This window comes from Dendropsophus ebraccatus, chromosome 4, assembly GCF_027789765.1.
Source record: "Dendropsophus ebraccatus isolate aDenEbr1 chromosome 4, aDenEbr1.pat, whole genome shotgun sequence".
Taxonomy (NCBI): Eukaryota; Metazoa; Chordata; class Amphibia; order Anura; family Hylidae; genus Dendropsophus; species Dendropsophus ebraccatus.
The window spans coordinates 125805812-125949990 of NC_091457.1; positions in this window are offsets into that span (position 1 = coordinate 125805812).

Genomic DNA, 144179 nt, shown 5'->3' on the forward strand with positions numbered 1-144179 from the left:
AGTATAATGCTGTATACTCCTTGGGTGCCATGAGACCCACACTCTCTTATGTGGAATAAGGGCATATGGAAGTGGCAGATGACTTTAAAAAATTTAAAGAGGACGTGTCTGACTGCATCACACATCTGACTGCTTTCTGTCTATACCACTGTAAAGGAAAGAAGGTTTCCATGTATTTTCTCCACTTAACATAGAAGTTATATTGTGTTTGGAGTGTATGGTTCAAAGGTTGTGATAGTGGCGTAATACTGCAACTTTGGTGTGTTTGATGCACCCAGGCATGCTTCCCCTGCTGTCCCAGTTGCATTCCAGAGGTTGCATAATTTCTGAGGTGTCATTGTGGACTTGTTCACCTCAAAATGGTCGAATTTTGATTTCCAGGTGTCGAGCATTTTTCTCCCCTAGACTTTAATGGGATTCAATAGTCGATTAAATAGTCGAGTATTGGGGTCTACTCGACTCAATATTCGAAAATTTTAATATTTTACAACTCGTTCAGCTCTAATTATCATGTTTAGCTCCAATATTATGTGCTAGTTGATTTATCTTTATAGTGCTGGAAGCCCAGATTTTCAGATACAGCTCTACATCTACCCTGTGGCTATGTTATCACAACCTATAATTTCATTAAACAACGGCCGTAGTTGCAGTTTTGCAACCATGGCCATTATTTAATGAAATTGCCGATTACATTGATTGTAATGGAGTCCCGGCTGAAGTATACACACTCTGTATACACTTAGGCCGGGATTCCTTGTGACCGCAGAAAAAAACTGATGGTTCAGACAATGCAAAGTGTGGCTCTGGACAAACTTTACATTGTTGGCTATGGGTAATTGGGATGCAGGCACACTATTCTAAAGAAATTAAGTTTATCCGGCCGGTACTGGCTGAAGGGAACTTCACTGACACCGGCCTTTCTGTGAGACGGCCGGGTCACAGAAGGGCAGGTGTCTTAAGTAGTGTGAACCCGGCCTAAAACTTTTGTTATGTTAGTTGAGATGAGAATACCCATTTAATTCTAATAAAGTGGTAAATATCATGTGAGTGTGTATGATGTATACATGCCTTTAAGTGTAAAAAAATTCACACACCCTGTCCGCTATAGAGCACAGTCATAGAGCTCTGGACAGTTCCTGACATGGACAGAGGTGGTAGCAAAGAGAACTGTGTCAGACTGGAAATAATACACCACTTCTTGCAGAACATACAGCAGCTGATAAGTATTGGAAGAAATTTCTGACACCAGCTTATTTTAAAGTACTCATTCAAGACTAGGGTCTTAATAAATTTTATGTGCTTCAAAATGTGCACTATGCCTAATGACAACATAATATTTCTGACAATTAGAAAAGTAGCGGCAATAATTAACTACTCATTAGCTTATTTTAACAAAATCCAGATTACATCTCATTGGATGTAGCTGCCTAATTAGGTCATTGATTTATTCCGCTCTCCAGCTACATTTGGCCTCACTCACATTGTACTAATACTGGATACAAATTGCCATATTGGAACCTACTAATAACATAACGATTAGTTTTTTTGTCCCTACCAGCATGCGATAGAAAAATATAAATTTAGACTTGTTTATTGATCATAAGAAAAGACAAAAAATTGTTAACACCTTTTGTACCTTCAAACCCAAGATTTCTGTAGTTGATATCATGAGTCACTTACACAGCTTTTTTGGATTCAGCTTTTCCCTGGCATCTGGGGTGGAACGGCAGGGAGCAGAGCAGCGCTGAAAGGCCGTCGGCTTTATGTGATGAGCACAAATCAAACGACTCGCTTCACTTTGTTTAGATGAGTGATTCACTCATCCCTAATTGAGCCCATCTGGGGCTCCTTATTAATTTCCCTATAGGTTAAATGCTGAGACCACCTAGCTAAGGAAGATCGTGGTGTCCACCAGAACTCCTAGGTTTAGAGAGGTCAGTAAGATTCTTTTTTTTATCACAATTTTGCCATTTCTTAACAACTGGACAGCAAGACAGCAGGGGCTTGACCGTTTGTATCCTTGACCAAGGAATAAAGCAATAAGAAGTGAGTGCCGTGGTAATTATTCTACAACCACTACACCTTCTTTACTATAACCACATCCTCTGCACCCACAGCAGCCTCCCACATAGAAAGATAGAGACGGCTGAATTCATGACTAGAGTGTACAACAGGAAATCTGTTACAGAATATACATTAGACAGAAGGATAGGCTAACAAAGACAACAGAGCTGAAAGTATGTGTGAGAAACAGGAGGAAAGCATGAAAAACCACAGAAAGTTAATAAAATAGCTTTATATACCAACGTATGTTCCTTTATCAGACAGTTAAAAATTGGCTTAATCAAAAAACACCTTAAAGTTTTTATCAGTAGTTGCTGAAGTTTTCAAATGTGATTCTTAAATTCCTACTCCATACCCCATGATTCCAGACTCTTTACAGTTCATAGTCCCATTATGGTTTTTCCTGCCTGTTTCCCAGTCAATCCTAATGCTGTGGTATATTATCGGCCCCATAATATAAAGGAGCTTCACTATGTAATTGCAGAGGGGACTTATTTTAGGGGTGCAGTGATGATCTCTGTGGTTGCCAATGTAAATAGAATATGATTTTTTTTCATCCTATAATTATCTTCATTTGATATTTTTGCATTTCCCCATGATCTTTTTTTAGTATACTATTTAATATACGGTACATTAAAAGAAAACCAACACCATTACAGGCAACCTTGTGGTCCTGTGGTGAGCTCTTTCTAGTTATCTGTACATCTTACACTTGTCTCAGCACTGCAGTGCCCTTATACTGTACATATAATGAGTCTGTGATAATTTCTATATACTTCTGCACTATATATATATATATATATATATATATATATATATATATATATATCCACACTATAGAAGAATTTAAATTTTACTACACATAGTGCAATTCAGGCATTTTTTTCCACCCAGAGACAGAAGTATGTTTTCAGATATTTTAGAGATTTACCAGGGCTGGATTAAGATTTGTACTGGAAGGGACAGTAAGCCAATGACCTGCACCGATGCCCATTACAGAAGCTCTGGCTTCGGTGCTTCCTGCTAGCCCTCTGTACATGTACACACAATACTGTCTATTACGGCGGTTACCATCCCACTGTCTCCTCTACCTCCTATCTGTGGGTGAGTGGAATCTGCTTGGCAGAAATGCTAGCAGCACAGTATCCTTAATAGGACACTGTAAGAAGTAAGAGTAAAGAATTATTTTTACACACGTCTTACACTTGACTACTTACTAGGACATAGTCAGAATTCAAAGCCAAGAATCATTTTTACATAAGTGTGATACTGTACCTGACCCTGATACCTCAGTATTGAAAACTACCTTCTGATACCTGACTTATGACAACTAACTTCTGACAACTAACTACTGATTTAGGACTACTGAAAACTGACCTCTGACCTCTGACCACTGACCACTGACATCTGAGAAATGACTACTGACAACTGACTTTCAACAAATGACTACGTATACCTGACTTCTAATAAAATGATGTGTGATATCTGATCTATGAAATGTCAGTATTTAAGTATTCCAATCCCTATTCATTTTGAGTTTTAATTTCTCTTCAATTGCCAGGCAGCCCCTAGCTTATTCAGGTAATAAAATAAAGTGATATCTGATCTCTGACTTGTCAGAAGTGAGAAGTCCTGTTTATTGCATACAGAGCTGAGTTTTCAGGCAGCAACTTTAGTGCTTCTGCTTCAGGTCAGCAATAGGTCAGCTATTTGCAAAACTAAAACAAATGCAATGTTTCAAAACATTGTACGTTTCAAAAAGCTCTGTATGCAATGAACTAGTGAGACAGGACTTCTCACTTATGATAAGTCAGAGATCAGATATCACTTCATTATGTTACCTGAATATTGCAAGCTAGGGGCTGCCTAGCAATTGAAGTGAAAGTGAAACTTAAACTGAATAGGGACTTAATAATATTAACTATTGATATTTCATAGATCAAAAATCGCACATCATTTTATCAGAAGTCAAGTATAAGTTGTCAGAAGTCAGCTGTCAAAAGTCAGCTGTCATGAGTTTGAAGCCAGGTATTAGAAGTTAGTTTTCACACTTGTGTAAAAATGATTCTTAGCTTTTACTTCTGACTATGTTCTAATATGGACACTGTAAGGCAGAATGGCTAAAAAGGTCATGGGTAGAGAGTCACATCAAACCAGAACATCTGCCACAACCTGCAAAAACAATAAAGGAGTGACCCTAGCATCCATTCAGCACCATTTTACTTATCAAGGTGCACAGGGAGTATTTAAGCATTATAAGACACTTCAATTAGATGGATGCCCTTGCTTCCTGCTCTGCCATGATAACACTCCAGAACCAATCCTGGAAATCTGGCCAACATAAACATTTGTGGTTGTACATAGTATATTAAATGTACTGTGGCTCCTTATACTTGATTTAATCCCATATATTTAAAATATGTTGCATTATGGAGATACCATACCGCAACAACCTGCGAGTGTGAATTAGGCAGACAGACAGGGGGGAAACAATTTACAAGAGACATGGTGATATAAGGAAGCACCTGCAGGCAGACTGAGTGTTTCTGTCCACAACATTGACACAGTTTTGTCAGGGGCACGAGAGGTCCGTTCTGTAATTCTATAGTTCTCAGCTAGGGAGCGAGGATTCTTTGTAGCCTCACTACCCACTCTGTACTTGACAAGTCCTTACTGGAAACTTTTCAGGTCCTGGTTGAAACACCCTTGTTACAATGTTACCTGTGCTGTCTCTAAAGAAACCTTGGTTCTGCTGAGCTGTAATACTGAACATAAACAGAAACCTGAAAAGGGACTGGCATCCTGGGTTTAGTACTTTATGCACAGGGCTGTAGGTCCATGCGATCCTGACCCTGACTAGACTGAGCTAAACTGCTCTCTCTAGACCATACTGACCATACTATGCTGTCTTGCTCTGCTGAATGCACTGACTGAAGTGAACCCCTCTCTAAAATAAGTGTTAAAGGCTGTAGGAACAACAGCTTTTTTAGTACGGTTTTTAATTCTTATATGGAATATACATCATACAATATAACCCTTGCTATTAGCTCTGCCATTGTAAATTTTCACCAGTAGATGTCACTAATGTACATGTTACATAGTTACATAGTTAATACGGTTGAAAAAAGACACATGTCCATCAAGTTCAACCAAGGAGGGGATGGATACAGGGAAGGGGGAGTGATGATAGGTTCTATACATATGCATTTAAGTTATTTTGGTCTAAGAACTTGTCTAGCCCTGTTTTGAAGCCCTCTACTGTTTTTGTGCATTGTAATACACATAGGCAAACATAGTTGGTGCAATAGAAGAGACTAGGGATGGTCCGAACCGAGTTCGGTTCGTGTTCGTACGAACCCGAACCCTCGGTAATGATTCCCGCTGTCTGCCCGTTCCGTGGAGCGGGCGGATCCAGCGGGAGGACCGCCTGGAAAACTGGGATACAGCCATAGCCATAGGCTGTATCCCAGTTTTCCAGGCGTTCCTCCCGCTGTATCCGCCCGCTACATGGAGCGGGCAGACAGCGGGAATCTGCTGCCGAGAGTTCGGGTTCATCCGAACCCGAACCTCGGCAGGTTCGGACCATCCCTACAAGAGACGCCAAAAGGCCCTCTCACATGTGGCCTTACCATGTGCATGGGGCCTAAGTGATTCCTTACACAGGATCAAGATATGCAAGACAACTCAAAAGTAGCAGAATAGCATAATAGAAACAAATAGAAGTCTTCAAACAAAGAAGAACTCTCCGACCCACAGGTTTTATTTTTCTCCCCTCAATGACAGGGTAGAGGAATACAAAGCAGCTCTAATACTTTAAATTACCTTTAGTTTGCAAAAATGGACCCAAAGGTCCATCACACATAAATACAATGAAGCTAATTTTGTTAGGTTATAAACTGTAATTTCTTCTATTGTGTTCGTTTCTGCCAGCATTCGGCTGATTATTTCATAGCAATCTCCTATGTAGTCACTAAAAATACTTTTCTCTTAAAAGAATTCGGTAACAACATGATATATTGACATTCTTCAACTCTCCATAAAGAAGTGACCTTTATTTACGTTATTGAGTTTCTGCAATGTGCTGGGCTACCTGTGTGCTTCTTTCAAATAAAACGTCTATGCTCAATATGTGTTTCAATAGGTCAAACCAGGGTACAACTATTAATGCTGTAATATAAGTATGCAACCATGTTCAGGAGAAATAAACATTTAATAAGTAATCAAATTAGAAATACATGTAATACATATACAACTAATATACAGTGGTGCCTTGGATTATGAACATCATTTGTTCCAGGAATTTGCTTGTAATCCAAATCACTCTTAAACCAAAGCAAATTTTCCCATAAGGAATCATTGAAATGCAGACAAATACTTCCACATCCCAAAAATAATGATTTTTTTTTTTTAATTCCGAATAACAGATATAACAAATTAAACAAACATTTAGAAAGCTGGATATGTCATATTATAAGTTACTGTACAGTATAGCAATGAGCATGTGGAGTATAATAGATAGCAAGTGCATAAGATCATAGCACAGCAGGCTAGAACAGAGAAGCAAGGCTGCTGTCAGAGGTCTGTGTCTAGTTGAGGGTAAGTGCAGGCAGATTATAGCAGCAGTGTGTATAGCTGAATGTAAGTGCAGGCAGATTATAGCAGCAGTGTGTATAGCTAAATGTAACTGCAGGCACATTATAGCAGGAATAGAGAGGAAAGGAAACACAATGGCTGACAGAGCCTGCAGGGAGCATAAAGGAATGAGCAGTGCATACTGTATGTGGCCACATAAATGCAGCACTCTCTGTCCCGGGATAGAGGGGTTACAGCTATGGAGAGAGAGGGGTTACAACTATGAAGAGATTGCCTACACAGTCCTGTCCCTTGATGCAAGCCCCAGCCTTAAGTGCACCTGCTATGATTTGGAACGTAAGGGAGACTTCCTAGGTTGGAGTACAGTGCTGTAGACCCCGCTTTGCAGACCATGCCCCTCCCCTACTGCCCCTCCCACCCAGTACAGGGAGCTCTTAAATCAAAGCAATGCTCTTAAACCAAGATGTAATTTTGAAAAACTGTGAGCTCTTCTTGCAAAACGCTCTCAATCCAAGTTACTCTTAAAGGTACCACTTTATAGGGAAATGTGATGCCAATGATGCCCCTTTCATTCCCTCATATGCCAGGACTATTTGTTTGAAGTTATACTGATACATTGGGGAACTACGTGACTGACAATTTCTTATATCACATGTTTCTTTAACTTTTTCATTGATATTAGTCGCATAAACATCAAATTCTGAGGAGCACTGAGTGACTGACATGTGGTGCTCCTTGTGTGTGTGTGTGTGTGTGTGTGGGGGGTGATGTTAAACATATCATCAAGCAATAGAAAAAGATAGGTACTTTCTTCCAGAGACAGTACCCCTCTTATCTCCAGTTTGGTTGGGGTTTTGCAAGTTAATGGAGCTTAATTGCCAACCACACCTAAACTGGAGACAAGAATTGTGCTGTCTCTGGAAGAAAGTGTCCATGTTTTACTAATACTGGATAACCCTCTTTAACCACTGTGTAAGGGTACTATTACACGGAACGATAATCGGCCAAATCGGCCCAATTCGGCCGATTATCGCTCCATGTAATAAATACAACTATCCCATGATCGTTGATATAGCTTCTGACCTATTTTAATCGGGCGCCGACCGCGTACCGCTACGTGTAAGCGAGCGACACTCTAGCAGATTGCTGCTCATTTACAGGTATTATCGGGCCCCCATCGGCCCGTGTAATACCACCCTAAGTGGGACTCTGCTTAAAGTGATCACAGACAATGCAGTTGCAGTAAACAAGAATAAGTTTTATAACTTTTGTTCATTCTATAATGTCACTGTGGATCTCTGAGAGGGTTCTCATTACTACGGCCTTAGGCTATGTTCTCACTTTGGCAACGTATTGGGAGAACACAGTGGTCTTGTTATATAGACGGCCGCTAAAGATCATGATCATTATTAGCAGTCGTCTATATAACAAGACAGCCACATTCCCCTGTTATGTTCTCAAAGTGGGAACAGAGCTTTATAATGCTCCTAATGGTGTCCTACCTAGTAATAGTACTGTTGTGTTTCAATAACTGTCCACATTTGCAGGGACCCACTGATACAAATAGGTGATATAGACGCACAATGGCTTAATATTTTTTTTTTGGGAGAATGGTTCATGTCCCCAAATCTGATCCGTAACACCTACAGATGTGTGTATGGGGCCATAGAATGAGTCTGCATGTGAAATGATGTGCGAAAGGGGCCGTAATGTCACATGAGTCACTGGAATATAACAATTTTTAGGATCCGACTTGCACCACAAGATAGAATAATATAAATGTTTAGGTCCATTATACAGTGAGAAACCAGACACTTTCTAGAGCAACATAGAAAGTTTATTAATGCCAATCTGATTCCTAGGTCAAAAAAGAGGGTCATGTAAGGGGCAAAGAGGGACGTGGGTCAAAAGTAGGGACTGTCCCTACAAAAGAGGTACACTTGGGAGGTATGCAGTAACATGGCCTCCACACATTAATCCCTGCTTTCTGCTCCCACACATTTATAGTAACCCCACACAGTTTTGTGATCCCTCTTTACACTCACACAGGCTTAGTAGCCCCTGTATGCAGAATATATATTTTTTTAGACAATTAGAAACAGTTCAAAGTGATCTCTCCCTTTTCTAAAACTGGGGTGTGTCCTCTTTCTGCAAGTGGCATCCAGGTAAAGGCTATATGTTGCAGTAACATGGCTCCTGTACCCGGAAGCTACATCCTTGGCTGTCATGACCTGATTTGGGTCACATTTACAAGATTGGTTCTCTGCCTGTCCTCAGTTCCCAACTGGATCAACATCCTGAGGAAGCAGATCCAAATGAAAGTAGTATTTTAAGGACTTATTAATAGGAAGGGGGCCAGTCTATTTGGACTTGGAACCCCCTTGCCCAAGGCTCTATAACGGGAAATGGGGCAGACTACCTAGGACAGCTGGACAGTCTCCAAAATCCAAGACTGTCCTGCTAAATCCCGGACTGTTGGGAGGCTTGCCTTCGGAATCAGGGTTAGCAGTCACAATTTAATGTTTCTCTAATTCTCCATACATATCATGTTGTGGAAACATCAACAGTCAATAGGGTGTGTCTAAGTACATTATACTCCTTATTATGTTTACTAGATTGAATATAGTCAAACAGTGGCCATGTTCAAACCATTATACTCAAAGGAATGGTCTGCTGCTCCTTAAATTTATCAAACCCTTTCTTGTGCTTGTACTGAACCTAAATTTCCAACATTACTGAGGAATTACACTTGTGGGTGGGTGGACTTGATATACTTCTCACAATTACCATTTCTGTGTGTTGGCATGTTTTATTGTCGGACTCATCAGTTCTTTTCCTTGTAGAAATGGCATGACCATTGGAATATGAGAATCAATATGGCCAATATAATTTTGGCATTTAATAGTTCATAAAAAGCAATTAATAGTATAGTAAAGTAGTGTTCAAAAACAACCAAAAATTTACCAAAAGTGAAAGGCAATAATGTAAACTAGTTCATAATAACTTAGACACTGGATATAGTTTTAATTTCAACAAGTCAGGTAGTCAATCAGTCAGATGAAAAGCTGTGATTATTTTTAGAGGTAAAACCTTATAATCTAACAAATTGTCTGAGAAATCTCATTACAAGCTAGAGATCGGTCAATGCTCAGACTTGCCACCGTATTCCTATAATGGCTGTTATCTACATCCATTATAGAGTTAGCTATACATGAGGACACACAATTACACAAATTACCAGACCAGGGTATCTTCAAATGCCTACTAGAATTTGTAATGTTAAAAAACAAAAGAAGGCGACTATCGAGATGTTAACAACCAATTTGGATGTTCACAATCAAACACATTTGGATTAGTAAGGAAACTGATAAAAAGAGCATACAATAAGTTTAATTACAATACAGAATAATAAGAAAACAATGAGTAAAATAGTTTTATAACACATGGTAGAAAAATATAAATGAAAAGTAATTTGGATGTATGTGCACCTGCTGCTTACTGTACTTTTGCATATTATGTGCCTAAACCTACTAGGTCAATACAGTACTGCCTGATTCTATGGTGTGTATGGGGGATATCAGACTCTACCAAATGGCAGATGCCAGAAACTTAAAAGCATCAGGTGTTTTAGATATAAACATATCTCAATCCTTTATCTAAGGGTCAGACTACCTATCTGGCAATTCTTGCAAATGCCAGTTGGTGGGTGTCAGCAATGGCTGCTCTTTATTTCCTTTCTCATAAGTCGTTCACTCCCTAGGGAGATATTCACACAACGTATTGTATATTTAATCAACGTATATAAAATCACAGCCGTGGCACAACGAGAATATATAATATTATATATTATATTATGATTACCTGAATATACTTGCATTGCTGTTTATGGGATCCCGGTAGGAGCATATACACATATGCTCAGTTTAAGTTTTTTACCTCACATGCCCACTCCCCCCACCCCCCACCCCCGCAATGCAATCGCGGAGGGGCGATCCTTTCTGCCTACCCAGCCAAGCCTTGGCGTCTGACTGATGCTGATCCCGGCTCGGTAGCTGCTTTACCAAGCCCTAAGGTGCTGAATTCTTTAACAACTCCTCACTCCTCTTCCCATCCCATCCCTGATTCTGTATCCATAACAGTAAGGACTCAGCTTCCAGCTGACTGACAGTCAAGCAAGGGTTGGGAGGGTTGGGAGCGAGGAAGCATATACAGATCTCGGCTTTGTGAATAAAGGTCTATACACTTTAATCATCTGATTCCCGTGCCCTGAATTGCCAACCCATGGCACATAATGGATTATCTACTAGATAGACAGTAGATTTAATAAATAACTATATATGTCAGATAACGTCCCTGACTTCTCATACAGACTTTACTGTCCCCCTCTCATACTGTGCTCTTAGCTAAATGTTCTGAATAACCATGAATGGCAGAATAAACGGTCACAATCTCTCATGTTAAAAACCCACAATGCCAAAATATGAGTCTGCAAACTAGACAGAGTAATAAAAAAAAGCTTCTTGCCTAAAAGTAATATAAAAATAATTGCCTCTGCTGTTTACTTCTGATCTCCTCGACGAAATAATGAAGAGCTTATAAATATTTCAGTAACATTTTATTGTTATTTCCAAATGTATTCACAAAATGCCCTCGGGCCCCAAAAAACTGCTTTAAAGTAAGGAGCGGGTGACCGGACTCGTGCCCCGCCTCTTCACCAACAGTCTCGGAATAGTACGTATAAACATTGGAGTCTGCACACAGATAATGTTATCTCCGTGTTATTATCTATGTGCTTCTTGTCTAATGATTCACTTATACTGGAGAAACATACAAACCTAGAATTATTCTGTCAGATAAAGGCCCACGGATCTGTCTGGTCTGCCCAATTATGCATCTGTGGTGGGAACACAATGTTCTTGTTTGCCATTCACTATGGCGTTTTGCTGATCTCCAGAATTATTGCATTTGTTTGCAGTTTTAGAATGTAAAATTTTGATGTAAACTTTCTCTATTATGCGAAGGCAACCTGTGGCTCTACAACAGCTGGGAACTACAGAAGTAGCCGGGGAAGATGGAATTCCTATATAATAACTCTACTATGCTGCTTTGTATGCTCTTGAGATGATAAATTGGACTTTATTCTCTATGGAATTTTCCACATCATTCACTTATAACCAGCTGCAAGTGTAGAAATTGATAAAATACTGTGAGTCAACCTATTTTACTGCACAGGTAATAAAGACACAATACATATCACGATTTAGACTTTTGTTCTTAAAGGGAAACTTTAGCAGGTTAGACACATCTGACCTGCTATTTCCCTATAGAGCACAGGGAGCTGAGGATGAAGGTAATCCTCTACATCCTCGGCACCGCTTTTGTGCAGTTTGTAGTTAAATCCCTATGCCAATAAGGCAGTTCGGTACACTGGGGACGGACCTACCACCCCCAGTGTACTGATTCACCCTGGCCAGCTCACCCCCTGGTCTGTCCGTTCTGCTGATATTCATTAAAAGGGGCAGGCCAAGGGCAGGGTAGTTAGGGCACATTGGTGCACTAAGAGTGATAAGGCCCTCAGTGCACCAAACTACCTCATTAGCATATGGATTAAACTAGAAAATACACAAATACAGTCCCAAGAATGAAGGTAAAAACCTTTGTCCTCAACCCTACTGTGCACTATAGGGAAATAAAATCAACTTCTGCTTCTAGTTTACCTTTAAAGCGGCAAAATTGATTAATGGCCTATCCTTAATATAATTCATCAATGGACCATCATATGCATGCTAACCCATCGATATTCCTACCAATCAGCTGTTGAACATGGTTGCTGCTAAACCTACACTACACCGGAACAGGGCCAGAAGAAATTGGTGTCATTCACTGTGTAGTGACTGTGGCTGATTACTGGAGCTCAAGTCCTGTTTACTGCATGATCCTTGTGTACTACATTAACCCTCCTGAGCTTGACCCAGACCACTAACTCTGAATCTGTGGAAGTTCTCTGCCTGTATCTGACTCTGAACGTGTTCCACCTCCTACAACTCTTTAGTCTGGGCCTAACTCTGCTACCTGGTTGGCAGCCTATTACCCACAGATGTACCAGTCCCACCTCTACCGGTTTCTGAATGCTGGCACTTAGGCCATCTGGACCAGGTCAGCCACTACCCACACTAGGACTATTTTTTGGTAGTGTCCTGCTATCCTCAAGCAGCAAAACACCAACAAAACATCCTTGAGTGAAGTAAAGGGTAGAAATCTGTAAAACACTTTGATTGTTCTCTTAAAGGGACTCTGTACCCACAATCTGCCCCCCCCCAAAAAAAAAATAAAAAACTATTTGTACCTTCGCATAGCTGCTTTTAATACAATAACTGTCCTGAGGTTCGTTTGGCAGGTGATGCAGTTATTGTCATAAAAAAACAACTTTTAAACTTGCAGCCCTGTGTCAAATTCACGTGGCCTAGAGTCTCTGTCCTCTAGGTTTGCACCGCCTCTTCATCCTTCCTCCCCGCCCTCCTCATCACTAGGAATGCCCCAGGCAGGATATTTCCTATTTATCACCTGAACACTGCACAGGTGCAGTGTTCACACAGGTGATGAATAGCAGAAATTGCTCTAGGGGCATTACTAATGATAAAGAGGGTGGGGAGGAGGGACGGAGAGGCGGTGCAAGCCTAGGGCACAGACACTCTAGGCCATGCCAATTTGACACAGGGCTGCAAGTTTAATTAAAAGGTTTTTTTTAAGGACAATAACTGCATCACCTGCCGAACGGACCCCAGGATAGATCTTGAATTAAAAGCAGCTATCCGAAGGTACAAGCGGTTTTGGAGGGTCAGATTGTTGGTACAGAGTCGCTTTAACTTTGGCCCAAAGGCAAACAGGTTGTTAAGTGCAGTGGGTCCACACCCATTAGTGCTTTACAATGGCCTTTATAATATAATATGATTATAGCATATGCTCTTTGCATATGTTTCCCGCATTCCTTGTGTGTATTCCAGTGCACTTTTTCCAGCCCAGTGTTTTACTAATTTTTAGTTCTTCATGATTGGAAATTAAAAGACAAAGGTGGCTGATTTTCATATTTTAAAAAAAACATCAGTTTTTGATGAGATATAACTTACTGCAATGGCAATGCATTGAAGTCAATGGAAAGACGGACGTCCAATGCACACAATGTATTGCATAATGGACGTTTTTGTGACAGACGTCAAAATAATTAACATGATCTTTATTTTCGGACGTCTTTTGCAAACAGCGGACGTTTTTATTAGTTGTTTACACAGTTTTTCTTTTGTCACAGTTTTCTCTCCGTATTGACTAATAAATTCAATGGACTTTTAAATTAAGCCGCACCCAAAGTCCAATTAATAACCCAAACTAGTATAATGTACCAACAGCTGTCCCTGCACTTAGGGGAGGCCAGACAGCTAAATGACGTCCTTTATTTTAGACTAAAAATTACAGACGTCATTTTAAACTGAGCATAGAAAACGTTGTGTGAACATAGCCTGTAACTGCATGAGAACAGCACAAAGGATGAAGGTAAGAGGCATACATTCATCCTCAGTGCCCCATTCGCAATAGGGAGCTATCAGCAGGTTAGATTCATCTAACCTGTTGAAAATTCCCTTTTAATACATATTTAACCCCTTAAGGACAGAGCCAATTTCGATTTTTGCGTTTTAGTTTTTTCCTCCTTGTGCTTAAAAGGCCATAGCACTTGCATTTTTCCACCTAGAAACCCGCATGAGCCCTTATTTTTTTGCGTCACTAATTGTACTTTGCAATGACAGGCTGAATTTTCGCATAAAGTACACTGCGAAACCAGAAAAAAATTCAAAGTGTGGTGAAATAAAAAAAAACCTGCATTTTGTTTATTTGGGGGAAATGTGTTTTTACGCCATTCGCCCTGGGGTATAACTGACTTGTTATGCATGTTCCTCAAGTCATTACGATTAAAACGATATGTAACATGTATAACTTATATTGTATCTGATGGCCTGTAAAAAATTCAAACCATTGTCAACAAATATACGTCACTTAAAATTGCTCCATTCCCAGGCTTATAGCGCTTTTATCCTTTGGTCTTTGGGGCTGTGTGAGGTGTCATTTTTTGCGCCATGATGTGATCTTTCTATCAGTACCTTGATTGCATATATACGACTTTTTGATCGCTTTTTATTAAAATTTTTCTGGATTTGATGCGAACAAAAATGCGCAATTTTGCACTTTGGGATTTTTTTGCGCTTACGCCATTTACCATGCGAGATCAGGAATGGGATTAATTAATAGTTCAGGCGATTACGCACGCGGCGATAGCAAACATGTTTATTTATTTATTTATTTGTTTACTTTTATTAATAACCTGGGAAAAGGGGGGTGATTCAGACTTTTATTAGGGGAGGGGGCTTTTTACTATTAACAACACTTTTTTTTTTACTTTTACACTTATACTAGAAGCCCCCCTAGGGGATTTCTAGTATAAGTGCTTTGATCTCTCATTGAGATCTCTGCAGCATAGATATGCTGCAGAGATCCATGAGATAGGCACTCGTTTACTTTCGGCTGCTGCAGCCGGAAGTAAACGAGTGCCGGGCCGGGGACGGCGCCATCTTGGAGCGGTCCCCAGCCGGCTTCAGTAACGGAGATCGCTCCTCCGGGATAACATCCCGGAGGAGCGATCTCCCCACTAGACACCAGGGATGAAGCTGGGTCCGGTAATCGGATGCAGCTGTCAACTTTGACAGCTGCATCTGATTACTGTATTAGCGGGCACGGCGATCGGACCGTGCCCGCTAATACCTGCGGTCCCGGGCTACAAGCGGCACCCGGGACCGCCGCGGTTCAGAGCGCGGCCGCCGCGCGGCCCCGCTCTGAACGTCCCTAACGGCATCAGGGCGTAAATATACGCCCTATGTCGTTAAGGGGTTAATGTTTTGGTTTGTTTGGACAGAGTACTGGAGCCATAGATAGAATCTAGGAAAGGTGAATGCTATAGTAAAGTCCTGTTTGGCTCAACTGTGACAAGCTGGCAATGCTAGATTTCTATGCGAGTAGACTGGCTAAGTCAAGGTAAGTTGTATAATCTTATCCAATATAATTGTCAAGTTCACCTTTAAGTCATTGAAACAAAGCTTAAGACAGCCTGTAGCATTCATTGCCCCTTACACCTCATCTGATGCAAAGTTAATATATTTAGTCATGAAATATACTCTGACAATGGCTTTTGCAATATGCAATATTCACTAGCATGGATTGGTTCTTGCAGAAATCTGCAAAATGAGTATAATCAGTATTCTGAAGTAGTTTGCAAATTAAAGATCTACTTGACCAGATAGAATTATAGAGCTGTTAGGACAGGGTGACACAGTAAAGTAATGGAATGGCCTTTAATCTCTCGCTGTGGGAATTATAATCTGTCAAAGGTTGCCAGCAGAATTTGCTTATTGGTTTAGCTCTGCAATTTTTGCGGAAAGGTTTTGTAAGATGAAAAATAAAAAAAAAGTTCATTTGGATAATGTTATGGACAGTCATTATCCCCAAATAACTAAGGCATGAAATAAATGCATGTTCAGGGCACATTATTTTTTTCTCTCCAAAATCTCATTTACATTAATTTGTGCTGGCGCTTACTATGAAATTGCATGCATTTAAATGTGATTGATGGATGGGTATATGTGTCAATTTAGAAAAGGATGGAGATGTTTCTTAAAGTGTGTGCTGCAAATGACAACTAATAGACTTAAAAGATCAACTAATCTTCTAAAAAAAAAAAATCACAGAAGAAGCATAGCAGATCTAGAATGCAAATTCTCCTTAAAAGCCATCAGGGCATTCTCCGGGGCTACAAAAGTCCCATATAGTTTACTCTATCCACTTGTTAACAATGCCACTCGGGCTACGTGTAGTCTTCCCCACTTAACTGGACACCACTAGGCTACTTTGTCGCCTTTCACATTAAATCTCATGGAAGTGCTTTGTAACAACAAGGTGGCGTATGCACGGCAAAGTTCTTCTTCTCCCAAAACATGATGAGCAAATCACTTGGAAATTTATTTCATGCGGTTAGCAAATATTCGCATGAATTCGTGAATATTGGCAAATCGCATACAAACAAATTTTTATTAAAACAGGCAAACTATAGTAGCTACAATAGTGGGACAGAGTAGCATTTTTTTTTCAACAGCTGTTGCTGTGACAGTGTTAAAATTTGAATTTTTTTTTTTTTAAATGTCAATCAGCCTGTCAATCATTCAATTTTCGCCACGGACAGTAGTGGATGTTGGTGGATCAGCGGCGTAATATCAATATTCTCCCAGGACAGCAGTGGACATTAATAAATGAGCACCCAGTAGGGTATTAAGATGGACACTGTGTTCACTGTGACTTCCTATAATGCACACCCAGCACCCAGTGACATGGTATAATGAACAACAGACACCCAGTTACTTGGTATACTGGCCAATAGCTTCACTGCTCCCACAGAAATCCACCCTCCTCTCCTCTCTGTCCATTTCTCTCTGTATTTCTCTCCCTGTTCTAACTACCTGCTGCAACCTTCTCTCCACTGTACACAGCCGACTGGCCGCCTCCTGGAAGCCAGTCACCTTATATAGAGGGTGTGGGGGGGGGGGAGGTGCTGACATCAAAGCAAATGTAATGCCCAATTTGCTGTTAATCGCAATTCATCAGATTGGCTCATCTATATTAAGGCTGGGTTCACACTATGTATATTTGAGGCTGTATTTGTGAGGCTGTATAGCAACCAAAACCAGGAGTGGATTGAAAACACAGAAAGGCTCTGTTCACATAATGTTGTAATTGAGTGGATGGCCGTCATTTAATGGCAAATTTTTGCTGTTATTTTAAAACAACGGCTGTTATATTGAAATAATGGCAGTTATTTACCGTTATATGACGGCCATCCACTCAATTTCAACATTGTGTGAACAGAGCCTTTCTGTGTTTTCAATCCACTCCTGGTTTTGGTTGCTATGAGGACCTGACTTGAGGACCAAATACTGCCTGAAGTATACAGTGTGTGAACCCAGCCTAAAAATAGTTAGGAACCACAGCTATGGTGTAAAAACAATGAAAATTACAGAGTGAAGTTGCCGAGTGCTGGGACACATATTGTCGAAAGTGGTGATGACTGGTAACACCAGAGCTCCAAAACTCACCTGGCATTAAAAGTTTTTTGAGATTCATGGTATAGGTTTTCCATGGTGGAGCAGCTGCACATAAGCCTTACATTACCAAGCACAATGCCAAGTCTAAGATAGAGTGGTGTAAGTCAGGCTGTCACTGGACTCTGGAGCAGTGGAAATGTGTTCTGTGGAGTGATGAATCACGCTTCTCTATCTAGCAGTCTGACGGATGAGTCTAGATTTAGCAAACGCCAGGAAATAGTTATAAACCTTATGAATCTCTGTTAACTGTAAAGTTTGGTGTGGGAACAATGCTATGGGATTGCTTTTTAAGGAATTGGCCTAAGCCTTTAGTTTTAGTGAAGAAAAATCTTAAAGAGGTACTCTGGAGGGAGTTATTTTTTTAAATAAACCGGTTTCATAGAGTTATATAGGTTTGCAAATTACTTATATTAAAAAATCTCAAGTCTGCCAATACTTATCAGCTGTTGTATGTCTTGCAGGAAGTGATGTATTCTGTCCAGTCTGACATAGTGCTGCCACCTCTGTCTGTGACAGGAAATGTCCGGAGCAGTAGCAAACCCCATAGAAAACCTCTACTGGTTTGGAGAGTTCCTGTCATGGACAGAGGTGGCAGCAGAGAACACTGTGTTAAACTCAAAAGAATATACCCCTTCCTGCAGGACATATAGCAGCTAATAAGTACTAGAAGACATGAGATTATTTAATAGAAGTAATTTACAAATCTGTATAACTTTCTTACACCAGTTGATTTGAAAACATTTTTCTCTCTCGGGATTACCCCTTTAAAGGGGTTGTCCAGCAAAAATATTTTTCTTTCAAATCAACTGGTGTCAGAAAGCTATATAGATTTGTTATTTACTTCTATTAAAAAATCTCAAGTCTCTCAGTACTTATCACCTGTTGTGTGTCATGCAGGAAATTTTGTTTTATTTTCAGTCTGACACAAAGCTCTCTACTGACATCTCTGGCCGAGACTGGAACTGTCCAGAGCAGGAGCGACTTTTTAATAGAAGTAAATAACAAATCTATATAACTTTCTGACACCAGTTGTTTTGAAAGAAAAAGATCTTTGCTGGACAACCTCTTTAATACTTCAGTATACCAAGACATTTTGAACGATTGAATGCTTTCAGCTTGATAAGAACAGTTTGGGTTCTGCCCGTTTTTGTTCCAACATGACTGTGCCCTAGTGCCCAAAGCAAGGCCCATAAAGACACGGTTTGGTGTGAGGGAGCTTGACTGTCCTTATTCCTAATCATTAAGATGAACTAGAGTGCTGATCGACACCTCCAAAATTTTGTAGAAAATCGTCTCAGAAGTTATTATAACTGCAAAGTGAGGGCCCCTGGCCCCATTTGGTTTACTGTTAATGTACATGCGCACCCATACGTATTGTTTTGGAACATTTTGTCATGTATAATAAAAGCAGTCGCAAGAACACAGAACAGAAAAATAAACCAGGGCCGCTTTAACCTAGGTGCATATGGTGCACGTGCACTGGGCCCCCTAGTTCAGATCACGTGACAGGGGCCCCCCGCTGAGGAGAGCAGTGAAGGGGAAGGAGCTGAAGACACAAGTGTCGGCGCTCTGTGGCAGTGCGGGGCTGGTGGTGGTCGGGAAGGAAGAGGACTGTAGCTGCTTCCTGTGAGACAGAGTGACCGGGTCTTACAGGAAGCAGCTACAGGCTGCCCTACATGCTCTGCTGGCCCTGTCTGCGGGGGAGCCCTGTCTGCCCAGGAGGCAGTGCCGACCTCACAAGCATCCAGCCTCTCCCCAGGCAGAGTGTGTGGAGGCTGGGGAACAGCACCTGCACCATGGATGTAAGTAGTAGCCAGGTGGGGGTGTGGAGGGGGGAATTGAAGCTGGGGGCCCACTGACAGAGGATTTGCTCACCGGACCTGTCCGGAGTATGTTGCGATAAGCCCCGCCCCCTGGTCTCAAGCCCCGCCCCCGGCACAGACCACATGTAGTATTTTAACACTTACTGCCATTCAGAAGTCACCCAGCTTTCCTGCATCTTATATTGTATGACTGAGGCCACCCAGCTTTCCCAGGATCTTAGTCTTAGTATGATGGGGGTCAAAAGATCTTACAGACTAGAAGGTCTGAGTCAGTCCTCCTAGTCTGTAAGCTCCTGTCCCCCCCCAGTCCTCCTCCTAGTGTGTAAGCTCCTGTCCCCCCAGTCTTCCTAGTGTGTAAGCTCCTGTCCCCCCCAGTCCTCCTAGTCTGTAAACTCCTGTGCCCCCCCCAGTCCTCCTAGTCTGTAAGCTCCTGTCCCCCCAGTGCTCCTAGTCTGTAAGCTCCTGTCCCCCCAGTCCTCCTCCTAGTGTGTAAGCTCCTGTGTCCCCCCCCCCAGTCCTCCTAGTCTGTAAGCTCCTGTCCCCCCAGTCCTCCTAGTCTGTAAGCTCCTGTGCCCCCCCAGTCCTCCTAGTCTGTAAGCTCCTGTGTCCCCCCAGTCCTCCTAGTCTGTAAGCTCCTGTGTCCCCCCAGTCCTCCTAGTCTGTAAGCTCCTGTCCCCCCAGTCCTCCTCCTAGTGTGTAAGCTCCTGTGTCCCCCCCCAGTCCTCCTAGTCTGTAAGCTCCTGTCCCCCCAGTCCTCCTAGTCTGTAAGCTCCTGTGCCCCCCCAGTCCTCCTAGTCTGTAAGCTCCTGTGTCCCCCCAGTCCTCCTAGTCTGTAAGCTCCTGTCCCCCCCAGTCCTCCTCCTAGTCTGTAAGCTCCTGTGTCCCCCCAGTCCTCCTAGTCTGTAAGCTCCTGTCCCCCCCAGTCCTCCTAGTCTGTGAGCTCCTGTCCCCCAGTCCTCCTAGTCTGTAAGCTCCTGTGTCCCCCCCCCAGTCCTCCTAGTCTGTAAGCTCCTGTGTCCCCCCCCCCCCAGTCCTCCTAGTCTGTAAGCTCCTGTCCCCCCAGTCCTCCTAGTCTGTAAGCTCCTGTGTCCCCCCAGTCCTCCTAGTCTGTAAGCTCCTGTGTCCCCCCAGTCCTCCTAGTGTGTAAGCTCCTGTGTCCCCCCCCAGTCCTCCTAGTCTGTAAGCTCCTGTGTCCCCCCAGTCCTCCTAGTCTGTAAGCTCCTGTGCCCCCCCCAGTCCTCCTAGTCTGTAAGCTCCTGTGCCCCCCCAGTCCTCCTCCTAGTGTGTAAGCTCCTATGTCCCCCCAGTCCTCCTAGTCTGTAAACTCCTGTGTCCCCCCAGTCCTCCTAGTCTGTAAGCTCCTGTGCCCCCCCCCAGTCCTCCTAGTCTGTAAGCTCCTGTGCCCCCAGTCCTCCTACAGACTAGGAGGAGGACTGGGGGGGACACAAGAGCTTACACACCCATACTCCCTACAGTGGGAACCTGTTATAGCCAGAAACTGTTCCAGTGGTGATATTAGGTCTGTACGTGCCCCCACTAGCTTCACTCTCCATTATTCATAAAGATTTAGGGGTATTTTACCTGACATAGCAATGCTCCCCGACCATACTCCCTTTTTATAACTTGTGATAAAACCTGATGCACTAAATATAATGCCCCAGTGATAATACCTGATAAATATAATTCAGTTAAGCTTTATAAGGAGAGGGGGCCCACTCTTGAGGTCTGTGCACTGGGCCCACCAGTGTATTAAAACGTCCCTGAAAGAAACAGACATACGTACACCAGGGGTCACATACACCTAGTGCTCCATCATCAAGTTATTTAAAAAAACAAAACAAAAAAAAAGACAGCTATGATAGAAGAATAATCCACTCATTGTATCTCTGTATGAACAACACAGGTATAATTTCATGTTCATGTATGACAATGCTCCTGTTCATCAAGTTTGCATCATTAGGGAATGGTTGCTGGAGACTGGGGGTATTTCAAATGGAGTGGACTGCATTTCCTCCAAATCTGAATCTCATAGAAAACTTATGCTATCAGCTGAGTGGCGGTGTACATGTAGTGTCCCAGTGTAGACTCTACCGTACCTACAAGGAAACACACTATTGCAGCTCACCAATTCTCCTGGGAAATTTAGACGGTGCACAGGACTGCTGTTCGGCAAACAGCCATTCAGGATACATGGAAAGATGAATGTCCAGCTCCAGACTTCGTTCCCTTGCAATGCTTTATTGAAGTAAAAACAGACACCTCATAGTCCAAAGACCGACATGTTTTGGGCAAAGCCCTTAAATGTGGTATACAAGATACAACAATTCATTTAAAAAGCCAACCCCATAAGATCACCTGGTCTCAGGCCCTCCCTTCTGGGGTAAAATACAAATCCCGGCAAACAGATAAAACCTGAGAAAAAGATAAGTCACTGCACAACATGGAAGTTTAAATACAAAATATCCAAAGTCACAAATATACAATAATATAAATTACATAATATTACAGAGGTTGCATTAGATACATTACATAAAAAAACAGAGGCATATGAATATAATGTGATGCCCGGCGACTACTTAGTATTTACCATCATCTAACTTATGTGGATGTTATAAATATGTATAATAGTGCCGCTCTGCATGATATTTTGTAACTTGTAGGGCATTTAGGATGTAATTGTAGTCTACGTATATTATGGACACCAAAGGCAAATGTGAAAAGTGCCTGATATGTTATCAGACACTGAAGCCTTCAGTGTCTGATAACATATCAGGCACTGTTCACATTTGCCTTTGGTGTCCATAATATAAGTAGACTACAATTACATCCTATATGCCCTACAAGTTACATTATATCATGCAGAGCGGCACTATTATACATATATTTGTATTTCACCCCAGAAGGAAGGGCCTGAGACCAGGTGATCTGATGGGGTTGGCTTTTTAAATGAATTGTTGTGACTATCTTGTATACCACGTTTAAGGGCTTTGCCTGAAACATGTCCGTCTTTGGACTATGAGGTGTCTGTTTTTACTTCAATAAAGCATTGCAAGGGAACTAAGTCTGGAGCTGGACATTTATCTTTCCATCTACCGTACCTACCTCCAAGGTGCCGTGTTGTTTTACCCTACCAAAAACGTACACTACTAAGAATGATCTAACCATTACCTGGTAGTGCTATTTTCTGTTGCCCAATACGATCTAACTATTGCCTGGTAGTGCTATTTTCTGTTACCAAGGATGATCTAACAATTGCTTGGCAGTGCTATTTTCAGTTGCCATGGACGATCTCACCTTTGCCTACTATACACCAGTTCACTGCATTATGGATGATGGTATTATTACCTCTTGCATGGTGAAAAGTTCTTATTGTAAAGTATATACTGTATGTTACCCTGTGTATTGCTAACTTTGCTGTGCCACCTTCTTTATCCAATTTTTCCCAGGTGAAACGCTGGGGACAGCTTTTTTCTAAGTGTTTTCTTCTTTCATACACCTTGGTAAAAATGTCTCTATATGGTGTCACAGGTAGGACAGTAAGCTGCTGTACCTTACTCCAACCACAAGGTGTCACACTCTCCCACAGCACAGCTTCAGTCTAAACCAGGTTCAGGTACACACACTTTCTCTCTATACACTGCACTTCCCTTTAGTTTTGTTAGTTAGTGCCTAGCTTCTGGCCACACAGGACGTGTACAGCTTGTTCTCCTGCACTATTGATTCAACCTTTATGGGTTACTAGACTTCACCCCCAGGGAGGCCAGAGGCAAGGTAGAAACCCCCTTTGCCTATGCTGTAAATTTATTTAAACTCTGGGCTGTCAACCACCAAAAAGGAACACTAAGGCTTTACCACAGTAGAGCACAGTGCACGCTATCTGCTCTCTACTGACTTACACTCGGCTGAGTAGGAAGGATACTATTAGCTAGCTCCACTCAGTGACAGAGACCTGGGACTCATGCTATCCACAAGGATGAAAACCCGACAATGGGGGGCAGAAGTCGGTTAGTTGAGATAACTGAGACTTAACTATACATGAGTATGGGGAATTTCTCCAAGATACTATTTAACCCCTTAGTGACTGCCGATACGGCTTTCTACGGCGGTCACTAATGGGCCTTATTCTGCTGCCATCAGCTTTTTACGTCGATGGCAGAGAATAAGGCTGCGGGGCCGGGACGGCCCCCACCCCATCCCCCCGGCTACCGGAGGTAGCTGAGGGGTTGGGGCAGTGTGTGGGGTCCGTCCCGGCCCCCCCCATTACCGACGATCTCCGCTATTAACGTTATAGCGGCGGCCGTCGGTAAAGAGGATTACCGGTGCTGCTGCCGCCTTTCATCGTAGATTCACGGCGGGGGAAGATGAAATAAGTGTCCCCCAGACCTCAGATCAGACCCCCCTAGTGCCCCGATAACTAACCCCCCTCCCCCGGCGGCCATCATTTCCAAGATGGCCGCCGCCATCGCTGTGAACCGACTAACGTCGGTTCACATCGATGAAAGAGTTAAAATGAATGAAAGCCCCATGCTCTCCGCCACCGGAGGTAGCGGAGAGCATGGGGCAGTCATCGGGGACCCCCCTGTGGGGTCCCGGTACAAGCGATCAGCGGTATATACTATATACCGCTGATCGCTTGTGCCATGTGCTCCAGGCACTTTTTATCCCCTGTCACCATGAATGATTGGTGACAGGGGATAAAAAGTGATGTCCCCCCACCCCCCAAGTCGCCCCCCCACCCCCCCTGTCACCCCCGTCCCCCAGTCACCCCCCCTTCCCCATTTACTCACCGGATCCACGGAGCTCCTTCCTCCTCGACGTCCTGGCTGGTTATGAAGTGCGCATGCGCTTCACAACCAGCCAAGCTCTGAAAATTTAAAGTGACAGAGACCAATTTGGTCTCTGTCACTGAACTATGATTACTGAGATAGAAAATATCACAGTAATCATAGTAATACAGTGAAAATGAATATGTAAAGTACAAAAAGTGACAAACATACAAAAAAATAAAACACACACTTTTTATTATAGTAATAATTGCAGTTTACTCCCAAATTACCCCTAACCCCTCCCCAGATTGCCCGTAACCACCGCACGTTGCCCGTAACCACCGCACGTTGCCCGTAACCACCGCACGTTGCCCGTAACCACCGCACGTTGCCCGTAACCACCGCACGTTGCCCGTAACCACCGCAAATTGCCAGTGACCCCCTCCAGATTGCCCGTAACCACCCCAAATTACATGTACCCACCCCAGATTACCTATAAGCACTTCAGTTTATCAGTAACAATCCCAGATTGTCTGTAACCCTTCCAGGTTGCACATAACCCCCCCAGGTTCCCCGTAATCATGCCAGATTACATGTAACCCCCCCAGATTGCACGTAACCACCGCGCGTTGCCTCTGACCACGCCACGATGCCTCTGACCACGCCACGATGCCTCTGACCACGCCACGATGCCTCTGACCACCGCACGTCGCCTCTGACCTCCACACGTCGCCTCTGACCACCGCACGTCGCCTCTGACCACCACACGTCGCCTCTGACCACCCCAAATTACCAATGACCCCCTCCAGATTGCGGTGCCCATGTCAGATTACAGGTACCCACCCCAGATTGCCTATAAGAACTTCAGTTTATCCGTAACCACCCCACATTGCCCGTAACCACCCCACGTTGCCCGTAACCACCCCAGATTGTCTGTAAGCACTGCAGGTTGCCCGTAACCAGCCCACGTTGCCTGTAACCACCCCAGATTGTCTGTAAGCACTGCAGGTTGCCCGTAACCAGCCCACGTTGCCCGTAACCAGCCCACGTTGCCTGTAACCAGCCCACGTTGCCTGTAACCAGCCCACGTTGCCTGTAACCAGCCCACGTTGCCTGTAACCACCCCACGTTGCCGTAACCACAGCAGGTTGCCCGTGACCACCACACGTTGCCCATAACCACCACACGTTGCCCGTAACCACCCCGCGTTGCCTGTAACCACCCCACGTTGCCTGTAACCACAGCAGGTTGCCCATGACCACCCCATGTTGTCCGTAACCACCCCAGATTACCTGTAACCACCTCAGGTTGCCCATAACCACCCCTGGTTGCCTGTAACCACCCCACATTACCTGTAATCTCATTTTTTTTTATTTTATTTTAGTAACTGCGCTATTCTAATAACCATTACTAGCTGCGGTTTTGCTCCTGTAAATTGGCGCTCCTTCCCTTCTGAGACCTGCTGTGTGCCCATACAGTGGTTTATGCCCACATATGGGGTACCGTTGTACTCAGGAGAACCTGCGTTACAGATTTTTGGGTACGTTTTCTCTCCTGTTCCTCGTCAAACTAAACCAACATATTATTGGAAAAATTCGAGTTTTTCATTTTTACTGGCCAATTTTGAATACTTTCCTCTAATACCTGTGGGGTAAAAATGGTCACCACACCCCAAGATGAATTCTTTGAGGGGTGCTCTTTCCAAAATGTGGTGACTTTTGGGGGGAATGTATTCTGCTGACACTACAGGGGCTCAGCAAACGCACCTGGCGCTCAGAAACTTCTTCAGAAAAATCTGCACTGAAAATGCTAATTGGCGCTCCTTCCCTTCTGAGCCCGGCTGTGTGCCCATGCAGTGGTTTATGCCCACATATGGGGTACTGTTCTACTCAGGAGAACCTGCTTTACATATATTGGGGTGACATTTCTCTCCTGTTCCTCGTGAAATTGAGAAATTTCAAACTAAAGGAACATATTATTGGAAAAATTCGAGTTTTTCATTTTTACTGTCTACTTTTGAATACTTTCCTCAAATACCTGTGGGGTCAAAATGCTCACCACACCCCAAAATAAATTCTATGAGGGGTGCACTTTCCAAAATGGAGTGACTTATTGGGAGATTTTACTCTGCGGACACTACAGGGGCACTGCAAACGCACCTGGCACTCGGAAACTTCTTCAGCAAAATCTGCATTGAAAAAGCTAATTGGCGCTCCTTCCCTTTTGAGCCCTCCTGTGTGCCCATACAGTGGTTTATGCCCACATATGGGGTACCATTGTACTCAGGAGAACCTGCGTTACAAATTTTGTGGTACTTTTTTCCTCTTGTTCCTCGTGAAATTGAGAAATTTCAAACTAAAAGAACATAATATTGGAAAAATTTTAGTTTTTCATTTTTACTGTCTACTTTTGAATACTTTCCTCTAATACCTGTGGGGTCAAAATGGTCACCACACACCAAGATGAATACTTTGAGGGGTGCACTTTCCAAAATGGAGTGACTTATGGCGAGATTTTACTCCGCTGGCACTACAGGGGCACTGCAAACGCACCTGGTGCTCGGAAACTTCTGCAGCAAAATCTGCATTGAAAAAGCTAATTGGCGCTCCTTCCCTTCTGAGCCCTCCTGTGTGCCCATGCAGTGGTTTATGCCCACATATGGGGTACCATTGTACTCAGGAGAACCTGCGTTACAAATTTTGTGGTACTTTTTTCCTCTTGTTCCTCGTGAAATTGAGAAATTTCAAACTAAAAGAACATAATATTGGAAAAATTTTAGTTTTTCATTTTTACTGTCTACTTTTGAATACTTTCCTCTAATACCTGTGGGGTCAAAATGGTCACCACACACCAAGATGAATACTTTGAGGGGTGCACTTTCCAAAATGGAGTGACTTATGGCGAGATTTTACTCCGCTGGCACTACAGGGGCACTGCAAACGCACCTGGCGCTCGGAAACTTCTGCAGCAAAATCTGCATTGAAAAAGCTAATTGGCGCTCCTTCCCTTCTGAGCCCTCCTGTGTGCCCATGCAGTGGTTTATGCCCACATATGGGGTACCATTGTACTCAGGAGAACCTGCGTTACAAATTTTGGGGTACTTTTTTCCTCTTGTTCCTCGTGAAATTGAGAAATTTCAAACTAAACGAACATATTATTGGAAGAATTCGAGTTTTTCATTTTTACTGTCTTCTTTTGAATACTTTCCTGTAATACCTGTGGGGTCAAAATGGTCACCACACACCAAGATGAATTCTTTGAGGGGTGTACTTTCCAAAATGGGGTGACTTATGGGGGTTTTTCTCTCTGCTGACACTACAGGGGCTCTGCAAACGCACCTGGCGCTCAGAAACTTCTTCAGCAAAATTTGCATTGGAAAAGCTAATTGGCGCTCCCTTCCTTCTGAGCCCTGCTGTGTGCCTATACAGTGGTTTACGCCCACATATGGGGTACCGTTGTACTCAAGAGAACCGGCATTACAAATTTTGGGGTGCTTTTAGTCTCATATTCCTTTTGAAAATGAGAAACTTTAATCTAAACGTATATATTATTGGAAAATTTAAATTTTCAATTTTTTTACTGCCTAATTGTAAATACTTTCCTTCAGCCCCTGTAGGGTTAAAATGCTCATTATACCCCTAGATTAATTCTTTAAGGTGTGTAGTTTCCAAAATGGGGTCACTTATGGGGGTTTTCAGGATACCAGACTTCTAAATCCATTTAAAAAAAGAACTGGTCCCTAAAAAAATCAGTTTCACGAAAATGTGATAATTTGCTGATAAATTTCTAAGCCCCATAACACCCTAAAAAAGTAAAATATGTTTACCAAATTATGCCAGAATAAAGAAGACATATTGGTAATGTGACTTAGTAACTAATTTATGTGCTACGACTTTCTTTTTTTAGAAGCAGAGAATTTCAAAGTTCATAAAATGCAAATTTTTTTTATTTTTCATGATATTTTGATGTTTTTCACAAAAAACACACAAAGTAGTGACCAAATTTTGCCACTAACATAAAGTGCCATATGTCACGAAAAAACAATCTCAGAATCGCTAGCATACGTTAAAGCATCACTGAGCTATAAGAGCATAAAGTGAGACAGGTCAGATTTTGAAAAATTAGCCTGGTCATTAAGGCCAAAACTAGCTGCAGCACAAAGGGGTTAAATACTTCACCACACCCTGGCAGAGTACTTACTAAATTAGGCAAGGGGCCTTTCTATCCGGTCCTCATTAAATATTTGTGCATAATACAACCACATTGTTCATTCAGATGTTGCCTTATAGATGAACAAATGGGTCCTTAGTCAAAGTTTTGTGTAAATTACCCTCATGAACTTCATGATCATCTGAACTATACATTATGGAGACAATCCAAAAATGAAAAATATTTTAGACCAACTCAGGACAAACTGCTCAGATTTACAGAAGGAATATTCCTTTTTGGCTTTAACAATGTCAAATCATGTCACTTATTTGCAAGAAAAGTGCAGGTTGTGGATAATTATGCACACTCACACGGAGACATTGTCAGGAATAACCATCTCAAATCCCCTTGCTGTGGTTGAGCTAATCTGTGTAACGTTGATGCTTAACACCGAGTCTATGTCCTATAAATAGGGAAGTAGTGGAGACGAATATAGCTTAAGCATTTACACTATGCACTGGTTTCCTAAGCCTTGAGCTTGTACGCCAACAACTGCAAATATCCTCAATTTCACATAGATAAGCTTTAAACCAGCTTGTTCTGGGGAATTAGAAATAAAAACAACATTTTAGCCATTGCATCATACATTTTATTTCTGTTTTGCACTTTGAGATTGTGAAACTTAAGACAACATGAAACAATGCAAAATATTGTAATCAAAAGGTAGCCATAATAATAAATGCTAATAGTGTAGTACTGATAGACAGACAGATAGATAGATAGATAGATAGATAGATAGATAGATAGATAGATAGATAGATAGCAGGGATGGTCCGAACCTGCCGAGGTTCGGGTTCGTAAGAACCCGAACTCTCTGCAATGATTCCCGCTGTCTTCCTCCTCCGTGGAGGAGGTGGATACAGCCGGAGGACCTCCTGGAAAACTGGGATACAGCCATAGCCATAGGCTGTATCCCAGTTTTCCAGGCGGTCCTCCCGCTATATCCACCCGCTGCACGGAGCGGCCAGACAGCAGGAATCTAATGCCGAGCGTTCGGGTTCATACGAACCCAAACCTCAGCAGGTTCGGACCATCCTTAATAGATAGATACCTTCTCCCGTTCCAAATCTTGGCAGTATTCCTTCCAAGACATAGATAACGTAGACCCGACCATCACATTTTGCATAAAAATTTCACACTTTTCTGTTGAATGAAAGATTAAAAAAAGAAAAATTGTATGACACTAAGGGTCCTTTTACACACTTAGATATCCAACATTATCTGAAGCCAAAGCCAGGAATGGATTTGAAAAGAGATGAGCAAACCTTGAGCATGCTCGAGTCCATCGGCATTTGATTAGCGGTGGCTGCTGAATTTGGATAAAGCCCTAAGGCTATGTGGAAAACATGGATAAACTCATTGGCTGTATCCATGTTTTCCAGACAACCTTAGAGCTTTATCCAACTTCAGCAGCCGCCACTAATCAAATGTCAAATGCTCGGGTTCGGATGGACTCGAGCATGCTCGAGGTTCGCTCATCTCTATTTATGACCTGTTTCCTGTTTATAGCCTATTTCTGGCTTTGGCTTTAAAAATCTGTCAGATATCTGTGTGAGTAAAATAACCCTTAGAAGGCGAGGAAAGAAGTATCTGAAAAACAAAATTAAAATGAAAAAATAAGGGGGATAATTTCAGGTGTGGTAAGAGATGAAAAAGCAGCTTCACACCTGTCCACAGGCTGTGTTTGATACTGCAACCCCCTTTAAAGCTGAGCTTCAGAAAAAGTTGCTTTATAAAATAATTCACACACGATTTCTGGGTAAATCAGACCTGCTCTTCATTTATAAATTATCTTCAATAGCTGCTTGCAAAGGCAGTAAAATCACATTTTATACATGAAGGATAGCTACAAAGTTCTAATTTTCACTAAGCGATCCAATTTACACGTTTCATCAGATATCTACTGTTAACATATAATTGTATTTCTTAATCTATTTTTTTTTTAGTCAGTCTAATACAGTTTTATAGACACAATCAAGGCGTTCCAACAAAATATATTTTGATGAAGTACAAAATTAAGCCTATATTTGCCTTACATCACTTACATGTTCCACTGTTTAAAACAAATGTATCACTAAGGATATTTTTTTAAAAAAAATTCCAATCATCTGATTGGTGCTGGTGCAGACATCCCGCCTGCGTGGCTCAATTTTCAAACAGGTACCTGTTTCCCTCCATCTGCATCGGTTTCTTCATATGCAAATCGAGCCGCTGTAAGCAGTAGAGGGGGGCCCGCCACCGCCAGTACACCAGTATCCCCCCACCTTGGTGACTCAGCCAAACTTAATTCTGAAGGAGGTGTGTCACCGAGGGTTGGGGATATCAGCCACCTCCAGTGCATTGAGTGGCCCGATTTGCATATGAAGAGACCAGTTCAGATTGCTGGAACTAGGAGACATTTTGAAAAATCGACTGTGCTACCAGGATCTCCGCAACCAAGTCATATATAGATATATATATAAAAAAAAAATACTATCCTTAGTGGTGTATTTGCTTTAATATGTTAGAAATAGTATTTTAAAAAGGAAATTTAAATGAAGTGTAAAGATTGAGGATCTGCTGGTGGTTTCAAGATACTTGGTAAAGTTATTCAATGTGTTTGTTTGACATTTAATTTTGAATTTGACTAAATGTAGAACAATTCTAACTTTATTCAAATGATATAAAATAGTAATAAAGTAGTAGTTTAAAGGGGTACTGCAAAAGCCTTTTTTTAATATATTACCGGGGATAAGGTGTTTAAAAATAGTAAAGCACTTACCTCCCTATCTCCCACGGTGCCGCCAATATCTCACCTGCTCTGTCCCAACGTGCAGCCGCTTTCAGGACCTGTTGTCTAGACATTGCAGGCTCGCTCAGCCAATTCGGGGCTGAGTTGGAACACTGCTGGCCAGGCCTGAAACATCATAAGAACCTGTCCTGGCAACACAGTGGGACAGAGTATGTGAGATACCAGCGGAGTTGCAAGAGCCAGGGAGGTAAGAGTAATTTATTATTTTTAACACCCCACCCCCAGGAATATATCAGAAAAGGCCCTTGCCCAGAGTACCCCTTTAACCCTTTCCCGCACGAGGACGTAACTGTACGTCCTCGTGCGGGTGCAGGCGTTCAGAGTCGGGCCGCGAGGCGACCCTGCTCTGAACCGCCGCGATCCCGGGTGCCTCATGTAGCCCACGATCACGGCTATTAGCGGGCACGGTCCGATCGCCGTGCCCGCTAATTAGATAATCGGAGGCAGCTGTCAAAGATGACAGCTGCCTCCGATTACCGGATTCAGCCGTTCCCTGGTGTCTAGTGGGGGAGATCGCTCCTCCGGGACGTTGTCTCCGTTACTGAAGCCGGCCAGGGACCTCTCCAAGATGGCGCCGTCCCCGCCTCGGCACTCGCTTGTTTTCGGCTGCAGCAGCCGAAAGCAAACGAGTGCCGATCTCATTGATCTTTGCTATATAACTATACAGCAAAGATCTCAATGAGAGATCAAAGTGTATATACTAGAAGTCCCCCAGGGGGGCTTCTAGTATATGTGTAAAAAAAAAAAAAAAAAAAGTGTTGTTATCAATAAAAAGCCCCCTCCCCTAATAAAAGTCTGAATCACCCCCCTTTTCCCAGGTTATAAATAAAAGTAAATAAATAAACAAACATGTTTGGTATCGCCGCGTGTGTAATCGCCTGAACTATTAATTACTCACATTCATGATCTCGCACGGTAAACGGCGTAAGCGCAAAAATATCCCAAAGTGCAAAATTGCGCATTTTTGGTTGCATCAAATCCAGAAAAATTGTAATAAAAAGCGATCAAAAAGTCGTATATGCGCAATCAAGGTACCGATAGAAAGAAAACATCATGGCGCAAAAAATGACATCTCATACAGCCCCATAGACCAAAGGATAAAAGCGTTATAAGCCTGGGAAGGGAGCGATTTTAAGGGACATATATTTGTTAACAATGGTTTGAATTTTTTACTATCCAATAAAGAATTTTCATTTTTAATCTTACTTGGGTGCTGGCTAACCCCTAGAAATATGGCGAGGATTATACCCAGCTTGTCAAGTTTGAGAGACAAATGTGCTTAGTATACTACTACGGGTAAGGCCTTTTGCAAAAAAAGAAAAAGTAGATACAACGACCCCCTAGCAGGTAGAGTTGCCCCCTCAGCTGGTATAGTGCCTCCACAGTAGACTTGCACCCTCAGTAAGTACAGAGCCTCCCATTAGGTTTAGTGCTCCCGAGTTAGTACTTTTCCCCCCTCAAAAACACTTTGTCCCTCCTTAGGAGGTACAATTTTCCCAGTAGGTACAGTTTCCCCCTAGAAGATTTGCCCCTTCAGTAGGCTGAGTAGATACAATACCCCCAAGTAGGTGCATTGCCCCCCTCACTAGGTACATTGCCTCCTGTAGGTAGAGTGGGCCCTCAGAAGGTTCAGTGCCCCAGTAGATGGGTAGGGGTATATACTTACTGCTGTAAAAGGCTCCTCTAATGCTGGGTGCAGGTTACACTAATTGACTGACATTATCATGTGTGCCCTCCTTCTGGCTGTTGGGGGGGCGGGGAGATAGAACTATAATAGGCTGACAGTTCTATCCACTATTTAGCATTGCACCGCTGTCGCTGCTGGTGTAAGTGACTGTGGGCAGTGGCACAGATTTCACCCAGCGGACACTTTCAGCGGGGACAAGAGGTCTTATAGACTCCAGCGCCTAGCCAGGGACCCTGCAATCTGCCACCTGCATGAGTCTCATTCTGTAGTTAAAAAAAAAAAAAAATTGGCCAAGATTTGTAATCATAACAGAATTTTGTTGGAACGTGTCAGTAATTGCACCAAAAGCCAAGTACTTACGAGTTCCACCACATTAATAGCTATGCATTTTCAAAACTTTTACGAAAAGGGGCAGTGTCCTTGATACAAAAGAGCATGACTTTAGGTGCTCCAAATGTAACCTGCTTATAGCTACCTATTGCAAACAGGGCCTCAGCTCCATTCCCATTTAGTTGTTAATGTAATCGTGTCTCTGGTAAGGCCATGAGGAGCACTGGTAGTGGGCCAACCCCCCCCCCCCCCTCAGAGCATTGATCTGCTCCGTTGATAATTATTAGAAGGGGCGGGCTGGCTGGGGGCAGATCAGCGCTCTACAGGCGGTGCAGAATGGGAATGGCGTCAAGGATGAAAGTAAGAGGCATACCTTCATTCTTAGCGCCCCCTGCACAGTGGTTAGCTATCAGTAGGTCAGATTAGTCTAACTTGCTGATAGTTCCCCTTTAAGCTACACAGTCCTCAGTCTTTTATCTTTTACAAACTTTTCCAAAAACAAGAAAATATTTATATTTTTTACTTTTTTCATTCCTTTTTATTTCACAAATGTATTGTACTTTTTTTTTTTTTTTTTTTTTTTAACAATTTGTTCATTACATTGAATCCATAATCTGACTATTTTCTCCAGGCCGACAGACATGTTTTTACATGTTCCATCACAACTTTGATTCCTTTTATGTTACCACTGAGAGAAGCCCTGTGGACTTGATCTACAGACAAAAATCAATTTCGTCTTACACAGCGAACTCTTTTCCATTTTCCCCTCATTGGTACATGTGATTTATACTGAAAGTTACATTCTATAACACACTATTAAATCCCTGTGGTGCGTGCCATATGTATCCAGAGAATAGAAGATTTCCTCTAAAAAAATGACCCAAATTATATCATGCTGGCACCTTGCATTGATATCTCTGGTTGTTTTTGGACGGGTTTTACTCCAATGTCAACAGCTGGTGACTTTCAGAAACTTCAGTGTGAGCAATAGGTGAATTCATTTTTAGAACACTAAAAAGTTGAACTCCAAAAAACTTGCTGTGTTGGTAATGAGAACAAATATTGAACAAGAAGGGTCTGAGCTGTGAATCAGTAAAGACACACAGTAGCGGAAAGTCTCATACACTGTATAAGGCTGGGTTTAAATTTATTAGTTACATCCGTTTCAGTTTTATTTAAAAAACTGAGCACAACTGATGCCAAAAAGGCATCAGTTGTCATCCGGCTTTCTACTCTTTTTTTTCCATCAACGGGCAGGTCGTATGGCAGAACACTGCAAGACACGTTCTGACATATGTCTAAAGATCCGGCAGCACTATTAACACACTGTATGCTTTAAACTGTCCCATTGTAATGAATAGGATCAGTTCAAAGATGCTTTTCCCTCCGGCGCCGTAGAAAATGCCACCAGATCAACGGATGAATGTAAACCTGGCCTTCCAACTTTTGTCTGCTTTGCTATGGGGCCCAGTAATTTTTTCTTTTTTTCATTGTACCTTACAATCATTCATCCAATATATCTTCCATTTCCTCTTTGCCATGTTTTTACCTGAAATTATTCTTGTGCAGTTATCTAAAATAACTTGTTACCCAAGTGTAAGGGCTTATTCTCGACGCTGGCCCGTTGCTTCACACTCCATAGCATCCATGATTTACGGAGCATGAGAATATGGGCCATATTAGACGGCCCGATATTTAGGAGCAAGTGAGCGCCAACCTGTTAGCTCAGAGCTTGCTTGCTCCTCGTTCCTCGCTCGCTGTCTCCGCTATTACATGCACAGACATCGATCTAAAAAATTCTTACAGAGAAGATCCTGAGGCAATTGTACGCAATTAATTAATCTCCTGCAAATAGGGCTGTTGCGAATTTTATACCAGCTGAAACTAGGGGGAAAAAATAAATAAATAAACATTGCCGCTGTTCCAGCCACGAGGCGTTATCAGTACAGTATTAATGGACCATGCATGGAGCCAGGGAATGAGGTTTAGGAGTAGGGTCAAATGGGCCATATGCTGTTTATTTTTTGTGGAATATCTGCAGTGCATTTGGTGGTGGAAAAAGTAGATGAGATTTTTAGGGGGTACTTCAGAAAAAAATTTACACAGCCCGATATGGGGTAGTGCAAGGATGCAAGTGAGCTCTGACCAGTGAGATCGGCAGTCGTTTTCTGCACCTTCGGAAGGTGCTATTAATTGAGCGTCGGGGCCCCCCCAAATGATCACTGTATTGTTCATGCAGACATTGGAATATATTGCTCTCCGCCGCACATGTCCTGTTTACATACGATAGCGATAAATTTTACCACTTGCACCAAAGATGCGATCAGCTGGGGATTTCCTGCTCCTCTGTCACTTTTACATGGGCAGGGATCACTTCTAGCAATGTTCCTGCCCGATAATTGGCTTTATACAGATTTGTAAATTGTTTCTAGTTTAAAAAACTGAAGCCTTCCAGTACTTATCAGCTGCTGAGAGTTCTAGAGGAAGTCACGTAGTTCCTACAGGTCTGACACACTGCTCTCTGCTGCCCCCAATGTCCATGTCGGGAATTGCCCAGAGCAGTTGCAAATCTTCATAGCAAACCCTGGAAAGTTCCTGACATGGATAGAGGTGGCATCAATGAGTAATAAGTTTGATTGGAAAGAACTATGGGTCTTCCTCTGGTGCTGATAAGTACTGGAAGGTTTGAGTTTTATTTTTTTTTAAGTAATTTACAAATCGGTTTTAGGACTGTGTGCTGGCGCTCCTCGGTTCGAGCTGTGTGGCCGAGAAGGCGCTGAGTTGGTGCATTCCAGAATCCTGTCTGAACACAGGTTTATTTGAGATTTGTTCAGCCCCACCCGTCTTGCTTGTTGTGCCTTGGCAGCTTGAGGGTTAACCTGCTGCTGTGCAGGTGAGCTGTGTGGAGGATCAGGGGCTCAATCAGCTGCTGGACTGAGTTCCTGATCCTGTATAAAGAGTAGGTAAGCCCAGCATTCTGAGCTGGCTATTAGTTGTTACTAGTCCCAGCTCCCCTGCTCCTTTCCCAGCGTTCCCCTGTCCTAATACCCTTGCTATTGTTCTGCCAGTTTTCTGACCTTTTGCCTGACCTCCAACTATCCGCTCTCTTTCTGATTTTGTACTGCGTTGTCCGACTCCGTTGTCCCCGGCCATTTAGGGCCATGCGTGGCAAGTAGGCAGGGACATTGGTTGGGGCAAGTTCGGGGCTTACTGTCTTGTCCGTGTCTCCCCAGCCGGACATCTGAATAACTTTCTCTAACAAGTTATGTGAAAATATTCTTTTTTTCTTCGAAGTATACAAATCTTTTCCAGATAAAGCATGGAATCCACACACAATTTACCCTGTCGTATTTTACTTCCCTAGTTACACATTTTACACAAAAATTCACTGTGGCAAGCAAAGTCTGCAAGCATTCCCTCTAGTTGTGGATGTACGCTGACTACACTATGTGTTTTTTGAATATTAGGTCTATTTTCTAAAAAATGGTGAGCTCTTCAGTGACATTTGGGAAGTTGCTTATCTCAGAAGAAAAATGTCAACCTGTCTAATCCACTTTTTTTACTGAAAGACAGATAGTTAGAAGTGTCTTACCAGCCTCATGCACATTTGATTGACAATAATCTAATATGTACAGAAGGCCTAAGGCAACGTCTTTGTGTTTCAAAGTTGTTCATTTTGCTTTTTGTTTGACTTTTTTAGTATTCTAGTATCTATGCTTGTCCCAAGAACACTAACAGGTAGTGATTTTTTTTTTTTTTCAAAGTGGCTTTTGCATATATATATATATATATATATTTATATATATAATCACTTCATGGCAACAACTATCAGGGTTATAGATATCATAGAGATGGGGTCCACTGCTAAGGACTCCCCCTTTTTCCTATTACACCTGTCCCTTTCATGCATTACATGGTTAGCTACCTATATCCAAATGCAGCATACTAATAGTTTGCTAAGTTGCAGTACCTGGATTTACCTCTAGAAGCCACCTTTTTAAGGTGTTTATAATAGCTCACTGTACTCAGATGGACCAATGACTTGATACAAGTGAAAAGGGTTACATTGCGTCCCACAAGCTGCTGAGATTGTGATGTTACAGTTGCAGAAAATCTCTCTATCTCGATATCGCCCAACGGCTCCTTTGTTTTGAATAGAGCCATGGGTGCAGTACAGTGCTAGGCTCTTTCCGACAGCTCCATAGGAAGGATAAGAGCCACGTACCCACAGCTCTATTCAAAACCAAGGAGCTGCGGCCCGAAATGGAAGTAAAGGGGGGGGGGGGGTGAGGTTGGGGAGGTTCTTGGAATACCAGTTAAACTGGACATAACGACAGGTGTTAACTCACCATAGATAACAGTGCAGCAATGATAGCTTATTGCTGGGGGTTAAGGAAGCTGGACATGCATTGATCAACTGATCACTATTTTAAAAATCCTATTAATAAGGCATCCTTCTTAAGAAAGCAGATTGTAAGCAATTTTTTGGCAATGAATTAATATTCTTTTTTCAGAATAATGTCATAAGGTGACATTATCTATAGTACATATAATAATAATACGGTTTCTTGGCAGAAAATAGGTTTTAACAATTTACCTAGTGACACTTACTTTTCTATTTATTTAAGGGCACTGGGGTTTACAGCTCTTTATATTCAAGCAAATGGAAATGAATGAGCGCTAATTCTTAAAGAATGGGGCACTTTAATTTGCAGATAATTATTTTTAAGCTGTGTATACTATCTATAGGCTTCATTGCAGGATACATTTGGTTGTTTGAACACCATTAGCAATATGTGTTTCCTTCTAGGATAACTGCAAAGTGATTCGGGATCCTGTTCAGAGTACAAATGGAGGTTGTGCCCTTTTATATATATATAGAAGTAAGCGCTGACTCTTGGTATCTCATTGTGTTCATTTAATAGTAGGCCAAATGTCACTCCGAACAACCATGAAGGTGCTCACCTTACACCCCATCGGATGCTTGCTCACTATCACTTGTGTTCTGCCTGCAGCAATGGACCTATTGCTTCTCTTCTGTGTCCTTGCCAAGTTGCACTTGGAAATGACATTCCGATTTGTTTATCTCTTTATCATCGGTAAAGTTTGTGTTTATTGCATGATGTTGCATCTATTCGGGTAATACATGTTGCTATTTCATGCATTATTTGAACATTTTGTTAGATGGATTAAAGCATACCCATCAATAGTTTTTTGATGTCTAAAGTAAAGGCAGTGTACAGTAGGTCCTTTTATGCTGAATTAAAAGAAATTACTCTTATTCCAATTCATCACTCCAGCGCTGAGATATAAGCTTTAAAAGTTATATGCTAATTAGGTAATTAATCCCACAAGTTATTCCCCAAAATCACAAATTCCAACACTGTTCAGACCCTTGTGCCCTTAAAGCAACTCTGTACCCACAATCTGACCCTCCCCCAAACAACTTGTACCTTCGGATAGCTGCTTTTAATCCAAGATCTGTCCTGGGGTCCGTTCGGCAGGTGATGCAGTTATTGTCCTAAAAAACTACTTTTAAACATGCAGCCCAACGGCCGGGGCTTAGAGTATCTGTGCTCTAACTTTGCACCACCCCTCTGTCCCTCCTCCCCACCCTCTTCATCAGTAGGAATGCCACTGGAACATTTTCTCCTGTCTGACCATTGCACAGGTGCCTTAACGATCCAGCCCAAATTCAGTATTCACACAGTTAAAGAATAGGAGACAATCTGCCTGGAGCATTCCTACTGATGAAGAGGTCGGGGAGGAGGGACAAAAGTTGTGCCAGTCTAATGCATACATAATCTAAACTTCAACCTTTGGGCATGGGGCTGCCAGATTAAAAGTTGTTTTTTAGGACAATAACTGCATCACTTGCCGAACGAAGCCCAGGACAGATCTTGGATTAAAAGCAGCTATCCGAAAGTACAAGCGGTTTTGAGCGGTCAGATTGTGGGTACAGAGTCGCTTTAAGACCCTTGTGCCTGCATTTAACACCCACACTGTTTAACCCCTTAATGACATCGGGCGTAAATTTACGCCCTGATGCCGGTAAGGGAGTTCAGAGCGGGGCCGCGCGGCGACCCTGCTCTGAACCGCGGCGGTCCCGGGTGCCGCGTGTAGCCCGGGACCGCGGGTATTAGCGGGCACGGTCCGATCGCCGTGCCCGCTAATACAGTAATCAGATGCAGCTGTCAAACATGACAGCTGCATCCGATTACCGGACGCAGCGTCATCCCTGGTGTCTAGTGGGGAGATCGCTCATCCGGGATGTTATCCCGGAGGAGCAATCTCCGTAACTGAAGCCGGCCGGGGACCGCTCCAAGATGGCGCCGTTCCCGGCTCGGCACTCGTTTACTTCCGGCTGCAGCAGCCGGAAGTAAACGAGTGCCTATCTCATGGATCTCTGCAGCATATCTATGCTGCAGAGATCTCAATGAGAGATCAAAGCACTTATACTAGAAGTCCCCTAGGGGGGCTTCTAGTATAAGTGTTAAAGTAAAAAAAAAAGTGTCATTATTAGTAAAAAGCCCCCTCCCCTAATAAAAATCTGAATCACCCCCCTTTTCCCAGGTTATAAATAAAAGTAAATAAATAAATAAATAAACATGTTTGCTATCGCCGCGTGCGTAATCGCCCGAACTATTAATTAATCACATTCCTGATCTCGCACGGTAAACGGCGTCAGCGCAAAAAAATCCCAAAGTGCAAAATTGCGCATTTTTGGTCGCATCAAATCCAGAAAAATTGTAATAAAAATCGATCAAAAACTCGTATATGCGCAATCAAGGTACCAATAGAAAGAACATATCATGGCGCAAAAAATGACACCTGACACAGCCCCATAGACCAAAGGATAAAAGCGCTATAAGCCTGGGAATGGAGCGATTTTAAGTGACGTATATTTGTTGACAATGGTTTAAATTTTTTACAGGCCATCAGATACAATATAAGTTATACATGTTACATATCATTTTAATCGTAACGACTTGAGGAACATATATAACAAGTCAGTTTTACCCCAGGGCGAATGGCGTAAAAACACGTTTAACCCAAATAAACAAAATGCTTTTTTTTTTTCAATTTCACCACACTTTGAATTTTTTTCTGGTTTCGCAGTGTACTTTATGCAAAAATTCAGCCTGTCATTGCAAAGTACAATTAGTGACGCAAAAAATAAGGGCTCATGTGGGTTCCTAGGTGGAAAAATGCAAGTGCTATGGCCTTTTATGTACAAGGAGGAAAAACCGAAAACGCAAAAATCTAAATTTGCTCTGTCCTTAAAGGGTTAAATAAGCTAAACTTTGAGCTTTTGCAGCAGGACATGGAAAAAACTTTACATATTGCAATTAATTCACAGACTAAGTCTCTTTATCAAGCAAAGTAAAGATGTAGCTGAGCTCAATATGTCCATGAACGGTGCTGAAGAAGAGAACATGTGGAAGGAGTTACAGGACACAGTTAAATTGACATAGGATCTGTGCCTTTCTTCTTATTTCAGATGAATTTCAACAGTAGCTGTTCTGCTATGCATATAACCCTGACCCAGAATCAGTTTGTCTATGAATGATTTAGCACCTCATTCCCAACAAATGTGCAATTCATTTTGGTCCCGAGGTATGAGACTCTAAGCACTAGTTGAACCACCAGGGAAGAGAAATCCCACTAATATCAGGCCTTAGCAGCATTGCAGTTTCATTATGTTTAGGGGAAATTCTAACTTGGAAGTATTCAGTCACTATTATAAAAGAGAAAATTGATTTGACATAAATCGGCTTAATTTTTTTTTTTTTTATTGAATTTTTTAAAGTACAAACTTTTGTGACTTATTTAACGTTTTATTTCAAATGAGCGTCCCAGAGGTTAGGGTATGTGCACAATACGGAATCCCAGTGGATCACCAGCCGTAGATTCTGCAGCTCGCCCCGGATGCACGCATTTCCGTTGGTCCCATAGGCCTCATTCTGCGGTTTGTCAGATTCTACTGTCAACCCGAAGAATGAACCTGCTCATTCTTTAAGTGGGCGGCGGAATCTGGCAAACCATAGAATAAAGCCTACGGGACCAGCAAAGATGCGCGCGTCTGCCACTGTCCGCGAACTGGTGATCCGCCAGGATTCTATAGTGTGCACATACCCTAAGTGTGGAAGCTGTATGCATTGCAGTTTCACTTTGCACTTGGCCCAGCCAGCACTTGGATTTTATATACTGTTCAGAAGCATGGACTTTTTACAGGAGTTCCTGCTCCTGTATATACTTGCATGGACAATCGCTGGGCAATCAGTTCACTTCTAAAACCAAAATAGGATCTGAATTTGAAACAGAGTTCTACCTTGCCCCTTTGGCCCATCAGCCAAGCATATACACCAAATGTCTGAACCTGAAATTTCTCTAGTTCTGATCGGGACTAGTATAGCAAGGTTAAAACTAATCTGGGCCAAAATAGTCTTTAAATACATCTTTACATCACAAAAATAATTTTTATCATAAAGTCAAAAACATTAGTTCTTCAATATACAGAGTGGCTTCAGGTTGACATCATTGGCTTATTTCTAAATCAGTATGTGATGACCCCCAAGTCGCATAACATAAAACCAAATTACGACAGGTGACTCCTGGGTTTCCATGTTTTGCGGGCATAATACCTTCGCAAATCGACTCATGTTGGGTTTATTGAGTAAAAAGAATCTTTGGGGATATTTTATTCATTGAACACTCCAGTTCAAGTGAAGTCACGGACATCTGCTTCTCGTTTCTCAATCCCCTATTCTCCAAGCTCGGAAGATTTAATAAATCACATGGAGCGTTTTACTCACTACTGCCTAAGTTCACTTAACTGCAGATAAGTTGCAGCTGCACCTTAGGCCTCGAAGAAGAATAATTACAGATGGAAGGGAATAAAGCAATATCTAAACTGTAAATAAGTTGGAGAACTCACCTGCAGCTGAGTGAGTGTTATGAAATGAGGGAACCGGGGAATAGAGAGGGAGCTCGGGGCAGCTCTGCGCTTGTCAGGTGTTGACCAATTTCTCAGTTTAAGTGCAATTTGATGGTAAATTGTCCTCTAGTAGTTAAGAAATAAATGTTCTTTAGTAAGTCTACAAGGTTCATGGTATTGATTTATCACTGGGTTGTGGAATATGTAATTAAACTTGGTGAAAAGGGTTCTGAAGTGCGATTCTTACAATTCAAAGTAGGGTGTGCAACTTTAACAAGTAAAAGGCTGAGGAAACATGAGAATTCCACAATTGTGAACTGGAGAGGTTATTTTTATTCATGGATAGTAAATGTAAGGCTTTGTAGAGAAAAGCGGAGAGATAGCATCTGTATTATGCAGTGGTGGAGTCAAAATGAAGAGACCTACTTTGATAGGAAATTATGATCTGGAATAGTGACCACAGGCATGCATTCATGATTCAATGTTAACGTTAATGTTAATGTATTTTTCAATGGAAAGATGACAAAAGGGCAAACTCTATGGATAAAACTATATGTCACACTTATCCAATAGATCATGGCTGAACTCTGCTTCTTCTTGTCTAATATTTCCATATGTCTACCCAATATTTTTGATATTTGTGCAGATATGGCTAGGTTCATGCTATGTTTTTTGCATCTGTTTCAGTACTTAAGTTTTACATACTGTGGACAACCACAGTACAAAAGTGGTCAACCATGTCTTTGTGTACAGTATGTTAAGAAAACAAAAAACAGATCCGGTTCAAGTCAAGTCAGTGGGCAACAAATCATGCAGTACAGCATGCAACAGCATTTCTTTTTTTTTTACAATTTTTTCCTTTAACCCCTTGAGGACCAGGCCCAAAATGACCCAGTGGACCACGTAAATTTTGATCTTAGTGTTTTCGTTTTCCCCTCCTCCCCTTCTAAGAACTCTAGCACTTTCAGTTTTCTATCTACAAGTCATGTAAGGGCTTATTTGTTACAGTAATAGTTGTACTTTGTAATGGCGTCTTTCATTTTACCATAGCATGTATGATGGAATTCCAAATATATTATTTATGAAGATATAAATAGGTGAAATCGCAAAAAAGAATGCAATATGGTAACGTTTGGGGGGTTCCTGTGTCTACGTAATGCACTATATGGTAACAGCGACATGATACTATTACTCTATAGGTCAGTCCGAACACAACCATATGCAGGTTACACAGATTCTCTAATGGTATATATATATTTTTTTTTATGAAATCCTTTTTTTTGGCAATTGATTATTAATAAAATGGGACTATTGTGACGCTTATAACGGTTTTATCTTTTCACCTACGGGGCTGTATGGGGTGTCATTTTTTCCGCCATGATCTCTAGTTTTTATTAATACCATATTTGTGAAGAGCAGACGTTTTGATCACTTTTTATTGATTTTTTTTTTAATATATAATGTAACAAAATCGGTAATCCGCGCACTTTTTCCCCTCTTTTCGTGTACGCCGTTCGCAATGACGCTTGTTATATTTTAATAGATTGGACAATTACGCACGCTAAGGTATATTATATGTTTATCTATTTATTTATTTTTATATGTTTTATTTATATAATGGGATAGGGGGGGTTATTTCAACTTTTATTGGGGAAGGGGTTTTGGGGTAGTGTAATAGCGTTTTGAACTTTTTCTTTTTACACATTTGAAGTCCCTTTGGGGGACTTTTACATACACTAGTTTGATTGCTCACACTGTACAATGCTATGCCATAGGCATAGCATTGATCAGTGTTATCGGCGATCTGTTTATTGAGCCTGCCTGTGCAGGCTCAGAGAACAGATCGCCGATCGGACCACACAGAGGCAGGTGAGAGACCTCCGGCGTTCCGTTTCAACGATCGGGACCCCCGCAGTCACACTGCGGGGGTCCCGATCGGTAAGTGACAGGGGACTCCCCCTGTCACTTACACTTAAACGCCGCGGCGTTCAAGGAGTTAATGACACGCGGCAGCGCGATCGCTGCAGCGTGTCATTACCGGTGAGGTCCCGGCTGCTCACTGCAGCCGGCCCCCACCTCCTATGAAGCGCTCTCCGGAGCGGGAGAACCACCCAGGACGTACAGTTACGTCCAGGGTCGTCTGGTGACAGACTTCCATGACGTAACTCTACGTCCTGGGTCGCCTAGGGATTAAGGCTGAGTTTACACACAGTAAATTTCAGTCAGTATTGTGGTCCTCATATTACAACCTCAACCAGGAGTGGATTGAAAACACAAAAAGGCTATATTCACACAATGTTGAAATTGAGTGGATGGCCACCATATAATGTTAAATAAATGCCATTATTTCTATACAACAGCCGTTGTTTTAAAATAACAGCAAATATTTGCCATTAAATGGCGGCCATCCACTTAATTTCAACATTGCGTGAGCAGAGCCTTTCTGTGTTTTCAATCCACTCCTGGTTTTGGTTGCACTATATGGACCACAATACTGACTGAAATATACTGTGTGTGTGAACCCAGCCTTAGGCTATGTTCACACTACGTATGAGACCGGCCATTCCGTGACCCCTGCCGGGTCACGGAACGGCCGGTCTCTGGCCGGATCATCTGGTCCGGTACTTAGGTAGAGCTCTGATGCGGGCCCATCAGCGTGTGCCTGCATCAGAGCTTCCCATAGCCCACAGTGAAGCAAGCGGCCGGAGTGGCTCGCTTCACTGTGTGAACTGACAGGTCTTTCTGCGGCCGGAATTCACTGAATTCACTGTCAGTTATTTGCGGGGCCGCACAGATCCCGGCCGGAGCGTATACGATGTGTGTACGCTCTGGCCGGGATCCCATTGAAGATAAGCTATGTTACACAGCGCAAAACTACGGCGGTAGTTCTGCAGCGAGAACTACGCCCGTAGTTTTATGTAGTGTGAACATAGCCTTAATGTGTACAAAAATGCAGTATGAACCTACCCTAATACACATACATTCCCTGTCAAAACACAATTGTAAAATGCCCCATTAATTTCAAGGGGAAGTATGGAACAACGGTCACATAGCATGTATTTTTGAAAAACATGTTCAGTAAAAAAAAAAAAAAAACCCTCTCCATTTACTTCATGGAATATTATTCATAACATCGTTGTACAATGCTACAATGCTAACAACAACAAAAAAAGAGAAAACAGCGAATGTGTTATAAAGTAGATTGCACACACAATGGTGAACCATCCAATATGAATCTTTGTTGGTTACAAAAAACAACACAAGAAAATAAAAATACTTAAAAATGACAAAAGGTTAAGACAAGATCCGATAAACAATCATTGGGGTAACACCATAGTACCAGGAAGGAACAAATAAATTACCTGCACAAAAGATGTATATACCTGAATGTAGAAATGAGCACTACAAGACCTTAGATTACAATAAAGATCACATAAGTCTCATATCAAATATAATCAAAAAGTGCCATGAAAAATTCCATAATATAGAGACATCCTGGTACCATACCACCTAAACCTAAACCACCTAAACCACCTAAACCCCACGCGTTCCGTAAAGTTCCCATAACTTCATCAGGAGTAAACATAGGAGGGATGTGGTGTAGGTTGTATTTATATCACAATATGATTACGAATTAACCCCTTCACGTCCATAATACGGCTATATAAGTTCCTACTACACATGCCCCGTGTTATATATTAGAAAAAAATTTATAAAAAACAATCTCAATAAAAAGTAGAGATCATGTAGTAGTAGATTTGCTACTACTCTGGGCATTTCCTGTGATGGACAGAGGTGGCAGCAGAGAATAACGTGCCAGACTGTAAAGAATACATGACTTCCTGCAGGACATACAACAGCTGATAAGTACCGGCAGACTGTAGATTTTTTAATAGAAGTAAGTTACAAATCTCTGGCACTTTCTGATACCAGTCGATTTGACTGGAGTACCACTTTAATGTATTCTTCTAGCACTGTTGCTATCATTAGTATAGTAGCCTATAGACATTGATATCAATAATCTATATCATAAAAATCAAAGTCTGTCTGTCTGTCTGTCCTTCTGTCTGTCTGTCCTCTACTTCCAAACGCCTGAACCGTTTGACCCCAAATTTGGCCCACAGATACATTGGGTGCCCGGGAAGGTTATTGCGAAGTTCCCGTCCCCGCCAGATGTACAGGAGGGGAGAGGGAGGGGAAAGAGAGGCGCCCCATAGAGATGAATGGGAAAATCTCCTCACTGCAAACACAGGTGATATAATTAGCTGCAGCAGACACGGCAGTTGGAGCCTTAGCAACCAATAGGATTACTGCTTTCATTTTCACAGGGAGCAATGGTTGCTAGGGAAGCTGCCTCACAACATCCACAGTAATAACTGGTAGACCCCCTACTCCATCTATACAGTACATGTATACAGGACCCCCTACTCCTTCTATACAGTACATGTATATACAGGACCCCCTACTCCATCTATACAGTACATGTATATTCAGGGCCCCCTACTCCATCTATACAGTACATGTATATACAGGGCCCCCTACTCCATCTATACAGTACATGTATATACAGGACCCCCTACTCCATCTATACAGTACATGTATATACAGGACCCCCTACTCCATCTATACAGTACATGTATATACAGGACCCCCTACTCCATCTATACAGTACATGTATATACAGGACCCCCTACTCCATCTATACAGTACATATATATACAGGACCCCCTACTCCATCTATACAGTACATGTATATACAGGACCCCCTACTCCATCTATACAGTACATGTATATACAGGGCCCCCTACTCCATATATACAGTACATGTATATACAGGACCCCCTACTCCATCCATACAGTACATGTATATACAGGACCCCTTACTCCATCTATACAGTACATGTATACAGGACCCCCTACTCCATCTATACAGTACATGTATATACAGGGCCCCCTACTCCATCTATACAGTACATGTATATACAGGACCCCCTACTCCATCTATACAGTACATGTATATACAGGGCCCCCTACTCCATCTATACAGTACATGTATATACAGGACCCCCTACTCCATCTATACAGTACATGTATATACAGGGCCCCCTACTCCATCTATACAGGACATGTATATACAGGCCCCCTACTCCATCTATACAGTATACGTATATACAGGGCCCCCTACTCCATCTATACAGAACATGTATATACAGGACCCCCTACTCCATCTATACAGTACATGTATATACAGGAGCCCCTACTCCATCTATACAGTACATGTATATACAGGGCCCCCTACTCCATCTATACAGTACATGTATATACAGGACCCCCTACTCCATCTATACAGTACATGTATATACAGGGCCCCCTACTCCATCTATACAGTACATGTATATACAGGGCCCCCTACTCCATCTATACAGTACATGTATACAGGACCCCCTACTCCATCTATACAGTACATGTATATACAGGGCCCCCTACTCCATCTATACAGTACATGTATATACAAGACCCCCTACTCCATCTATACAGTACATGTATATACAGGGCCCCCTACTCCATCTATACAGTACATGTATATACAGGACCCCCTACTCCATCTATACAGTACATGTATATACAGGACCTCCTACTCCATCTATACAGTACATGTATATACAGGACCCCCTACTCCATCTATACAGGACATGTATATACAGGGCCCCCTACTCCATCTATACAGGACATGTATATACAGGGCCCCCTACTCCATCTATACAGTACATGTATATACAGGGCCCCCTACTCCATCTATACAGAACATGTATATACAGGGCCCCCTGCTCCATCTATACAGAACATGTATATACAGGACCCCCTACTCCATCTATACAGTACATGTATATACAGGACCCCCTACTCCATCCATACAGTACATGTATATACAGGGCACAACAGGTATACCAAACTGTGACTGGGTAACACTGCTACACCAGACCTGACCAATACCGCCATACTGTGAATGGATAACACTGCTACACCAGACCTGACCAATACCGCCATACTGTGACTGGATAACACTGTCATACCAGACCTGACCAATACCGCCATACTGTGACTGGATAACACTGCCAGACCTGACCAATACCACCATACTGTGATTGGATAATACCTCCATACCAGACCTGACCAATACCGCCATACTGTGACTGGATAACACTGCCACACCAGACCTGACCAATACCGCCATACTGTGACTGGATAACACTGCCACACCAGACCTGACCAATACCGCCATACTGTGACTGGATAACACTGCCACACCAGACCTGACCAATACCGCCATACTGTGACTGGATAACACTGTCATACCAGACCTGACCAATACCGCCATACTGTGACTGGATAACACTGTCATATAAGACCTGACCAATACCGCCATACTGTGCTGGATAACACTGTCATACCAGACCTGACCAATACCGCCATACTGTGACTGGATAACACTGCCATACCAGACCTGACCAATACCGGCAAACTGTGACTGGGTAACACCGCCACACCAGTCCTGACCAATACCACCATACTGTGACTGGATAACACCATCATATCAGACCTGACCGATACTGCCATACTGTGACTGGATAACACTGCTATACCAGACCTGACCAATACCACCATACCGTGACTGGATAACACTGCCACACCAGACCTGACCAATACCGCCATACTGTGACTGGATAACACCCCCATACCAGACATGACCAATACCGACACTCTGTGACTGAATAACACTGCCATACGGGTAAATACAACCCTGCAGGTATACAGGACACTACAGGTATACAGGACCCCAAAACTATACACTACAAGTGCACGGGACCTCCACAAAACTATGTACTACAGGTATACAGGACCCCAAACTTTACACTACAGGTATACAGGACCCCAAAACTATATACTACAGGTATACAGGACCTCCACCAACTATAAACTTCAGGTATACAGGACCTCCACCAACTATACACTACAGCTATACAGGACCCCAAAACTATACACTACAGGTATACAGGACCTACACCAACTCTATGATACAGGTATACAGCACCTTCACCAACTCTATACTACAAGTATATAGGACCCCAAATATACTATAGGTATACAGGAACTCCACCAGCTATATACTACAGGTATATCGGACCCCAAACTATACACTACAGGTATACAGGACCTCCACCAACTCTATACTATAGTTATACAGGACCCTCAAACTATTTACTACAGGTATACAGGACCCCCGAACTATATACTCCAGGTATACAAGACCTCCACCAATTATACACTACAGGTATCCAGGACCCTCAAACTATAAACTACAGGTATACAAGACCTCCACCAACTATACATTACAGGTATACAGCACCAACTATATACTACAGGTATACAGGACCCCCGAACTATACAGTATAGGTATACAGGACCTTCACCAACTGTACACTGCAGGTATACAGGACCTCCCTTAACTATACACTATAGGTATACAGCCCCCCCAACTATGCACTACAGATATGCGAGACCCCTAAAAACTATACATTGTGGGCACTACAGGTATACACTAATTCCACTGATTAACTCAGATGAAACAATACCTTTAGCTTGGCCTCCTGGGCACCTTAGAACAAATCTAATTAACACACTGACACTTTATACCCGGGCAGCGCCGGGTACATTTTCTAGTAAAATATATTGTTGGAAATAACTGTTACATTATGTTATCTCTAGGCTTCTGCGTTATTATCCTATTGTTACTGTGAATCATTGCTAGGATCATAAGCTGCTTTGCTTGCAAACACACGATCCTCTAAATTGTCTCACCTGTGCTTCCTATATTTGTAATGCTATACATATGCTGCTGTGAAGAAAGACATGAATTGTGCACATAAGGTTCCATAAGATTTATGTAATAAAAATGGACGAACATGGCTTTTGTTTCTAATGTGCATCACCATTACGGAGAGATGACAGATTTGTATGGAAGGGAATATTTATCTGTTTTTTTCTTAGATGCAGCGATTCTTTTGGGAGCCTGGGCTGGCCTCTGGGGTTTTCCATTATCCACAGATCCACTCTGGCAGCATTTGATTTCGGGTCCCTGAAGAATATATCAGGAGAAGTTCCACTGTAATAAAGAGAGAAATTGCATGTGGTTACATTTTAGGACATTGTATAGGTATATATATAAATTGTACAAAGGAATGGCTTGGGACCAAGTAACTGGCTACAATAAAAATAATACTGTTATTGTTACTCTTTGTTACTATTACTTCTACAGCTCCTTCTGCTACAATTCCAGTGTGAATACTTCTACTACTTCTAATATGTCTAAAATTCAAAAGAAAACTCCTTAAAGTGTCACTGACTTTTTTTTTTTCCAGAAATCAATAGTACAGGCAATTTTTAAGAAACTTTGTAATTGGGTTTATTAGGCAAATATGCCATTATCTGCATTCAAAAAGACTTTCCCCAGGCCCCCCTCTCTCATTGACTGCTCATTATCAGGAAATTTCGACTCTTTTACATCCGTTGAGCCGTGTAACCAATGGAGAGGGGAGGGGGAGGAGGAAGGAGGGAGATTAGTCGCCAGCAGAAAGCAGAGAACAAAGGATTATACAGTGGGAGCTGTGTGAAAGCGGGTATTCAGAGGTCAGAGAGATCAGTGTTGACTTCAGAGGAGATAGTCCGGTGATGTAGCTGTAAATTAACTCTTTGTTGTCCTGTTTTGGTGCCTCATTTCCCTCCATCCCTTCCCTCTACTTAGGCTACATTCACACAGAGCAAAAGGGGCAGGTTACGCGAGGAAATATTTCCGCCTGAAATTCCGAGCAGAATGTAAGCGGAATTCCTGCGTATTTCAGCGCGGAATACTAGAGGAATCCGCGCTGATTCCGCATGCATTCAGCGCTGAAATTCAGAGAGTATTTGGTGAGTAATAATAGAGGGAGGTGCCAACAACAATTTTGCAGACTTTGGAGACTAGACTATATGGTACCTGAATTTTCACCTCAGATCACCTCAGAGCTGGCAGAGGAGAAGAAGCTGAGCTGAGCAGAGAGAAGCTGACCAGAAATGGCAAAACATCACCGCTTTACAATTGATGGAGATGCACTAATTTCAGAGGTATGTATGTATGTATGCATGTATGCATGTATGTATGTTTTTTTTGGGAAACTTTTGCTGTGGTCATATGCTGTGTGCATGCTGACATTGTCATTTCTTTCTTGTGGGCCCCTGGTATCACCTCCTTTGGGTTGTCTTGGGATTTCCCCACCCTTTTCCCCCCCATTTCCGCGCTGATTCAGCGCGTAATTTCCGCTTGTATTCCGCTTGTATTCCGCGCTGAACACGCGCGTATTCCACGCTGAAACAGAAAGTTAGAGCCCCATTGATTTGTATAGGCTTCCGCTAGCGGAAGAATGAACATGTTCATTCTTCTGGCGGAAAGCGGATTAGCCACGGGACATTCAGCGCTGAAATTCCACAGTGTGAACTGCAGAGCAGAATTTCCATTCAACACAAGGGAAATTAGCTCTGCTCCTATTTAAACGGTTGAAATTTCAGCGCTGGTCCAGCGCAGAAATTCAGCTGCTTTTGCTCTGTGTGAACGAGCCCTTAGAGAAGCATAAAGACAGGGGTGAGAGCTTTAAACTGCTTTTTCATGATAAAAATGCATTTTCAGCTAATAAATGCAATTACAAAGTTTCTTGAAATTGCCTGTGCTATTCATTTCTGCAAAAAAAAAAAAAAAAAAAATTAAATGACAGTGACACTTTAAAGATTCTATTCTTTATAATCCAACATAACTTCAAAATGTGAAGCGTTGTAGTTACTGCTAGGAATATAGAATTGGAGAAGAAAACCTTATGGAAGTTTGTGTTATTTGATAAATATTAGGATCCATTGGTGTCAGTGGCTTCTGTTAAAGGAGAACTCCATCCAAGTTTTTTTTTTTTTTTTAAGTGACTCTGTACTCACAATCTGACCCCCCCCTCCCCCAAACCACTTGTACCTTTAGATAGCTGCTTTTAATCCAAGATCTGTCCTGGGGTCCGTTTGGCAGGTGATGCAGTTATTGTCCTAAAAAACAACTTTTAAACTTGAAGCTTTGTGCCAAACGGCCGTGGAGTAGATTGTGTATGCATTAGGCTGGCATAACCTCTCTGTCCCTCCTCCTCGCCCTCCTCATCATCAGGAATGCTCCAGGCAGATTTTCTGCTATTAATCACCTGTGCTAGCATGGCACATGGGCTGGATAGTTAAGGTACCTGTGTAGTTTTAAGGGTGGAGGGTGAGGTGCAGGGGATGCAGTGATGGGGGATGGTGCTTTCCATAGGTGAAATGGTCTGAGTACAGGATTGTTCTTTGGCAATTTAGCCACTTTATTTACTCTCAGTACCTAGACTCAGGAGCATTGGTTTACTAAATAGGCACGCCGCACTTTATGGCATATGAATTGAACCTTTTGGAATCCTATATTTTTACCATCTGTTGTCTCCCCCTTGTCTTGCATAATTTATTTAGATTATAATTATATGTTGTTATGATCCCCTGCACCCGTTATTTTTAATTGTCCATTGTGTTCATGTTGTTTTTATGGGATTACTTTGGGATTTATGAACTAATAAAGAATTAAGGTTTTGGTAAAATAAGTTGGTTATTTATTCTTTAAATGAAATGGTTGAAGGGTTTTTTCTTTGGTAGTATACCTGTGTAGTTTTCACTGCAGAGGAATAGGAAAAATGGTAAAGAGGGTGGGGAGGAGGGACGGAGGGATTAGTCAGTGAGCTGTTATGCTGTGGATAGGTGATCATTTGTATTTTTGGCGTGACCCTTTTTCGGCTATAGTACTTGATTTTTTTAGAGGACTTAAACTGAAACTTAACACCTGTTGATGAGGAAATAAAGTTGTTTGTACCCCCATAAAGGGTTCTGCTCCCCAAGTGTGGATTTTCAATTTATAGGTGGAAACCTTGACAGAACCCTCAAGGGTAAACCCGGAAGTACACATTGCACAGAATACTATGTTTATCAGCTAGAAGTTTTGAAAAACCCATAAAATAATAACAAGTATATCGAGAATGTAATCCATAGACATATACCAATAACTGAGTGGAATTTCCAGTTTCTATGCAGGTCTATATCATTGCTTTTCCTTGTATTTAGGAAGAAACATAGAAACAGTTTTCTTCTGATTACACAGGGCAGTCGGTCTTGGCATTGACTCTTTTTGTGGGTGTCTCATGTGGACCAATTGTCATACTTCACCAGAATCTATAAAAATAAGTTACACTTTATAAAAGAGAAAACTATTACATTGTTAGCAGTTCTTTAACCACTCTTTGGTGCTATAAATTCATTTTGTGAGTACAGAATGTAGACATGACATAGATAAATGGTGTATGGTAATGATGGACCTGCGCTGTCACTAAATATCTAAGGGACCAGTAAAGGTCACAATTGAATTCACTCAATTTCTAGACCCTATTACTAAACCTGGTGCTGAATTTGCAGTGTGCTTCCACATTCAATTTAGGAAGATCTGAGAAATCCATTGCATATTATGGTGTCACAGGAGTATAATTACAAAAAGGGAGCCTTACTGGAGTGTACTGGAAGACTTACTTGGCTCTCCTCCTCTGGCTAACACTATAAAAACTATTGCAGACTAGAGAGCTTTCAGTGAAGTGGTAAATTACATTGCAATGCTTTCTAAGGGATTTATGCGACTCGCAGAAATCCATGCACATCCTGCTGAAACTAAGCCATTTGGGTGTAACAAACACATTTTTATCTGCAGCAATGCCTGCAACACATCTGCTCTATGTGAACTATGGTCTATAGGCATCAGCAACCATATCATTGTAAATAACTGTTCAGGGACTCATTGTCAAAACAGTGTTCACTATTTTCATTAGGTTAGGTGTCCATTGGTAAATATATATATATATATATATATATATATATATATATATATATACAGTTGATTACAATTTCTACTGCATTTTTGTTCCAATAACAGTGAATTCATTGAAACAATAATAGAGCTATAAAGAGTTCTATTATTCCATATGCACAAAAAAAACAAGGAAAAAAAACAAAAACAAACATATCTCCAGTTAACTGAGGCCTAATTTAAGACATCTCTGTCAATGATGGACATTTTCTTTTATATTATAATCCTATAATGATTGTTTCATACAAGTTAGCACTTGTTTTGGTGTTCCCTTATCTTCAAAGTCATATATACTCCACCCCTGAGGAGGCTTGTATAGATAATAAGTGTCCCACCCCTGAGGAGGCTTGTCTAGAGAATAAGTGTCCATATGCAGAGAGGGCTGATAGTGGATTGCTTAATACTATGCTATCCCTTAGCATATTCCACTTCCTACTATGCAGGTGTGTTTGGGATTTTATGTTGTAATAGGATTTATAATGATATTCCAAACATGATAACTTACAGCAAATAATTTACCACAATACAGTAAAGAAAGTTGTACAATTTTGTAAATTACTTTAATAAAAAAAAATCCCTTCCATTACTTATCAGCTGCTATATGTCCTGCAGGAAGTGGGGTATTCTTTCCAGTTTGACAGAGTGCTCTCTGTTTCCACCTCTGTCTGTGAAAGAAACTGTCAAGAACAGTAGCAATTCCCCACAGAAAACCTCTCCTGCTTCATGTCACAGGCAGAGGTGGCAGAGGAGAGCACTGTGTTGGACTTAAATGTATATGTCACTTCCTACAGGACATAAAGCAGCTGAAAAATATGGGAAGACTTGAGATTTTAATTTAATTTACAAATCTATATACCTTTTGGGTGCTTTTATTTCCTATTCCCTGTTAATCGGATGTTATACAGAATGGGGGGAGATTTGTCAAGACTGGCATACTCGTATGCCAGTCTTAAGTTAGGCCCCACCCCCTTATTCCCATCTGAATTCACTAACAGACTCACGCCTCTTAGTGAAACCAGCCGGCTGGGCAGAGCAGACATAAATCATGATAAATGAGGCGCAAGAGGAAGCCATGCCTCCTACCCGCTGTGTCCCACCCCCCAGAGCTCCCCCTGCCGACCCATCAGACAAACAGTGAATACGCTGGCGTATGCCAGGGAGAAGGGGCAAATCTGTGCCTTCTTCCTGGCGTACACCCTGGCCGTAAACTTTGTCAATGTCCCCCATTCTGTACATGTAAGCAATAGAAAAGTAAGCATTACATTACATTCTTGTCCATCAGAGCTATCATAGCAGTAGATGTCCATTCTGCCTCATAGAGGGGACACTCGAGTATTACAACTTTCTCTTACATTTTGCATATGCCTCATTAGGCCTTAAGAAAAGTAATTGTCTCTATGGGGCTTCTCCTTCAAACAAGTGGATGTGAGCGGATTAAATCTTATTGTTATTGTTCAATATAGATACCTTTACTGTAGGTTCAGTATACCCTTGGATCCTAGTGGTTATAGATCCCATGGTTGTACTTGCAGCATAGCTCCATAACCTAAGATGCTGTAAAAAAAATAAAAATAAATAAAATCACAGAAATAAAAAAGGGGAATATATCTAGTAGAGTTTTTACAAAGAATGAAATGAAGTGTTCCACATGGAGGAACACACAATAGATTTGCGAGTCGTATTAATGTCTACTCCCTCCCCATTTTGTATTTTCCATCCACTTGCTATGTACAGACATCAGATTCTTCTTCATGACCGTAACTTTCATTCTTCCTATTATTAGCTGTATGTAAAATAATCTTTCATCTCATACTCTGGTTTCTCTGTGCTGTAAGTTACAGACGGGATATCTTGGAGACTGGCCCAGATTTTATTGCTTTCACCATCTGAGTGCTGAATAAAATATTCCTACAATTTTCTCATTCATTTATGCAAACATTTTATAATTTTTATGTACTGGCTTCAATTTTATGGCGGAGGTTTATAATAAAGTTATGTTACTAAATTAGTGTATTTATTTGCTTCGTATTTCATAGAATTTCATCTGTTAATGTAATTGTGCTGTTCAGAACCTCAATCTAGATAGAACCAAATATTTGATATTGACTGCATTAAAATTAGGTTACATGAAAAACTGTGTTTTATAGGCTGCAGGAGTCAGGAGGCTGTTGTTTGACAGTTCCCATGGCTTCATTAGAAAAGTCAAGACGTCATGCCTAGAGAGGTAAAATGTGTCAATCTGATATACAGAAATGGGCAGATATGTGCATTTTTACTGTATCTGAGATTACTTAAAGCGACACGGTCACCCCCCTTTTGCATCATGACTTCTCTACACAGGTGTAAAGAGTAAATTTAGCAGTATCCATACTTTTTTTTTATATCATGGTGCTTGTTCAAGTAAAAAGTGATCTTTTATCATCTGCTGATTGCACATCCTGGGCCAGGCTGCCCTGCCCACACAGTCACATAGGCCCTGTCCCTCAGTGATGTCATTGCCAAATAGGCCCCGCCTACTCGGTGGGCATTGGTATGGGCTGACCTAGAGGAGGTGGGGCCTAAACCTTTAGACCATCCTATTCCAATTGCCGTTGAGGGAGCCGGGCCGAGACAGCTATGATGTCACAGAGGGGCGGAGTCTACATTGCCGTTGTAGGCGAGGCTAAGTGACGCTTCAGTCAGGAAGCCCCGCTCAGGTGGCACAATCCGCTGATGAAAGATCACTTTTAACCGAAACAAGCACCATGACATTTGATATAAAATAAGGTATAAAAACTGCTAAATGTACCCTTTACACCTGTGTATAGAAGTCATAATGCAAAAAGTGTCACTTTAACCCTTAGGGGACACAGCCAGTTTTCATTTTTGCGTTTTCGTTTTTCCCTCCTCGTGTATATAAGGCCATAGCGCCTGCATTTTTCCACCTAGAGACCCAAGTGAGCCCTTATTTTTTGCGCAACTAATTGTACTTTTCTACGGCAGATGTAATTTTTGCCTAAAATGTGCCGGGAAACCAGAAAAAAATTCAAAGTGTGGTGAAATTGAAAAAAAAAACGCATTTCTTTTATTTGGGGGAAATGTGTTTTTACGCCATTCACCCTGGGGTAAAACTGACTTGTTATGCATGTTCCTCAAGTTGTTACGATTAAAACGATATGTAACATGTATAACTTATATTGTATCTGATGGCCTGTAAAAAATTCAAACCGTTGTTAACAAATATACGTCACTTAAAATGGCTCCATTCCCAGGCTTATAGCGCTTTTATCCTTTGGTCTATGGGGCTGTGTCAGGTGTCATTTTTTGCGCCATGATGTGATCTTTCTATCGGTACCTTGATTGCGCATATATGACTTTTTGATCGCTTTTTATTACAATTATTCTGGATTTGATGCGACAGAAATTGCGCAATTTTGCACTTTGGGATTTTTTTGCGCTGACGCCGTTTACCGTGCGAGATCAGTAATGTGATTAATTAATAGTTTGGGCGATAACGTATGCGGCGATAGCAAACATGTTTGTTTATTAATTAATTAATTTATTTTTATTTATAAAATGGGGAAAGGGGGGTGATTCAGACTTTTATTAGGGGAGGGGGTTTTGTGTTATTAAAAATACATTTGTCTTTTACTTTACACATATACTAGAAGCCCCCCTGGGGGACTTCTAGTATATGTACTCTGATCTCTCATAGAGATCCATGCAGTATAGTTATACTGCATGAATCCATGAGATCGGTGTTCTATTACTTTTGGCTGCTGCAGCCAAAAGCAATAGAATGCCGAGCCGGGATCAGCGCCATTACGGAGCAGACCCCGGCCCGGGATGGATGCAGGGATCGCCCCCCCCCCCGCAATCGCGCCGCAGGGGGGCGATCCCCCCACTAGACCACCAGGTATGGAGATTAGCAAGTATTTAGAAGCAGCTGTCAACTTTGACAGCTGCTTCTAAGTACTTAATTAGCGGGCACGGCGATCGGACCGTGCCCGCTAATAGCCGCGAGCCCGGGCTACACGCGGCACCCGGGATCGCGGCAGTTCAGAGGGTGGTCGCCGCGCGACCCCCCTCTGAACTCCCATAGCGGCACGAGGACGTTCAATAACGTCCTGGTGCAGCTATGGGTTAAAGGGGTATTTTGCTAAAAAAAAAAAAAAAATAACTTCATATGTTAATGCCCATGGTGAGACTAACAATACATTTCATACTTCTCCCCAGTTCTGAGCTGTTGCTTTTCACTGAAGACACTAAAAACTGTATGTGAGCTTTTCTCTCTGTCTCCCCGTCCCTTCCGAAATAGCTAATGTAAACAGCTCCCTATCTGCAACTTAGAAGGGATAATCACGAGGCCAGGAGGGATAATCACAGTGAGTTCATCAGCAACTTGACCTCAGTTTAACCCTCCCAGCATTAAAAAGAAGCTACAAAGTTGCAGAGAGGGACTTGTCTACATCAGCCATCTTAGAAGGGGGGTGGGGCCGGTTACAGAGACAAAGGTTTTTGTGTTTTTAATAGAAAGTAATGGCTAAGAACTGGGAGAAGGAGACTGAATAGATAATAACAAGTATGGAATGAATTGTTAATCTTACCATGGGCAGCAACATATGAAAAGTTCTGTTTCAGTGAAATACCCCTTTAGGCTAAGTTCACATTATGTAAACATCCGGCCGTTCCGTGACCCCGGCCGGGTCACGGAACGGCCGGTCTTGGCCCGGATCATCCCGGCCGGTACTTAAGTACCGGCCGGGTGATCTTTCCATCCGCGGAGCTCTGATGCGGACACTGTGTGAACTGACAGGTGCTTCTGCGTCCGGAATTCACTGAATTCCGGCCGCAGAAAACTGACCTGTCACTTTTTTCCGGCGCCGCACAGATCCTGGCCGGAGCGTATACGATGTGTGTACGCTCTGGCCGGGATCCCATTGAGGATAGGCTGTGTCACACACCGCAAAACTACGCAAAACACACCGCAAAACTATATATATATATATATATATATATATATATATACCTGTGTAAAGATTTTCTGTCTTTTTTCTGCTCTAAATTGCTTCATTTCATTCCGGGACAGTATCACCTAGACGTGGGCTTCACAACAACTGGAAGGTGGAGCCCAACTGCTGTAAAGCGCTGCCTGGGTGACACTGTCCACCATTAAAATGAAGCATTTTAGAGCAGAAAGAGGACACAGACAAATTTTATACAGGTATCAGCACAGATATAAATGATGGGTCAGATCCAGTCCAGGCCTTCCAAGTCTCCTCATTCTGGATCCCCTGATGAGGTCCACAAAGGAGGTGTTGACAAGAGGTGCCTGTGATTTGGTCTCTTGTGCCAAACATGTGTTTATCTACCTGCTGTAATCTATTGTTCCACAGACCTCTTTGTTTTGTGATAGTGTTTCTGATGTATTCTCCTGGTTTAACTTGGCTAGTCTGACTTCAGTTTTCTGTCATTTTCCCTATCCCTTTCTTTTTATAGAAAGGGACCTTCAACCAATTGGGGGGCTAGTTTTTAAGGTGGTCAATAAGTAGGCAGGGACAGCCAGCAGGACAATTTAGTTCTCAGGCTGCACTCACAAGAGATGGGTGAACCTCGAGCATGCCCGGGTTTGTCCGAACCTGAGCATGCAGCATTTGCTTACTGGTGGCTGATAAAGTTGGATTCAGCCCTAAAGCTGCTTGGAAAACATGGATACAGTCATAAGCTACATCCTACTTCTTCAGCCACAGGTAATCAAATGTAGCATGCTCGAGTTCGAACAAACCCGAGCATGCTTGAAGTTTGCTTATCTCTAGCTCTCACCCTTCAAACTTGCTGACATAATAGAACTGTTTGATTAGCGATTTACTAATACAGCCTGCTTGAGGCAGAATGCATTGGTAACTGGCTAAGGTACGGTAGCTGTCTCATCTTAGGCCAGGTTCACACTACGTATAACAGCGGCCGTTCTGTGACCCGGCCGTGTCACAGAACGGCTGGTGTCAGTGAAGTTTATCCTGACCAGGAACTGCAGTACCAGCTGGATAAACTTAAATTCTATTGAACTGGGATGCGGGAACATCCTTTTGCGCCCGCATTCCAGTTCATCATTGAACACAATGGAGAGTGCAGCCGGAGCTGCACTCTCCACTGTGTGACCTGTCAGGCTGGTGCGGCCGTTATTAAATGAATAGCGGCCACACAAAACTGACATGTCCGTTTTTCGTGCCGCCGTTAGGGATCCCTGTCGGAGCATATACTATGTGTATACACTCCATCCGGGATCCCATTGACTGCAGTACAACGTAAGTTTTGTATTAATCACTGCCATTGTTGCAAATCGGCAAAAACAGCTGTGATGAATATACAAATTATGTCGTGTGAACATGGCCTTAGGCTACGTAAAAATCCTGCACAGCCAAAGGTGAGACAGCTGCCAATCATTCTCAGAGGAGGTGGGGACGGTCTGCAGACAGAGCAGTGGCCATAGAGCAGGGCAGGCAAAGACAGTGTCACAGACTCTCCTCTGTCGCCGCAGGATAAAGTAGATTTTTTACAAAGATGCTGGATCACAGTTTCCCTTTAAGAAAATAAAGTATATTGAACATCCCCTTTTAACATTATGTGGTGTTACATGCTTTGCTATTTAGTGTGTATGCGACTATATGTAAATAACAAACCATTGACTCATTTCTCATCATCCTTTATTAGATACCAGTATTCTCAGGACTTGCTGTGTCTTATAGTTCATATTCTGCTCTAAAGTGCAATATATCTCCTAAGCCGGCCTGCACTCTGTCATATTCCCTATGAGTAAACACAATTTTCATCTCTTCATCCTTGTGTCCCCACCTAATCAACATCCCGGTATTATTTTACAATGACTGGTCTTCTCAGCTAGCTAGCTATTTTTCATTTCATGTGATCTATAGTAAATCTCTGTAGTAAAACTATCATCCGAGAAGGTCTTTAGATAATTTAAATTGGTTTTATACTTATATGAGCCATAAAAATGAAGGAACTGTAGGGCTTTTTTTTTATTATTTTTTCTTAAAAAATAAAAATAAATTTTTTTTTGAAGCCATAAATTGTCAAGGAGTAAACAAGTTGTCATGGTAACTAATGTGGCATAAATAGTCTAATATCACATTTCTTCTTCCCACCTGTTTTATTTTGTACATATTCCCTTGAGTATGCAAATCGCAATGCAATATCATAAATTAATTAGAAGTGAAACAATTTCTAGAGGGGAAGATACACTGAAGGGAAATGTGTGTGCGTTTTATCCAACACAAGATTACCTTTAGTCTTCTGTAATGAAATCTTATTTTTATTTCTGCTTCATATTAATCATTGTCCAAGTATTCAATCATATGAATGGTTCTCATCCCTGAGGCCCCATTCATGTCAAGCTTTGTCATTGGTATATGGCAGTGTACCTTCAAGAAGGTTTTCTGATTTATGCCACGTGTCCATGAACTTTATTATTTCCATACAGATCAGAACAAGAGGTCCACCCTATAAAGATCTGATCATCTACAATTACTTGGAGGATTCTGAGGTACAAAGCAGTACCATACTAGACGTGCACAGTCCATACGGGAAAAAAAAAACTAAATCCATAAAAATGCATGTAGAGAAGTTGAAGGTGAAAGGATGGCACTCACTACACACGGATTAAATCAGATTAGAGAGTCCAGAGAGCAAACAAGGTGTCAGTTGTTTTCGGCACACCCTGCTTTGTCAGACCTGTCTTCATAAAGCAACGTGTGCTGCGAAACAGCTGTCACTTTGTTTGCTCTCCGGACTCTGTATTCCTAGACTGCAATAAATGCTCTGTACTGTATGTGCCGTTCTTTCATCTTTGTCTTGTCTGTGTTTGAAAAAAAGTTTATTAGACCAAAAAGAGTCTACTACTTACTATGTTTAGCTATGTTTGTATTCCATAAAAATATTATATATATATATATATATATATATATATACTACCGTTGAAAAGTTTGGGGTCACATTGAAATGTCCTTATTTTTGAAGGAAAAGCACTGTACTTTTCAATGAAGATAACTTTAAACTAGTCCTAACTTTAAACAAATACACTCTATACATTGCTAATGTGGTAAATGACTATTCTAGCTGCAAATGTCAGGTGTTTGGTGCAATATCTACATAGGTGTATAAAGGCCCATTTCCAGCAACTATCACTCCAGTGTTCTAATGGTACACTGTGTTTGCTCATTGGCTCAGAAGGCTAATTGATGATTAGAAAACCCTTGTGCAATCATGTTCACACATCTGAAAACAGTCTAGCTTGTTACAGAAGCTACAAAACTGACCTTCCTTTGAGCAGATTGTGTTTCTGGAGCATCACATTTGTGGGGTCAATTAAACGCTCAAAATGGCCAGAAAAAGAGAACTTTCATCTGAAACTCGACAGTTTATTCTTGTTCTTAGAAATGAAGGCTATTCCATGCAAGAAATTGCTAAGAAATTGAAGATTTCCTACAACGGTGTGTACTACTCCCTTCAGAGGACAGCACAAACAGGCTCTAACCAGAGTAGAAAAAGAAGTGGGAGGCCGAGTTGCAACTAAGCAAGAAGATAAGCACATTAGAGTCTCTAGTTTGAGAAACAGACGCCTCACAGGTCCCCAACTGGCATCTTCATTAAATAGTATCCGCAAAACACCAGTGTCAACATCTACAGTGAAGAGGCGGCTGCGGGATTTTGGGCTTCAGGGCAGAGTGGCAAAGAAAAAGCCATATCTGAGACTAACCAATAAAAGAAAAAGATTAAGATGGGCAAAAGAACACAGACATTGGACAGAGGAAGACTGGAAAAAGTGTTAGGATCACAAAGAAGAACGTTTTTAAGACGCAGAACAAATGAAAAGATGCTGGAAGAATGCCTGACGCCATCTGCTAAGCATGGTGGAGGTAATGTGATGGTCTGGGGTTGCTTTGGTGCTGGTAAGGTGGGAGATTTATACAGGGTAAAATACAAAATTCAAAAAACAAGGGAGCTCACCTCGGTCATTTAAGACCGTGATTATACGGGGTGCAGCTAAGTGTCCAAAGAACAACTACCAAAAAAACAGGGAAAAGAAAAAAGCTGGACACTATTTACTCAAGCGCACACCACTATATACAAAATATACAACTTTTATTGGGACACAAAAAGATTTTTCGACATCACAACAAGCAGCAGATAAAAACAATTAAAAAACCTACAAGGGTATATAAAGAACAAGAGTAGGGAACAAAAAATACTTCCCTACTACACCAGGGGATCAGACAATACAATTAATGCTCCACATGCAAAAGGATATATATCAAGTTATACAGTATATATGGTTCTCCAGATATTACTCAATAGATATAAATATTCAAAATTCACCAATCATAAGTATAAATATAAACAATCAAAGTGCTGCAGTGCCAATAAATACTACATGATCATAACGTCTGTGAATAATGAAATAAAAAACCTAATGTATAGAAACACAGAGAAACCAAACTATAGATGTGACCCTAATATGGCATGGGAGCAGATCCCCTGGTCCGGACCCAACGCGTGTCGTCACACTCAGTAACTTCGTCAGGGGTAGAATGATATGATGTCTTATTTATAGTCACAAATCAATTATCTTACACACATGATTTTATGAATTCACACAATTACCTGTGGGGCTTTTCTGAGTGGAGAGAGCAACACACCACTACCTAAGATGGCGTCAATAGCGTACCTCATCCTCTACTGCGCATGCGCGCAGCCGGACTGTATCACATGACCATCCTAATCACTATTGCCATGATTCATCAATCAACTGCGCGTGCGTCGGAGGAATCATTTACTGCGCAGCGGAGTATATTTCACGCAAGACTGAACATGTCACATGACCACATGCGTTCCACCTTACAGGGTAAAAGGGATTCTGAATAAGGAAGGCTATCACTCAATTTTGCAATGCCATGCTATACCCAGTGGACAGCGCTTGATTGGAGCCAATTTCATCCTACAACAGGACAATGACCCTAAACACACCTCCAAATTGTGCAAGAACTATTTACAGCAGAAGCAGCAGCTGGTATTCTATCGGTAATGGAGTGGCCAGCGCAGTCACCAGATCTGAACCCCATTGAGCTGTTGTGGGACCAGCTTGACCGTATGGTACGCCAGAAGTGCCCATCCAACCAATCCAACTTGTGGGAGCTGCTTCTAAAAGCGTGGGGTGCAATTTCTCCAGCTTACCTCATAAGATTAATAGCTAGAATGCCAAAGATGTGCAATGCTGTAATTGCTGCAAAAGGAGGATTCTTTGACGAAAGCAAAGTTTGATGTAAAAACAATGTTATTTCAAATACAAATCATTATTTCTAACCTTGTCAATGTCTTGACTCTATTTTCTATTCATTTCACAACATATGCTGGTGAAGAAGTGTGACTTTTCATGGAAAACACAAAATTTTTGGGTGACCCCAAACTTTTGAACAGTAGTGTATATACATTCACCGGCCACTTTATTAGGTACACCTGTCCAACTGCACGTTACCACTTAATTTCTAATCAGCCAATCACATGGCGGCAACTCAGTGCATTTAGGCATGTAGACATGGTCAAGACAATCTCCTGCAGTTCAAACCGAGCATCAGTATGGGGAAGAAAGGTGATTTGAGTGCCTTTGAACGTGGCATGGTTGTTGGTGCCAGAAGGGCTGGTCTGAGTATTTCAGAAACTGCTGATCTACTGGGATTTTCACGCACAACCATCTCTAGGGTTTACAGAGAATGGTCCGAAAAAGAAAAAACATCCAGTGAGCGGCAGTTCTGTGGGTGGAAATGCCTTGTTGATGCCAGAGGTCAGAGGAGAATGGGCAGACTGGTTCCAGCTGATAGAAAGGCAACAGTGACTCAAATAGCCAACCGTTACAACCAAGGTAGGCAGAAGAGCATCTCTGAACGCACAGTACGTCGAACTTTGAGGCAGATGGGCTACAGCAGCAGAAGACCACACCGGGTGCCACTCCTTTCAGCTAAGAACAGGAAACTGAGGCTACAATTTGCACAAGCTCATCGAAATTGGACAGTAGAAGATTGGGAAAACGTTGCCTGGTCTGATGAGTCTCGATTTCTGCTGCGACATTCGGATGGTAGGGTCAGAATTTGGCCCCCTGAGGAAGCGTAGCCACGCGAAACGTGCGTAGGGGTCAAGCACTACCACACTGCCATGGGTGAGTCAATATGATCTGCTAAGATTGTGTTTTTAGATGTGTCTATAGATAGCGGCCAGAATTAATTAATTTTTAGTTCAATTTTGGGAGGCCTGCTACGATGTATTAGAGACAGTAACACACATATTGACTCCAGATAATAGAGGATTTTATATTTTTATATTCCATGATCAAAAGCAGTGTGTTTGTAGGACGCCATTTTTTTCATAACCTTTTGTAAACTTGTTTTTATATGAGATATGTGGTTTTTAACTTTTATGTGAAAATTAAATTATGAATTTCAGCTGAAAGCCTTGGTTTTGCTTTTCTTGTATAATACATAGCATAGATGCAGACACACACATGCAGATTCTATATATACCTCTACACAGACACATAGCATAGATGCAGATACACACATGCAGATTCTATATATACCTCTACACAGACACATAGCATAGATGAAGATACACACATGCAGATTCTATATATACCTCTACACAGACACATAGCATAGATGCAGATACACACATGCAGATTCCATATATACCTCTACACAGACACATAGCATAGATGCAGACAGACACATGCAGATTACCCAGATACAAACACATGCAGATGACATATATACCTCTACTAGCACACACACGCATATTCATCCAGCAGCACACACATGCAGATTGCACAGATATATGATCAGAGGCTCAAACACACACACACACACACACACACACACTCTCACACACTCACACACTCTCTTACACACACACTCTATTCCACACACACACACACACACACACTCTCACACACACTTTTTATCCTTGAGGCCCCCAGTGATACAGTGCTCAGATACACACTCACACACTCACACACACACACACACACACACTTACTTTTTATCCTTGAGGCCCCCAGTGAGTGAAGTCTCTGCTCCCAGTCAGCAGCCTGCAGCCCCTCCTCCTTTGCCCCGACTGCAGAGCTGTATACTGGAGGGAACAGACGTCACAGCTGGGAGGGAGGGGGAGGGAGGAGAGAGAGAGGAGAGGGGGCCCAGTGCATCTTCCTGTCTCCTGGGAGAGCACACCGTCCGGAAGTCACCAGCTCCACACGAGCCTGGGAGCTGCTGAGGAGGGGGCCGGTCCATTGTGGAGGGAGGGGGGGGATTCTGCAGCCCGGTCCACAGACAGTGCAGGGGGGAGGAGGGCCTAATGATTTTAGTTAAAGGGAACCTTTAACTGCAGCCCGGCGCGTGCGCTGAGAGATGAGTCCAACGCTCATAGAGAATGACGGAGCGCTGGACTCTCCTGCCATTCTCTATGGGTGTTGGACTCATCTCTCAGCGTGCGCGCCGGGCTGCAGCGGCTGAGATCTTCATCACCCGACCACCTCCAGAAGTGGGACCCGGCGGGATTAGGTGAGTATAGGGGGCTCTAACGGGGGTCGGGAGCATGTCACCCCGGCATGGGGGGTGACAGGTTCCCTTTAAGTAGAAGGGGCCCCTTGCATCTGCGGGAGCTCTCCCCTCTCCCTGCACTATCTGTATACCAGGCTTCTCATAAAAGTGAAGTGTGTGGGAGACCCGGGCCCCCCCATAGGCCGGGCCCCATACACCTGTACTGCCAGTAATGCCCTGTTGGCGGCCCTGCCAACCCGTTACTAGCATGGTGTACCTAATAAAGTGGCCGGTGAGTGTATATATATGAAAAATCAGAAGATTACATTTCACATTTAGTCAGGTTTAAGAGAAAAAACACCAACACACATTTTACTTTTGTGTATTTTATTGAGTTGATTTTACTTTAGGTAAAATACATATCACGGGACAATGGTTATATAAAAAGCCCATACATAGATGAATATAAATAATAGAAAATCTTTACCGTTGGACAGACAGCAAAACATTAAGTGCACTCATGCCTGATAATTTTGGTGGGAAAGACAGCTGCATCCTATGTATATAGCTTCTACTATAGACCATACAGCAGGCACAAAAGGTCTGTTTGCATATTAAAGTTGACCATGATTTATCTACATTATTTATAATGTGTTAGGACAGTTTTCTCTATGGAAAAAGTCTTCTGGTCACACGCGTGTTCATACAAGTATACTGACATGGCTGCTTACCGTTGCTGGGCTCTCTCATGTCAATGCTCGGCTTGTCACTGCGGTTCTCCTTTCCATCATTGCTTCTTTTCTTTGATATCCTATAGACATCCCCTGCCCCCTAGGTTCTCTTCTGTTCAATAGAGCTTGTGCATCCTGGTCTCCAACCTTTTAAAGAACCAGTGTATTTTTAAATTCTGCTTCCCCATCCAATGACCTTTCTTTCCAAGCTATTTAAGAACCTGATTATCATTGGTCCCTGCCTGAGCAATATGGTGCCTGGGTTGCTGTTTACGTGATCTTTTGACACCTGCCCCGACCTCGACCTGTTTAGAGTTTTGACTTTATTCAACCTGCCCTGACCTCAGCCTGTTTGATTATGTCTATTGCCTTTTCCTTTGTTACCATGCTTGGATGCTTCAGCTGTTGTTAAGGGAAACCATTCTAAGGGCGGTGACCTAGAGTAAAATCCAGACCCGTGTATAGGTGTTCAAGGATGAAAAACAGGGGTTCCTAAGACTCCACTCCAAAGTTTATTCGATAATTCACATCATCCGCCAGGTACTGTAGTTCTTGTGTCATTCAAACAGACACTTTATTGCTCTTGGCAAATTCTTTCCCCTCTTCAACCTACATGTCTGTCACCATGGAGCATCTAATGCCATATTCAAGACACCGTGACCTCTGTACTGACCTGTATAATATCAAAGAAAAAAAGTTTTTCTAGCCTAAAATAGAACATGACAGCCTACATGAACCATAGGAGCGGATGTTTTAATATTGCACTGTTTATATTGCAGAGCTAACATCTGAATAAATAGCTGTGAATATACTTCATAGTTTATTTTTTGCTGTTTTTGTAGTTTCAAAAGATGAAGGGTGGTCTCCAGTTTTCCTTGAAGAGCAGAAAATGCAATTAGTGCTCGAAGTCTTTAATTTATGAAGCTTTTGACAAGCGGTTGTTGAAGTGATATGAAATGCATGCGATTATGTCTGTGTGCTGAAATAAAACATCTGGTATTTGTTCAGAATTTGTGCGGAGAACACCCTCTTGTTAATGGCCCATAGCACAATGTGGCATCTGTTAATCGACTACACTGTCATCTCTACAATGAAAGTCACTGCAAATCACTAATGGGCCCACAAGCCAGGCTGCGGCTTTGTCTTTTGATATCTGACAATTAATGTAAAGGTATGTCTATTAACAGCCCCGCACAATGCTATTAGTATCACAGAGGCTTTTATCCCCAGGAATTAATACCTTAGTCTAACAACAAACATTTTTTTTGAAGGAAATTGTTAATTTAGGTACATTCCTTGAAGCTATAGAGAGGTGTTATTGTGATGGTTTAGCATTACAGAAGGTTTTTCTAGGTAAGCATGACAACTAATTTAACATTTCTATTATAAGGGGAAAAAACCTAGATTATTAAAATTCTAGTGCGATATTTTAATATTCCAATATTGTTACCAATAAATACATAAATATATAAAATAATAATAATAATAATAATAATAATAATAATAATAATAATAATAATAATAGGCAAACCATTTGATCCCTATAATCTTTATTTAATCTTATTTTCAGGGCTGAAAACTTACAGTATATAGCGCTTCCACATAGCTACACAATGTTAGGCTGTGTATACACAGAAGAAAATGAATCAAAAGTAGTAATGAGCAAACTTACCAAATGTTCAGGCTCGTCCTAACCCAAACGCTTGTCATTTGACTCCTGGTGGCTGGAGAAGTTGGATGCAGCGGGAACGGTGTAAGGCAGCCATAAACATTATAAGCAGCTGTCTATGTTACAAGACAGCTGCCTTGCCCAATATTTTCCCATTGTGTAAACATAGCCCTAGGAAGTATTCACACTATGGGATTTTACAACAGCCATTGTCGACAGCTGTGGAAAAGATGTTAGATATGTACAGATGACAGCCATCTTTAATCATCATGATCATTGTAGAACGCCGTCAAAAGCTTTGGGATGTTACTTTGGATACCTAAATATTGTTGAATATGCAAAAAAGAGCGTGTGAAGCCTTATTTAAGAGTCTCGAAACACAAGACTAGACAGATATTCCTCCGGGAAGGACTCAGCCAAGGGGTGGCTCCTGTTGGGAAACCACCAAAACCACCATATTAGGTGGCCCTATTAGTCAATGTAATGACAAGGGAAAAAACAAGGCCAGGTATCAATCCACAGACAGCTGTTTTGGGGTATTGCCCCTCATCAGTGAGGAGCTGACTTTGGCTAGGTGGGAGCAATGCCTAGTAGAACTATACGGGAAACAGATGACTGATCTCAGGGAGACCAGCCAAAGACAGCACTGTCAACTGCCGGACAAAGTACTCAATACAGTGAAATCTTAGGTACATTACTCCCTAGGAAATACGAATATGCAAAAAAGAGCCCGTGGAGCCTTATTTAAGAGTTTTGAAACACAGAACTAGCCAGATATCCCTCTGGGAAGGGCTAAGCCAAGGGGTAGCTCCTGTAAGGAAACATCCAAAACCACCATATTAGGTGGCCCTATAAGTCAATGTCAAGTGGCCCTATAAATATTGTTGAAGACCTAGTACATCAGTATTCTCCTAATAGTAGTTACCTTTTCAGCAAAAAAAATGTATGTCTCCAAATCGAAAAAAAATGTTCTTGAATGGTTTGAGGAACATGGCAAAGAAGGTGTGTTGACTTGATTCCACAGTTTTCAATGCTGTTAAGGATCTGTGGAGAAATGCCAGAGATATTAGCCTGATCCTTAGAGGCTATGTAAGATACAGAACTTAGTAGCTGCCAGATGCTACAGAACATACAGTATGCAGGTAGTATTAGATCATAAGTAAAGCACAGCGGGTGGGCACATGAACATTGTCAGGGTAGGGATGAAAACAATACATCAATCATCCCTTAGATTTCTCTAACTTGAATGGAAAGGCCTTGCTTTTTTATAATGCCATAAATTACCATGAATGGAGCCATACGGGTCCTGATGTGACCATTTTACCTTGTGATTGAAGGGAATACCTACGTAAACCGTGTGATTAAATCTCTCCTTTCCATCATAAATATTAATGGTGTAGTAAAGGAAAAGCCAACACAATTGTCATGAACTCTGCATGACCTGAGATGAAATATCTTGGTCCCCACTTAATAGCGTGTTATAAATAAAACCATCCCGCTATTCTAAAGCTAAAAAATCGATGGCATCTCATGTCAGCGGCACATGAGTTTTTACTCCTAGCTATGGGTTCAATGAGGTTGGACATGGAAAGGTTCTGTTTACTCCTTGAAGCAAAACATTTTATCTTGTTCTCACACTAGATTTCCACAGCCTACTTGAGACATCTATATAATATCAGAGGTCGCCACAAAGATGAATAAAACTGATGTAAATCGATCTGGAGATGGTTTCATTGTTTTACCCCTTTGGTTGTTGCTGTTATTAAAGACAAGAACAGAACTTTTGTGGAGAATTGCAGATTTTCTTTTATGTTTTTGTACATTAAGAAGGTATATAAATTTCTTTAGTGCAAAAAAAGATGAAGAAAAGGGACGGGTCAAACAAACTGAAGTTTCAAAGTTGTGTCTGCTCTCATAAAATTAGAATATAGCTTTCCCGTTGGTACATTGGTTATATCATTAGGTTCTATTTTGTAGCTATGTATAGAGATGAGTAAATTTACAGTGAGTTTGGGTTTGTGAAACCCCCAAATGACTGGTGACTGGAGAACATGGCTGTATCCATGTTTTTTAGACAGCCCTGGATCTTACTGTAAAATTGCTCATCTCTTGTTATGGACCTAGGATGGTAAAAAAAAGAAAAATCCAAAACCAGAACCAATTCAAGAACAATAGACAATAGGAAGAACAGAGCAATTTTTGTGACACACATTTTTCCAGCCATTTCCATTATACAGCACAACTTTTTGAAACATATGGCAAAGTGGTTTAAAGGGACAAAAAAAAAATACAAATTCACGGTATTCACGGTACCTGCTGGTGATCCATCTCTAGTTCTTTTGTATATATGTTCATTTCTTTATATTGCTCTGTGCATTGATCTTTAGCGTCTTTTCTTGTTGCTGGTTTGTAAATAGTAAATTAATGTATGTAATGTCTTTTTTAAAAATATGTTAATTAGTATGTATTACTATTGTATAAAAAGATGGTAAGACGTGATGACATTAGGGCTGTGACAAAGCACGCTGTGACGTGCAAAACAGCTGTTGCCTGTGAGCACCTTATTACCTTGTCCTGTACGAGTAACCGTAATAAACAGTTAAAGTTTACTTGCTAAGCCAGCACTCGTGTGAGCATATGTTCTCGTGACCACGGAGAGCTAACACAGAGGAACTGCTATACAAGGTATTTCTCGTACGCTATACGCATCTTGATATATATTGTTGCTGAGTTATTTCGGACAGAGTGGGTGTCCGGTATGATGTGGATGGACTTTACATTCTATAGATTTAGTGCGGTGTTGGTTATTTATTGTGAAAACTGCTGTTGCCTATAGCATATCCGCTACTCATGTTCGTTGCCATATGAAAGAATAAAAGATATTTATATTTTGCCAATACCGGTGAGTGCCTCTGCTCTTCTAAATGAAGTTTCTACCGATACTGACTGTCTGCTTGGAGGAGCACCTCCGGTGGCAATAGGTCAAAAAAGACGGAGCAGGAAATACCGATCTAGTTCAGACGATTGGGAGTGCCGAGGTTAATACTCTCAATATATGTGACAAAAAAAAATATATATATATTTTTATATATATATATATATATATATATATATATATATATATATATATATATATATATATAGTGTGTTTTGGTTTAAGAGCTCACTGTTTTTCAAAATTGTGACTTGGTTTAAGAGCTCCCTGTACTGGGTGGGAGCGCGAGTGGAGGAGGGGCAGGGTCTGCATAGTGGGGCCTACAGCACTTGTACTCTGACTCAGGAAGTCTCCCTCATCTTTCAAATCATAGTAGATCAACTTCAGGCTGGGCTTACATCAGGGGACAGGACTGTAGAGGTAATCTCTCCATAGCTGTAACCCCTCTCTTCCCGGACAGAGAGCACTGCATGTATGTGCCCACATATGTCCTGCTCACTCCTTCATGCTCCCTGCAGTCTCTGTCACCCCTTGTGTTTCCCCATCCCCTCCATTACTGTACAGTAACTTATAATATCACATATTCTGCTGTTTCTGAATGTTTGTTTTATCTGTTTTACATGTTATTCAGAATAATAAATTATTATTTTTGGGGTTTGGAAACAAATGTCTGTATTTCTATGATTTCTTATGGGAAAATATGCTTTGGTTTAAAAATATACCGTATTTTTCGCTTTATAAGACGCACTTTTTTTCCTCCCAAAGTGGGAGGAAAAACCAAGTGCGTCCTTTAAAGCGAAGACGGCTCCCAAGCAGTGCCGAACACCGCATGGAAGCCGTCCCGCCCGCGCCCTGTATTGCCACTCACTATGCATATGCATAGTGAGCGGCCCTGAGCCATCCCCTCCACTTGCCAGCCCTCCCCTTCTATAGCCGCTCACCTGAGCCGATCAGAAGCCCGGGAAAGTGCAATGAGCAGAACTTTCCTGAGCTCCTGATCGGCTAAGCGGCGATGGAGGGGGCTGGCTGGGCTGGCGGAGGGGATCGCTGTCCTACTCACCTGTCCGCCGGCCCCAGCAGCTCCTCTCCCGACACTCCGGTCTCCCGTCATCCTCCGGCACAGGCAGCGGGGGACAGAGACGCTGCCTGTGTCCCAGAAGTGTTCTGCAGCGGCTGCAGGACACTTCTGGCACAGGCAGTCTCTCTGTCCCCCGCTGCCTGTGCCAGAGGATGACGGGAGACCAGAGTGTCGGGAGAGGAGCTGCTGGGGCCGGCGGACAGGTGAGTAGCCTGTTTGTTGTTTTTCTGGTCGCAGGGGGGATGGGCTACTATGGGGGGCACTGTATGGGGCATTGGCTACTATATGGGGGCATTGGCTACTGTATGGGGGCATTGGCTACTGTACGGGGGCATTGGCTACTATGGGGGCACTGTATGGGGGCATTGGCTACTATGGGGGCACTGTATGGGGGCATTGGCTACTGTATGGGGGCATTGGCTACTATATGGGGGCACTGGCTACTATATGGGGGCACTGTATGGGGGCATTGGCTACTATATGGGGGCACTGTATGGGGGCATTGGCTACTATGGGGGCATTGGCTACTATATGGCGGCACTGTATGGGGGCATTGGCTACTATGGGGGCATTGGCTACTATATGGGGGCATTGGCTACTATATGGGGGCATTGGCTACTATGTGGGGGCATTGGCTACTATGGGGGGGCATTGGCTACTATGGGGGGCACTATATGGGGGCATTGGCTACTATGTGGAGCACTATATGGGGGCATTGGCTACTATGTGGGGCACTATATGGGGGCATTGGCTACTATGTGGGGCACTATATGGGGGCATTGGCTACTATGTGGGGCACTATATGGGGGGATTGGCACTGATCACACTGCTGCTATCTCCAAACTGTGACAATGAGCAAAATATTTTCTTTTCTATTTTTCCCCCCTAAAATCAGGGGTGCGTCTTATCAAAAGGTGCGTCCTATAAAGCGAAAAATACGGTATAATGTATTTTTCCAAATTAACTGGTGCCAGGAAGTTATACAGATTTTTAACTTACTTTTAGTTAAAAATGTCAAGCCCTCAAGTACTTATCTGCTGCTGTATGTCCTTCAGGAAGCGGTGTATTATTTTTATTCTGACACAGTGCTCTCTGCTGCCATCTCCGTCCATGACAAGAGCTCTCCAAAGCACTAACAAATCCCCATAGAAAACCTCTCCTTCTCTGGACAGTTCCTGTCATGGACAGAGGTGGCAGCAGAGAACACTGTATAAGACTGGAAAGAAAACTGTACTTTCTACAGGACATACAGCATCTGAAAAGTACTGGAAGACTTGAGATTTTTAACCAGTACCAGTTATTTGAAAATAAATAAATAAATAAATAAATAATTCCCACAAGTAATAAAAAAAACAGGCTCACATACTTGACATTTACAACATTGAGATGAAATATATAGTATATATTATAGTCCTATATAATATCCCTTTTCCTTTTAATTTTTTTCTTCTTTAAGACAGAAAAAAAATTAGTCTGGCGTCACTACTCCACAATGATTTACAATATTTATTTTCGGTTTTGAGTTGACCCCCATAAACTCAAAAACAGTTAAATAGGTGGTGGGAAATAGATCTAATTATTCCCCTGTGTGCCTTCATAAACCCAGCAACCCCTGGAAAAATATCCATTTATTTACTCCTGTAACATTTGTTATTTGAATTATTACATTTTTTATGGTCTTTCTTTTACCTCTGAAGAGATATGAGTTATCGGCTAACCCCTGTCTATTCTTGTTGAAGTATCCTGTTTCATCCAACACTGCACACAAGGGAATATTTTAACTTACTTCCCCAGCACCACACCTATTTTTCAGCTGAGTGCAATTAACACATTGTTGGAGGGATGGTCTCCCATGTAACTTGCACTTAGCTCAACTTTATGTGAATTACCAAGGAATAAAAGTCCACTGCATTGACTACTAATCATGAGTCTATCTTTGAAAAAGAATGCTGATGTGAGATGTGCATTGAATCCCCCTTGTAATGTACCAACTCATCATTAAAGGGAATATGTAATCAGAAAACCAGAAATGTATTGTTTTGTATTGTATTGTTTGACCCCCCTCCCGCCACCGCCGCAGTGTAAATGAATGTTGCTGCAGCGACGTTAATTTACGATGCAGGATGCTTCTGTGCCTGTGTCATCTGCAGCGGTTCCTGGCTGTCAGTGATAGCCAGGGACCTTCCATAACTGTCAGAACTGCTTACAGTAAACCCTAAAGATACTGCCATCGGCACGTCAGCAGCATCTTTAGGGTTTCAGACAGAGAATTCTCCCTCAACCGTTAGCCGCGAGTCCTGCCCCCTCCCCTCTCTACAAGCTTGTAACAGCGGCAGGGGACAGAGGAGAGGGGGCAGACCTAGAGACTTTAGCTTAGGGGCTTCAATGATCAATAGTCGTGAAAGAGTTAAATAATGTTAACCATAACATTGGGGGACCTCAACTACCCAGATATAGATTGGGGTCACGGTTCAGCTAAAACCACAAAGGGGAGGGAATTTCTTACCCTCCTGCAGGATAATTTTCTGGGCCAGTTTGTGGAGGAGGCAACTAGAAGTGATGCCTTGTTGGATCTGGTTATTTCTAACAACGCTGAGCTGGTTGGGGATGTCACTGTCCATGAACACCTGGGTAATAGTGACCACAATATAGTGACTTTTAGCTTAAAGTGTAGAAAAGAAAAACATGTTGGGAGGGCAAAAACTCTTAATTTTAAAAGGGCCAATTTTCCTGGGTTAAGAGCTGAACTTCAGGGCATAGACTGGGAGCGGCTGCTGTCACATACGGATACAGCTAATAAATGGGAAATCTTCAAATCCACATTAAATAACTGTACTGCCAAATATATTCCTATGGGTAACAAATATAAACGGTTAAAATCCAATCCCACATGGCTTACAACCGAGGTTAGAAGGGCTATAAATGAGAAAAAAGGGGCATTCAAAAATATAAATCAGAGGGGTCAGCAGTAGCCTTTAACCCCTTAAGGACAGAGCCAATTTCGATTTTTGCGTTTTAGTTTTTTCCTCCTTGTGCTTAAAAGGCCATAGCACTTGCATTTTTCCACCTAGAAACCCACATGAGCCCTTATTTTTTGCGTCACTAATTGTACTTTGCAATGACAGGCTGAATTTTTGCATAAAGTACACTGCAAAACCAGAAAAAATGTCAAAGTGTGGTGAAATTGAAAAAAAAAAATACATTTTGTTTATTTGGGGGAAATGTGTTTTTACGCCATTCGCCCTGGGGTAAAACTGACTTGTTATATATGTTCCTCAAGTCGTTACGATTAAAACGATATGTAACATGTATAACTTATATTGTATCTGATGGCCTGTAAAAAATTTAAACCATTGTCAACAAATATACGTCACTTAAAACCGCTTCATTCCCAGGCTTATAGCGCTTTTATCCTTTGGTCTATGGGGCTGTGTGAGGTGTCATTTTTTGCGCCATGATATGTTCTTTCTATCGGTACCTTGATTGCGCATATACGACTTTTTGATCGCTTTTTATTAAAATTTTTCTGGATTTGATGCGACCAAAAATGCGCAATTTTGCACTTTGGGATTTTTTGGCGCTGACGCCATTTACCGTGCGAGATCAGGAATGTGATTAATTAATAGTTCAGGCGATTACGCACACGGCGAAACCAAACATGTTTGTTTATTTATTTATTTACTTTTATTTATAACCTGGGAAAAAGGGGGTGATTCAGACTTTTATTAGGGGAGCGGGCTTTTTACTATTAACAACACTTTTTTTTTTACTTTAACACTTATACTAGAAGCCCCCCTGGGGGACTTCTAGTATAAGTGCTTTGATCTCTCATAGAGATCTCTGCAGCACAGATATGCTGCAGAGATCCATGAGATAGGCACAGCTGCAGCCGGAAATAAACGAGTGCCGAGTCGGGGACGGCGCCATCTTGGAGCGGTCCCCGGCCGGCTTCAGAAACGGAGATCGCTCCTCCGGGATAACATCCTGGAGGAGCGATCTCCGCCACTAGACACCAGGGAACAGCTTAATCCGGTAATCGGATGCAGCTGTCATGTTTGACAGCTGCATCTGATTACTGTATTAGCGGGCACGGCGATCGGACCGTGCCAGCTAATACCTACGGTCCCGGGCTACAAGCGGCACCCGGGACCGCCGCGGTTCAGAGCGGGGTCGCCGCGCGGCCCCGCTCTGAACGTCCTTACCGGCATCAGGGCGTAAATATACGCCCAATGTCGTTAAGGGGTTAAACATTACAAAGAAGTCAACAAAACCTGTAAAAATGTAATAAAAGCAGCAAAAATTCACAATGAAAGGCAGGTAGCTATAGAAAGCAAAAGAAACCCCCAAAAATTCTTCAAATATATTAATGCAAAAAAACCAAGGACAGAGCATGTAGGACCCCTAAATAATGGTGACGGGGAATTAATAACTGGGGTTCAGGAGAAAGCTGAGTTACTTAATGACTTATTCAGTTCTGTATATACAAAAGAAGAGGATGGAGCTGTTGTGGGTGGGGCCAGTACTGAGGTGGGTGGGGCCAGTGCTGCTAACACATGTAATGTACTGAACTGGTTTACTATAGATATGGTCCAAGATAAATTAAACAAACTCAATGTAACCAAAGCTCCAGGGCCTGATGGATTACACCCCAGAGTTCTTAGGGAACTCAGTTTTGTAATTTCTCTACGCTTGTTTGAAATATTACATGATTCTTTGTTTACTGGTATTGTGCCGAGGGACTGGCGTAAGGCAAATGTGGTGCCGATCAGTAGAAGCCTGGATGGCGGCACGGCTGTGGATATCGTGTACCTGGATTTTGCAAAAGCGTTTGACACAGTTCCTCATGGACGTCTGATGGGTAAGTTAAAGTCTATCGGTTTGGAAAATTTAATGTGTAACTGGATTGAAAACTGGCTTAATAATCGTACCCAGAGAGTGGTGGTCAATGATTCCTACTCCGAATGGTCCCCGGTAATAAGTGGTGTACCCCAAGGGTCAGTACTGGGCCCTCTTCTGTTTAACTTGTTTATTAATGATATTGAGAATGGAATTAACAGCAATGTTTCTATCTTTGCAGATGACACCAAGCTTTGTAGTACAGTACAGTCTATGGAGGATGTGCAGATGTTACAGGATGACTTAGACACACTGAGTGTTTGGGCGTCCACTTGGCAAATGAGGTTCAATGTGGATAAATGTAAAGTTATGCACCTGGGTACTAATAACCCGCTTGCATCATATGTCCTGGGGGGAGTTACTCTGGGAGAGTCGCTGATGGAGAAGGATCTGGGTGTACTTGTAGATAATAGACTACAGAACAGCACAAAATGTCAGTCAGCTGCTTCTAAGGCAAGCAGGATATTGTCATGCGTTAAAACAGGCATGGACTCACGGGACAAGGATATAATATTACCGCTTTATAAAGCTTTGGTGCGGCCTCATCTGGAGTATGCTGTCCAGTTTTGGAACCCGATTCATAAAAAGGATGTTCTAGAGCTGGAGAGGGTACAAAGACGGGCAACTAAACTAATAAGGGGAATGGAGCATCTTAGTTATGAGGAGAGATTAAAAGAATTACATTTGTTTAGTCTGGAGAAGAGACGTTTAAGGGGAGATATGATTAACTTATTTAAATATATAAATGGCCCCTACAAGAAATATGGGGAAAAGATGTTCCAGGTAAAACCCCCTCAAAGGACAAGAGGGCACTGCCTCCGCCTGGAGAAAAAAAGGTTTAATCTCCGGAGGCGACAAGCCTTCTTTACAATGAGAACTGTGAATCTGTGGAACAGTCTACCACAGGATCTGGTCACAGCAAAAACAGTAGAGGGCTTCAAAACAGGGCTAGATAAGTTCTTAGACCAAAATAATATAAATGCATATGTATAGAACCTATCAACCCTCTCCCTTCCCTGTATGTATAGAACCTATCACCCCTCCCCCTTCCCTGTATCCATCCCCTCCTTGGTTGAACTTGATGGACATGTGTCTTTTTTCAACCGTATTAACTATGTAACTATAATAATATTAACCATATTTTTTTTAGGAATTTTTGATGACCTTTTTCTAAATTTCCAGTAAAATCTTGCAGTTTTTTTTCTCATCACTGGGGCTAAAACTGAGCTGAGACTTTCTGTTCTGTCTGTGATGATAAGCAGGGCTGTATTAACAGCTGCTGCTGCCCTAGGCACTAAACCTGAAGACGCCCCATCTTGGGGAGCGTGGGGGAGAGTGGTTTCGGCCACATGCTTTTTTTCTAAACGTAGAAACATTGCCTGAATCACATTTGTTCATGATTTTTAACTGCTTAACCTCTTAAGGACATAGGACGTACCGGTACGTCCTATGTCCTCACTTGCACTTCAAAGCGGGGCCGCGCGGCGGCCCCGCTTTGAAGTGCCGCGATCCCGGGTGCCGCGTGTAGCCCGGGACCGCCGCTATTAGCGGGCACGGTCTGATCGCCGTGCCCGCTAATTAGCTAATCGGAGGCAGCTGTCAAAGTTGACAGCTGCCTCCGATTACCGGAGGCAACGTTTCCCTGGTGTCTAGTGGGGGAGATCGCTCCTCCGGGACCTTGTCCCGGAGGAGCGATCTCCGTTACTGATGCCGTCCGGGGACGCGTCCAAGATGGCGCCGTCCTCGGCTCGGCACTCGTTTACTTCCGGCTGCAGCAGCCGAAAGCAAACGAGTGCCGATCTCATGGATCTCTGCAGCATATCTATGCTGCAGAGATCTCAATGAGAGATCACAGTGTATATACTAGAAGTCCCCCATGGGGGCTTCTAGTATATGTGTAAAAAAAAAAAGTGTTGTTAATAGTAAAAAGCCCCCTCCCCTAATAAAAGTCTGAATCACCCCCCTTTTCCCAGGTTTTAAATAAAAGTAAACAAATAAATAAATAAATAAACATGTTTGCTATCGCCGCGTGCGTAATCGCCCGAACTATTAATTAATCACATTCCTGATCTCGTACGGTAAACGGCGTCAGCGCAAAAAAATCCCAAAGTGCAAAATTGCGCATTTTTGGTCGCATCAAATCCAGAAAAAATGTAATAAAAAGCGATCAAAAAGACGTATATGGGCAATCAAGGTACCGATAGAAAGATCAAATCATGGCGCAAAAAATGACACCTCGCACAGCCCCATAGACCAAAGGATAAAAGTGTTATAAGCCTGGGAATGGAGCGATTTTAAGGAACGTATATTGGTTAACAACGGTTTGAATTTTTTACAGGCCATCAGATACAATATAAGTTATACATGTTATATATCGTTTTAATCATAATGACTTGAGGAACATGCATAACAAGTCAGTTTTACCCCAGGGTGAATGGCGTAAAAACACATTTCCCCCAAATAAAAGAAATGCGTTTTTTTTTTTCAATTTCACCACACTTCGAATTTTTTTCTGGTTTTGCAGTGTACTTTATGCAAAAATTCAGCCTGTAATTGCAAAGTACAATTAGTGACGCAAAAAATAAGGGGTCATGGGGGTTTCTAGGTGGAAAAATGCAAGTGCTATGACCTTTTAAACACAAGGAGGAAAAACCGAAAACGTAAAAACTAAAATGGGCCATGTCCTTAAAGGGTTAAAAGCAAAATTTTCACATAGAATCAATGATTAGAGCGGTCTGCATATTGTATGAAGGAAATAAGTAGGTAATAGCTCCAGGAGTCACAGCCATACCAGACCTGAACAACACTGCCACACCAGACCTGACCATACCTCCCCCCCTACCCCCCTCAAAAAGACACCACATTTACTGGCAAGTCTGCCCGGGAGGTGGGAGACTAAAAAAATAAAAACAAAAAAAGTTGTTTTTTTCCCCCCCCTGCTCCCTTGTACTGCCCCCCTGCAAGGTCCTGCCCTAGGCACCGGACCACGGGTGTCTAGTGGTAAATACGGCCCTGATGATAAGAGGAGGCTGCTGTAAAGGGATGTATTATGTGCAGACAGCGACAGGTTACACCAGTCGATAGATAGCATCAATACAAGACAATAGTAGCTCCCTGTCACAGAGGTCACAAAGTATGGTCAGGGCATCAAGGGCATCCAGGAAACATGGTGCTCAAATTAATATGCAGCTTCAAATACACTGTAACTCATTGTTTTTCTTATCTGCTGGATACAATTCTGTCAAATCTTCTTTTTGCAAAAAAAAAGTTAAATATAAATAAAAAAGTAAATAATAATAATAATAATAATAATAATAATAATAATATGAAATTAGGTTAAGTTTATTCAAATATTGTACAATTCATGATCCAGCTGAGCCAGTAATGGATATAACAATATAATGAATTAAGTTTGTAAGCCAGTGACCATTGACAACATTTCGATCGGCACCCAACCTTTTTCAATAGGAGAAATAGGAGAAAAAGGAGGTACTTACCATGTGTGCACAGGTGCTTCCTGCTAATTGGGGTCACATGGGTCTTACAAGGGAGGAGTGCTAGCCACAAAGAAAAAAAGAGAACATATAAAATACAACCTAGAAAGAAAAAGGAGTGGCTGCACCTCACACTCATGGCTTGCAATCATGCCTCTTGGCTACATTGAAAAACCAACACCAGGATGTTGGTATATAATTTGATCAAACTATATTGCCTATTGTACTATGTGAAGGTCTTCTGGCTCACATGAGTCCCCACACTAAAACAGCAATGTTCCGGTCAGTGACCACCAACTCCGCAAAGCGGCGCCTGCAGGGTGTGTGTGTGTGTGTGTGTGTGTGTGTGTGAGGGGGGGGTGTGTGTCCTGTGACAGTGGGGTTGCAGGCCCGTTCTCTGGCCCCCCTCCCCTGTTGTTGCTTGCTTTGTTGGGTTCGCGGACGCTGACCAGCACAATGTTGTTTTAGCGTTGGGGCTCATGTGGACCAGAAGACCTGCATGCAGTACATGATGCAATATGGTTTGATCAAATTATATAACATCATCTTGGCATTGGTTTTTAAATATAGCTGAGAGGCACTAATGCAAGCCATAGATGTGCAGCCATTGCTCTTTCTCACTAGGTTGTACAGTCAAAAAAAAGAAACAAAATAGAATAATAATAAAAAAAATAGCATCTGGCTCTAATTGTTAAAAAAATCTATTCCCTTTAAACATAGTTTGGCCAGGGCCATGATTGAAAGGGAGCTATGATTAGAGTACTGATACTTTATATGCACATATCTCGCATGTAAAAGTTATAATAATAGTTAAAAAAAAGTATTAAAAATAGTAATAAGTTACTTGCTCGGTTTTATTGGAAAAATAAAATATATTTTGTATAATAAATTACCAGAGTGACTGTAGATCTGATATATACAAAGATGAAGCACATTGTCATCTGTACAGCAAAAGGTTGTGATGCTCCATCATTGAGTGCCGCAACATGATGCCTGGTGACAGACAACATCTCTCCAAAAAAAAGACACTGCCTGTCACAGATCTCCCAGCTGGGCATTGTAACCTCTAGCTGTACAGGAAAATACGGAAAACTTTAAAGTCTGAAATGTCTTTATCTTCCACTGCTGCACAACTTAGTTTAGTAAGATTTAATAAAGAATTATTTGAATTCTAATAATCAGTCTTTAAATTGGCAAAATATTATGGAACATAAGAAATAATAAAACTAGGGATAGAGGAAGAAGAAAGGGGGAATATAGGGAGGGAGGTGTTATCTGTTAACGGATCCATAGGGCTTGTGTTACACACAGTGTTTTTAGATGAAAGAATAAATTTTTACCTACTGGATGCACTTCTAACTTTGGCCCAACAGAGTGAACAAAAAATTGCAGGTTCCTAAAAATGCTGTGTAAAAAAAAGAAAAAGAAGGAACACACCTAGCGCAATTACCTCCCATTCAGAAAAAGAGGTCAAAAGGCCTTCAGAACCCTAAGCGATGGACTCCTTACTCTCCAGGGTTGTGCATCGGCTAGGCACAATGCTGGTGGAAGCACAAAAAAGCAAAGAGGGTCCAGGGATTTGACCGCCGTAGCTCACCACGGCTCCTAATCAGATCAAATGCTCACAAATTTTAATTTTGTGGGTTTTCAACTGGAGTGCTGTTTGGCCAGTAAGTTCAAGAAGCAGGGATATGTTTAATAACCTTTTATTGGTACGTTTCATCTACTAGCTTTTTCAAGCAAGATGGAGACTTGAGTTGTGTGTGCACCAGTCCCAGAGGCAGACAAACTTAACCGATCACTAGCAGCTGAAATGGTGCATTACAAGAACCAGGAAACTGCTAAGATACGAAGAGGTATTGGAAACAACTGTGGGGAATCTACTGTACTGTATGTAGGTGAAAATCACTTTCTTCTTTATTATTCCATATACTATATATATATATCCCTAAACAACCCCTTTAAGGCTCTGTTCATACAGCATAAAATAAAGGTATACTATACTTGAGGTAAAAATATGTCCGTATTGTCAATATAATAATATGCTCCATTAAAGTTAATGATAAATTGGCTGGGAGTACACACAGTATAGAAAAAGACCCGTAATCAATTATGACCGACCAAATAATGAACATGTTCCATACTTAGGACCTGCTTTTTATCGTCTATTCACACATCGTTTTATTTTCAATCAAAATTACAGTCATCTTTAGTGGTTTAACCTAGCCTAAAAGGGTTACACAGGCCTTTTTTTTTTAAATAAAAAAAAGCACAGTCAACTTGTCCTGTGTCTGATATTGCAGCTTAGCACCATTGAAGTGAATGAGACCAAGTTAAAGTTTCACAAACAACCAACTTGTGAAGTAAGCAGCCATGTTTTTCTGATCGTTTACACATCCTTTGAATGCAATCACTAGTCATTTTTTAGATTTTGTTTAGTTTCTAACTCCCCATTACAATATATTATATAAACTGGTTCTCAAGTTGAATATTCACAAATTCTCTACATTCCAATCAACAAAACAGAACTGACATATTATACTAAGCGTCACGATGAACACAAACATGTGTTGGGCTGATACATTATGAGGCTGGTTTCACAATACGTATATTTCAGTCAGTATTGTGGTCCTCATATTTCAACCAAAATCAGGAGTGGATTAAAAACACAGAAAGGCTCTGTCCACACAATGTTGAAATTGAGTGGATGGCCGCCATATAACAGTAAATAACGGCCATTATTTCAATATAACAGCCGTTGTTTTAAAATACCAGCAAATATTTGCCATTAAATGGCGGCCATCCACTCAATTTCAACATTGTGTGAACAGATCCTTTCTGTGTTTTCAATCCACTCCTGGTTTTGGTTGCAATATGAGGACCACAATACTGACTGAAATATACGTAGTGTGAACCCAGCCTTAACATGTAGGTGTCTACAACTCCGAGAATCTGTTCTTATACACATAGTGATTTCTAATGGATTTTGCAGGTAAAATAAAAACTGCAGACAGAATAATATAATATACTTTCCAAGTTAGCAACATAGATTCCGGTCTGTTGTTTAGAACAAATTCCCGGAGTACTGGAGCTTGGCGCTGCCACAATATGTCAGGCTGTCACTAATCTCACCACAGTTGGAAGGAATAAGCTGAATTTCACATTTCTTTGCCTTATAATACGTGATATTATGTAATGGCTAATTTTGAACTCAGTTCTTTTGTCTGTATAATGACACCACACAGGTTTGGGTGTAGGAATAATTTAGCATTTGCTGTAAGGGCTTTTTGAGTACACTTCGTAAGGATCTTTATACTTCTATATATAATATATTCAACTATTTTAGGATATTTCTAACTAGAATGATGTCTTAACTGAAATTGTCTATGAGATGTCATGTCTACATTTCTTAGTGACAGTAAATGTATGTACAATTTCATAGGATATCAACATAAAGCACATTTGGTTGTAAATAATAATAATAATAATAATAATAATAATAATAATTGTTATTATTATTATTATTATTATTATTATTATTATTATTATTATTATTATTATTTCTAGAGTGCCATTAGCTAACCGGATGCTGTAGACAAAAACAAGTACAAAAAGTGTGTATGATAAATGACACTGGTACAGAGGAAGAGAGGACCCTGCCCACTAAGGCTTGCATTCAGTAGCAGTAGCTGAAGGCTCACAAGCCCTGGTGCAAATGTAGTGTCCCAGTCCAGGTGTGCCACTACTACTGTATACCTCCTGTCGCAAGGTAGGTGTCACACTCTGGGATGAAGGCTGCTGTTTTGCACTTTCATCACTTGGAGTCCCACTCTCCCTTACTCTTTTTGCACAGCTGAATGATTGTAAAGGGTTAACTGTGTTCAATGTTTTGTTTTCTGTTTGCCAATCAGTAGCTTGGGTGCCTCACACTACACCTCCTATGAGACACTGACACCTATTCCTTCCAGCACTTTCCCCACCAATAGGAGGATAGTCCTGGTCACCCCTATATAGGATGGTTAGTTACTAGTGGGAGAGTCTCTGTTAGTTGGAGCTGGAGGGAGAAGACTAGTTGTTGGAGTTTTTGTGTAAAGCAATATGCAGTGTTGAACTCACAGGTGGGGTAACTGTCACCAGGGAAAACCTTGTCTACGTCTTGGGTAATATCCTTCTAAACCTAGTCAGGACAATCCAAGCAAGGGATTTGTATGCAGTGGAGCAAAGTGCAAGTAAGCCAACAAACTCCACTGATTCCTGCTCGACCTTCTTGGGGAACCTTGTGAGATTAGCTTTGTGTCAGGAATGTGCCTTTCGCTCCTCTGTTAAGGGCGTACAGCACAGAAGGCACTGGGCCTGGTGTGAACAGGGCTCTAGTTTTATCTGTTCAGCTACACCCGTCTTGCCTCTCAGCCTCCGACAAGGATAGGGTTACTCTGTCTCTGCTGGCTGATTCCTGCAGCTGAGCAGTCTTGTATGTTCCTTGATTGGCAGGTGCCTCTGCCAGTTAATGGTGTTTGCTATCTGTGCGCCAGTCCAACGGGGATCTGGACCGAACTCCTTCACCTCATAAATAGTCAGCATGGTCAGCAGCAAGTCACTGGCTATTAGCGTACTGAACTAAGCATTTCCTACTGTGCCCTGTATCTCCTGTTTTTGACCCTTGCCTGTCCTCCTCGCCTGTTTAGTTTTGCCACCTGACCTTATTGCCTGTCTCTGATGATTCCTCTGTCTCTCGTTTTGTACTTTCACTGCCCGCTGTTAACCAACCTGGACTGAAGACCTTGGCCTATTGTGTTGTTTGTCTGTCTCCGTTTTGTGTTCTCACTTGGTGTAGTATATGGACTGTCACTGTGGTTGCCCGCAGTTGTTTAGAACCGTCTTGAGGGAAGTAGGGGAAAGGGGGCTTAAGCTTTTGGGCTCACTGTCATGTCCTGTTCCCTACCTTGTACTACCCGTCCGTGACACTTTACCTGATTGTTCAAGCCCGGGACTCATAATACCAGACCTTATAGTCTGTGGGTTCTTCTGGCAGAAGGCGCTATATTTCTGTTCTTAACCGTGAGTATGAGAGTCTACAACAAGTCACAACTACATGTTGCCCCGGAGTTCTGTACTATTGGAAGTGACATGTCACCTCTTTGGGCAGAAAGCGGATCTGCAGCAGAAAATTCTGCTCAAAAATTCTGCAGTGAGAACAACTGAGCAGAAGTCCTACAATGGGACATTACTCCGTTTATATTTTACGGGAGGAATTTAAAACAGAAACTAAGAGCAGATTCCTTTTCAATTCCTCGCCTATTGCTCAGTGTGCATGAGCCGTAAGGTCCAGTTCACACTGAGCAAAAACTGTGAAACTTCGCTGCAGAATCCCACCTTGCAGTGGGTGAAAGAGAGGGCATGCGCACGTCCACTTCCTCTCCTCTCCGCTAAAAAAAGTGACATGTCACTTCTTTGAGCGGAGAGCGGTGGGAGCAGACATCCACGCGCCCTCTTAATCTGAGCATGGCAGCAGAGAGCTCCACCGCGGAATTCCACCATATTTGCTCAGTGTGAACTGGGCCTAGAATGGTAAAACCAACTGAAAGGTTTAACATTTTTAGGGGCCTCAGATTTATAGTCTATAAATAATTACCTTTTCTTTTTTTAATATCACTATAAAGCTCTGTAACTAAGGCTATAGACTCTTCTGACTATGCTAAACTTGGGGTACCTAGTATTTATCCCATAAACTCCTGATGTGGCTCCCATTTCTGGAACTTGCACCTTTCTCTAAAAACCATTATCTATCATACTGTGCCACTACAAGAGGAACAAAGCAGCAGCTACCAGGCACAATGTGCTGTCTATGCCTGAAGCAACACCACAGGCTGTATTTAAAGAAGTTATACTCTTAGCAAATGACTAATATAAATAATTAAAGATGAAAAAAGCGAATCTGGCTAATCAAGATTCGCTGTAAATCGCGCTGTCAATTTGCTTTGTTCTGCAAAGCGAATTCCTGCCAATTTGTTAAGGAAATTCACAAAAAAACTAAATGGCGGCCGCACATGCTGTCTGGAACGTCACTGGGCAGGAGAAAGGGATTAACCATAATGCCTAGCTCCCATAATCCCTAGTGTCCAATCTGCTGCAGGCCCCTCTGTGATGTCAGCACCTCACCCTCACCCTCTATATAAGGCGGTTCGGTAACGGAGGTGGCCAGTCGTCTGTGTGTAGAGGAGAGAGCAGGAGGGCAGCAGGCAGTTAGAGCAGAGCAGGGAGAGACTTACAGAGTGATATAGGGACAGAGAGGAGAGTAACAACGGAAATTGGCTGATTAACATTTTTTTTTTTATTGTGCATGGTCTGCATAGTGGGGTCTACAGCCCTGTACTCTGACCCAGGAAGTCTCCCTCGTCCTCCAAATCATAGCAGATCCACTTCCGGCTGGGGCTTACATCAGGGGACAGGACTGGAGATATCTTCATAGCTGTAACCCCTCTCTCCCCAGACACAGAGCGCTGTTATACTGAGCTCACATCTACCCTGCTCATTCCTCCATGCTCCCTGCAGTCTCTGTCAGCCCTTGTGTACCCCATCCTCTCCATTATGGGGATCTGCAGCTCCATCCTGTATCTACAAACTGCTGCTGTGTTATCAGGGTTATGCAGTTACTAAACATTATACTCCACATGCTGATTGCTGTACTGTACAGTAACTTATAATATCACATATTCAGCTTTTTTTAAATCTCCGTTTCATTAGTGTTACATGTTAATCATTATTTTTGGGGTGTGGAACCAATTTTCTGCATTTCAATGATTTCTTATGGGAAGTTTTGAAGCTTTGGTTTAAGAGTGGATTTGGATTACAAGCGCAACCCCGGAACAAATTATGCTTGTAATCCAGGGCAATATATATTCAGGATATAAATAAAAGTTTTCTTTTCTTCTTGTAAATATACTTTTACTGTAAAATGTCTTCATTTTTGATTTGATCCAGTCTTTGTTTTCCTTAGTGCAGACCAGATGTTTTTTTGACAACCATCTCCACCATAAACTGGGAAACCCATCTTCATTTTCAGCTGGGACCTCCCATCACACAGCACAATGATAAAGGGAGCTAGCCAAGAATAGCACCAAGGGAAGAGCTGTCAGGAGATAGCAGACAAGCTGGAGAGAAACAGAGGACTGTCTGTAACGTTATCTGTTTCCGAAGTGTTAACTATGTATGCACTTTTATATATACAGGGAATGCTATGTATAACATTTCTATAAACCTACACATACAAAACATATTCTCAAATGGGCATTAAAATGTAAATCAACTGTTAACAGCTGCTTTATCTATACTACACCTGTAAAATATATATTATTTGAGGAATGTGCTATCTTTCATACATTCCCAGTTTCTAGATCATCTTCCTCTACCTGTAAATGTTCAGAAAGATACTCCATGTCCAGAAAATAAGTTTAGTAATAAGTAAATAGTAAAACAGAAAATAGGGGAGACGTGGCAAACGTTTTTATAAGTCAGGTCTCAGTGTTCAGACCTCCAGCGATTGGGCCGTGCATGCAGCTGAGCACTTCTTTTCCCGATGACTATTTATTTCCATAAAGCATTATTACTGCATGATATACAGGTATATTTCATTGTTTGCCATCTGAGGTTGGGGTCCAGTAGCAAGATACCCCAACTTTAATGAAAGCAGTGGTATATGGAAGCATGTCTTTTAAATTGAATCAGTCGGTTGTAATTTGTGTTCCAAACTGCAGACACTGTTAGATAGCTGTTAGCTCAAGGACACACATAGTATCTCTAATATATTTGTCTGTGCTTCCAGAAGTGTTTTTTCATTTTTTTTGTATGGAATAGGGATGGTCCGAACCTGCCGAGGTTCGGGTTCGTATGAACCCGAACGCTCGGCAGCAGATTCCCGCTGTCCACGGAGCGGGCGGATCTAGCAGGAGTAACGCCTGGAAAACTGGGATACAGCCTATGGCTATGGCTGTATGCCAGTTTTCCAGGCGGTCCTCCCGCTGGATCCGCCCGCTCCACGGAGCGGGCGGACAGCAGGAATCATTACAGAGGGTTTGGGTTCGTACGCTATGAGGACCTGACATGAGGACCAAATACAGCCTCAAATATACATAGTGTGAACCCAGCCTGAAAGTGTATTTGAGGGGCCTGTATGTTAGAAAGCCCCACAAAGCACCCCATTTCAGAAACTGCACCCCCCAAACTCTGCAAAAGCACATCCAGAAAGTTTTTTAACCATTTAGGGGAGTCACAGAAATAAAAGCTAAGTGTGTAAGAAATTTGAAAATTTTAATTTTCTGTGCAGAGATTTTATTATAATCCAATATTTTTCATAATTATAAACTTATTACCAGAGAAATGCACCCCAATATTTATTGCCCCGTTTCTGCAGTTTATAGAAATACCCCATATGTGGCCCTATTGCGCTATTTGACGCAACCACAAGCCTCAGATATAAGGGAGCGCCTAGTGCATTTCAATGGCTCCGTTATATTTGGTCATTTCTTACTGTACCACTTCAGCTTGGCAGAGGCTCTGGGCTGCCAAAACCTAAAAAACACCACTTAAGGGACACCATTCAGAAAACTACACCCCTCAAGGAATGTAACAAGGGGTGCAGAGAGGATCTGGACCCCACAGGTGCTTCACTGATTTTCCCAACAATATGGCGTTAAAAAAGACAAAAGTATTTTTTACACTGAAACATTGTTCTAGACTTCAATTTTTCATTTTCACAAAGGGATAAAAGGGAAAAAAAAAACACAAAACATGTAGCGCAGTTTCTCCCGAGTACAGAAATACTCCACATGTGGACATAAAGTGCCAAGCGGGCGCAGGACGAGCCTCCAAAGGGAAGGAACGCCAATTGGCTTTTGGAAGCTGGATTTCACTGGAATGGATTTCAAGGGCCACGTCGCATTTACAGAGCCCTCGTGCTGCCAAAACACTGGAAACCCCCCACAAGTGACCCCATTCTGGAAACTACACCCCTCAAGGAATCTAACAAGGGGTGCAGTGAGCATATGGACCCCACTGGTGACGGGCACAAATGTGGAACAATGTGACGTGAAAGTGAAACATTTAATTTTTTCACTTTCACAGCACAAATGTGCCCGTCATCAAGGGGTCCATATCCTCACTGCACCCCATGTTAGATTCCTTAAGGGGTGTAGTTTCCAGAATGGGGTCTCTTGTGGTGGGTTTCCACTGTCTTGGCAGCACGAGGGCTCTGTAAATGCGACATGGTGTTCATCATCCATTCTAGCCAAATCCAACCTCCAAAATCCAAATGGCGCTCCTTCCCTTGAGAAGCTTGCCCTGCACCCACATGGCGCTTTATGTGCACATGTGGAGTATTTACGGACTCGGGGGAAATTGCTCTAAACATTTTGTGTGTTTTATTCTCTTTTAACCCCTTGTGAAAATTATAAATTCAAGGCTAGACCAACATTATAGTGTAAAAAATGTAATATTTCATTTTCACGCCACATTGTTCCACATTTGTGCCCGTCACCAGTGGGGTCCATATGCTCACTACACCCCTTGATACATTCCTTGAGGGGTGTAGTTTCGATAATGGGGTCACTTGTGGGGGGTTTCAACTGTCTTGGCAACACAGGGGCCTTTTAAACGCAACATGGCCCCTCTAAATCCATTCCAGCCAAATCCAGCCTCAAAAAACCAAATGGCGCTCCTTCCCTTTGGAGGCTTACCCTGCACCCGCATGACGCTTTATGTCCACATGTGGGGTATTTCCGTACTCAGGGGAAATTGCTCTACAATTTTTTTTTATTATTTTTTTTTTTTAGCCCCTTGTGAAAATGAAAAAATCAAGACAAGATTAATGATTTAGAGTAAAAATTTAAAAAAATTACACTAAATGTTGGTCTAGCCTTGATTTTTTTCCATTTCCACAAGGGGTTAAAAAAGAAAATAAACCCAAAGCGTGTAGGGTAATTTCCCCTGAGTACGAAAATACCCCACATGTGGACATAATGTGCCATATGGGCACAGGGCAAGCCACCAAAGGGACAGAGCGCCATTTAGAGGCTGGAATGGAGGATGGAGGCCATGTCACAATTACAAAGCTCCTGTGCTGCCAGCACAGTAGAAACCCCCCACAAGTGACCCCATTCTAGAAACAACATCCCATAAGGAATCTAACAAGGGGTGCAGTGAGCATATGGACCCCACTGGTAACAGGCACATATGTAGAACATGTGCCGTGAAAATAAAAATTCAATTTTTTTCATTTTCACGTCCAAAATGTGGCCGTCACCAGGGGGCCATATCCCCGCTGCCCCCCTTGTTAGATTCCTTATGGGGTGTAGTTTCCAGAATGGGGTCACTTGTGGGGGGTTTCTACTGTCCTGGCCGCACAGAGGTTTTGTAATTGCATCATGGCATCCTCTAATGGGAATAGTGGCCATACCTATTTAGCTGGGGAAAAGGGACAATTCTAATTTATTTTGGGGGTATTAGGCCAATCATTAGTTTATAAGGTTGAAAATGACAGGTGTCCATCAAATTCAACCTGTGTTGATCCAGAGGAAGGCAAAAAACCCTTGTGAGGCAGACAACAGTAGCCTCATCACTGGGAAAAATTCCTTCCCGACTCCATAATGGCGATCAGAATAATCCCTGGATCAACGTGACCCATGAAATAGGAATAAGGGACAGAATTTAGATAATGTGGAACTCCAATGACATGTAGTACGCCTTGAAGCGATCCAGTATGCAGAGGCCAGGGTGATCAGGACAGGCGTCACACTGGAAAATGGTGTCCTTCCTGATCCCCCTGTTACGCCACACTCTGCACTTCTTCTGGGGTCTCCTGTTTTCCAGTGTGGGGGACGTCACCTGAAAAATGTTGCCCGGGGGCGATCCGGAGTCCTTCATATCCAGAAGCGCTGGGTCCGCTCCATGGCTGCTAAATATTAGGGCTGGTATTACTGCTTCTGATATGTATGGATCGTGCCGCAAGCTACAGTAGCTCAGACAGCGAGGGACCGGAAGAGGGAGTGCTGGTATAAAAGTTAACCCCGTACAGGTGGTAACCTTTATCCAGCAGTGGGAAGATCAGTTCCCAACGATCTCCCCACTAACTCCGAGGATGGGGGGGGCATCTGGGGGCTGGATTAGGGTGTCCCTTCCTTCATACACTCTTAGGGTACGTGTACACTGCGGAATGGAGAAGGATAACCCTTTGTGCATTCCGCAGCTGGCACCCACCGGCAGACTGATGCGGGCCTCGTCTCTGTCCGTGTCATAGACTCCATTCTATGCACGGGCGGATTCCGCTCTCCGTCAAATGTGTTCATTATTTGGACGGACGATGGAATCCGCCCATGCATAACATGGAGTCTATGACACGGGTGGAGACGCGCGCCTGCATCAGTCCGCTGGTGGGTGCCAGCTGCGGAATGCACAAAGGGTTATCCTTCGCCATTCCGCAGTGTGCCCGTACCCTAAATCTGTAAGTGTACCCTGAGGTACTCTCACAGAGTTTGTAGAATTTCGCACCATACCGTGATCTCTTATTGGGACGGTACTAGCGGAAAAGACGTGTCTGGTGGGCAGGGTACACTACGCTACCCCCCAGACACGTCACTGGATGATGAGGAGGATCAGGATGAATGGAGGAAAGAAGGATCCCCCCATTCATCCTCACTGGCTGTTTCGGTGTCGGGGGCAATAATAGCGTATGCGTCCGACACCGAAAATACCCTGGGGGCCATCTTTATACGGGGATTAGTATATGGGGTATGTAAATGTGTAGTGGTGTAGTGTAAAACTTTATTCCGTGTAGTGTAATGGTGCTTTTTACATGTTTTTTTAACATTAAGTATAAAAAAAAAACTACGCCAAGAAACGAGTTGCTGATAAATGCCGCAGTTATGTGCGGCACTTATAAGCAGACCGTGGCTGTAGGATATAGGAAAAAAACACTCTACACCAAAAAGGAGGAGTTGCTGATCAGCGGCGCACTTACGTGCGATGCTGATCAGCACTCAGCGGCGATAGGGTGCGGAAAAAACAAACAAAAAAAAAAACCTTTCTTCAACCCTATAGCTACTGATATGTGTATTATATACACTTATCAGCCGCTAGGGGGCAGTAGAACGCAAATTCCGGAAAAAGCCAAAGTTTGACGACGCTGGAGCCGATGATTGACGATGGGGTCCGCCGGAAAAAGACGTAGACGCCGCCGAAGACGAGTAGGCGATCGGAACCCGGAAGACGCGATCGGGACGCTGGATTCGGTGATTATGGGTCAATACCTGCTCTGGACACCTCAGCTACCTAGCTGAGGTGTCCACAGCAGGAATTTAACCCTTTCATGGGGTACTTATATCGCCGTGATCGGCCGGCCGGTTCCGGCCGGTCACGGCGATCGGTACGTGGCACCGTGGCCACCATTACTTTTAACAGTAATGGCGGTCGGTGCCGTCGGGTCCGATGACCCGGAAAGCTGCAGATCGCCGCCATTGGCTGATCTGAATTGATCAGCCAATAGCGGCGATCGTCAGCACGGGAGGGGTTAATCACCCCCCCAGCCGACAAGCAGGAATGGCCTGCTATACATTATAGCAGGCCATCTTCCCCGATCTCTGCGTGTGTACACACGCAGCGATCGGGGAAACCGCGGGCGTAAATGTACGCCCGTTTGCGTTAAGGCACGGGTTTGGGGGGCGTACACTTACGCCCGCGGTCGTTAAGGGGTTAAACAATCGTAAAAACGATCGCAATAACGATTTTTCTTACAAATCTTCTAACGATTTTTCTCCGTCTAAATGCTGATCGTCATAAAAATAAAATCAAAATCGTTAATCGTTCGATTGGGCGAATTATCATTCCGTGTAAACCCAGCATTATGGCCTGGCTCACACTACATAATAGTCATGGCCGATGTTGCAAATCAATACAATCAATATCAATATCAATATCAATGCAACGATAAATACAAAAGATACGTTGTGTGAACATGGCCTAAAGCTGTATAAAACACTATAGCTATACAGAAGTGCTTTCCTAGTGTATGATTTCATTTTCATGATATACCATATTTTTCGCTTTATAAGACGCACCCCTGATTTAGACCACTGAAAACAGGGAAAAAATATTTAATGCTAATTAAACTTCCCTGGTGGTCTAAAGCCATAAAGGGGATAAGGCAGTGAAGGGGTCAAAGGGTATTAACCCCTTAACGACATCGGGCGTAAATTTACGCCCTTGCGCCCTGGTATTTAGCGCATCAGGGCGTAAATTTACGCCCGATGTTTCCCCGATCGCTGCGTGTTCGCTATAAATCATAGCAGGCCATCTTAGCTTCTCGGCACGGGGGGTGGTTGTCACCCCCCGTGCTTACGATCGCCGCTATTGGCTGATCAATTCAGATCAGCCAATAGCGGCGATCAGAACCTTTGACCCGGAAAAAAATGGCGGTCGGTGCTGTCCGAGGACGGCACCGACCGCCATTACTGTAAAAAGTAATGGTGGTCACGGTGCCACCGGCCCGATCGCCGTGAACGGCCGGCCGTTCACGGCGATCGGGCCGGTGGCACGGCGATCAGAATCCCCCAAAATAGTAAATACCTGCTCTGGACCCCTCAGCTAGGTAGCACCCTATCGCCGCTGAGTGTTGATCAGCATCGCACGAAAGTGCGCTGCTAATCAGCAACTCCTCCTTTTTGGCGTAGGGTGTTTTTTTTCTATATCCTACTGCCATGGTCTGCTGATAAGTGCCGCACATAAGTGCGGCATTTATCAGCAACGCCTTTGTTGGCGTAGGTTTTTTTTTATTCTTACTGTAAAAAAAAAAAAAACACGTAAAAAACACTACATTACACCACACTACATTGAATAAAGTTTGACACTACACCACTGCATACCCCATATACCAATCCCCGTATAAAGATGACCCCCAGGGTGTTTTCGGCTTCAGAGGGATACGTTATTATTGCCTCCGACACCGAAACAGCCAGTGAGGATGAATGGGGGGTCCTTCTTTCCTCCATTCATCCTCATCCTCCTCATCATCCAGTGACGTGTCTGGGGGGTAGCGTAGCAGACGCTGCCCCCCAGACACGTCTTTTCCGCTAGTACTGTCCCAATAAGAGATGACGGTATGGAGTGAAATTCTCCAAACTCTGTGAGAGTACCTCTGGGTACACTTACAGATTTAGGGTACGTGCACACTGCGGAATGGCGAAGGATAACCCTTTGTGCATTCCGCAGCTGGCACCCGCCGGCGGACTGATGCGGGCGCGCGTCTCCACCCGTGTCATAGACTCCATTCTATGCACAGGCGGATTCCATCATCCATCCAAAGAATGATTACGTTGGACGGAGAGCGGAATCCGCCCGTGCATAGAATGGAGTCTATGACACTTGTGGAGACGTGTGCCTGCATCACTCCGCCAGCGGGTGCCAACTGCGGAATGCACGAAGGGTTATCTGTCGCGATTCCGCAGTGTGCACGTACCCTTAGAGTGTATGAAGGAAGGGACACCCAAATCCAGCCCCCAGATGCCCCCTCCCCCCCCATCCTTGGAACAAGTGGGAAGATTGTCCGGGAACTGATCTTCCCACTGCTGGATAAAGGTTAACACTTGTACGGGGATAACTTTTATACCAGCACCCCCTCTTCCGGTCCCTTGCAGCCCTGTAGCTTGCGGCACTATCCGAACATATCAGAAGTAGTAATAGAGCCCTAATATTTAGCAGCCATGGAGCGGACCCAGCGCTTCTGGATATGTGGGACCCCGTATCGCACCAAGACAACATTTTCTGGGTGACGTCCCCCACACTGGAAAACAGGAGACCCCAGAAGAAGTGCAGAGTGTGGTGTAACAGGGGGATCAGGAAGGACACCATTTTCCCGTGTGACACCTCTCCTGATCCCCCCAGCCTCTGCATACTGGATCCCTTCAAGGCGTACTACACGTGATCGGAGTTCTACATTATCTAAATTCTGTCCCTTTTTCCTATTTCAGGGGTCACGTTGGTCCAGGAATTATTCTGATCGCCATTATGGAGTTGGGAAGGAATTTTTCCCCTGTGATGAGGCTACTGTCGTCTGCCTTACAAGGGTTTTTTTTGCCTTCCTCTGGGTCAACACAGGTTGAATTTGATGGACACCTGTCATTTTCAACCTTCAAACTAATAATTGGCCTAATACCCCCAAATAAATTAGAATTGTCCCTTTTCCCCAGCTAAATAGATATGGCCGCCAATCCTATTAGAGGATGCCATGATGCAATTACAAAGCCTCTGTGCGGCCAGGACAGTAAAAAACCCCCACAAGTGACCCCATTCTGGAAACTACACCCCATAAGGAATCTAACAAGGGGGGCAGCGGGGATATGGCCCCCTGGTGACGGCCACATTTGGGACGTGAAAATGAAAAAAATTGTATTTTTTATTTTCTCGGCACATGTTCTACGTAAGTGCCCGTCACCAGTGGGGTCCATATGCTCACTGTACCCCTTGTTAGATTCCTTATGGGGTGTAGTTTCCAGAATGGGGTCACTTGTGGGGGGTTTCTACTGTCCTGGCAGCACAGGAGCTTTGTAAATGCGACATGGCCTCCATCCTCCATTCCAGCCTCTAAATGGCGCTCTGTCCCTTTGGTGGCTTGCCCTGTGCCCATATGGCACATTATGCCCACATGTGGGGTATTTTCGTACTCAGGGGAAACTACCCTACACGTTTTGTGTTCATTTTCTTTTTTATCCCCTTATGGAAATGGAAAAAAATCAAGGCTAGACCAACATTTAGTGTAATTTTTTAAATTTTTTTACTCTAAATCATTCATCTTGTCATTTTTTCATTTTCACAAGGGGCTAAAAGATAAAAAAAAAAACACTAAATGTGTAGCGCAATTTCCCCTGAGTACGGAAATACCCCACATGTGGACATAAAGCGCCATGCGGGTGCAGGGTAAGCCTCCGAAGGGAAGGAGCGCCATTTGGTTTTTTAAGGCTGGATTTGGATGGAATGGATTTCGAGGGGCCATGTTGCATTCAAAAGGCCCCTGTGTTGCCAAGACAGTTGAAAACCCCCACAAGTGACCCCATTATGGAAACTACATCCCTCAGGGAATGTAACAAGCGGTGTAGTGAGCATATGGACCCCACTGGTGATGGGCACAAATGTGGAACAATGTGGCTTGAAAATGAAATATTACATTTTTTACACTATAATGTTGGTTTAGCCTTGAATTTATCATTTTCACAAGGGGTTAAAAGAGGAAAAAAAAACAAAATGTGTAGAGCAATTTCCCCCGAGTCCGTAATTACCCCACATGTGGACATAAAGCGTCATGTGGGCGCAGGGCAAGCCTCCGAAGGGAAGGAGCGCCATTTGGATTTTGGAGGTTGGATTTGGCCAGAATGGATGATGAACGCCATGTCGCATTTACAGAGCCCTCGTGCTGCCAAAACACTGGAAACCCCCCACAAGTGACCCCATTCTGGAAACTGCACCCCTCAGGGAATCTAACATGGGGTGCAGTGAGGATATGGACCCCTTGATGACGGGCACATTTGTGCCATGAAAGTGAAAAAATGAAATTTTTCCCTTTCACGTCACATTGTTCCACATTTGTGCCCGTCACCAGTGGGGTCCATATGCTCACTGCACCCCTTGTTAGATTCCTTGAGGGGTGTAGTTTCCAGAATGGGGTCACTTGTGGGGGGTTTCCAGTGTCTTGGCAGCACGAGGGCTCTGTAAATGCGACATGGCCCTTGAAATCCTTTCCAGTGAAATTCAGCTTCCAAAAGCCAATTGGCGCTCCTTCCCTTTGGAGGCTCGTCCTGCGCCCCCTTGGCACTTTATCGCCACATGTGGGGTATTTCCGTACTCGGGAGAAATTGCGCTACACATTTTGTGTCTTTTTTTCCTCTTATCCCTTTAAGAAAATGAAAAATTGAAGGCTAGAACAATGTTTTAGTGTAAAAAATAATTTTTTCTTTTTTCACGCCATATTGTTCGGAAAATCTGTGAAGCACCTGTGGGGTCCAAATGCTCACCGCACCCCTTGTTACATTCCTTCAGGGGTGTAGTTTTCTAAATGGTGTCCCTTTAGGGGTGTTTTTTAGGTTTTGGCACCCCAGAGCCTCTGCCAACCTGAAGTGGTACAGTCAAAAATGACCAAATATAACGGAGGCATTGAAATTCACTAGGCGCTCCTTTATATCTGAGGCTTGTGGTTGCGTCAAATAGCGCAATAGGGCCACATATGGGGTATTTCTATAAACTGCAGAAACGGGGCAATAATTATTGGGGTGCATTTTTCTGGTAATAGGTTTATAATTATGAAAAATATTGGATTACAATAAAATCTCTGCACAGAAAATTTTCAAATTTCTTACACACTTAGCTTTTATTTCTGTGACTCCCCTAAAGGGTTAGAAAACTTTCTGGATGTGCTTTTGCAGAGTGTGGGGGGTGCAGTTTCTGAAATGGGGTGCTTTCTGGGGCTTTCTAACATACAGGCCCCTCAAATACTAGACCTGAACAGGTCCCTAAAAATATCTGATTTTGAAATTTTACAGAAAATTTGGAAATTTGCTGCTAATGTTTTAAGCTTCCTATTGTCTAAAAAAAAATGAAAGATCGTTTAATAAATGCCGCCAACATAAAGTAGACATGTTGCTAATGCTATTTAATATATAATTTATGTGGTATAACCACTTTCTGTATAAGCAAAAAAGTTTCAAAGTTGGAAAAATGCTTTTTTTCACATTTTTTTTACATTATTTGTTTTTTTTTCATAAAGATTCGTTATGAGTATCGACTCCAATTTACCAGAAATGTAAAGTACAATACGTCACGAGAAAACAATCTCAGAATCAGCCGGATAGGTAAAAGCTTCCCGAAGTTATTAATGAATAAAGTGACACTGGTCATATTCATAAAATTTGTCTCTGTCATTAAGGCCATTTCAGGCTCTGTCCTTAAGGGGTTAAAATGACAGTGCCTTTTACCTACACATACACAGCTTCTGAATGCACAACACACACTCAGATCTGCTACACCATACACACTCAGCTTTACTATGTCATATACACCCAGCAACATCATACACACTCAGCTCTACTATGTCATATACACCCAGCAACACCATACACACTCAGCTCTACTATGTCATATTCACGGTGTGTGGGGTCTGTATACAGGGGGAGAGGACTGGTGTGTGTGGGGGGTCTGTATACAGGGGGAGAGGACTGGTGTGTGTGGTCTGTATACAGTGGGAGAGGACTGGTGTGCGGGGTCTTTATAATGGGGGAAAGGACTGGTGTGTGGGGTCTGTATACAGGGGGAGAGGGGACCAGTGTGGGGTGTCTGTGTACAGGGGTTCTCTCCCCCTGTATACAGACCCCACATACCAGTCCTCTCCCCTGTATACAGACCCCACATACCAGTCCTCTCCCCTGTATACAGACCCCTCACACCAGTCCTCTCCCCCTGTATACAGACCCCCCCACACACCAGTCCTCTCCCCCTGTATACAGACCCCCCCACACACCAGTCCTCTCCCCCTGTATACAGACCCCCCCACACACCAGTCCTCTCCCCCTGTATACAGACCCCCCCACACACAAGTCCTCTCCCCCTGTATACAGACACCCCCACACCAGTCCTCTCCCCCTGTATACAGACCCCCCCACACCAGTCCTCTCCCCCTGTATAAAGACCCCCCCACACCAGTCCTCTCCCCCTTTATACAGACCCCCCCACACCAGTCCTCTCCCCCTGTATACAGACCCCCCCACACCAGTCCTCTCCCCCTGTATACAGACCCCACACACCAGTCCTCTCCCCCTGTATACAGACCCCCCCACACCAGTGCTCTCCCCCTGTATACAGACCCCCCACACCAGTCCTCTCCCCCTGTATACAGACCCCCCAGACCAGTCCTCTCCCCCTGTATACAGACCCCCCACACCAGTGCTCTCCCCCTGTATACAGACCCCACACACCAGTCCTCTCCCCCTGTATACAGACACCCCCACACCAGTGCTCTCCCCCTGTATACAGACCCCCCACACCAGTCCTCTCCTCCTGTATACAGACCCCCCACACATCAATCCTCTCCCCCTGTATACAGACCCCCCACACCAGTCCTCTCCCCCTGTATACAGACCCCCCCCCACACATCAATCCTCTCCCCCTGTATACAGACCCCCCACACCAGTCCTCTCCCCCTGTATACAGACCCCACACCAGTCCTCTCCCCCTGTATACAGACCTCACATACCAGTCCTCTCCCCTGTATACAGACCCCACATACCAGTCCTCTCCCCTGTATACAGACCCCACACACACGAGTCCTCTCCCCCTGTATACAGACCCCCCCCCCACACCAGTCCTCTCCCCCTGTATACAGACCCCCCCCACACCAGTCCTCTCCCCCTGTATACAGACCCCACACACCAGTCCTCTCCCCCTGTATACAGACACCCCCACACCAGTCCTCTCCCCCTGTATACAGACCCCACACACCAGTCCTCTCCCCCTGTATACAGACCCCACACACCAGTCCTCTCCCCCTGTATAGACCCCCCACACCAGTGCTCTCCCCCTGTATACAGACCCCCCACACCAGTCCTCTCCCCCTGTATACAGACCCCCCACACCAGTCCTCTCCCCCTGTATACAGACCCCCCACACCAGTGCTCTCCCCCTGTATACAGACCCCCCACACCAGTCCTCTCCCCCTGTGTACAGACACCCCCACACCAGTGTTCTCCCCCTGTATACAGACCGCCCACACCAGTCCTCTCCCCCTGTATACAGACCCCCCACACATCAATCCTCTCCCCCTGTATACAGACCCCCCACACCAGTCCTCTCCCCCTGTATACAGACCCCCCCACACATCAATCCTCTCCCCCTGTATACAGACCCCCCACACCAGTCCTCTCCCCCTGTATACAGACCCCACACCAGTCCTCTCCCCCTGTATACAGACCCCACACACACCAGTCCTCTCCCCCTGTATACAGACCCCCCACACCAGTGCTCTCCCCCTGTATACAGACCCCCCACACCAGTCCTCTCCCCCTGTGTACAGACACCCCCACACCAGTGTTCTCCCCCTGTATACAGACCCCCCACACCAGTCCTCTCCCCCTGTATACAGACCCCCCACACATCAATCCTCTCCCCCTGTATACAGACCCCCCACACCAGTCCTCTCCCCCTGTATACAGACCCCCCCACACATCAATCCTCTCCCCCTGTATACAGACCCCCCACACCAGTCCTCTCCTACACCAGTCCTATCTCACACACCAGTCCTATCTACCCTCCCGATAGCTCTTCTTCAGGGACCTGATCTCATTGATCAGTACTGACAGGAGAAGGGAGAGGACTGCACAGCTTATGCAGCAGACCAAGCACTGTGCCTGACCATCAGGGAAGGAGTCAGGGCAGTCTGACAGTGTACACACTTTATTTTAGTATTTTTACCATTTTGGGAGACAAATATGGTTCTTCTTAAAGTGACACTGTCACCCTCTATTTGCATTTTGACTGCCATCCACAGGTGTAAAGAGTAAATGTTGCAGCTTTCATTACTTATTTTATATCACACCTCATGGTGCTTGTTTTGGTAAAAAGTAATTTTTATCACCTGTGGATTGGTATTTGTGGGCAGGACCTTGTGGCTTTTGTGCCACATCACTCCGCCCCTAGCGCCACTTAGCCCCACCCCCATCCGTGACGTTGTCGCCACATAGGCTCCGTCCCCTTACGCGATTGGAAGGACCAGCCTTAAGCCCTAGGCCCCACCCCCTCGATTGCCTTACACCAATGGCCGCTGAGGGGGCGGGGCCTAGGCGGCAACGCCGTCAATGATGGGGGTGGGGCTAAGTGGCGCTATGGGAGGAGCGATGTGGCACATAGGCCGCGAGGCCCTGCCCACATATACCAATCCACAGGTCAAAAAAACGATTTTTTTACCAGAACAAGCACCATGAGGTGTGATATAAAATAAGTAATGAAAGCTGCAACATTTAACCTTTACCTGTGGAGAGCAGTCAAAATGCAAATAGGGGTGACAGTGTCACTTTAACATCTAGCTGGTGTCTTAAAGCTTTATATGGTGTCGGTGTTGATCCTCTTGACTACACAAGAGGTCTTATTTTATTGCATATGATATGGTACACGTGAAAAGCTTCTAAAAAAATAAATGGTTTATCTCAACCATATGGATGAAACATGGAAAATGGCCTAAGGTGAATGAGCCCCCTAACCCATTCCCACAAATGGACATACCAGCACGTTAATTCTTCCCACCCCCCATCCCCTGTTCTTCTATATAGATGTGCCAGTATATCCTCAGATGAAATGGGTGATAGCTGGGCACTCAAGGCTACTGCCAGGACCCCAGCTGCAATTGTATCCTGGTAGTTAACCCTATAGATGCTTAGATAAGTTTGAGCATCACAGAGTCATAACAACATTAAAGGGAACCAATCAGCCCAAATGGGCTGATATGATTCCCTGGAGCAATCTAAAGAGCTCTTGCAGCAGCAGCTCGGCGGGATGATTGACAGGCAGAGAGGCCAGTAACGGACCTCTCTGCCTGTCAATCATTTCCGTGGAGCGTGCTGACAGGCAGAGCGCTTTGACTAGACACGGGCGGTGAGCCGCTCAGATCACTACCTCCTGCCCCTCTCCCTACCGTGCAGCTGCGGACTATAGGTGCCAAGGGCTAAACAGGAGCATTATACAGTGCTACAGAGAGCCAAATCAGCCCAATGGGGCTAATTATTTCCCTTTAAAGACTGTACACTATAATGTGTTGTTCCATCAAGGTTTGACACAATGTATTATCTTTTTCTATGGTTTTTCTTTAAAGACATTATTTCCAAAGAATAAATAAGGAAATCCTTAATAAGGGAGTCACAGAAACAGCCAAACATGCATAGCCACCTCTCCATTATTTATCTGCTTTGATATGGTAGTTAAAGTGTCACTGCTATTATAACTTTCAAAATCTAAATCAACAGTAGATGTGATATATTATTTTTTGTTGTTATCATGCTGTAAAACAAAGTTGAACTAACCAGAAATCCAGTTGCAGTCTCCTGAAGGCAGATTTTCTCACTTGTGCTCGTTGAAACACAGGAATTCCGGCCAGTACAGAGAGTCACGGCTCAATGTGTCCATCAATTACATGACTGCCTTCTCTCTGTGAGCGCTCAGATGGCCTGGGATACACAGGACTTCCTGTTTTCTGTTTCTTGTTTTCTGAGAAAAAAAAAGAGTCAGAAAACAGGAAGTGCCGTTTTCCATGATAACTAAAAATAAATAAATAATGAATGTATATTGCAAACTTGCTTTATATCACATCTACTGTTGATTTAGATTTTGAAAGTTATAACGACTGTGAAACTTTAAAGAAAGAACAGGAATTAGGAGGGGGGGGGGGGATTGTCTATGTTCTGGAAACAAAGATAGATATACTGTATAATAGGCACCATGTGCCTTCTTGTCCTAACTGCTATCTAACAGTGTCAGCAGTTTGGAGCTGAAACTACAGCTGAAAGATTCCCTTTAGAGGCCCTTTAAAAAAATGATAGGCACAATATGATCCGGTTGCCATACTTCCCCCCCCCCCCCCCCCCCCCCCCAAACATATATTCAATGTGCTAGATTTCATAATGTTAACCCAATGATCCTTAAACATTGCAGTCCATTAGCCCTTTTTTTTCCAGTAAATTAGAAGAAGTGCGAGTTGATTAATCTGATTTAGTCTCTTTTTTTTCAGCAGTTCACATATTACTTTTGATCACATTTGTCTATTTAAATCCGTCAATTATTCAGTAACAAACTGCATATGAAATGACGTTTTTAAAAATTTATGCACAACATATTTAATGCTAAATTATGTACTAAAAGAACTGACTTGATGACCTTTCTGAAAGCTTTAAAGAATATAAAAAAGATTTCACTATTAATCTATTTATATGCAAATGGCAGAAATTAATGCATTGATTCCAATTACTAATTTATTATGGCTGACCTTTTTGACTCCTTATATTCCCCACGTGAGACTTCCTCTCTTGTCTTTCAATCAGTTTATAACTATTAAAACACATGTATGTGGCTATGGTTAGTGTCAATAATGGATAATTTTTCTCCAGTACATTCCAGCAGCCTTATTTCAAGTGTTTTGACTATCCTCCTTTCAGGTCTTCAGAGCCGACTATGTAGACAACTGATCAACCTGAGATTCTAAAGAAAGGTAATACGGAGTAGATTGTATTATGTGATCAATAATCTTTTTTTTTTTTACTTTAAATATAACACAAAGAACTAAATTGATACACTATGATCTAACAGGTTTAGGGCCTATGTGGGTGGTATATGGAGTAGGTGTTCTATTTCCCATGTTCTGTATAATACCTCACCCTCCTAGACTCTTTTTTACTTGGCATGTTCCTTTAAAGCATGGGTCTCCCTCCCTATTTCTCCTATCCTAGCTCTTCTTTTTCTACACACACAGCTTCACCAATCACCTGTAGGTTTAGTACCTGTGTAGCTATCCTGGCGCATGGAGTATGAAAAGTAAAATGGCTGATTTATTAGATAAAATCAGTAAAAATGTACATAAAATAAGCAATTATGTGTTTTGGGAATTCGGGAGTTGCAATATGATGAAGGCAGGTAGAACTCCTGAACCGCGTTAGATCATTATGAGAGCACAAAGCATGGGTAGGATGATAGGTGGAGATGAGGGAGGAGATGTACTGAGGGGCAGAGTTGTGGAGAGCTTTATGGGTGAGGGTTAGGAGCTTGAAGTTAATTCTGGATTTAATGGGTAACCAGTCCAGTAACTGGCACAGAGGGGAGACATCATTATAGCAGCTGGAGAGGAAGATGAGTCTGGCTGATGCGTTAAGGATGGACTGGAAAGGGGAGAGCTTAGAGAAAGGAGGAACGATTAGTAAGGAGTTACAGTAGTCAAGACGGGAGTGGATCAGGGCGACAGAGTCTGAGCGGTGTCAGTGGTGAGAAATGAAAGCATTCTGGAGATGTTTTTGAGATGTAGGTGACAGGAGCGTGCAAGAGCTTGGATATAGGGAGTGAAGGATAGATCAGAGTCTAGCATAACCCCCAGCCATCGAGCTTGATGCACAGGAGTTATGCTAGTACCACAGACTGAGAGGGAGATGTCGGGTTTTGGTTTGTTAGAGGGAGGAAATACCAGAAGTTCAGTTTTAGAGAGATTAAGTTTGAGAAATAAAGAGGTCATAGTGTTAGAGAGAGCAAATGGACAGTCACTAGTATTTTGCAGGAAAGCAGGGGAGATGTCACAATAGGAGGTATATAGCTGGGTGTCATCAGCATAAAGATGGTATTGAAAACCAAACCTGCTGATGGTCTGTCCGATAGGGGCTGTATAGAGGGAGAAGAGGAGGGGGCCCAGGACTGACCCCTGGGGAACTCCAAGAGTAAGAGGTAGGGGAGAGGAAGTAGAGCTAGAGAAGGATATGCTGAAAGAGCGGTCAGAGAGGTAGGAAGAGAACCAAGAGAGAACAGAGTCCTTGAGGCCAAGAGAGCTGAGCATGGAGAGGAGGAGCTGGTGGTCCACAGTGTCAAACGCTGCTGAGAGATCAAGAAGAATCAGCAAGGAGTAGTTTCCTTGTGATTTGGCCTTGGTAAGAGCAGTTTCAGTGGAGTGAAGGGATCGGAAGCCAGACTGTAAAGGGTCAAGAAGAGAGTTATCAGAGAGATAGCGGGTTAGGCGAAAGTAGAAAAGACGTTCCAGGAGTTTGGAGATGAAGGAGAGATTAGAAACAGGCCGATAGTTAGCTGCACAGGATGGGTCTAAAGAAGGTTTTTTCAGCAGTGGGGTTATTACAGAGTGTTTGAATGAGGAGGGAAAGATACCAGAGGAGAGGGATAGGTTGAATATTTTGGTGAGGTGAGTAATGACAGTGGGGGAGAGTGACTGGAGGAGGTGTGAGGGAAGAGGGTCACTAGGGCAGGTAGTGGGATGGGAGGAGGAGAGCAGTTTGGCAACATCTACTTCTGTCACTGGGTCAAAAGCTAAAAGTGATGCTAAAGTGAAGTTAAACATGCCTGGGATAAACATACATCTATCCTAAGATAGTAAGAAAGAAAATACTAACAGGACAGACTAGTGGTCTATTTCTGCCGACAATCTTCTATGTTTCTATGTTTCTATGCGTGAGAGGGAAGGGGATCTATGGGAGAAGTAATAGGAGCTATAAGACTTTGGGGCTGGGAGGTAATATCAGAGTGGAGAGTATCAATTTTGGTTTTGAAGAAAGAGGCCAGGTCTTCAGCGCAGAGGTCAGTGATAGGTGTCTGAACTTTGAGAGTTAAAGGTGTTGAAGAGGCGTTTTGGATTGTTTGAGAGTGAAGAGATGAGGGAGGTGAAATAAGCCTGTTTGGCGAGGTAAAGGGCAGTGTAATAAGATTTGAGAGTGAATTTGTAGTGAATGAAATCTGCTGAGGTTCTAGATTTCCTTCACAGACGTTCAGCTGTCCTAGAGCACCGCTGAAGAAAGCGAGTTCTCTGCGTGTGCCATGGCTGCTGGCATCTGTGGTGGGGTGTGCGGATAGTAGGGGGAGCTACAGAGTCTAGGATCATTTTCAGGGTGTTGTGGTAGTGTTGTGTGGCCAGGTTTGGACAGGTGAGGGATGAGATTGGGGACAGTGAGGATTGTAGGGAGTCTATGAGTTGAGGAGTGTTAATACCACACAGATTTCTGTATATGTATGGGAAAGGAGTGTCAGGAGGGGAGCAGATGTTAGTAATTGAGAAAGAGAGAAGGTTGTGGTCAGATAGTTCAGATGGATCATTAGAAGAGTTAGAAACAAAGCAGTGGAGGAAGAAGGTCAGATCCAGGGAATTCCAACCCTTGTGTGTAGGAGAGTTGGTTACTTGTGAAAGGCCAAAGGAGGAGGTTAAGGAGAGCAACTGAGAGGCAGTAGAGGAGATGAGAATATCAATAGGGATGTTAAAGTCACCCAGAATAAGTGTGGGAACTTCTGTAGATAAGAAATGGGGGAGCCAGGTGGAAAAGTGGTCAAGGAATTGTCGAGGAGAGCCAGGGGGACGGTAGATGACAGCTACTCTAAGGGGGAGTGGGCGGAAGAGTCTGAGGGTGTGAACCTCGAAGGAGGTAAAAGAGAGTGAGTGCTCAGGTGAGATTACCTGAAAGGTGCACTGTGGGGAGAGAAGAAAACCAACTCCTCCACCATGCCTACCCTCAGGTCTGGGGGTGTGAGAAAGATGGAGACCACCATAGGATAGAGTAGCAGGGGAAAAAGTGTCCGATGGTTGCAGCCAGGTTTCAGTGAGGGCAAGAAGAGTGAAGGATTTGATGATGAAAAGATCATGAATCTCAGTGAGCTTGTTACACACTGAGCAAAAGTTCAGGAGAGCGCAGGTGAAGGATGCTGGAGAGACAGAGGAAAGGGAGGATGGCAAACCGCGTTTTTTAGTGAGACGATAAACAATAAAGCATTATTGTCTGATTGCGTCTCTGTGTCTATGGAGATCCGACATTCCGGATTAGCAGAGGATCTCTCCGCTCTCCATGACAGGTACACTTTATTCATTTCCACAGCTTTTCAACAAGCTTTTTGCACACAACCACTCAAGCAACATGAAGTACTCGCTTGAGTATCAAGTACTTTTGAGTAGCTCAATACTCGAGCGAATACTATACACGATAGAGCATGCTTGCTCATCTCTAGTGATGACCAGTGGACTATGTTGACACTATGTAAAAACAATGGCCGTATTTCATAACAACAGGCATTGTTTTCCGAACAACGGCCATTGTTGTGCAAACAACGGCCATTATTCTCTAAACCATAGTCAATATTTGCACTCCAACGACCGTTGTTGTGAAATACAGCTGTTGTTTTTACATAGTGTGGACATAGCTTTAGGCTATGTTCACACTACGTATATGTCCGGCCGCATATTTTCCGCGGCCGGACATATACGTATGAAACTCCGGCCGGGACTTTACGCAAGTTGCAGCCGGATACGTACGGAACGCAAACTTACACCCGTAGTGTACTTACGCTTCCTGAGCGCTCTTCGTAGCGATCTGACAGCGGTCTTTTACTTGGAAATCTTCGCCTAGCCCCGGACACCCCACAGAACCTTTTGGATCGGCACAAAAAGCTTGAAAAATTAAGAAATCACCACTACGTACGAGACCGCATGTTACGCTACGGGCGTAAGTTACGGCATTTCCGTCCCGAAATAATGGTCTGGTTAATTTTTTTACGGCACCGCATACAATCCGGGCGTAAGTTCGTACGTAGTGTGAACTGTGCTGCCGTAGATCGTATACTTTACATTGTACGCAAACTACGTAAGTTTCCGGCCGCTTATTCACGGAACGCGCTACGGCCGGAAACTTACGTAGTGTGAACCCAGCCTTAAGCTGTTTGTTTTTCCCACAGCAACTAATTCTATCTATCTATCCATCCATCCATCCATCCATCCATCCATCCATCCATCCATCCATCTATCTATCTATCTATCTATCTATCTATCTATCTATCTATCTATCATCTATCTAATTTAATTGTTTACAGATGTTACAAAACCTGGCTGTCAACAGATGTCTTCTTGTCAAGTAAAAAATTACTTATCAGCCAGGTTCTCTGCCAGATGGAAATCTCCGACAATTAATTTAATCAAACCATAATGCATTACAAGACTAGGGGCTGTTCTTATCCCATTTCCTCTTTTGTCCTGGGTATACATCAGCTTTCTGTTAAAAACTGTCTAAATTTAAGCCATTTTAGTGAATGGGGTCAGTGGTAGTACAATGCGGTGTACAATATGTCGCCATCCCCTTCTGACAGGATGCTGATGTATACCCTGAATCTGAAGGGAAAACATCCTCCTTACAGTAAAATAAAAAGGTGACATGCTAAGCGGCAAATCAGTTCTATCTATTGAAATGTGTTACTTATTGCACGGATTTATGCAAGCTTCAGTCAAATGAATAGGACAGTCACAGATATTTCTGCAACAAATCTGCCATTTGTGGATATACTGTAAAGAGACATCCCCCATAAAGTGAGGTTTTGGAGGTGACGGATGCTTTCGCACGTTGACTTATACGACATTGTTTTCATTTAATAGGCCTATTTAAATTGTAATATATTCTGAAGGGTTTAGTACATTAACAAGTGAGCACATTGTAGCAGTAACACAATAACACATATAATTAAATGCTTCTACTACCCAGCAAAACTCCCCTATAAATATGTATTTTATCTATGAGCTTCGTTTGCAGGAATACAAACAAATAACATTTATATGTTATGTTATAAAATATTTAAGAAAAAAAAATGTTTAATTGACTTTTTTTATTATTTAAAGGTTATGGACACTTTTTAATATCAAACATAATATTACTGCATTGCCTTAGCCGTCTTCTGCTCCCCAGACAACCCCTTTAATTAGAGAGACTTGTACTAAGAGTGAGGTTACAGTATCTTGCAACAACCAACAGATTATATGTTTTGGACTGAATTTATATGTTTTAGACACTATTTGCAGCTTGTTGGACAAGAGGGTGTTGCTTAGCTGTATAAGGGGCATGGTACAGCAAAAAAAAGGAATGTGATTTGAGAATAAATTAAGGGGATTAGGGAAAACACAGCTACTTTCTTGCAAGAACAGCACCACCCCTGTCCTCAGGTTGTGTGTCATTTTACAATTCAGCTCCTTTCTCTTCAAAGGAACCGAGCTGCAGAACCACACACAAACTGAGGGTATATGCACACTGAGCAATTCTCGAGGAATTGTAGCTGAAAGATTTCAGGCAGAATTCAAGCAGAATTTAAGCCCCCCATTGACTTCTATAGAATTCCTCTAGCAGATCTACAGCAGAAAATTCTGCTCGGAAATTCTGCAGTGTGAACAGCAGAGCAGAAAACCCACTGAACACAATGGGACTTTGCTCTGTACATATTTTACAGGAGGAATTTCAAGCTGAATTTCAAGCTGAATTCCTCGCCTTTTCCTCAGTGTTCACATACCCTGAGGGGAGATTAGGCCTCCCCATCTGAATACAAGTTGAGGTTAGGAAATACTAGCAGATGTCAGGTATAGATGATATATTAAAACAGAGCAAACATTGATGAAAATGCCTTTTTTAACCCATGGCAAAGGATATACCTAAAACATTCTTTAAGTTTATTTATTTATTTATTTTTTTGAAATTTTCAAATTAACAGGTGTCAGAAAGTGCCAGAAAATTGTAATTAACTTCTACTAAAAAAAATTCCAGTCTACCAGTACTTATCAGCTGCTGTATGTCCTGCATGGAGTGGTGTATTCTTTCCAGTCTGGAGAGCAGGAGAATTTTTCTATGGAGATTTGCTACTGCTCTAGACAGTTCCTGTCATGGACAGAGGTTGCAGCAAAGAGCACTGTATCAGACTGGAGAGAATACACCACTTCCTGTAGAACATAGAGTAGCTGATAAGTACTAGAAGGCTGGACATTTTTTTTAAAGAAGTAAAAAACTGATTTCTGTCATTTTCTGAACCAGTTGATTTGAAATATTTTTTTTTTTTTTTTTTTTTGCTGGAGTACCCCTTTATAAGTAAGTTCTTATTCTCACATTCCGAAATGCACTGAGGTTAAGGAGCATGAAGCTACACAGCTCTCCTGGCGTCATGTATTAATATGGTACCGGGAGAGCTGTAAGTGTTGAAATCTCTACAGGAATGTACTGATAAAGCCGCAAGTCCACTGTGCCGCTTCACAGTCCGTAACCTCTGTCAATTACAGAGCGTGAGAATAATTCCTTATTTTATACTCCTGAACTGACCTGAACTACTTATAACATTTACTTCTTACTATATCTTGGTTATGTTCCTGCTTAAATATTAGGAGGATACAGTAACAATTCTGGAGTCTACTAGTTTCAGCATATCAATGTTCTCGCTGTAAAATATGGATGCACTTCTTGCTGCTTGATATGAACTATAAACTTTCAGGAGTCTGAAACTTTTGTTACAATCCTCTAAATATTAATACACTGCCACTTGTGACTTTCATGCCCAATGTGACACTGATTTAAGAGACCCATCTACATGTTTTTGAAGTTGGAAATAATGATAATGATAACTGGTATACTATATATGTCAAAATATATTACAGTGGTAAATATGTGCATTTTTTTCTGAGAAAAGAAAGGGAGAATGTAGGTCTTCACATTTTCCAGCATATATGTTAAAATTTAACTGCTGAGAGCGGCACTTGGGGAGATGGTGTAGAATTGGAGGGAGAAGAGAATTTACAGTATATGGCTATGTTCACACAGCGTAAAAATACCGATGGCAACAACGGCCGTACTTTGTATGGTGTGGAACACTGCCTATTCTTTTATGGGACACATAGCATACGCTCCGGCCGGGATCCCATGCGGCGCAGCAAAGAACTGACATGTCAGTTTTCTGCGTCCGCAATTCAGTGAATTCTCACCCTGTCAGTTTACACATTGAAGCGAGCAGCTCCGGGCGCTTGCTTCATTGTGTGCTATGGGCAGAACTCTGCGGCTGGAATGATGATCCGGCTGGTACTGAAGTATCGGGCGGGATGATCTTTGCAGAGACCAGCCAGGTCACGGCCGGTCTCTTACGTAATGTGGACATAGCCTATATATAAAGTAGCTGAGGCCCAGTTACTGGTTGTGAGACAAAGCTACCTATAATGTTAATGTAAGCATCTAGATATATAGAATTAGACCCTGCTCTTTACTTATGAGGACTGTCTCCAGATGGGTGACTATTGGAGACTTTAGCATGGTAACACGTTCTAGTCTTCTTTCAATGAGTTGACTTACAGAATAGTTATTTGTAGGTGGCACCAAAGAGAAAATGTTCTTCCTTTAGGGTGCGTTCACACCTACAGGATCCGCAGCAGAACTGCAGCAGATCCGCACCAGATTTGATGGTGCAGATTTGATATTGTGTTCAGTTATTTAAATGAAATCTACTGCGGATCTGCTGCGGATCCGCAGCAGAAAATATCCTGTGGATCCAGTAAGTGTGAACGTACCCTTAAGAGGAGAGCTAATTTACATATTGTTTCCCAGGCTGCATTGTCTGTAAGACTCTGCGTACCAGCTGTCCGTCACTACAAAGAAAAACAGCACCTTTATTTCTTTTATGGTAAAAATGTTTGCAAGTTGCAAACTGTGATTACTGTAAATACATTCAGTTTAAAAGTTTCTCTATGGAGATACATTAGAAGGTAAACTGTTTCCATGAATTAGAGTACTTGCAGGTCAGAAATAATCAATGAGACAGCCAAGCTAGTCTGTACTGGTATCCTGTACTACAAGAGCAATAATTCCCTGCTTTTATGAGTAGTCCGAACATGTTAGACAACACTTACAGTATACTTTAATTTTCTTTTTACCATCTATTAGTTGAGTCTTAAAGTGATTCTGTATTCACAATCTGTGCCCCCCCTCCCCGCTTGTACCATTAGATAGCTGCTTTTAATCCAAGATCTGTCCTGGGGTTCGTTCGGCAGGTGATACAGTTATTGTCCAAAAAAAAAACTTTTAAACTTGCAGCCCTGTGTCAAATTGGCATGGCCTGGAGTGTCTATGCCCTAGGATTACACCACCAATTTGACACAGCACTGGAAGATTAAAAGTTGTTTTTAGGACAATAACTGCATCACCTGCCGAACGGACCCCAGGACAGATCTTGGATTAAAAGCAGCTATGCAAAGGTACAAGTGGTTGGGGGGGGGGGGGGGTCAGACAGATTGTGGGTAATTGCTTTAAAGAGTTATACAGGATTTTTAAAAAGCATAGCTACTTTCTTGTAAAAACAGCACTTCCCTGTGCCAAGTGTGTGGTAATGCGACTCATCACTATTCACTTCAATGGAACTGGGCTGCAAAGAGGTGCTGTTTCTGCAGGAGCACAGCCATGGAGCAGTGTCCCTTCGCTCACCACGGGCACGGGGAAAGGAAAGTTAGTACTTGTAATCAAATTCCACCCTGGCCCCCCCTGGTTGCGGGATTTTAGAATCCAACGGACCTCTCCCTTAAGTCAATAGCACCGAACTACAATACCAGATACTCTGGCCTCTAGAGATAAGTTGTGCTGTTTCTGGTTACAAAGACTCTAATACAGTATGTATATTTCATTCCATACCACAATTATATGAAGCCTTGTCCTAGTAAAGACGACAACTCTAATAGACAACAAAGCTCTAATTATATACAAGCCTGATGTTAGGCAGTGAAGGAGAATAATAAGGAACCAATTTTCTTGAAAGGCGATTTATACATTATACATACATATTAGTAGCTAGACTCTTGTTTTTTGCTCACTTTGTTAAATAAAGCAATTTAATTGCTTGTAGCACAGCCGTAATAGATGGAGAAGAAATGTTATTGAAATCCCTTCTACATCTTATTCATACATGACAAGCCTTTCTGAGCTGTAAATATACCAGGTTTGCTTCCTGTTTAATTATGTCTGTATGGTTGTGAGACCACAATTCATTCCTCCTGGGATCGCTGGCTATGATTCTAATGCATTATAGTGCTATTAATTATGCAAATTTAGGCGGGTAAGAGATGTTTTAGATGTTTCAAAGTACAAGACTGGAATCCAGAATTTACTATGATGTTAGAAGATCTGTCAACACTATATATACACACGCGCCTTCAGCACAAGCCTTATATTATTCTAGTTTATGATATGATTCCTAACTCATGAAATTGGCTTATATATAGGTTTCTGAGGAGCAAAAAGAGAATGGGGAAAGAAATGAAGCCCTGGGAGAAAAGTTTGGAAGGAGAATGAGAATAAGAGAAGTTAGAAGGGTAAGGGGGTATTCATACAGCATCTTCCATGCATTGTCAGTATGTACGAACTACTGTATGTGCCTCACAGAACCGACTTCGGAGCTTACAGCAGTATCATTTATAATGATGCCAGGAAACCCGAAACTGTTTAAATCTTTGCACTACTGAGTTCCGAAGTTTAGTCCATGGCACATTGTATGTGCACACAGACCATAATTACAGAATGTGTTAATGCTGCCTAAGAATAAGGGTGTTTGCACACTACGGAATCCGCGCCTGCCATAGATACTATTTTATGCACGGGTGGATTCAGCATTCCGCCGAAAGAATTGACATGTCAATTCTTTCGGCGGACAGCGGATTCAGCTGGGCCATAGAATGTAGTCTATGGCACAGACGGAGATGCGCGCCGCCACAAGCAGGAATGAGCTACCGAGTCCGCAACGGGTTTTCCATGCGGATTCCGCAGTGTGCACGCACCCTTAGGCTATGTTCACACTGCGTATATGTCCGGCAGCATATTTTCGCGGCCGGACATATACGCGGTAAACTCCGGCCGGAGATTTACGCTACTTGCGGCCGGCTACGTACGGACCGCGAACTTACGCCCGAAGTCTACTTACGCTTCCCGAGCGCCCTACGTAGCGATCTGACAGCAGTCTTTTACTTGGAAATCTTCGCCTAGCCCCGGACACCCCACAGAACCTTTTGGATCGCCACAAAAAGCTGCAAAAATGAAGAAAACACCACTCCGCCACGGGCGTAAGTTACAGCATTTTCGTCCGCAAACAATGGTCTGGTTCATTTTTTACGCCGCCGCATACGATCCGGGCGTAAGTTCATACGTAGTGTGAACTGTGCAGCCGTACTTCGTATACTTTCTATTATACGGAAACTACGTAAGTCTCCGGCCGCTTATTCACGGAACGCGCTACGGCCGGAAACTTACGTAGTGTGAACATAGCCTTAGCGAGGAAAGAAATGTGAATGATAGAAATAAAGGGGAAAGGTTGACAGATTACTTACCAACCCTGTGTAAAGTCTGATCCTGTATACATTTGTTAGGTTGATTTTAGTTGTGCCATGTTTAGTGCTTATATTACTGTCACAGTTCTGTCACGTCCCCGAAAAAGAGGTTCAGTATAGGGTAGACGCACAGAAATGGCATTAAAAGTTGGAATTTAGAGAATTCAAACTAATATTATAAACACTGAAAGTGTACCACTTCTTTCAGGTGAATTCCGAGTCTGTACATGGCCATTATAAAATGCATATGTGGCGTTTTACACTAGTTTTCCCTCTGTGGGCTGCAGCTCTAATGTTCAGCGATCCCTGTGGTCTCCTATAAAATACCTTCAGAATTATCACTGCTTTAGCAGAAAATAATTTTGGAATAATTTAGGGTGCAAAGTCTCTTTAGAAGGTGTGACTTCAGTAGTAAGGCTACCTAAAGGGGACCTATCCAACTAGCATGGCACTCTGCTGCAGGGTGTTCTAACCACATTGGAGTCGGTGGAAAATACTTGTAAATAAGTGTATTCACTGTATGTACAAATCTAACAATTTTTGGGTCCAGGATTGGGATTACTGAACCTAGATGATGATGGCCTAGTGACGCCTGACCTCACCATCCTTACACATGTCCTCCTGGTAGCTAGAAATAGTATAGCCCAAAACTGGAAGAGCACTAAAATTCCCACCCTGGCAGAAATCACTGCTAAAGTTCAATACACCTATATCATGGAGCGCATGATTGCATATAAAATAGGGAATATTACTAAATTTAACCAGAATTGGTCTAAATAGAGTGGAGAGTAGAGGTGCCAGAATACCAGCAGAGAATGGTAAAAGCAAAAGGGAAGGCTAGACACAGACAAACACTTGTCCACCTAGCGTTATCAATGCAGGATTTTGGTTCTTGTTTGTTATATATTTGTTGTGTTCTAAATGTTTTTTCTGACTGTAAGAAATGAGCAGGTAGCGTGCAGGGATAAATAGGACACGGAAAGGAATACATTGTGAAGATTGTTTCCGACTCCCCTGCTTGAACTATTTCAATATCTACATCGAACACCCTGACCGGGTGTGTTACTGTTGTTCATGTAAATTACCTGTTAAATTGTTAAGAAACTAATAAAAATTTAAGTAAAAAAATCTAACAATTTGTGGCAGGTCTGGTAGCATGGTCCCCAGTAAGGACCCCGGGAAAGCCAGCTGTCAGTGTAATCCTTAGGTCCTCGCAAGTTTGCAGCAAGGAACATAGGCACAAGATAAACTTCTCCAACCATTGTCTGATGAATAAAGCTTAATGCAGATTTCAGGGCTTGGAAGACTAGAATAGCTCCATCAACGTGGACAGGCCTTGGTCCCTTATCAGTGGCAGACGCACACAAGGTGTAGTAGCCAGCCATAGCTGGAAAGACAGGCACACAGAAGCTGAAGAGGATCAGCATACACTCAACCAGTCTCCACACGACACTTATCTCCACTAAACACTAGACTGCACACATAACTTTAACTTAACTGCACACACATAACCGCACACCTCTCCACCTTAACCTATAGACTTTTGGGTGGCTTCCTTTTAGTGGAGAGGGACCTGCGGAGAGAGTAGGCTTGACTGCATAGTCAAGAAAGTGGTCAATGCTGGGTAATCTCTGCAGAGATTGGTCGCCCCTGGGTTGTCTTGACAAACCACCTCTCAGCAGGTGGCAGGTGCTTAGTCATATACACAAGTTAACCCTTACAATGTCTTTCAGCATGTGCTTACTGTCACTGAATAGAGAACACACATATGAATGCAGTTTTCACATACTTCATGCACAGATTAACCCTGCAATAAAAATAATTACTTACATGCAAAGGAGCAGTGGACTCAAGGGTTCTTGGATACTGCGCCAACCCAGTGCAAGTTATGCATTTTACAGTTCTTGTGTTATTCAATAGGCTCTTCTTGTAATTAGACATAACACAGAGATGTTCTTTGCAGCTGCCTTCTTCTTTTCTTGATAGATGATCATGTTTAATTGGACCCCCTCATCTTTTTTTTTTTTCCAACACAGAAACTGGCTGGACCAGACAACCTCCAAATGTCAAGTCTATGACATTCACACTAAACTGGGAATGCGACATATAATTTGGTCAAGGCGGTTAGTATTTGAAAAGTAGCTATTACATTCTAATGAGCAAAAACACCATTGGCTAGCTAAAAGGTCAGACTTCCAAAAGCTATAATGCAATAAGCCTGCAAAGGTGTGCTTAGTAAGTACTCTGTAATCAAATGGTCATGAGCAACAGAAGAGTCATTTGTGGCTAGTATAAGTATTCCTGCCAGTAAGTTCACTTAGAACATTACACACGCCTCTAGCACACTTTAAGCGTATATAAACCTTTGAAATATTCAGGTGTTACTGACATATTAATAAGATTTTCATTCCATCAATTATTATTCAATCAAGTCCTAATCTCAGACACTCAACCCCGTAATGATTGGATTTCCATCTGTAAATCTATACAGTGTAACCAAAAATACAGTAGGACAAGGTCAGGACTGGCACGAATCCAAAGTCTGAATTAAGTGCATCCTCTCTTCAGTAATATATTCCACTCATATAGACAATGGATATATGAGTGTGATGGAGAATAATCTAATGTCACATCAGTTAGAAGAAATTCATGTCAAATATAATTTAAAATTAAATTAATCTTTGGGGTAAAAAAAAAAAACTTGGCAAAATACCGCGTCCATATTAACAGAGTAGAATTCGATTCTCCTAATTACTCATTTCTAGATACAGTACAGTGTAAAGTTTAACTCTACAGTTCAAGTGCTAAGGCTTCAGGGCCCACAGGACTTCCTGCACAGAGCAGATCAAAAATGCAAGTAGCACATCCTATATATTCTTACATGCACATAATCCTTAGGATACAAATGATAAAGAAGGTAGCTGCTATATTTGCATTATGTATGAGATATGTTATAGATGCCTAAAGATGGCGATACACCTTCAGTAACTTACAACTTATAGATGGGACGTCAATTATCTCTCACGTCGGAACTCTTTTTCCCTTATACACGGGAACATTAGGCACAGCTATGCATTTCTGTGTTTTCTATGGGGAGCTTAGGGTTAAGCCGCAGCCAGAGAACTCTGGGCGTTACACATCTCTCCCAGAACAAAGGGGTTGGGTGGTGATTTTACATTACGCTTGACTCAGTTTGATCTCCACCGACATCATCTGTCCTCTTACATACAGACCTGTCAGACCTATCAGACTTATCTCTTACATACAGACCTTAAGGGTGCGTTCACACGTAACGAATCTGCAGCGGATTTCTCGCTGTGAATTTGCAGTGAGATCCGCTGCAGATCCCTGCCCTGTACACTTATGGGCAGACAAACTCGCAGTGGGATGCACATCCCGCTGTGAGTATGTTTGCAGCCCGCCCCATTAACCCCCCAACCACAGGAGCGTATACTTCACCTGCTCCCCGTTCCGGCTTGCTTCTGGGCTCCCGGCGTCTTCACGTCCTGCTCAGCCAATCAGCGTGCTGCGGCGGGGCAGCACACTCATTGGCCGAGCGAGACATGCCAGGAGCCCCAAAGCAAGTCGGAGTGGCCAGGGGGTTAACGGGGCGAGCTGCTGACATACTCACAGCGGGATGTGAATCCCGCTGCAAGTTTGTCTGCCCATAAGTGTAGAGGGCAGGGATCCACAGCGGATCTTGCTGCAAATTTGCTGCAAGAAATCTGCTGCGGATCCATTACGTGTGAACGCACCCTAATACAGCAGACTTATCTCTGACAATGCTGGACATGCGCTGCAGGGGTCCAGTCTCTGTACTCCCCGGCAATCTTCATATCGACCAACGGCTCCTTTTGTTTTGAATAGAGCTGTGGGTACAGCACTTTACCTGTAGCTCTATTAATTCTCTGTAGAGCCGCCGAAAAGAGCCGAGTGCTAAATTCTCCTCTCTCCAGTGGTTCTATAGAGAATGAATGGAGCCGACGGAGAGAGACAAGAAGAGTTGAAATACGCCTTTAAACAAAGAAGAAACAAAATATAAATATGGTGTTTCACTGTAACCACGTGGACCTGCAGAATCAAGTTAACATGTCAATTCTATCACAGTGTAAATTCCAAAAGACCTCTTGAAAATGTCAGACTTGAGATTTTTCTCTATTCTACCTTCCATAATTTTTTTGGTGGTGGTGGGGTGTTTAAAAAATAATATATCCCTCTCTAAGGCAACGGGCAAACTCTCATACATTTATATTGATGTAAAAATTTAAAAAAGTTAAGCGTAGACTCTTGGAAGGTGGGAGTGAAAAAAGATAAAGTTTTTCACCCCATGCCATCAATGTGGTAAGAAACTGACTGCATTGGTTCTCTGACTGACTAGAGATGAGAAAATCTCGAGCACCAGGGGCGTAGCTAGGGGTTCAGCCCAGGGGGGGGCGAGTGAATCTGAGTGGGCCCGCAACCGATTATGTTACCCATAGGGAACCTTGCCAGACGACAATGTTTTCTGAATAACAAAGGCTATATTCTACTACATTACTCACAGTGAATAAGGATTGAGAAAAGTGTTAGAGGCTTCTACATTTCACATATAGAACCATGTAAAAATTAAAAGGGTTATCTAAGGTTAGAAAAACATAGCTGCTTTCTTCCAAAAATGGCACCACTACCTATCTCCTATCTATCTATCTATCTATTTATTTCCTATCTATCTATCTATCTATCTAAATCCAAGAATTTTGCGGCACATCTGTCTTGTAAAAAAAAAATGATATTTTATTGGTACATCAAAAGCAGGTGCTAATGATGCTTTTGATGTACCAATAAAATATCACAGTTTTTTTTTTCACAAGACGGATGTGCCGCAAAATTCTTGGATTTATTTAGTAGGAGATTTTATCCAATCTCCATTTACTTGGCACTCCAGCACAGCAACTGGGAGTGTGCTCTATTGTGAGGATTGCAATGATGATATTTGCCGGGACTATGTTCAAGCAAATCAGTTTTTATTTGCACGCTAGCACTTTTGATCATGCATCTTTTTATGGGATTTATATCCATCACTAAGCACTATGTATATTTGCACATGTATCTTTACTGATGTACTGTATGATTATGTATAATCACAATGTTTATATTCACATATTCCCTCTGTGGATCACCGCCCAGGGGGTTGTTTCACTAATGAGATAACTATTTAAACCTGTGTCAGTGACCTATTCACTATGCTTGATAATGGTTCTGTGAGAGAACTGAAACGTTGCATCCTGTGTTTTTGCACATTTTTGTAATAAACCACCACCTTTTTTCACCTTATGCTGGAGTGCTTTGGATTTTTGTGTGATATCTATCTATCTATCTATCTATCTATCTATCTATCTATCTATCTATCTATCTCCTATCTATCTATCTATCTATCTATCTATCTATCTATCTATCTATCTCCTATCTATCTATCTATCTATCTAGAGAGTCGAGGGAAAGGCCGCACTTCCAATGCATATATGGCGGGTGCTGCAGGAAACAAGTCCCCAGGCTAGGGATTCCAACAATATCCAACGAAAAATCCGCAGCACTCCAGCTCAGGTGGTAACGGTGATTTTATTCACAAAAGTGCATATACAAACAATGCATCGTTTGTATATGCACTTTTGTGAATAAAATCACCGTTACCACCTGAGCTGGAGTGCTGTGGATTTTTCGTTGGATATCTATCTATTTCCTATCTATCTATCTATCTATCTATCTATCTATCTATCTATCTATCTATTTACGAGGCTGCAGCACATCAAAATAGTGAAAAACTTGTGGTGTTTATTCTTAAATCATCACAAGTTTTTCACTATTTTGATGTGCTGCAGCCTCGTAATTATAGTGGAAGAGGGGACGTGGATCCAGTCTCCACTGCTGGCACTCTGTACACAGTTCCTGTGAGTGCACTCCATTCTATTGCCTATCTATCTATCTATCTATCTATCTATCTATCTATCTATCTATCTATCTATCTATCTCCTATCTATCTGTGTATATAAAATAGTGGGTGGCAAAATCCAGCACACCCAACCCTTATCTCTACCTACTTTATCTGCTGTTGGACAGTTGGGAGGCTGCCATATACCCGGCTGGGACAAAGAACGGCCGGCCTCTGAAAGGTTCATCCCGAATGATCTTCAGCGCCGCAGAGTTCTGATTCGGGCGCATCAGAACTCCCCACAGCACACTATGAGGCGTGAGGCCAGATCCGCTCACTGCATAGTGTGCACTGACAGGGTTTTCTGCAGCCGCTATTCATAGAATAAACTTAAAACCAGTTGAGTGAAGCTGCTGCCTGTACAGAGATGTCCAGGCTCCAGCATCAGGATGGGGCTCTCTGTACTACCCCTCACTCAGTCTGCCCTCTACCACCTACAGCACACAGCAGCAGACTACATCGAAAACTCATATGGGGAACCCCACTTGATCAAAGTAAACTCAGACATTAATTAATCAAAATGAATGTTTATTAAATCAATCACAGAAAAAAAACAACACTAAAAACAAGACCTGGGGAGGTGGGAGACCAAGTTGCTGGGACAAGTTATTTAAAGTGCCAGTGCATCCATATACAATATGTTGTAAACTGAATATTATAATTCATCCAGCATAACGTGCATGATAAAGTGCCAATGCAATTGCTACAGTACGCTGATAGGAATCATATAAATAAACAAATACATATGGATGACAGAATGATTACCAGTCTATAACAGAGGTTCCAGTCCACTAGTCCCAGTCCACTAGTCCCAGTCCACTAGTGTGAGGTGGGGGACTAGTGGACTGGGACCTCTGTTATAGACTGGTAATCATTCTGTCATCCATATGTATTTGTTTATTTATATGATTCCTATCAGCGTACTGTAGCCAGTGCACTGGCACTTTATCATGCACGTTATGCTGGATGAATTATAATATTTAGTTTACAACATATTGTATATGGATGCACTGGCACTTTAAATAACTTGTCCCAGCAACTTGGTCTCCCACCTCCCCAGATCTTGTTTTTAGTGTTGTTTTTTTCTGTGATTGATTTAATAAACATATATTTTGATTAATTAATGTCTGAGCTTACTTTGATCAAGTGGGGTTCCCCATATGAGTTTTCGGTGTAGTCTGGTCTAGGTTGACATGTGGGGACAATTTAAATGGTCCTTTATATGTTTTTTAGTTTGGTAGGTGTTTTCAGCACACAGCAGCAGCCTGACATACACACAGATGATGATGATGATGATGATCACTCACTGTCAGTCAGCTTCTGCTGCTCCTCTTCACAATCCCTGGCAGCCATCCAGTTGCAGGATCCTCGGCTCCTCTCATCACATGGCTGCCCCTCCTCCCCTCCTCCCCTCCTCACACACAGCACTATGCAGAGCAGTGTGTAGCTGAGGGAGAGGAGCTACAGCTGCCGTGCAACATGTGAGGAAACAGAAAGAGAGGAGAGAGCAGAACATCCCCGGCCAGGGGCAGCATCAGGTGACTGAGTGGGGCCCCCAAGAGCAGGGGGCCGGCAACTGTCGGGCGCTGATGCCATCTGGAGGCCCCTACAGACATGTTAAGGCTGTCTGCAAAAGCAATAGCTTCTACAGACAGCATTAACCATCTGGGACATCAGTGGGCCCCTGCCTGAGTGGGCCCAGGGGCTATGGCCCCCCTTGCCCCCCCCCTAATTTTGCTTCTGTCGAGCACGCTCAGGTATGTCCGAACACCAGCATTTGATTGTACTGGACAACAAAGGTTTAGCTACTTTAAAACCTATGGCTGTATCCATGTTTCCTAGGACTCTGTAGGGCTACATCCAACAGTAAGCAAATGCTGCACTCTCAGGTTCAGACAAACCCAATGGGGGCCCCAGGATGCATTAGAACCAGGCTGCTAGCAACTGGTGAAAGGAGAATTACTGAGAAAAAGAGAAAATAAGAGTTCCAAAAAAGTGTACAGACCCTTAAAAATTAAGTTATCCTCACCTATCTCAGGAAATACTTTCCCAATCAATTACTGCTTTAAAGGTTGGTTACTGAAGATGGTCTTATCTTTACAAATCCAGCTTCAGAATCCTCCAGCAATCTTCTCTTTTTCCTTCCATACAGCAGTCAATGAAGCGGGAATCTAGAAGGGGGGCCTAAATGTATTAATCTACTACTGGGTTCCATATGTTCTTCTAATAAGACATATGGAAAAGGGTCTTAGTGAGACAACCCCCTTTAATATAATACATTTTAGGAACTATGATTAACATAATTATTTTTAGCTGTTGATTTTTTTTTTAATAATGAGATTTTACATAGTTGAATTTCTACTTTGAAATTTTAGAGGAATTTCCCATCACACGTTATACATTTAATGAAGGAGTCCTAATCACTAAGTGCAAACTGCTTTCTACTTATCTCACTGTAACATATAGTTACCATTCATCAGCCTCCTGTGTCTCCAGAAACATATCTCTACCCTTTTATTAAAAAAAAGAGTAATTTATCTATATTTATTTTTGTTTCATAAAACTTCAAACACAAAAGTGTAAAATGACTGAAGGTTCTAAGAATCCCAGAGACTCCGAGGTGACTCAATTTGCATCTGTCTAATGTTTGTCTATTTATCAAAGACATTTGTGGCAGATGGTAATTTTGGCAATAGAGTCTGAAATGGATATATTTTCTTCTTCAATTTCAAAGCCTAGGGGATGGAAATCTAGTTAGTCTCCAAAGAAAATATTGTCCACTTATATTTTAGGATGAAACCCAAGTCATGGACAAATAACTTTACCTGCTCACATTCATTAAAGAAGACATTTTTTTTTCTTTACTCTCCTTTATAGAATTACTAAGTAGATGTACGGGCGGTAGCATAGCTGCACTGTCTTTTGCTTGAGTGTATGTCAGGTATGTGACTTTGCGCTCCTCGGTTCATGCTCGGCGACCGAGGAAGCGCTGAGCCTCTGGTTGATTTTTGTTTGCAGTCATCTGTCTGAATGCTGTCTTAGCCTGCTACACTCTGGCAGTGCGGGGGTTACTCCTTCTGAGGGCCTCTCCAGCTGAGCTGAGCTGGTGCAATCAGCTGCCAGACCCAGTCCCTGATCCCAGGAAAATAGCAGCAAGCTGCTCATTTCTCTGCTGGCTATTGAGTGTTACTCAGCTAAACGTTTCACCTCTCCTGTTTTGGATACTTCTGTTGCCTGACCCATTGCTTTATCTTCTGATCTGCTCTGTCTGCTGCCTGCCCTGACCCCTTTGCCTGTTCCCAACTCTCTTCTGCCTTATGTTTTTGTACCCCGCTGACCACCGTTGCTGACCCAGACCGAAGACTCTTCTTTATTGTGTTTGCCTCATTTGTCTTTGTTTTGTGTATTACCTGGTGTAGGAAAGGGACCGTCATCGTGATTATCTGCGGCTGTTTAGGGCTGTTGAAGCAAGTAGGTAGGGACAGAAGGTGGGTTCTAGTGGCTAGGGCTCACTGTCTTGTCCTGTTCCCTTCCTCGGTCCGATGCTTTTGTGACAGTGTATCTCCAAATAGTTAACCCCTTAGTGACCGCCGATACGGCTTTCTACGGCGGTCACTAATGGTCCTTATTCTGCTGCCATCAGCTTTTTACGGCGATGGCAGAGAATAAGGCTGCGGGGCCGGGACGGCCCCCACCCCATCCCCCCGGCTACCGGAGGTAGCTGAGGGGTTGGGGCAGTGTGTGGGGTCCGTCCCGCCCCCCCCCCCTTACCGACGATCGTCGCTATTAATGTTATAGAGGCGGCCGTCGGTAAAGGAGATTACCGGTGCCGCCACCGCCTTTCATCTCCTCCCGCCGTGAATCTACGGCGGGGGGAGATGAAATAAGTGTCCCCCAGACCTCAGATCAGCTCCCCCTATTAGGGCGATCTCTAACCCCCCTCCCCCGGCGGCAATCATTTCCAAGATGGCCGCCGCCATCGCTGTGAACCGACTAATGTCGGTTCACAGCGATGTAAAAGTTAAAATGAATGAAAGCCCCATGCTCTCCGCCACCGGAGGTAGCGGAGAGCATGGGGCAGTCATCGGGGACCCCCCTGTTTGGTCCTGGTACAAGCGATCAGCGGTATATACTATATACCGCTGATCGCTTGTGCCATGTGCATCCAGGCACTTTTTATCCCCTGTCACCATGAATGATTGGTGACAGGGGATAAAAAGTGATGTCCCCCCACCCCCCAAGTCGCCCCCCACCCCCCCTGTCACCCCCGTCCCCCAGTCACCCCCCCTTCCCCATATACTCACCGGATCCACGGAGCTCCTTCCTCCTCGACGTCCTGGCTGGTTATGAAGTGCGCATGCGCTTCACAACCAGCCAACTCTGAAAATTTAAAGTGACAGAGACCAATTTGGTCTCTGTCACTGAACTATGATTACTGAGATAGAAAATATCACAGTAATCATAGTAATACAGTGAAAATGAATATGTAAAGTACAAAAAGTGACAAACATACAAAAAAATAAAACACACACTTTTTATTATAGTAATAATTGCAGTTTACTCCCAAATTACCCCTAACCCCTCCCCAGATTACCCGTAACCACCCATGTTGCCCGTAACCACCGCACGTTGACCGTAACCACCGCACGTTGCCCGTAACCACCGCATGTTGCCCGTAACCACCGCACGTTGCCCGTAACCACCACAAATTGCCAGTGACCCCCTCCCGATTGCCCGTAACCACCCCAAATTACATGTACCCACCCCAGATTACCTATAAGCACTTCAGTTTATCAGTAACAATCCCAGATTGTCTGTAACCCTTCCAGGTTGTACATAACCCCCCTAGGTTCCCCGTAATCATGCCAGATTACATGTAACCCCCCCAGATTGCACGTAACCACCGCGCGTTGCCTCTGACCACGCCACGATGCCTCTGACCACCGCACGTCGCCTCTGACCACCGCACGTCGCCTCTGACCACCGCACGTCGCCTCTGACCACCGCACGTCGCCTCTGACCACGCCACAGCGCCTCTGACCACCCCAAATTGCCAATGACCCCCTCCAGATTGCGGTGCCCATGCCAGATAACAGGTATCCACCCCAGATTGCCTATAAGAACTTCAGTTTATCCGTAACCACCCCACATTGCCCGTAACCACCCCACATTGCCCGTAACCACCCCAGATTGTCAGTAAGCACTGCAGGTTGCCCGTAACCACCCCACGTTGCCCGTAACCACCCCAGATTGTCTGTAAGCACTGCAGGTTGCCCGTAACCACCCCACGTTGCCCGTAACCACCCCAGATTGTCTGTAAGCACTGCAGGTTGCCCGTAACCACCCCACGTTGCCCGTATCCACCCCAGATTGTCTGTAAGCACAGCAGATTGCCCCTAACCAGCCCACGTTGCCTGTAACCAGCCCACGTTGCCTGTAACCAGCCCACGTTGCCTGTAACCACCCCACGTTGCCGTAACCACAGCAGGTTGCCCGTGACCACCACACGTTGCCCATAACCACCCCTCGTTGCCCGTAACCACCCCACGTTGCCTGTAACCACCCCAGGTTGCCGTAACCACAGCAGGTTGCCCGTGACCACCCCATGTTGTCCGTAACCACCCCAGATTACCTGTAACCACCTCAGGTTGCCCATAACCACCCCTGGTTGCCCGTAACCACCCCACATTACCTGTAATCTCATTTTTTTTATTCTATTTTAGTAACTGCGCTATTCTAATAACCATTACTAGCTGCGGTTTTGCTCCTGTAAATTGGCGCTCCTTCCCTTCTGAGCCCTGCTGTGTGCCCATACAGTGGTTTATGCCCACATATGGGGTACCGTTGTACTCAGGAGAACCTGCGTTACAGATTTCTCTCCTGTTCCTCGTCAAATTGAGAAATTTCAAACTAAACCAACATATTATTGGAAAAATTAGAGTTTTTCATTTTTACTGGCCAATTTTGAATACTTTCCTCTAATACCTGTGGGGTAAAAATGGTCACCACACCCCAAGATGAATTCTTTGAGGGGTGCACTTTCCAAAATGGGGTGACTTTTGGGGGGAATCTATTCTGCTGACACTACAGGGGCTCTGCAAACGCACCTGGCGCTCAGAAACTTCTTCAGAAAAATCTGCACTGAAAATGCTAATTGGCGCTCCTTCCCTTCTGAGCCCGGCTGTGTTCCCATGCAGTGGTTTATGCCCACATATGGGGTACCGTTCTACTCAGGAGAACCTGCTTTACATATATTGGGGTGACATTTCTCTCCTGTTCCTCGAGAAATTGAGAAATTTCAAATTAAAGGAACATATTATTGGAAAAAAATTGAGTTTTTCATTTTTACTGTCTACTTTTGAATACTTTCCTCAAACACCTGTGGGGTCAAAATGCTCACCACACCCCAAAATAAATTTTTTGAGGGGTGCACTTTCTAGAATGGGGTGACTTATTGGGAGATTTTACTCTGCGGACACTACAGGGGCTCTGCAAACGCACCTGGCGCTCGGAAACTTCTGCAGCAAAATCTGCAATGAAAAAGCTTATTGGCGCTCCTTTCCTTCTGAGCCCTCCTGTGTGCCCATGCAGTGGTTTATGCCCACATATGAGGTACCTTTTCACTTAGGAGAACCTGCGTTACAAATTTTGGGGTACTTTTTTCCTCTTGTTCCTCATAAAATTGAGAAATTTCAAACTAAAAGAACATAATATTGGAAAAATTTGAGTTTTTCATTTTTACTGTCTACTTTTGAATACTTTCCTCTAATACCTGTGGGGTCAAAATGGTCACCACACACCAAGATGAATACTTTGAGGGGTGCACTTTCCAAAATGGGGTGACTTATGGCGAGATTTTACTCCGCTGGCACTACAGGGGCACTGCAAACGCACCTGGCGCTCGGAAACTTCTGCAGCAAAATCTGCATTGAAAAAGCTAATTGGCGCTCATTCCCTTCTGAGCCCTCCTGTGTGCCCATGCAGTGGTTTATGCCCACATATGGGGTACCATTGTACTCAGGAGAACCTGCGTTACAAATTTTGGGGTACTTTTTTCCTCTTGTTCCTCGTGAAATTGAGAAATTTCAAACTAAACGAACATATTATTGGAAGAATTCGAGTTTTTCATTTTTACTGTCTTCTTTTGAATACTTTCCTGTAATACCTGTGGGGTCAAAATGGTCACCACACACCAAGATGAATTCTTTGAGGGGTGTACTTTCCAAAATGGGGTGACTTATGGGGGGTTTTCTCTCTGCTGAAACTACAGGGGCACTGCAAATGCACCTGGCGCTCAGAAACTTCTTCAGCAAGATTTGCATTGGAAAAGCTAATTGGCGCTCCCTTCCTTCTGAGCCCTGCTGTGTGCCCATACAGTGGTTTACACCCACATATGGGGTACCGTTGTACTCAAGAGAACCTGCATTACAAATTTTGGGGTGCTTTTTGTCTCATATTCCTTTTGAAAATGAGAAACTTTAATCTAAACGTATATATTATTGGAAAATTAAAATTTTCAATTTTTTTACTGCCTAATTGTGAATACTTTCCTCCAGCCCCTGTAGGGTTAAAATGCTCATTATACCCCTAGATTAATTCTTTAAGGTGTGTAGTTTCCAAAATGGGGTCACTTATGGGGGTTTTCAGGATACCAGACTTCTAAATCCATTTAAAAAAAGAACTGGTCCCTAAAAAAATCAGTTTCACGAAAATGTGATAATTTGCTGATACATTTCTAAGCCCCATAACACCCTAAAAAAGTAAAATATGTTTACCAAATTATGCCAGAATAAAGAAGACATATTGGTAATGTGACTTAGTAACTAATTTATGTGCTACGACTTTCATTTTTTAGAAGCAGAGAATTTCAAAGTTCATAAAATGCTAATTTTTTACATTTTTCATGATATTTTGATGTTTTTCACAAAAAACACACAAAATAGTGACCAAATTTTGCCACTAACATAAAGTGCCATATGTCACGAAAAAACAATCTCAGAATCGCTAGCATACGTTAAAGCATCACTGAGCTATAAGAGCATAAAGTGAGACAGGTCAGATTTTGAAAAAATAGCCTGGTCATTAAGGCCCAAACTAGCTGCAGCACGAAGGGGTTAAAGATAGTACCTGTAAGGACGGGACTAGGCATGCAAGACAAGGTAAGTATACCAATAAATTACCAGATCATAGCCGATACAAAAATTCACTTTATTTAGACATAAAAATACTTTAAAAACAACACAGGAAAATACTCCAGCACAAAATCGTATAACTTGCATTATGGGTATAAACTGTAATCACATATATCCATAGTGTAAACAATTTCTCCTACAGAGCCATATGTAAACAATTTTCAATGTCTCAGCAAAGAGGGGGGTATATTTCACAAAGTAATGGAAGAGACACCCGTAACTCACATCCTAAGGTGTATTACCAAGTCCTATATCTATGTCTATTCCAACCCCGCTCAACAGTGAGTAAACATTTTCACATATACGTTACAAAATATGCTCCGTATTGCACCTTACCCATATTGTGACTGCAAGGAACCCCAACACACGTTTCGTGTCTTCCTCAGGGGGCGCTCAATGCAAGACAAGGTGAAGCCCCGACACTTAAGCCCGCTAAACTGGGTGTACTTGTAGATAATAGACTACAGAACAGCACACAATGTCAGTCAGCTGCTTCTAAGGCCAGCAGGATATTGTCATGCATTAAAACAGGCATGGACTCACGGGACAGGGATATAATATTACCGCTTTATAAAGCTTTGGTGCGGCCCCATCTGGAGTATGCTGTCCAGTTTTGGAACCCGATTCATAAAAAGGATGTTCTAGAGCTGGAGAGGGTACAAAGACGGGCAACTAAACTAATAAGGGGAATGGAGCATCTTAGTTATGAGGAGAGATTAAAAGAATTACATTTGTTTAGTCTGGAGAAGAGACGTTTAAGGGGAGATATGATTAACTTATTTAAATATATAAATGGCCCCTACAAGAGATATGGGGAAAAGATGTTCCAGGTAAAACCCCCTCAAAGGCCAAGGGGGCACTGCCTCCGCCTGGAGAAAAAAAGGTTCAATCTCCGGAGGCGACAAGCCTTCTTTACCATGAGAACTGTGAATCTGTGGAACAGTCTACCACAGGATCTGGTCACAGCAAAAACAGTAGAGGGCTTCAAAACCGGCCTAGACAAGTTCTTAGAGCAAAATAATATAAATGCATATGTATAGAACCTATCGCCCCTCCCCCTTCCCTGTATCCATCCCCTCCTTGGTTGAACTTGATGGACATGTGTCTTTTTTCAACCGTATTAACTATGTAACTATGTAAACTGTCCCTGCCATGAATGAGGCTCTATAGCAGGCAAGGAGGCATGATAGGGGTAATAGTCATACAGAGGCTGGAGTCTTAGCCCCAGGACATGATTGGGGCAAAGACTCCAGCCCCCACGCACATCAAAGAGCTGACTGGTGGTGAAACCCGCCAGATAGCGTAATGAAAATTCACAACAACCAGATCACCCGGCCATGGCAATAACACCATGGATGCTGCTGTTGCGCTCCTAGCAGCTGGCCGGGCCAGTTGTCAAGGAAGCCATTGGCAATTCCGGAAGGCCGGACACGCACTGCTGTGGAGCAGGGAGCAGATCGCGTCGCCCGACTCCTGACAGTACCAAAGCCACAGTTTTTAGAGATACACAGAACTGAGATCAGCTAATCATCTAGTGCGGCTGTGTCATCCTATGCTACTGCCCGTAGTCAGCTGAGTACAGACAGTAGCAGGCTGTTTCTAGCACTGGGTATCTCTAAATAGCTTTGCCAGATGCCATACCCAATACTGCTATCTCTGGCATCAGGTACTCAGCATCTGGTATTGCTATTTAGCACCAGGAATCTACAGAGATTATAATTTCAATGTGGAAATTAAAAAGAAAGCATGCTATCTTCTAGAAACAGGGCTTGTTCACAGGCTATGTTTGGTATTATAGTTCACCCACATTCACCCCAAAGGGGATAAGCAAGAAGCTATATATATTTATTATGTATTTATTTTTTTACATTTTATGCAAAAATTTTAGCAAACACAGAAAATGAGTTAAATATATATAAAAATAGTTTAATATCTAAGATCACATTGAAGAAGTTATCCATCCATGCATCCAAGTATAAATTTAGAAAGCTCTAATTACTAACACTGATATGAAGTCTGATATAGAAGATGCCAAACTTTGACACTTATTCTCTTTCCAGCTGTCAGAGCAGGACAAATCCCGGTTTCAGCTGGACATATTACTTTCTATAATCTTTCCCTTATCCCTCTATGCATAAACAGTCCGACAATTTCAGTCTATTCTATAATGTTGTTAGGACAGTGATTTTCCAGCAGTCAGTTTTTCACAGATTTCTTCAGCCTTCCTATCGAGTCCAGCAAAGACTAAAGGCTGTATTACATGGCTGTCTGTGCAGCCCTTGCTTTATATACTAAACAATAGACATATATACTTATACATTATATACGCTCCTTGGTGTCCTCTTCCAAGCTTACCGAGCCCACCGCTAAACCTTCTACATTGTCTCTTATGTGACATGTTGCTTAACCAACTACTGACTTAGGCCAGTAATTAACTGAGTTACCCTGTCACTTTAGAGACAGGTGTAGAAGCTTCAGTGGTGGCTCTGGTCAACTGGGAAGATGTAAAAGGAGCATGGGCAGGTAAGTATATGTGTTTATTATTCACTTATTTCACAAAACAATGCACAGTCAGCGGATGATGATTTTTCAACATTTTGATGGAAATGATCAGCCAATGATCGGCTCCTCGGCTGATCGTTGTATTTATTACATGTAGAGATATCTGTCTGAATTGACCTGATAAGGGTATAACTGAGAGTTATGTAGGTCCTCTATTTATTTATATATTTTTTTGGAGTGTCACGTGCACAAGGTAAAGAAACATCTTCATAGTATGTCTGGCAGGGGACACGAGCAGCAGTGTGGGAGCTGTGTCGGTGGTACATACATTTTTTCATCCCATTTCCTGATTTTTGGCAATTATTTTTAAAGTATAAAAAAGCCTTTTAATGCTAAGGCTGGACAGCAGTTCCAAGTATTGCGTCCATGAATCACCATGTCACACTGCCAATTCTGTTGCCTGGTTGCGAGATTTCATCACTTTTAAATAATTGGCATTGCACTATGATCCACAAGCAGCTGTGATCTCTACCTTCGACTGGGAATCACCATGTAGCTCAAGCCAACACCTTCCAACATACAGGAATTATGTTTGGCTTTAATGAAGGGTGAAGGAAAAAATCCTGAAAAATCCTGCAGAAAATGACGTCTGGTGGTGGTGAACGGGACCACGCTGGCAGCGCTACGAGCCACGGTGGATGGGTGAATTAACTTGTTTGTTATTTTCACCTCCAACGGCCTGCAGATTTCAAAGTTGGTGGTAAATTCAAGTCAATTGAATTTAATAGTAAAAACAGTGAAAGGACGGTGAAAAAGGAAAAACTGTGTGTGAACAACTAAAAAATAATGTCCAGTGTTTGCTAAAGACGTCCGAAAATAATTGTCATGATCATTATTCTGATGTCTGCTCAGACAACATCCTTCATTTATTATACTGTCATTCCATTGACTTCAAACTTTAATTAATAATGCACATAGAGTTAATTCTGTCAGCCCTGTGCTATTCCAGTTGTTGTCTTAACAGACTGCTTGATATAGGTGGACTAGTTATTAACTGCAACCTTTAAGTCATAAATATGTCCATGCATCACCCAGAACTGATAGCAGGAGGCACAGTTGAGACAGAAGTCAATTTGGCTGTCAAGGCAGGAGAGGTCTCCATTGTGAATTATTTGCCTTGGTGACACCCACTATGGTGCATCTTTAGCCATAACTTATTATGTTAGGTTATGCTTACACACAGTAAAATTATAACAAAAACATCCTAAAAATTGAGTGAAAAACAACTGTTTTCCTAATACAATAATGTGCTCTATTGACGTCTATGGCAAAACAGTGCATGACTATGTTCCCACAATGTTTTTATCCTGTCTATTTCTTAAAAGAAAAAAAAAATAATGCCCATCATTTTAAGGTCAAAGTGACCTCCATAATTTCGTGGTTTGGCTGCCTGTCAGTGCAATGATGGCTGTTGATACATTATTTTAGCTTGGGTGGACTAATTGCTCTTTGGCTGTGTCTTTAAAGGGAACGAGTCCTTTAAGTTTAACTAGTAAAGATGGTGGAAGGACAGTGAAAAAAGAGAAACTGTGTTTGAGCAACTAAAAAAAAAAATAACATCCGTTAGCAAATAATTGTCATGATCCTTATTTTGGAATCCGTATAAACAACGTCCATCATTTAAAACATCATGTGCATTGGACGTCTGTCATTCCATTGACAATACATTCTACTGATTCTTTTTCTTTTTTTTTTTTTTAACTAAATGTGAACATAGCCCATAATTTAAATTTAATCCAAATTTGAGTATGAGTGTAAAAATAATAATCATGCTAATACTATTCAACTTTTTATGTAGGGAAAAAAGGCTGCCCTTTATCTAACTGGCAAAAAAAAAAAAAAAAACCTGCCCATTCCGAACAATAAATCACTGGATAAAAAGGGATACATTTAAAAAAAAGCCCTTTTTTGGGGCAATTTAATAATACTGGCAAAAAAAACTGTGTGTGAACATAGCTTAATCCTTATGGCACACATAGCTGGACCTTTAAACAGGGCTTCGGCATATTAAAGGAGAACTATCAACAGGTTAGCCCGGAACACTGTAAGGAGCACAGCCCCGCTCCCACTGCGCCGAACTGGCGCTCTCTTTCTAATGATAATCAATGGTGCTCTGGGGCTGGGGCAGTGCTCCGGATTGGGAATTAGACTGCTAACAGCACGGGAACCGCGCTGAGGAGGAAGGGGAGATATACCTTCCTTCTCACCGCCCCGTGTGCAATAAGGGGCTATAAGCAGGTTAGATTCCTCTTTTAAGGGAACCAATCAAACCAAGGGCTGATATGGTTACCTAAACTGCTGTATAAAGCTCCTGCAGCAGCCGCGGCACGTACCGGCCGCGGCTGCAGCAGGAGCTGTATACTCGAAAAAAAGGACTTTATTCCCCCGGAGCGTGATAGGCAGTGGCAAAGAAGTAGTCATCTGGACAGCTCCCCGCCTATATCTAGTCACAGCCCTCTGCCTGTCAGTGCGCTCCGAGAGGATGAATGACAGGCAGAGAGGTCCGTTACTGGCCTCTCTGCCTGTCAATCATCCCTCCGAGCATGCTGACAGGCAGAGCACAGTGACTAGATATGGGCGGAGAGCCGCCCAGATGACTACTTCCCCGCCCATGTCTGTCACACGCTCTGGGGATTAAAGTCCTTTTTTGGGGTTTACAGCTACTGCTGCAGCCGGGGCAGGTACGTGCCATGGCTGCTGCAGGAGCTGTATACAGCTGTTCGGGGAACCATATCAGCCCGATTGGGCTGATTGGTTCCCTTTAATCTGTTTCCAGGTAAATGTGCCAATACTTACACTTAAAAAAAATATATTAAGTATCACTTATTTTAAAATGTATCCCATTTATGTCAACTAAAATTGCTTTTGTGGATTTACAAGCCCTGAAAATCACTTTAGAATCTCACATATTTTGGTAATTTACAAGAAAAAAAAACTAGATTTCTTCTTAGGTGAATGGAAAATGACATCTAAAACTAGATATTTTGGGTAGAATTTGCAGAGAGCTCTTTTCCTTTCAGCTCGCAAAGAAAAGACCTTGAGTAAACTCCTCCAATGACAGTAAAATGTGTTTTTTGCTGGATTGGCAGCTACAAAATGGATCAAATTACCCACATAGCAACAATTGCACTGATTTTCATTGTACAGTGTAATGAATAACTCACAATGGAGCCATTTGTCAAGTCAATTACAACACAACCAGGGGCTGTCATTTAGCATTTAACCCTTTTCCTCATCCACTGCCTTCTCTGAGGCTAAGATTCTCTCCTGAATAGTCAAGCGTCATATTTGATTCAATTAAAATAAACAGCGGTGTAACTATGGGAAGTTTGGAGGTTGCAGTCATAAGAAGGTCTCTACTCTTGGGAAATTGCTCCTATATCCTACGGTGTAACAGGAAAGCATGCTATGAGTGCAGAGGTACAATTTCTGCATTATATATATATATATATATATATATATATATATATATATATATATAATTGCCTCATAGAAAATATATGAACACGTTATTATTACATGGATCCATGTAATATGCAGAATCTACATCTATGCTTCAGTCCAAAGCTATTACTTAATCATTGAGATTTGTGAAATGTTTTTGGTTTTTTTTTTACCAGTCGTGGCTTGGGTGTCCAGACCCTGACGATTGCCAAAACAAGCTGTGACTGTCACTCCCAATGTATGTATATAGCCACAAGCATTTTTTCCTGCTTGCTGTAGTCAGCCTCCAACCAATCAATACTTTTAGTATGTCACTATGCCATGTCAAAAGTTTTTCTGCAAAGAGTTTGTATGTTCTCACCATGCTTGTGTGGGTTTCCTCCAAATACTACAGTTTTCTCCCACACTCAAAACATACAGAAAGGTGAATTTAGATTGTGAGCCCTAATGGGGACAGGGACCAAAGATGACAAACTATTTAAAGTTCTGCGGAATCAGTTGGTTCTGTACAAATAAAGGAATTAGTATAATTATTAGTGATGAGCAAGTACTAAAATGCTCTGGTGCTCGTTACTCAAGACGAATATCTCCTGATACTCGGGTGCTCGTTTCGAGTAACGAACCCCATTGAAGCCAATGGGAGACTCAAGCATTTTTGCAGGGGACCCAAGTTCGGTAGAGGGAAGGTCGTGTGAAAACCTGTCAACCTCAGAAAATGATGGAAACACCACGGAAATGGACAGGAAACAACAGGTGCAGCATGTACGCATGCCTCTGAGGCTGCCTAATGGCACCATTATGCCTAATTCTGAGCAACAGCCTGGTTAAAACATAGGTAGGCTTATGGACCACCTAAAAACTCAGCCTGACAAAGCATGGCAGTGAGAGTACAGGGAACCATTAAACCGGAGGTAGCATATCATAAACCAGCCAAAAATTCAGCCTGACAAAGCATATCGGTTAAGACAGAGTGAACAAGGTAGAAGCGGTAGCCAGTCAGCCTTTCAAAAATTATACCAGACCTAGCATGGCAGTGAGCACACAGAGAACAATTAAAAGTGAGTGAGGAAGCAAGTGAGCCTCCCCAAAATTAAGCCAAACACTGCATTGCAGTGAGCACACAGATAACTGCCGAGAGCAACAGTAACCAACATGGAGACCAGGCAGGAGCAACAGTAGTTAACATGGAGGCCATGCAGGATCAGCAGTAGCCAACATGGAAGCAAGGGCAGGCACAGCAGTAGTCAACATGGATGCCAGTTAAGGCCCAGCAGTAGTCAACATGGATGCCAGTTAAGGCCCAGCAGTAGTCAACATGGATGCCAGTTAAGGCCCAGCAGTAGCCAACATGGAGGCAAGGGCAGGCACACCAGTAGTCAACATGGATGCCAGTAAAGGCCCAGCAGTAGTCAACATGGATGCCAGATAAGGCCCAGCGGTTGTCAACATAGAGGCAAGGGCAGGCACACCAGTAGTCAACATGGATAACAGTAAAGGCCCAGCAGTAGCCAACATGGAGGCAAGGGCAGCATGGTGGCTCAGTGGTTAGCACTGTAGCCTTGCATCGCTGGAGTTCTGGGTTCCAATATGACCAGGGACAACATCTGCAAAGAGTTTGTATGTTCTCTCCGTGCTTGCGTGGGTTTCCTCCGGGTACTCCGGTTTCCTCCCACACCCAAAAACATACAGATAGGTGAAGCGCTGCGGAATCTGTGTGCGCTATACAAATAAAAAAAAAAAATTGCCAGCAACGCAGCAGTAGTCAACATGGATGCCAGTAAAGGCCCAGCAGTAGTCAACATGGATGCCAATTGAGGCCCAGCAGTAGTCAACATGGAGGCAAGGGCAGGCACACCAGTAGTCAACATGGATGCCAGTAAAGGCCCAGCAGTAGTCAACATGGATGCTAGTTAAGGCCAAGCAGTAGTCAACATGGATGCCAGTTAAGGCCCAGCAGTAGCCAACATAGAGGCAACTACCCACTAGTTTAGGGGGGTCTCTACGGTACAATGTGGTAGTGGCTGGACCTAGATACACACTCTGTGATACCCCCTTACAATGAGCAGTGAAGTGTTATGCAGGTGTACTACAAATCCCAGCAATCCAATGTAGTACAGCAGCACCACCAGCCCCAAAATCAAAAAAGAGTACACTGAGCACTTCTTAGGGGTCTGTATGCAACACCTAATGTCCCCTTTCTGCCAGCAGCCGATCCCCACAGTGTGCTGATGAAATCGTGGTAGCAGCACTGCAAGTCCCAGCCAGCAGTCTGTAGTAATACTATTAAAAAACGCTTTTAAGCCCTGAAAAGGGCTGTTTGTTTGTATTGCTAGTATTCCCTGCCTACTGAAACCCTAAATCCTACACTGACACTCTCCCTGAGAAGCAGCAGCTCTGTCCCTAATCTCTCACAGCATGCGTCTGAAGCGAGCACTGCCGGCTGCGCGTTTTATATGGCAGGGTCATCTGATCTGGACAACCAATCGCTGCTATCGACATGTATGGGTCCCACATGATCGCAGGATGTACCAAAGAGTCTCCTGCATGTTTATTGGCTGAGAAATAGCCCCCAAACTTACAGGAAACGGATGATGAGATTTCCTCGAGTATCGCGAGATGCTCGTCTGAGTAACGAGTACCATCGAGTACCCTAATACTCGATCGAGTACCAAGCTCGGATGAAAATGCTAGCTCATCACTAATTATTATGTTTTTGTTTTTTTTTTAAAGTAAAAAGTTCACTTTAAATAGATTGTTTGATGGTTGAATTTAGACCTAGGGTGAACACATATCTGACAACCCTGAATACCAGAATCTTACATTTTTTTCTATATTTTTCTGATTTAAACTTATCCTACAGGAAATTATAATGCCCTATAATAACTACAAGAAGGTCTGATTCACTTGAACATGGCTGCAAGGTCTGATGCTTGGTTGTAGAGTCTTTAGATCAATGGGATTTCGGCAATTGGACCCCTAGAGAATAGTTTTTAGGGACTGTTGGGAAAGAGGTGGTGGGTGTTGGAGAAGCGACATTAAGCCATTTTGCCATGACAAATGTGCTTAGATCCTGGGCTAATGCAGAACCTAAAGGAGTTATCCATTATTAGAAAAACATGGACACTTTCTTCCAGAAACAATGTGACTATTGTCTCTAGTTAGGGTGTGGTTTCGCAACTAAAGTGTCATTCAGTGCAATTCACCTGTCATTATCAAAAAATTTATTTTTGACATGTCCCAGAGACATCAAAACAATGGTTGGAGTCAGCAGCACCAAAAGACCCTGGTAAGTAGAAGTTGTGGGATGCATACTGGAGAGCCCAGAATCCCCAGAAGGGCTCACATAACTTGTAGAAGGGAGGTCAAACAGCATCCGGTGATGAGTTTTAATAGTTATTAACCCTTAGAGGATCGGGCCAATTAAAATTTTTGCATTTTCATTTTTTTTCCCTTGTGCATAAAAGGCCATAACAGTTGCATTTTTTCACCTAGAAACCCACATGAGCCCTTATTATTTGCGCCACTAATTGTACTGTTCAAAGTCGGGCTGAATTTTTCCAAAAAGTACACTGCAAAAGCAGAAAAAAATTAAATGATTGGTGAAATAAAAAAAACAATTTTTCTTTTATTTGGAGCATTCCTGTTTTTATGCTGTTCGCTCTGGGGTTCCTAAAAATCGCTCTATTACTATGCTTATAGCGCTTTTATCCTTTGGTCTATGGGGCTGGGTGAGGTGTCATTTTTTGCACCATTAAGTTTACTTTCTATCGGTACCTTGATTGTGCATATGCGACTTTTTGATCGCTTTTTATTACAATTTTTCTGGATTTGATGTGACAAAAAAATGCACAATTGCATTTTGGGATTTCTTGGCGCTTAAGCCGTTTACCCTGCAAGATCAGGACTTTGATGAATTTATATTTTGGGCAATTATGCATGTGACAATACCAAACATCTTTGTTTGTTTATTTATTTATTTATAACATGGGAAAAGGGGGGTGATTCAAACTTTTATAAGGGGAGGGGGCTTTTTATTAACAACAACACTTTTTTTTTTTTAACACATATACTAGAAGTCTCCTTGGGGTTAGGGTTATTCCCCCTGGGACTTCTAGTATAGCCACATTGATCTCTCATAGAGATCTATGCAGTATAGTAATACTGCATAGATCAATGAGATAGGCACTGGATTGCTTTTGGCTGCTGCAGCCGAAAGCAAATCGAGTGCCGAGCCGGGATCAGTGCCATTACGGAGCAGGTACTGGACTTGGGGATCACTCATCCAAGACAACTTTGCGGGGGGGGGGGGGGGGGGGAGAGGGCATCCCACCACTAGACATCAAGGATGAGGCTGCGTATAGTAATCAGATGCAGCTGTCAACTTTGACAGCTGCATCTGATTACTTAATTAGCGGGCACGGCGATCGGACCGTGCCTGCTAATAGCCGTGATCCTGGGCTACATGCCGCACCCGGGAACGCCCCGCGGCCCCGCTCTGAATTCCCCTAGGCGGCCCGTACAAATACGCCCAGGGTCTTCTAGGGGTTAAAAGCTGAACTTACAAAGAATTTTTCGACCCCTGCTGCAATAAATATTGAAACTCATCACCGGATGCTCCTTTCTACATGTCACAAAGACATGTCAAAAGTTTTGATCGGTCCAGCTCTGAGTGCTCAGACCCATACCGATTGGGGTATGCTCATACCGATCGCAGCGCATCATCTCCCAGCTCTGAATTAAAAAAAAAAAACTTGACCTCCATAGGTGCTGACTCTCTCTCTTTTTTTTTTTTTTAATTCAGAGCGGAGAGTGGATGTGTTGCAGCGCATCTTCTCCCCACTCTATCTCCCAATCGGTATGGGTCTAAACATTTAGACCGAGACTGATCAAGACTTTTGACATGTGTCTATGACATGTCAAAAGTTCTTTATAATGACAGGTACACTTTAAGTAGGGATGCTCCGAACCGAGTTCGAACGATTCCCGCTGTCTGCCCGCTCCGTGGAGCGGGCGGATCCAGCAGGAGGACTGCCTGGAAAACTGGGATACAGTCATAGCCATAGGCTGTATCCCAGTTTTCAGGGCGTTACTCCTGGACCATCCCTAACTTTAAGCTCTAATAATGGAAGTCGCAAACCACACCCACACATGTTGTTTCTGAATGAAAGCGGCCATGTTTTCCTAAGCCTGGCCAACCCCTGCACTTTGTGTCTTAGGAATCGACTAAATATTTTATCAATATTTTATCAACCCATTACCATACTGCCCCCAATCCTTTCTGCTCCATTCTTTGACTCTACTGTATACTTACCCTCTAGGGAATCGTCTGGTAGCCTGATCCATTGTTCCTATGTTCTAATTAATACTAATTTAATTATAGTTATGTTCACATTGCTTCTGCATGGATAAATAAAACGCAGATGTCTTCCTCATGTGTCTGCGTGCAATAATAGGATTAAATTTATGTAACAAAGGCAATTATAGATTGTACATGCATTTTACGTTTGCTCTCTATGTTACAGATGAATAAATAAGACATATTAAAGACACAATGGTAGTAAAAGCATCCGGACCATCCGGCTCCAATAATTTAGTTGTTACATAGTGCTAATGAAAAGACAACACAGGTTGTAATCACTTTCAAGGGGAAAGCTCTCATATATGTGTGTGCTAATTACCAGTATGACAGTTTCATGCATTATCATTAATAACTGTGAGCTTAGCGAGTCTTCTGTATGCCAGCAACATGCTCACAGTAATTAGGCCTGACGATATTTATGGTCTCAGGGCAAAATATCTTAATTAGAAAATACCATTTGGAGTGCTCGGAACTGTTCTATCACACAAGAGCTTATCCATAATGAAACCATACATTGTGTCACTCCCAGCAACCAGTAGCTTTATCTGGGTGATTTGTGATCAATCATTATGGGTATGTCACATGATGTCAAAGGAGGTGGCTATAATATTAGTAGAATGTATAGCAAGCATTATTTAACATTACATTTACCATGTAATCAAAACATTTTAAATGGTCATTGATGCTTCATTTCCCCCCATTATGTAGCCCATGTGACATTTAAATCATCTAATCAATTTATTTATCAAATCTAAATCAATTTATTTATCAAAAATTGCTCCTAACACCAGAATTAAATCTTGACTACTGGGTGTCTAGCTTTCCTGCAAACTGCTGTCCACTGTTTGTTGTGGTCTCTAGAAATAGGAGTACCAGGATGGAACACAGTAAGCAGGGGTGGAGCTTAGCTTGTGCTATGCACAGAAGAAAAGTGGAGAGCCCAGGCTGTGTATCTGCAATCGGTGTGGGTGTCTGTCTCTGAGTGGTCTATACTGAAAGGTAAATCAAGGTTTTGATATCATCTCTGACCACCTATAAATTTCTGGGAGGCTGGTCCTTGTGAAGCTCCAAAAAGTAATTGCCCCCAATTTTTAGTTTGCAGGCTTTTCATCATCAACAGCAACAGTTCAGTAATTTGTTTAACCCCTTTCTTGTATTGCTGCTGCAGTTTCTTTTTTTTTAATTCACATACTGTAACACTTTGCACTCTCATCAGTAATACCCCCCCCCCCCACACACACACACACACACACACACTCACCTGCCATCTACTACTGTACTGTCATGGCCGTATTAACAGCTTCTGCTGCCCTAGGCACTAAACCTGCAGACGCCCCATCTTAACTCACCAATTAGCATCCAGACTTTCTGGTTTCTGAATATCATATTGATATCTGATCAGTCTTGGGTCGCGTTCCCGCATTTACTGTACGTCACCACATGCAGCAGATGCCAGCCCCTTATGTGGTAGCCAATAGGCATATGGCCAATACTCGTGGTAACAGCACATGACTACTGAGGAAGAAATGGGAGCGTGGTTTTGGCCACATGCATTTCTCTACATGTAGAAACATTGTCTGAATCTCATTTTTCATGTTTTTTAACTGCGTCAAACACAATTTTTTTCATTGAATTAATGATTAGAGCAGTCTGCATATTGTCTGAGGGAATTCTCACCACAGGATTGGTAGATTGGTAGGTAATAGCTCCAGGCCTCACATTTAATACTGCACCAGGATTCTGGCTAGGTGGGAGCAATGCCTAGTAGAGCCATATGCCTAGTGCGAGCCAATGCTCCCACCTAGCCAGAATCCTGCTCCACACTGATGAGGGGCAACACCCTGAAACAGCTGTATGTGGATGGTTACCTAGCCTTGGTTTATCCCTTGTCATTACATTGACTTATAGGGCCACTTAATATGGTGGTTTTGGTGGTTTCCTAACAGGAGCTGCCCCTTGGCTGGGTCCTTCCCGGAGGGATATCTGGCTATTCCTGTGTTTTGAGACTCTTCAATGAGGCTCCACGGACTCCTCTTTTGCATATTCATGTTTCCCAGGGGGCAATGCACCTAGGACTTCACTGCATTGAGCGCTTTCACTAGCAGCCGGCAGTGTTGTCGTTTGGCTGGTCTCCCTGAGTTCAGCAATCTGTTTCTCTTATAGCATAGGAGTGGAAGTTATCCTGTGACTGGCCAGACAAGAGAAAGGAATTCCTTAAATTACTATTCTGAGAGTTACTAGAGATGTTAGTTTTATTTGTCTCGTTTTCAGTTTTTTTTTTTTTTTTTTTTTATGATTTTAAACTGACCTAAATGCATGTGATACTCTCCAACATCTGCATTGGTGAAGTTTAGTGAGGTATGCTTACCATATAAATGCTTATGGATATTAGTCTGTTCTTGCTGTGATTGTGACGTTTCTCTTTTAGAGGCCTTTTTAGAGCCTTGATCTGACATTGTGTAAGTGGCACAATATGGATCCGCTTTGCTACTGAATGATCTTCTATTGGGCCACACTAGGGAGCAAAGTCTAATTGCCCTCTAGGTTTCTACCTGTTATCCTGCTCAGGATGCTGAAGCTGAACTTCTGGAGGTCAGTCCACAGGTGTTGTCCCTGTTGTGTGGGTAGCAGTCAGTCCCAGTGCCAGTGCAGGGCACTAGAGAACAGGGCCGGACTGGGACTTAAAGTCAGCCCTGGCAATCAAACCCCAGCAGCCCACATACCATATCCTTCCCTATATATCATGGATAGCGGTGTAAAATACGCGCTGTAGCAAATTCTGCTTCATTTAGCCGTGTCCCCACTACTCCCTTAAGCATGTGAACCCACCATCAGCACCTAAAAATAATCCTATAACATAATCTGCTGCGGATTTGATGCGCCATATTTATGCATTTATTTCAACTGATTAAATCAGAAGCATCAAATCTGCATTGGATTAGGTATGAACGTTCCCTTAAAGGGAACCTGTG